Genomic DNA, 138,045 nt, shown 5'->3' on the forward strand with positions numbered 1-138,045 from the left:
GATTGACCTGGTTATCTCATTGTCAAAAATGTCTTTGTACATGAAACTATTTTCAACAACCTGTTATATTATCACTGCCTCAAAATATTATGTAATATTTCATTATAGAATTACTTTACAGGCAAGTTTGCCTTACATGCAATAAATGATAATGATTTCATGAAAGCATAAGGTAGATTTATATTAACATTATTTTTTTCAGTAAATTGATACCAGGCCTCAGTTGATCTGAACCTTCTTAACCTGGTCTTATTCTAAAATAAGCCATATGTTTGTCCCAAGGCTTCTTCCCTGTCCCTGCAAGTCATTCAAAAAGTTTATTTTATATAGCAGAAATAGTTTTATGGATAACATGGTTGTCTCCAAAATACATGTCACAGCCACTTACAACCTAAATCATCTGGCAATTTGCCAAACATTGGAGCACTCTGATCTTACGAGATGTCAAAAATACACACACACACACACACACATCAAACATATTGGGAATGTTACCGAAATGTGGCTGCAGGATCAACATCTGAAGCAACTAAGCCATGAAGCTTTTTTACCTCTTTGTTCCAGATATTTTTTTACAATGTATTGTAGTTACCACTTCATCCTCCCCTCTCTGTCTGCTGTAACTGGAGAACATCTACATTCTCTACATATCAGTAAATTGAAAGCCTTCAGATTAAAACTATCATAAACAAGAAATGTTTTGGGTTATAAAATATTTGTATGATATGGGTCAATGTTATCTGAATACTGAGATTCCAGATTTGAGAACTATAACAATATAATATGTTCTCAATATCACAATATAGGACCTACACTTTTGTTTGGCATGCTCTGTAGTGCTCTCAATTTAGCCTGTGCTAATTGTTTTCTTGCATATAAGAGCACTGGGTTAAAAGAACAGAAATTTAAGAACAGTTTTTATAAACTTTCTTTATTACAACATTACTGAAAGTATCTGACCTTCCCAATTTTACTTTTGCACCATGACATTATTGTAGTTCTTTTCACATATCATGATTTATCCCCAAGTACTCCATGATTTATTCTTTTTGGATAAAAGGGAATCAGGGCAATAGATCTTTATGCTGGCAATCTTGTTTACTGCCATAGCGAGGGCTTGCTTCTAGGATCATCAGTAAAGAAATGGTCTATAAATCATGTAAAATACTATGAAGAAATTACTAGGAACTTTCTAATTGGTAACATGTTAATTAAATTTCAGAAGAAGAGTAAACATTTCTTCACTGAAAGCCTGAAAAAGATGGTTTTCTTGAATCTAAGCATAACTTTAAATGTTTTATGTTTCATTGACCCAGAGATACTATCATTGAATTAATTTCTTAATCTGATAATTTTATACATACTAAGTATTGCAGGAGAACAGCACACCTCCCAGAGAAAGAAATATTTTTGGAATATTAAAAGGCAGAATATTATATTTCTCCAAAGAATTTTAAAGACAGAAAAGCAGGCCCAGTTTTCTTAATAGCCCCAGGCAGAGGCCAGGTCTGTAGAAGTACAGATTTGACAATCCTATTCAGAAAGGTTGGAGCCAGGAAACTAGAAGCTTATGAGATTAGGAAGACAAAGAGCCCTAAAATCTACATACCCCACCCAAACTCTAAAGACATGACCTTTGGGACATAATAGGATTAACCCACCACCATCAGAATACCAAAAGGGCACACTCAGACTCAGGTCAAAGTGCATGACACTTTGGAAATACAAAGCCTTAAACAAAAACAACTCCAAACACAAAAGCCCAAGAAGATATACAAACCCACCACTCCCAGCAACTTGTGGTCAGCTTTCCCAGAGCCTCATTTCTGTCTGGCTCTGCTCTTCAATAAACTACAACCTTCTTTCTAAAGCAGTCTCCATTTTGTTTATTCCCAGCTTGGACTGGGCCCTGATGAAGATTTTTCGTTCAGCAGTATGGAGGGACAATTAGATCAGTTTTCCAGGTTGAACAAAGTACCAGAAACAGCCCTTTCTCCAGCATGATATATGTAGCATCCACCGATGGGTTATCAAAGCCTTCCTGCTCAGTTTAGATTAAGACCAAACTTTAGCCACGCCTCCCTTGGGTGGTCCTTTCCCAGTTTTGTCTTAGTCTCAGCTCAGTAGGACACAACTTTGGTAGCTCCTCAGATAGTCTAATTAAAATAGTTAGATTTAGGATAGAAGATTAGAATTTTCATTTAGTTTTAGTGTTTAGTATTTACTGTAGATAGTATTTGTAAGAGGACAGCATTTCACACTGTTTGGGAGTGTTTTGTTCCAGAGGGCCTGCTTGGCCTCGAGGATCGTTAGGAGCTCTGCCGTGGAACAGTGGCTTCAGCTCCTATCAGCTGTTTGGCGCAACGACGGAAGTTCCCCGAGCGCCCCGGAGCGATTCTCTGTGAGTGCTCCGGAGGATTGAGCCAAATGACCGAATTGTCGTCTTCTTGCCGCGTGGCCACGAGGCTCCAGTGACAATCGGGCTGCGGCTTGCCTGCACTGCAGAAATGCAAGTGTTTGGTGCCTTATAAATTGAGGGGGGAGGGGTGAGAAGAGGACAATTTACCTCCCTTGGACTCCCTGAACGGGGATAAAAAAAAAGGACTTGTGGAGGCTTGATTTGAGTTTGATCTCAGGGTGTCGCCATTTTAGGCGCCAAGGAGACTTGCAGCCGCCATTTTGATTACTGTGCTGGGTGTGGTCGCCATCTTGGAAAGGCCTTCCTCAAGGCTGATAGCAGGCCGATTATTTTCAGTAGCCTACTGTGTTGGGCTCTCAGGAGGTTTTATCAGACAATTTATTCCATCTTTCTTCATAAGGATTCCATAGCGGGGAGGTGTACTTCTTATTTTGATCCCTGATACATCACTTCCATTTCCATTGCCTGCTTTAATTCTGTGGGAGAATTTAACAGACCTGTTCTCATTAGCTCGTGGCGCTGTATCAGCAGGGCCTAAGCAGACAGTTTTAGGGAGCTGTCTGGCTGTTTGCCATTATGGTTGTCTTAGGGCGCGGGAAGCTTCCCTCCTGGACAACTTGATCTGCGTGTTTACCCCCATTCCAGGACTTCTCCTATCTGGAAGGTCCAGTGTGCAATGGCAGATGGTGAAACTCCTCAGACTTCGAAGGGTTCTGATGTTCCCCCCACACAATCTAAACGCAGATCTTCTGATTTGAGTATGGGGGGGCGAAGAGAAAGGTTAAAACCAAGCATTTAACCACCAAAGAACCCTCCAAGACTGCTGAGCGAGAGGCCTCGAGGAGACATCAGGCACTGGAGAAAGAATTCTCCAGAGTTCAAAGGCTCAGTTCCAGCGAAACTGAAGTGGTTCCCCCTGCTTCTCTGGACAGTTCACCATTTGAGCCTCCACTGGTGCCATCTTATCAAGCCCCCAGAGCTTGGTCTCCTCAAGGGGGAACTGAACAGGTCGGTCTCCCTTCTCTTCCCACTTCTCCACCTCCCCCCCCCCCGCCTCTTTAATTCCGTCTGCTTCCATCACCCCACAGGCTCCTGAAGCCTCCGCTGCTGGGGTTGGTCCTGCAGAGCAAAATTTATGGGCACAACAATTCAATTCTTTCATGCACCAGGCCTTCGACCAATTTATGGCATCTTCCATGAGTCAAAGGTTTTCACAGATTCCTCCTCCTCCTCCTCCTTCACCCATGCCCACAGGTCGCACTGGATGGCTCCAGTCAGTGGGCTCGGGTATTTCTGAGACTTCGTCTCAACTAGGTGAAGCTGAGTTGGTGGACTTGGAGACAACTGACATCCCTATGTCAGAGGATGAGGAGGCGGCACTGGACCCGACTCCAACATCAGGTCTTTTTGATCCTTCTCTATTTAGATCACTATTGTTAAAGGCCTGCACCACAGCCAATTTGGTCACAGAGCAGGAGCCTAAACCATCTACTTCCACTGCACAGGAATCAAATCCCTTGTTTGCAGTAAAGGCTGTGGAGGAAAAACAGGTTCCTTGTCCAGCTGTTTTCCGCACTACAGTGGAGAAGCAGTGGACTTCATTGGCCACTCTACCTCCGCCCAGCAGCACGGAAAAGAAACTGTTTAATGTATCTTCTGCATTCTCTTCCCTCCTAGAGGTGCCTACAGTGGATGCTCCCTTAACCTCTTTGTTCTCCACATCCACGGTTCCTGGAGACATGGCAGAGAACCTTAAGGCGGAGGATGAAAGGTTTGAGTTTTCTCTCTGCAGAGCTCATCAGGCCTCAGCCTGGGCAATCAGGGTGGCAACGTTCTCGTCGTTTTTCGCGAGGATTTCCATTATGTGGCTCCGTGAGTTAAAGGCCTTAATTCCTCTGGATCAAGTGTGTGCACAACAGACTCTAGGTAGGCTAGTAGCTGTGGCGGAATACATGTCAGACGCCTCCCTCCATTCAACCAAGTTTTCTGCTAGATCTATCGAGGCCACGGTCGCATCTCGCAGATTGTTGTGGCTCAAACAGTGGAGGGCTGACCTAAAGTCAAGTTGGCATCTAGCTACAGACATCTACAGTGGCACGCAATTATTTGGCCCGGTCCTAGAACCGTACCTAATTGAAGGGAAGGATAAGCGAAAGATCTTAGCTCACCCCTCCAAGAAGCGGATAAGAGACCCCAACAAAATTTCACAGGCAGTCTTTTCTTGCCGGAAGTTCTTGGAAATAGAGGCAGCCCTTTCAATCAGGGCAGTCCTGGGATTGGCCCAGAGGTTCCCGATCCTTTTTCCCCAGACAGGATCGCCAACAAGACCGCCAGAGCTCAGGAACCAGGGGTCAATTCCAAACCAAGCGTCCCTTCAGGGGAGCTGGGGCCCATCCATACAGGAAATCTAAGTAACGCCAAATTGGATTCTCCCATAGGCGGTCACTTAGCTCTGTTCAGTGACACTTGGGAGGTAACCACCAATGATACCTGGGTAAGGGAGACCATAAGATTCGGTCTAGCCCTAGAATTCAAATCCATCCCCCCAGACCACTTCATTCAGTGTCCATCCTCAAGACACGGAAACAAAGCCGAGCTGGTATCCATGGCAATATCACACTTGTTAGAAATAGAGGCCATAGAACCAGTACCTCTGGACCAAAGGGGAAAGGGGTTCTACTCCATCCTCTTCGTGGTCCCAAGGCCTCGGGGGGTTGGAGGGTGATTTTAGATCTGAAGGGACTCAATCACTTCCTAACTTACAGGAGGTTCAAGATGCAGTCCCTCAGGTCCATTCTGGCCAACATCAGAAAGGGAGATTACCTCTCCTCCATAGATCTGACAGAGGCCTACCTTCATGTCCCCAACCGACCCAATCACAACAGATTCTCCGGTTCTGCCATGCGCACAGACATTATCAGTACAGGGCCCTACCCTTCGGTCTATCCTCAGCTCCTCGAGTGTTCACAAAGCTACTGGCAGTATTAGCAGCCCATCTCAGGCTGATGCCGGTGCGAGTGCAGTGCTACCTGGACGATATAATTATCCAGTCCAGTTCATTCCACTCTGCACAGATAGATCTACAGACCACAATAGATACACTCCAGAGGCACGGCTTCTCCGTGAATTTCAAAAAGAGCCACACCACTCCTACCACTTGGATCTTACATCTAGGGGCGGTGATAGACTCAAACCTATGCAGGGTTTATCTCTCCCAGGAACGCAAAGACAGCATCAGATCTCTAGTCCACAAGATCCAGAATTTAAGCAAGTTGCACTTTTATATTGGAATAGCTGCAGCATCTCTGCTCATGGGATTGCCATTTGCATCCTTGCTGGCAGTTTCTGAGAAGCAAAGTCAATGGGGCAAGCCAAATCTGCTTAAGCACTCTGTGATTAACCATTGCAGTGATTTGCTTAGTGAACACGGTAAAAAAAAGTTCCTAAGACTGGGTGCGATTCACATGACTGGCTTGTTTAACCATGGAAATTCTAATCCCAAAATTGGTTGTGTCTAGAACTACCTGTACATTAGTCTTAAGAGTTAATATAATGTAATGGTTAAGGCACCAGAATAGAAACTGGGAAGCTGTATGTTTTAATTCTTCCTTAGCCTGAAGCTAGCTGGGTGATGTTGAGCCAGTCACTCTTTTTCAGCTCTAGGAAAGAGACAATGGCAAATCACTTCTGAAAAACCTTGCCAAGAATATTGAGGGCGCTTGTCCTGGTAGTTGTCAGGAGTAAAAAATTAATTGAAACACACACACAAACACAAACACACACAGAGAACGAGAGAGAGAGAGAGAGAGAGAGAGAGAGAGAGAGAGAGAGAGAGAGAGAGAGAGAGAGAGAGAGATTATCAAAAGGCAGAAAAGGAAACGAGGGCAAAATAGAAAAGAGAAATTTAAAGAAAATTTGCAGTATGAGTGCTCTAGAGGGCTCGGACTCTATTTATCTTATTTGTTTTTCCCATTTATGTGTATATTGATATTTTATACTTTGACACTAGATGCTCATAAGGCTATAAGAAATCTATCCCTAATGTCAACCTCCAACAAATTCCAAAGTGCTAACATGTTGCCATCTCTTTGTAGGACAGTGAAGAAAGGTTATAGGCCAGAGCAAAAGAAATCTATCACTTACAAATTCACCAGCAGAACAGAACAAAATAACAGAGTTGGAAGGCACCTTGGAGATAATTCTAATATCCCCTCCTCAAGCAGGAGATGCTATATCATTTCAGACAAATGATTGTCCAATCTTGTCTTAAAAACCACCTGGATGCAGAAACAACATCTCTCTTCCCTTTATCATTTCACAACAACTTCAAGAAATTAGAATGATAGAAGTGATTGGTATGAAATGATGTCTTTCTTACAGGACATCAGTGGAGTACACGTTATGTGAAATCCCTTCATTTTATCGACACAATAATATACTTGACCGTGAAGTAAGTTAACCAGAAAGAAGAAAGAGAGATGGCTTAGAGCTGTAATGGTGAACCTTTTAGAGCAGCGGTTCTCAACCTGTGGGTCGTGAGCCCTTTTGGGGTCGAATGACCGTTTCACAGGGGTCGCCTAAGACTATCGGAAAACACATATTTCCGATGGTCTTAGGAACCAAGACACTGTTCCGCATCTGTCTCCGCAAGTCCTCCTCTGTCACTTGCAGAGAGAGAGGGGGGGCACTTTTGCTTCCCTTCTCTCTCTCTCAGGCAGACTTACCTCCTGCAGGGCTCTTGATTGGCCCTGTGCTCGGGTGCCCCACCCCCTGGGAGAAGTGTGGCCAGGGCCTCATGGCTTGGAGCCACCCGGGGAAGCCCTGGGAACCCTGCTGGGAGCGGCCCGCTGGAGGCTCCTCTCCTTCCTCCTGCTTCCCCCCCCAGCTGACTCGGGTGGGCTCTGCCTCCACCGCAGCTCTATAGATGGGTGGAGGGTGAGGCTGGGCAGTGCGGAGTCCCAGTGGGGGCGATGGCCGGGCCGGGGGCAGCAGGGATCCCGATGATGCTGCCCTGTCGCTACCGCTGCCATCGGAGCCGCTGCCTCCCATCCTGCTCCCCCTCCCCGCCCGTTCAGCTGAGGATGCCAGAGGCCAGGGGCGGTGGGGACCCCCAACGATACTGCCATAAGAGAGAGAAAGAGAGAGAGGAAAGAGAGAGAAACAGAGGAAAAGAAAGAGGAAAGAGAGAGAAAGAGGGAGGAAACAGAGAAAGAGAAAGAGGAAAGAGAGAAAGAGAGAGGAAAGAGATTGCCTTCCCAGTCGCCGAGAGAGGGGAAAAGAGCCGTGAGCGAGTTCCCCTTTCTGCCTTGTTGCTGAAAGCTTTTTTTAAAAATGACCGCTCGTTCAGAACTCCTTGGGGCTTGTTTGCACGAGCTTGTGGCAGATCAGTAAATAAAGGGGTGGGGGAGCCAAATGGTCCAAGGCATTTGCACCCTGAATGTGTGGACGCTGCTTTCATGATTTTCCACCACCACCCCCTCTCTTCTCGCCCTGCTTGGGCAACGTGCTGCTGCTGCTACTGCTGGCTGAGCTGAGCTGCGGCGCTGAGCCGATCCCCACACCTCCTGGTTGCCCGGCTGTGCTCTGCCCCGGCTGCCTTCTGTGCCGAGCCGGAGCCTCCCCCGTGCCGCCTGACCTGCCTCTCTCGCCGTCGGAGAGCATCTGTGTCTGTCTCCACATCTTACTGGACTACCATCCCCAGCAGACCTAAAAAGCACTGTGGAAGAGTGGGGAATGCTGGGAGTTGCAGTTCATCACCATCTGGAAAAACATGACTCTCCAAAGATCGATCAAGCCTTCCTTCCTTCCATCCATCTCCTTCCCTTCCCCTTCAATCTCTCCTTGCTTGCTTCCTTCCTTCCCCCTCAATCTCCTTCCTTTCCCCTCCAATCTTCCTTCCTTCCTTTCCCCTTCAATCTCCTTCCTTTCCCCTCCAAATCTTCCTTCCTTCCTTTCCCCTTCAATTTCCTTCCTTCTCCATCTCCTTCCTTTCCCCTTCAATCTTCTTTCCTTCCTTTCCCCTTCAATTTCCTTCCTTTCCCCTTCAATCTTCCTTCCTTCCTTCCCCTTCCTTCCCTCCCAACATTTTTGAGCAAGGAAGAGTAAGCTTCTCCAGCATTGCTATATTGTTTTTGTGATTAATCACTATGCTTTAATTATGTTCACTTCGTAACAATGAAAATACACCCTGCATATCAGATATTTACATTAATATTCATTACAGTAACAAAATTACAGTTATGAAGTAGCAATGAAAATAATTTTATGGTTGGAGTCACCACAACATGAGGAACTGTATTAAGGGCATTAAAAAGGTTGAGAACCACTGTTTTAGAGACCGAGTGCCCAAACTGCAACCCAAAATCCACTTATGTATAATTGGGTTCCAGGTGAGCATGGCCTATTGAGTGGGTGTGACCCATTGGGTGGGTGTGGCCCATTGGATGGGCATGGCACCCAGACTGGGTGGGACTAAAAAGTTCAATCAATCAATTCCAATTTTGAGAGATCTTTTTTTCCCCACGAAAATTGAAATTGATTGATTGAACCTTTTTTTTTTATTTTGTACATGGCGGCAGAGGCCTAAAGCAAAAATATTTTATAAAGCCCAAGTGAAGGTCTAGACTGGGGCAACAGTGCATGTGCCCAAAAGAGGGCACTGCATGCCACCTGTGGCACGCATGTCATAGGTTCGCCACCACGGGCTTAGAGTCATCCAGTGGATTTCAATGTACCAGAATCTTCCCATTTGTAGTCCAACTCTTTATCATTATAATATAGCATGAAAGTGTGTTGAAGCAGGAATATGTTGATGTAATAAATTAAGTCAAAAATTAAGAAATATTAATTTTTCTAGATAGGAACTTTTTTGTATATAAGCTGAATCCTGAATCCTTCATATCACGAAGTTCAAGGAACTGTAATTGAGGTTTAAAAAACTCTAAGCTAGAGGCAAATACCAAAGCTTCTAGAAACATGTTGCTTTGTTACCTATGAAATGAAAGTGAAACAGATTTGGCATCAAGGATCTCTACGGATATGTATAAATTCATCTCAAATGCTAATTAAACAAGAAGACAGGATTGTTGTCAATTTCAATGTCATATCTTTTGAGCCACAACCCTTGTCTACCTGTGCACTGAGGCAACAGGTAAAGTAACTCAGCATGAATATTAGCCTAGGCCAGGGGTGTCAAACTCGCAACGTCACATGATGTGTTGCGATGTGTTGTGACTTTTTTGCCATTGCCAGCAATGGGGTGGGTGCGGTTTCGGCATGACGCATCTGGCCCATGGGCTGGCAGTTTGACACCCCTGGCCTAGGCTATAGAGATTTTTCTATTCAAAGGGGATTCTTAGCCAAATGTAAGGCTAGTGTGGATAAGTGAATATCTTGTGCATGTGTCATGAAATGGAAGGGCATGCTCCTTTGTCATTTTGTAATATACAATCAACATCCCAATCTTAGAGTTGTGCTTTTATGATGCAAACTCAAGCTTATGATGAGCCAGTTAAAACAACAATATATGTTAATAAGCAGGGCAAAGCCAAGGGAGCTTTATTTTACTAGTCAGATTATTCTTTTTGATACTTTCTTGATATGGGAGGATTTGTCAAAGTAGCAAAGTATGCAGAAATATTCAGAATTTCCTAAAGATTCTGTTACATAATTTTTTTCTTCACTTTTCAATTTTTTTAACCCATGAATTATCATCAAAGATTTTGCTTAGCTCAGTAGTAATTCAATAACCATTTTTGTTGAGAAACAACAATTACCTGGATTCTTGTAATACAGTAACATAATCCCGGGCTTTAATTTTAATAGCTCATGCAAAAGGCTAGGGTTAAACCTAACAAAGCAAATAATATAGTATGATTATAGGAATAAGAATTAAACGGAAGGTTGAAAACTATAGTAGTACTGAAATCAAGGGATCTTGTTCATTTCTATAATCATTAAGTTTCTTTCTGTAGATCTGTGTGTAAATACAGCAGTGTAATAGCTTTTCTGTATAGATAACTGTAGTTAGAATGATTACAGTATCTTATAACTCAGACATAATAGAATTAAAATAAAGCTACTGTTTGACTGCTGAAGGAGTATGAGCTTTATTGTAATCAGAAATTGGTAATATTATTAGCATTTTATACTTCTCAAAACAAACCATCTACCAGTCAATTTTATGATGGATCATACATCTTAATATCCACATCACTGAATGACCTTGTGGCTTGAACTTTAAATGGCTGAAAGCAAGAGATTAGTCTTCGACCTTTATTGTTATCTGTTTTACAGTGAAATGACTTCTGCTAGCAACAGTAAAAGCATTTTCAGTCAAACTGTATTCTGTATTAATAGTATATCTTTAGATCAGCTTTGATTATGGCACTTGAACAAACTATATGTCAGCAGATTATTTTGCATCCTTTGAATTAAAGCAGCGACAACGTTAGATAAATGTTAAAAAATAAAACATTAAAAAGCAAAACAAACAGTTCTGTTTCAGTTCAACTTCCTTTTTGTATAATATTTTTTATTAAAGTTTAAAGCAAAACACTAATACAAAGTAAGAAGCACATAAGACTAAAAAACAATAAATGTGTAGAAAAAATAAAAATATAGTAAAGAAAAAAGAGATGACTTTCCCCTTTATCATGACAAGTACAATTTTAGTAACTTACACTTTTTCTAATACTATGACCAAAAATCTCTTCTTCCCATAACTCATCTCCTGTGCATAAACAAATTCTTAAAGCCTCAATCCTAATCAGGAATAGTCTATTAAGAAGTACTATAAATAACATATATTTTGAATTTAATCAAATAAACCAATTTTATATTTCTTTTCTTACTTTTTAGCATAATAATGTATCTCTTTTTCTGAAATACAATAAAAGATCTCTTCTTCCCATATCTTATCTGTGTAATCTTTAAAACCTCATTAGATTCTGATAAACAAAGATTCATTAAAAGTTACCCCAAACAACAACACCTATGCGTATACATATACAAACCTTGATCAAATAAACCATATTTATATTATTTCCCTTTTTAACAATCTTGATATTTAATCTCTTTACATAGTGACCCATTTCTTTTCATTTTCTCTTTATCCTTTTAGGAAAATCCTTCAGAATGTTACCATATCCTTTTAGAAAGTTATCCAAGTCGCTGTTCTGCTTTGTTATTTGTATATCTTTTTTAATTATTGAGACATCAGTTGGTTTCATTTGTATATCTGGTATGACATTTTTTCCATATTATTTTTTAACCTGTCATTTTTAAATCTAATTTGAATCAACTTCAGTCTCAGTTTAGCTCAGCAAATATATTCTTATTCTATAACCTTCTTAAAATCTTATTTTATTATAGCACACTCTTGTGGAAAAACGCAAGAACTCTTATGAATTCCAAAGGGTTTAGCAGAGAGATTTATTGCGCAGGTTCAGAAGCAATACAGACAAGCAATTCTGAACCCCGAGAGCGGGTTCAGACTTCAGTTTTATACATTCTTTTTCTCAGGAACAAAGAACTACACACATTGTGATACATTAGGTTAGTTTCTCACGGGCATGCAATGGAGAATTTGCTACATACATTGTATCCGAGTGCAATGCGCATTAGGTCAGTCACATATTGCTAACACAGCATTATTCTAGTAATTATGCAGACACATTATTATTCTAGTGATGTGATTTTTTTCATTATTATTATTATTATTCCACATTATTCCCCCCTTTGGAAGTTTTCTTAAACTTCCATCATTCTACCTCCAATTCAGGATCTTTAGTGGGCAACATTTTATATTCCCATACAGCTAACATTGTTTCATGTTTTGCAGTTAATTGGGCTGTACTTTCTGAGATTCTTCGAATCATTGCTATAACACAGGGGAGTAAGCAGGGAATCAAAATACATCCTAGAATTAACAAGATTGCTATAACTATGATGGTTCGTAGGCCTAGTAACTTTGGCCACCATCCTGAAAATATGTCTTCCAGATTAAATCGTTTCCAGGTTTGCACCAGAAGAGGAGCTAGTTTGACCATTTTGTCTGTTATGTCCTTCAACACTTTCATCTATTTCGATGCAACAGTTTGTTAGGTTGAATTTTCCACATATCCCTCCTTCTTTGGCCAACAGATAATCCAAGGCTAACCTATTTTGCATAATATATGTCCTTGATTTCACATTTTCTTTGGCCAATTCAGTTAGTCCCCTCACAGTCTCATTAGTGATTAACTCTACCACCGCTTGTAACCTAATGAGCCTGTTGAGCATATAAATAGGGGTACGATATCCAAACATTCCATCCTCAGCCCAAGTAGCCGGACCATAAACTAGGATAATGCGGCAAGGTGGCCATTCATGTTCTTGCCAAGTGACTCCTTGCATTGGTGTGTGCACTTAGTTCTCTTCTTTGTCTTATATTGCCAACTTCATCATAGATGGGAATTCCAAGAATTTGCTTAGTTTTTAATGGTAACAGGAAAAATTGTGGTTGAATTATTCCCCAATACACAAGATCCACACCAGTTCTTAGGTAGTTGTCCTTATGCCATTTTTCCGCAAATCCAGTACATTCCATCTGGGGCTAGCCAAAGGAGCCTGGTATTTGTGGGGTCTTTTAGATATGGCATCCCAGATACGTTAGTAAGGGCATAATGATCCATAGTAGTGGTTTTGTTGGCTCCAGACCACGATTTACCATTTTCCCAAGTCCCTGTGCATAGGAGGTCACCTACTGCTACGCAAGGTTCTGTTTTGTTCCTTGAGTAACATACATGTCTTACCAGGTAGGAAGTGAGAGTCCAATCACCATCTTTCCCACTTGTATAGGTTAAACTACTATTTTCAGACATTTCTAGTACCTTGGTATAATTTAAGTCTTGTGACTCCCATGGCCATTTTTCTCCCATATTTGTTCCACCACACACAAAACACTTGGACACGTTTAAAGTATGGGCAATATCTTCAGCTAACTTAACAAAGGTATAGACTACATGTCTGGGTATTTCAGGAATATTTAGTTTCTTCATTTCCTCATAATATGACCAAAATAATGATTTTTGTTCTGATCTTTTGGTTGCAGCTATAATTTTGATTTCCACTTCTGATATTGAGTCGTAGCCATTGGCATCTATTCCTATCCCAAACATCCAATTTTGTTTTTCCCATCTATTTTGTTCCAGGAACCAACTGCCATTCATTAGTGTGAGAGTCACTAAATTACAGTTATCCGTTCCACAGGAGTCTGCTTTTGTATCATTCTTTTCAAACAAGATGTGCTCCATCTCCTTTGGGTCTTGGGTATGCCACTTAATACATGACCACCACTTACATCTGACCGTGGAGACTGCACATCCATCCAGTGGGCACAAGTACTTATGGTTTGGGATATAGCTGTGGATATAACTGATCCCTCTGCAACCATCTATTGCAGCCCAATAATTAGCTGCCTTACAAACATCAAAGGTGACGCTAAAACTGGAGTGTGGGTTGGATTTCATTGAGAGATCCCTAATAGTGCCTGGTCCCTAGAGCTCCCATCTGTTCTGTGTGTTCGGATTTGTAAGGCCCAACTATCAGGATCAGACTTTGGATTATAGAACTACATATAAAGTTTGCAGAAAAGGGGTCCAAGATCAGTCTTGGACCCCTTTTCTGCAAACTTTATATGTAATTCTATTGTTTGTACAGGAGCTAGGGGAGCTATCTTGGTACCCTTCTGGTTTCATTGTATAATAAACCAAAGTCTTAGTTATCTGGCTTCCTTGTTTTGTAATCTTGATGAAGTTTTAACAACCCTGGTTTCCCTGTGTTTTTGTTCTTTCTTCGTGTGTACTATTCAATAGTTTTCTATTAGAAGGTTTCTGCGGTATGACCTGGTGTAGCCATTGCACTGATTTGTGTAGGAATGTGTGTGTATATTCCCCATATTAAATAATTAACAGATATTATGAGCTGTAGAATCCTCATATCTTCCACTGTGCGTAGAGAGACAGCTTCTGGAGTGTCTCAACAAGGTTTGTTGTTCACACCGTGTGTTGAGAACCCGTTGCCGGTAGGATTTGACAGGGTGTATTTCTTGTAAATTTCAACACCAAAGGTTTGTCAGTTTTATCCACCTTGTAAGTTACTGGATCGGCAGGTGTAACTGCTTTCAGTCTACTCCAGTGGATCCAGGACTTTCCCTCCAAGGTTTTCACTGCCAAAGGAGAACACATGACAGCAGTATATGGTCCTTTCCATCTTGGGCTCAAGGGATCTGATTTCCAGTGTTTTACCCATACTCTATCTCCTGGTTTGAACCCATGTGTTGCTGTGACCACTGGAGGGGGTTGTTGTTCCATCATATAATGGTGCAAATTTGAAACAGCTAAATTATGAAGCTGTAACTGATGTAACAATTTCTGTTGATCTATTCCCCCCTTATGAGCCAAGTCCGGCCAGCCCTGACCGTCAGGTTTAAATAGACAAGGGGGACGGCCAAACATGAGCTCATAAGGGCTAAGTTGTAATTTAGTACAGGGGGGCAGTCTGATTGCATACAAAACCATAGGCAAAACGTCTGGCCAATGGAGATGAGTTTCCAAACAAAATTTGGTAATAAGGGTTTTAATTATGCGATTAGCACGTTCCACCCTTCCAGCTGATTGGGGGTGAAAGGCACAGTGAAATCTCCACTTAATTCCTAATGCCTGGGCTAAAGTCTTATTAATTTGGTGTACAAACTCAGGGCCATTATCTGATGAAATCCTAGAAGGGCAACCAAATCCAGGAATAATTTCTTTGAGAAAGATTCTGGCAACCTGTATAGCTTTCTTATTTACAGTTGGAAAGGCCTTGATCCACCCTGAATAGGTATTGATTATAACTAACAGGGCTAGGCATATCAGTAAAATCAATAACGACATAGTCCATTGGAAAATAAGCGATTGGTTGTCGACCAGGTGGTACTACCGGTCCTTGGCATGCATTGGTTTGGGCACAAATGGAATATTGAGAACATACTTGTGCATTAGCGAAGAAGCAAAGGGAAGATAGAAAAATCGTTCAAGCTGTTGTAATAATGCAGTTTTTCCCAAATGATGTTGCTTATGGGCCTGAAAAATAAGGGGGGGGCAAGCGCAAGAGGAACATCAATGCGTCCATCGGAAAGGATGAACCAGCCTTTAACCAGTTCAGCTTGTACATCCTGCTTTAACTTTTGGCTTTCCTCTTTCGTATATGTAGGATCAATTTGTTCTAAGTAAGTGTCTAAATACATGAACCTGGTGACATCCAACTGGAGGGGGGGGGCCTTCTAATGCAGCTCTTTTGGCTTCTTTGTCTGCCTTCCTATTGCCCTGGGTAATAAGGCTTGAGTCTTTTTGATGTCCAGGACAATGGATGATCGCAACTTTAGATGGCAATTGGGCTGCCTTAATAAGTCTTTTAATAAAAGTTGCATATTGGATAATCTTACCTGTGGAGTCCAGATATCCTCTTTCTTTGTAGATTGCTGCATGTGCATGAATTGTCAAAAATGCATATTTACTGTCCGTATATACATTTAAAACCATTCCTGCAACTATTTCTAATGCTCGGGTTAGGGCAGGGGTAGGCAACCCAAAACACTTAAAGAGCCACTTGGACCCGTTTCCCACCAAAAACAAAACACTGGGAGCCGCAAAACCCTTTTGATATCTAAAGTGAAGATAACACTGCATATATCCTTTTTTACCTTTATTATAGGTGTGTGTGTGTGTGTGTGTGTGTGTATATATGTATATGTATATGTATATATGTATGTGTATATACACACACACACACACACGTAAAAAAAGGATATATGCAGTGTTATCTTCATTTTAGATGTCAAAAGGGTCTCTCTTTCTCTCTGTCTCTCTGTCCCTATCTGCCCTTGGTCTGCCACTCCTCTTCCCCCGCTCTCTTTCTTTCTCTCTCTCTCTCTTTCCTCTCTCTCTCCCTCCCTCTCTCTCTCTTTCTCTCTCTCTCTTTCTCCCCCCCCCCTCCTATCTGCTGCTCACCTGGCAAGCTTCAAGCTGTTGTCCAACAACCTCCGGGGTAGGCAACCTCGTCTCTTTTATGACTCATGGACTTCAACTCCCAGAATTCCTGAGTCAGCCTAGTTGGGCTAGCTAGCTCTCTCCTGCCCTTCCTGCTTCCTGCTTCCTGCAGAGATGCAGCAAAGGGAGGAGCTCCGCCCAGTAAGCTTTTCAGCTCCTCGGAGAATACTGTGAGTGCACTCTCTTTTACACATACACACACACAGAGAGAGAGAGAGAGAGAGAGAGAGAGAGAAGCAGGGAAGCACAACTGCCTCTCTCTGTCTCTGTCTCTCTGCAAAGGCAGAGGAGGCTGGGAGCCACGGGGGAAGGCTCAAAGAGCCGCATGCGGCTCCGGAGCCGCAGGTTGCCGACCTGTGGGTTAGGGCATATAATTTTGCAAATTGTGCACTTGCTTGGCTAGGTAATTATGCTGATTCCACAGTTGCAGTTTGAGAAACAATTGCATAACCAGAGTATCTAATTCCTTGATCCATAAAGCTGGATCCATCAGTAAACCACTGAAAGTCTGGATTATGCAATGGTTGGTCCGTAAAGTCAGGTCTATTGTAGTTCTATTGCTTGCATACAGTTATGCACGGGGATAGATGAATCTGGTATTGGCATAAGAGTGGCCGGATTGAGAATAGGGCACTGTTGCAGTGTAACTTGAGGATTTTCTGATAAAAGGGCCTGTATCTTATGCATCCTTTGATTGCTAATCCATAAATGTCCCTTATTGTCAATTTATTTATTTATTTATTTATGAGACTTATATACCGCTTTAAGTGCAAGCACTCTCTAAGTGGTGTACACCAGTAAGCAATATATATATATATATATATATATATATATATATATATATATATATATATATATTTACATTGCCCCCAACAATCTGGGTCCTCATTTTACCTACCTTGAACGGTTGGAAGGCTGAGTCAACCTTGAGCCGGTGAGATTTGAACCGCTGACCTGCTGAACACAGTCAGCTAAAGTGGCCTGCAATACTGCACTCTAACTGCTGCACCACCTCGGCATAATTGTCTGCAGGGCATAATTGTCTGCAGAGCAGAAAAGGTTAACTTATTTGCTCCTGTAGTAACAGCATAACTGCCGCTAGAATTTTTAAACATTGTGGCCAACCTCGAGCAGCCATATCCAGTTGTTTTGACAGATAAGCGACTGGGCAGTTCCAATTTCCCTGCTTTTGAGTAAGAACTCCTAAAGCCACATTCTGTCTTTCATCGACATAAAGTGAAAACGACCTAGATATGTCAGGTAGTCCTAGAGCTGGTGCTGTAGTAAGAGCCTGTTGAAGATGTTTCATTGCTCGGGTCTGCTCTGGTTGCCACAAAAGAGGTTCCTTTTCTGATCCCCTTAAAACTTGATACAATGGTTTAGCTGTGAGAGCGAAGTTAGGAATCCAAATTCTACAGAAGCCTGTAGTTCCCCAAAAAGCTCTAACTTGCTGTTTTGTTTGGGGGATGGGAATCTGTAACACAGCTTGCTTTATCTGGGGGCCCAGAGTTCTTTGTCCTTGTGATAGTTCATAACCTAAATACATTACAGTCATTTGAACTAATTGTGCTTTCTTTTTGGATGCTCTGTAATCACAGTCTTGTAACAATTGGAGCAGTCTGGATGTGTTTTCAAAGCAATCCTCCCTATTTTGTCCAGTTATCAGAACATCATCCACATATTGAAGGCAACAGTCCTCTTGTCTGACTAACTTCAAATATGCAAGATCTTGGGCTAGCGCTTGACCAAAACACATAGGTGAATTCTTGAAGCCTTGTGGTAGTCTAATCCAGATATATTGAGTCTTAATTTGTGTTTTTCGATTAGCCCATTCAAATGCAAAGATCGGTTGACAATTTTCAGCTAAAGGTATGGTGAAAAGTGCATCCTTTAAGTCCACAACTGAAAACCATTTAGCGGATGTACTTAAAATAATATATGGATTAGGATCAGTTGCGTGTAGAGTTAAGGTCAATTTATTAACAGGGTGGAGATCTTGCACTGGTCTCCACTGTCTGTCAGGCTTACGAACAGGTAGAATTGCAGTATTCCAGGGTGACTGAATTTTTCTAATGATTTTTGCTATCAAGTATTTTTGGATTAATTCTTGAATGGCAGTAGCAGCCTGTGGAGTACAATATCATTGGGTTACTCTAACAGGATATGCCTGTGGCCTTAGTTCCACAATAATGGGCGTGGCATATTTCGCAAATCCAGGGGGGTTATCCTCTGCCCACAGGAGTGGGACATTAAACTGCTGCCACTTATTACCATCTACTACTTCTTTTTCTGTCACTATCATCAAACGCCATATTTCTTCCACTGGGTGGCACACTTGAGTTAATTGCTTCCCATTGTCAAAAGAAATGGTTGCTTTTAACTTATTAAGCAAGTCTCTTCCTAATAATGGGACCGGACAGTCTGGGACATATAGAAATTGATGTTTAATGATTCCTTGTCCTACTTGGCATGTTAGGGGTTCCAGGAATGGTCGGGATTGAGTTTCTCCGGATACTCCCTGAATTTGGATGGTCTGGTTTGATGGCTTGCCAATAGATTTATTTAGGACTGATCTGGTGGCTCCCGTGTCAACTAACATTGAGACAATCTGTCCTCCCACCCATATTTTAACAATGGGCTTCGGGGGTGAGACCATAGAACCCTGTCCTCTTCAGTCTCCCCATTCCATGTCGGCTAAACCGATCATGTTTTCTTCTCTTTCTTCCATCTGACTGGGATAGGCTGGACACCCTCTACCCCTGAAGCTTCCCTTGCAACTTCTCTGGAAAGTCCCTCTAAATCCTTTTCCTTGTCCTCTTCCATGCTGGCGAGATTGTCCCCTAGGTTGGCCATTCCTCTGGGGGCACTCCCTTTGCCAGTGTCCTTCCTGTCTACAGATGGAACGTTGGTTGGATCCAATACGCATTCCCCCCAATGCCACTGCTAACATTTCAACCTTCTTTTTCTCTTTCTGATCTGATTTACGCTCTTCTTCCTTTTCACGGTTATGGAACACCTTCTGAGCTATTTCCATGATCTCTGCTACATTTTTCCCTAAGGCCCCTTCTGTGCGTTGTAACTTTTTCTTTATGTCTGGAGCACTTTGGGTGATAAATCTTTCAATTAGGAGTGGGCGATTTTGAGCTACTTCCATATCAAGACCTGCAGCATAATTAATTGGACGAATTGCGGCTTCTCTCAGGGCTTCTAAATACAAAAGCCGATAATTCTGCAACAAAGTTTGATGTTGTGCATCGTTAGCATTCCAGTTTGGTCTTTCTTCTACTGCTTCGGCATCTCTGCTTGCCTGATAATTCACTCCCCGTTTGGGGTGTCAGCGGGCAAGCACTTTTAATTTCCTTAATCTATATTTTTCTCTCCCTTCCATATCCAGTAAAGTAGAAATAAGTTGTTGCAATATCATCCTACGTGGGGTTATGCATCTGAATAATGATGGAAAATAGGTCAATTATTTCTTGAGGTTTTCTGAAAATGGTCCATATTGCTGACGCCAATTAAATAGATCAGTGGTTGTAAAGGGAACATACTGGAGCATCGGAATATTGGTGTTATTTGGTCCAGGGACCAAAACTTCTCTTACAAGGGCTATCATTTCTTCTGTTTTGACACCCGTTTTACTTCTAGTTCAACTAGAAACTGATGTTTTGCTATCATCGCTATCCAAGTCCTGGTCTTTCTTCTGAACGGTTTTATCTTTTTTTTTTTTAATCTTTCTTTTCACACCGGCTTCTGGTTGAAGATGGACTTCATTTCTTTCAACCAGAGGGAATGGAATTTGCTGATTTATCCCCCCTTCTTCTCTTCTAGGAACATAGGGTGGGGGCCTGGCAGTTTCCCCCCTTTCTTCCTGGCTCAAAATCTTAACTTTTGTCTAAGGTTTGGCTTTTTGGCTTGCCAAATATATTTTAGCACATTCTATCTGACACTTTGCTAACCATCGAGGCTTTTCTTCAATATTGATCTGCCACTGGTCTATATAGGGATATTAATCCCAATGACTACTTCCAGTCACAATTTGATGAACCCATGCCATGAGTTCGGGATTCGCCGATCCCTCTTTGGGCCACCCTATAAGGTGGTCCATTCAGATTCACAGAATTTTTTTAACATGGCTGGATTTGGTCGTGAGTCTCCATAATCCCTAGAAAAACCCTTTTTGAAATTTCCTAACATGCATTGAAGCGGGTCTGACCAACGCCCTTCTTAGTCTGGTTCCCTCCCATTTCTCCCTAACACACTACCACTGACCTGGAGTGCCGGACATTCCAACGGTCACTCTTCAGGAAATGTGATGGTTTAACCACCCACACAATCCTACCTTTTGAAGACTTAAGGACGCTGCCTTGTCTTCTAGGGGGTGATCAGTCCCTTCTTCTGATCCAAACGGGATCAGGTATCCCCTTTTACAATACTTGCCTGCAGGCGTTCCAGACCCTTCCATGGATTAAAGACCCATCTGCTACCCTCGGTGGATCCTTGACTGGAGTGCTTCGCTGGCGGGTGAGTTCCCCTCCCTTCCTGTTGAGGTCTCCCTGTAGACAAAGGCCACGGAACCGGCTTGAAGGAGTCATCGTTAGGAGAGGAGCTACCCACCAGCACAGTCTATCTTGAAGGTCAACGGCCTCTTCCTAAAAGTCCCGGCGGAGTCGCCATAAATCTTGTGGAAAAACGCAAGGACTCTTACGAATTCCAAAGGGTTTAGCAGAGAGATTTATTGCGCAGGTTCAGAAGCAATAGAGACAAGCAATTCTGAACCCCGAAAGCGGGTTTAGACTTCAGTTTTATACATTCCTTTTCTCAGGAACAAAGAACTACACACATTGTGATACATTAGGTTAGTTTCTCATGGGCATATAATGGAGAATTTGCTACATACATTATATCCGAGTGCAATGCGCATTAGGTGAGTCACATATTGCTAACACAGCATTATTCTAGTAATTATGCAGACACATCATTATTATTCTAGTGATGTTGTTGTTGTTGTTATTATTATTATTATTATTATTATTATTATTATTATTATTCAACATTAACACAGTATTAAGAGTAATTTTTTAGTGCATTGTTCCCAAAAGTTAGAAATGTTGTGGAAATTTTGTAGTAGTTCTCTTCTCCTTTAATTATGATTTTGGTTGATTCTAGTTCCCTCTAGTATTCAACCTTCAAAGTCCCATATTATTATGTTTATTTTTTAATCAACATTTCTCCTCACAGGGAGGGGGAAATGATTAATTTTCAAATTTTATTTAAAATACTTCTGGCCCCTTAGAGCTTTTATAACTTTTCAAAATCAATGTTATAATTACCCTTTTGCTGTCCAAAAGATTTTTTTAAGCCTTTAAACTTACATAAAACTTACTTTGCTGAGAATGGAAGGAGACTCACCTGGTGTAATGAAATCTGCCATTCTGAAGGCTCCTAGTATTAAAAAAACTAACTCCCAGAATTCAAATCCCAGTGGAGACTATTTCTTTTTGACAAGCAACTGTCTGGAGCATGTGCAAATGATTCCAGGTCTTGTCCTCAACTGGAGAGGAATTCTGAGAAGCCAGTCCGTTCATTGATTTCTTGTTCTATTGTGATTGTTGGCTCTGCTCTCAAGAGAGTTGTCTTAAGTTTGCCATTTCTCCCCTGGAAGTTCCCCTTCTAGTTCAACTTCCTGATGTTTCCTATTCTTCTATAGGTAGTCCTCAATGTATGACTACAATTGAACCCAAAATTCCCATTGCTAAGCAAGACAGAACAGGTAATCCTCAAGTTATGACACCTAACGTAGCAATGGTTAAAGTTACGACATCACTCCCAAGGTACTTATGACACAGTAATGAAGTCACGAATGTTACAGCACCATGGCAGTCGTTTACCCTTACAACTGACTGCTGAGACACTGCAACATTTCCCCTCCCTATTCCCCCACTCCAGGGACCTAACAGGCAGTGGGTGTTTGGAGACTCATTTACCTTGCAAAAATCTCCATGATCAAGCGAGCTGTCTCCTCTGTAGCCACTCTGTTGCAGATTTTTTTTTACCTAATCATAGAGCTCCAATAGCAGAGTGATGAGAGCAGAGGCAGACTGGGACAAGCGCATCCTACTCAGCTTGGTTACTCACTGAGGCTGCCTGTGCAAGATACCCGATTCATTATTGGAATGCCAGGCAGCTTTGGTGAGTCTAAACAAGTGCGAGATCGCATTCCTGAAGGCTTCCATTCTCCACATCAAAAGCTTTTGCTGCAGAGAATGGAGGCCTGCAGGGCACGAGATTGTATTCCTGAAGTCTTCCATCTCTGTGCCAACAGCTTTTGCAAAGGGCACAGAAGACTTTGGGGGTGCAAACTTGCATTACTTCAGACTCCATTTTCTGCAACAAAACCTTTTGTAAAGTGGATAGAGACCTAAAGTAGCTCAAGATCATGCCCCTGAAGTCTTTTGTCCCTTTACAAAAGCTTTTGGAGCAGAGGACGGACAGCTAAGAAGGGCAAGATTGTGCCCCTGAAGGCCTCCATTTTCTTTGGCAAAAGCTTTGGTGTGGAAAATGGAAGCTATCAGGGATACGATTTCACACTTCTTCAGACTCAACTACCTGCTACTCCAAAAGTGGATCAGGTATTCTGCGTAGGCAGCCTTGGTGAGTCAGCCAAGCTAAGCAGGGCACGCTTGTCCCACTCTGCCTCTGCTCTCACAGCTCTGCTATTGGAGCTCTGGGAGCAAAGAAACCATGGCAGAGAGGCTGGAGAGGAGACAGTTCGCTTGACCATTGAGAGCTTTGCAAAGTAAGTGAGTCAGCCTGTGGAGCCCTGGGGGGAGTGTAGGATGGGGTACGATCAATTTTGGGAACCCCAGGGGAGTGTGAAGTATTTCAATATGTCAGAGGGCGGCGTTGGGTGGACTGAAGCAGGTGGCCTGCTCCAGTACTAGGCCCACAATGATCTTCCCCACTCTGAGATACTAATGTGCACTTAATGATCTGCACATTTGATTAACGAACACATTGGGGAAAGCAGGGATTCATTTAATGTGATCCAATTAACAAATGTAATTGGCAGGCTCTATTACATTCATAATTTGAGGATTACCTGCAGTAAAGTACTGAAAATAAGAACTATCCTGAAAATAAGCCCTAATTTCATTTTTACATGTGAATCTAATATAAACCCTATCCCAAAAATAAGCCCTAATTAAGACCCTGCCCATCCCGTCCCACCATCTGGTTATATGAGGTGGGGCAAGGTGTACATGTAAAAATCAACCTAGGGTGGGTTTGGGGGGATTGAGCTGCCCCATAAGCTCCCACAGGCTTAGGACTGCCACAGCTAGGCCTCCCATGCTTGTGGCTGGACACCATGTGGTGCATTATGCTGGTGCCACTACTCGTGGCAGGAGATCATGTGGCATGTTGTATCGTGCACATGAGTGGCGGCCCTGGTGCAATGTGCCACATGGCCTCCTGCCACAAGCGGCGACACCAACACAACACGCCATGCAGCCTCCTGCCAGAAGCAGCGGTACTGGCGCGGCCTCCTGCCGCGAGTAGCAGCACTGGTACAACATGCCATGTGGCCTGCCATGAGCGGCGGCACTGGTGTGACACACCACACAGCATCCAGCTGCAAATAACTACAGAAGAAGTCAAGCAGCTGCGGGACAAGTGTCAGGGCATGGGAGACCTGGTTGTGGTCCTCCTAAGATAAGCACTCGAAAATAAGACTTGGTGCCTCTTTTGGAGACAAAATAATATATAAGACTGGGTCTTATTTTCGGAGGAATATGGTAAGTACTCCACACAGCCTGCCTACAATTCTTGCCTGTCTGTAGTTCTTCTGCCTGTTTGCCTGGGATTGGTTTTCAATGCCTCTTCCCTTGTTGCAGCCATATAAAATACATAAGAACCTATGGTCCTTATTTAATGATGGCAAATGAGACTACAGTAGTGCAATTGCTGTTGCTAACTGATGCAGTCATGTGGTGTCATGCTTTACAATCCCCTGCTTAGTGACAGAATTCCAGTCCCAGTTGCTGTCATAACCAAAGCACTAATCTGTAGATCTTCTGACAATTAATTGGGCCAATTTATGCAATCTATGGACTCAGGCAACACCAGATCACTGTTATACAACATCAAGGAAACAAGAACTATACAGATTTATTAAGTCTTCTTTAATGCAATATGGTTAAATTCAAAATTTCACAAGTTGTAAGAATTTCCATCCTCATTTGTAGTGAAGATATAGAGGCTTTTTCAATACTTTAAAACAGAGCTTTTCAATCTTTTTACCGATTGTACCACTTTTAGGGGATATGGCAATATTCGAGTACCATCTAGCAAGTGTCAAAAACTTGATGACACCCCCCAAAAAACCTGTTCAAAGTTGCAATTGCACTGAAATGACTTATGACCATTTTTCACACTTATGACCATTGCAGCATGCCCAGGGTCATGTGATTTATATTTGGATGCTTGGCAACTGATTCATATTTATAATGGTCACAGTGTTCCAGGGTCATGTGATCCCCTTCTGCAACCTTTTGACAAGCAAAGTCAATGGCAGAGCTGCTGGTGGCCAAGTGCTAAGGCGGGAGTTCCTTTCCTCCCTCCCTTCACTTCCTCCCTTTTTCTCATTCCCATCTCCTTCTGAAGGAAGAATTTGAACCCCCCCCCATATTTTCCCTCTTCCATATATTGATCAAACAAGGAAAGGCCTACCAGAGATAGAAAAGACAAGCTGCTGAGTGAACTAGCTTAAAAAGGCACATTCCCCTTTAAGAATTAGTTACTGGTTAGAAAGGAAAGTAAGGAGCACAGCCAGCACTTAAGGAAGAAAGTGTAAGTACTGGCTGCCGGCTAAGGCAACCTCCCCAAATGGCTGGCCATTCATAAGTAAAGGAATGCTACAGGCAAAATCCATTCAGGAAAAAAAATACTTCAAAATCCCTTGCAGCAAAACTTACAGCTAACAGCAGAGCAATAGAAGCTAACACGAGACATCAGCCATCAGCCAAATAGAAATTGCCAAACATTCCTTAAGAACACAAAGCCCTCATTGCACAAATCCCAGAACTTCAAAGTCCCGAAAGCACATAAGAATCCTTCCACTCTCCATCTCCTTCCCTCCTCCGTGCCTCACCTCCAGCCATTGCTGCCTTTTTTCATTCCTCTTGGAGGGTGACCCTCCCCCACTGCATTTCTTGCCTGTTTGCTGCTGCCAGCACAGATGGCTGCCACAGCAGTTGTAGATCGGCTCATGGCCAGCCTGCTTGATCTCCTCTCCCTCCACCCTCCCCGTCCTTCTCCTTCTTCTTCCCCTTAGTGCAGCTGACTCTGCCTCCTCCCAAGGCTGCTGCTTTTTCTCTCTCTCCCTCTCCTGCCCAAACTGCCTCCTTTTATAGGCTCTCCTGTCTCCCCCCTCCTTTCTCATGGGGGAGGGTGAGCCAGAAGTGAGCCTGGGGCCTCTGCAGCTCCAGAGGACTCTCTCCCTGTAAGTCCTTGCCTGTGCTGGCTCTTTCCCTCCCCCCTACACTTGGCTAGGCAGGGCTGCATACCACCTGCCACTCATTAATGTACCACAAGTGGTACGCATACCACCGGTTGAAAAGCCCTGCTTTAAAATACATTCCCAATTTCTCTCCACTTAAAATAAGCTGTCACTGACTTGCCTAACATCTTTTCAGTGTTTATGCCTACTTTCTCTTAATTTCTTTTCCAGTCTTTGCATAGTCTTACACTGATATCTTATTTCTGCTGCTCTGTGGGAACTCTAGTGCAAATTGTTTTTTGCAAATTGAGATGCAGGGGAAAACCACCAGCGTGCTTTAGAGAAAATTGCCCTTTGAACTAACAAAATGATCTAGGGACAAAGTAATATCACTCATCGTACAATTAAATCATGTTTGCCCATCTATCCCCTGATAAAATGGGACCATATTATTTTGGGGATGGAGTTGGTCCCTGAAAATCCTCTCAGCGTGATCTGCCTGTTAATTACTCCAAAAAGGATAAACCAGCCTGCTTGAAAACTCCATCAATTTGCTCTGTCTACTGGCTAATATGGAGCTATGTACAAAGCTCTCACTTGGCTAGGTATTATGCATTTTCATTTCTGCTTGAATTACATCAGAATTTTGATGTAGATATATATCAGAAATGGGATTGCCATGATCCAGAACACATTCTGCATGCTATTGCAATTCTTCCTAATATGGGTTGAATGTAAAATCCAAATTCAAATTAATACTCATGGCAAAAAAAAAAAAGTATAACCCATTATCTCTGGATAAGATGTAGTCCAAGGAAGAAGTGAAAGCAAAGCAGATGGCTATATGCAGAGTAATAATGTGAACTGATCCTCCTTGCAATCAAGTTAGAGTACTTTTGATATGTAATAAATTATTTTGATTATGATTAATAATGTTAAATAGAAAACAATAACCCATTATGATTGGAGTAAGAATTCAGGACATTGGGTCTCAGTTGTGAAAAAGAAAAGTTATCTCTATGATACTGTGGGTTTTTTTTCAATTATCTTTGATGGAGAATAAAAATATTTATCAGTAAATCACTGAAAAAAAATCTTTTTATTGCTTTGCCAAGCAGCATACTCTTAACAATTCCCTTTTGTATTTTGTTTCTTAGACAACAGAGAAGGTATGACTATCTTCTTTGCAGCAGGCATAAGGATTTACATAATACAAATATAAGAGGAGGGCTCTAATTTTCACTGACAAACCTGCTAAGCTGTATAGGAAGATATACTCACTTTTTTTAATCAAGACCACATAATTAAATTATTTATTGTGCTCTTTTCTTGACTGTTCATTGTTCTTTTTATCAGTTACAATTATTTTAGCTTAGCTGTTGCCAACAGTTGAGAGCAATATTCCACACACAGTGAAATTTTGATTTATGGGAAACTTTTTAAACTTATTACAGAAAATTTTCTGTTGAGCATTGAGCTTTTTGGCTTTTGAAGTTCATTCAACAGGCCTTCCCATATTATGTCAGAAGCCATAATATGTTTAGTTTAGTTTAGGCTTAATGGAATTGTGATCCTGCTGTAGTTTGTACACCATAATTTATGGTTGTATACCACATCATTCAACAAATCTCTTGCTTTAGTATTCCAAATCATGGAAATGGCTTTAGTATTCCACATCATGGAAAATAAATCCCAGACTATATAGTTTTGTATTCTGCAGAGTTAGGACTCACCTTAAATACAATTGAAATGTGGCAGGGATGACTGCTTTAACATAATGTTTGGGCAGAGTACAGAGATCGACTTTTTACGTGATTTTAGAGACTTCAATGTAGTATTTCTCAACCTTGGCAACTTTCAGATATGTGGACTTCAACTTTCAGAATTCCCCAACTGTATGGGAGTTAAAGTCCACACATCTGAAAATTGCCATGGTTGAGAAACACCACACTACTAAAAGATAAAGGTTTCCTTGTCCAGTTGTGTCCAACTCTAGGGTGCGGTGTTCATCTCCATTTCTTGGCCAAAGAAGCCAGTGTTGTCTGAAAACATTTTCTGTGGTTATGTGGCCAGCAGGCTATATACCAAAGGCGCATGGAATGCTGTTACCTTCCCACCAAAGTGGTACCGATTAATCCACTTGCATTTGCATGCTTTCAAACTGCTAAATGGTAGGAGCTGGGACAAGTAATGGCAGCTCATCCTGTCGCATGGTGCTCAGGTCACAAATCTGGGTTGTCAGCTGATAACTCAGCATCTTTAACCGCCAAGCCATCACACCCTCTCTACACTACACTAACTACACTACACTAGTGCATAACATAAAATTGATATGCAAAAGTGCACAAACTGACTTACAGCAAAGTAGGACCAAATTAATACTTGGATGGAGACCACTAGAAAATTCTAGGGCTGAAGATTAGAATGGGAAATGAAATTAATATCTGGAAGTAGGCTATGACAATCCACTTCCATATTTTATGAAAAAAACAGTCATTCAACTGATGTTTGGAGAGATGATAATAATATTGCTAACTGAAAATGGGATGGAAATAAGCATATGCTCAGAAATTTTTCCAATATGAATTGGCTAGTTTTAGGAAAATCTACAAATGACTCAAAATAGATTACTCGTTGAGTGAAAAATGTATATAGATTACATCTTTACTTACCTTCCCAAAATGTTACTATGTAGAATCCTAATATTTGATAGGAATAAGTTTGTGTTGGTGTTGTAGAATTATGGTTCTCTGTGAAATCACACAGTTCGTTTATTAGATTTTTCATCCTGCTTTCAGTACTTTATAAGTAATTCAAGGCAGCAAACATATGTCATACTCCTTCCTCCTCCTATTGTCTCCACAACAAGTGACAAAAAACTCTGAGATGGGTTAGGCTGAGAGAAAAAGACTAGCCAAGAGTCACCGAGCCAGCCTAGGGTAGGATGAGAATTCAGTCTCCTGATTTCTAGGCCAGCACCTTAACCACTATACCAAACTGGCTCTATTGTACAAAGTGATTCCTATTAAAAAAAAGGAACATATGTCTCCCAATTTCATGCATTATTCTATATTTCTATACAATTTATATCTGGGGAATATTTTTGTACATGCTGCTAGTGGCTGTTAGGGATTTCAGAACGGAACCTGGGACTTTCTCCACACAAAGCAGGTGCTGTATCTGTCTATGAAATTGGCAAGAGAACTTTAATGTCTTCTGCACAGATGCACAATTCAGACTTTGTTACCTTCCTAATCATGGGCAAGGAGATGGATTGTACTTGGTGTTTATAATGGCAAAAATTAGTATTCATTTTTATTAGGTTTGTAGTGAGCCTAAATGACAAATTATTCTAATAATATGGTTTGTAAATTCTATTTTTTGTCATTCATTCATTCATTCATTCATTCATTCATTCATTCATTCATCCATTCAGTTCTATGCTCATCTCAGCTACAGACATGGGGCAACTTATAGTTCTAAAAATATAAAAACAAACATTAAAAACATCTAAAATAAATAAATATAGCAACCAAGAAAATTAACCAATCAACAAGAAACAGGGCTCTTAACACATTCAGAGCCCCCAGGTTTAGTACATGGCCAAAATTTTTAAAGCTTCACAAAAGAGCAGCAGGTTTGGGGCCGTTCTATTCTCTAAGGGGAGAATATTCCATGCAACAGGGGCAGAAAAGGCCTATGCCTATGTCACTGCCAGCTGACACTCTAGATCAGCGGTTCTCAACGTTTGTGTGACGGCACCCCCCGTCACACAAACGTTCTGTGCATGCGTGGCGCAGCGTGCATGGGGGCAGCGCCCCCATGCGCAGCGCGCATGCGCAGCGCGCATGCGCAGCGCCATCCCCATGCACAGCGCGCATGCGGGTGCCGCCCCCTGAGGGGAGAAAATGGCGGATCGCCTTCTTTGGCGACCCCCGAAAAATGGTCGATCGACCCCAAATGGGGTCGCGACCCATAGGTTGAGAACCGCTGCTCTAGATGGTAGGATCTCATGTGTGCCATCTACTAGATCACTGGTGTCAAACTCGTGTCACGTGACGTGTCACGGCGTATCCTGACTTTTTTCACATTGTCGGAGCTGGGGTGGGCGTGGCCTCTGCATGATGCAACTGGCCCGTAAGCTGTCAGTTTGACATCCCTGTATTAGATCATACTGTGTAGGTAGAAACTGTTAGAAGAAGGCAGTCCTTCAGGTAGCCGTGTAGAATTTAAAGGTGATAACCAGCGTCTTGAATTATTTTTACAACATACCAGTAACCAGCGCAGCTCACACAGTAGTAGTATTATGTGTGCCATGTATCTGTCACCATTTACAACACACATAGTCCCATTCTGCAGCAGTTGAAGTTTCTGAATGCTCTTGAGGCATAGCTCATGTAGAGCGCATTGCAGTAATCAAGAGCATGGGTGAGAGTGAACAGAGCCCCCCTCTCCAATGTATGCAAAGGGTCTCCTAGCCAAAGCTGCCACCTGCTCTTCAAGCAGGAGCCATAGTCTAGGACAGGGATAGGCAATCCAAAACACTCAAAGAGCCACTTGGACCCGTTTCCCACCAAAAACAAAACACTGGGAGCCGCAAAACCCTTTTGATATCTAAAATGAAGATAAGACTGCATATATCCTTTTTTACCTTTATTATAGGTGTGCGTATGTGTATGTGTGTGTGTATGTGTATATGTGTGTGTGTGTATACACACACACACACACACACACACACACACACACACACACATTAAAAATAAAAGTAAAAATATGACTCTTGGGAATATCCATACTATTAAAACAATGATCACCAAGAGAATGCTTTAAGAGAATAAAATTACATACACACAAAGGTAAAAAAAGGATATATGCAGTGTTATCTTCATTTTAGATGTCAAAAGGGTCTCTCGCTCCCTCCCTCTCTATCTGCCCTTGATCTGCCACTCCTCTTCCTCCACTCTCTCTCTCTCCCTCTCTCTCTCTTTCTCCCCCCCCCCTCCTATCTGCTACTCACCTGGCAAGCTTCAAGCTGTTGTCCAACAACTTCCGGGGTAGGCAACCTCGTCTCTTTTATGACTCATGGACTTCAACTCCCAGAATTCCTGAGTCAGCCTAGCTGGGCTAGCTAGCTCTCTCCTGCCCTTCCTGCTTCCTGCTTCCTTCAGAGACGCAGCAAAGGGAGGAGCTCCACCCAGAAAGCTTTTCAGCTCCTCGGAGAACACTGTGAGTGCAGAGAGAGAGAGAGAGAGAGAAGCAGGGAAGTGCAATTGCCTCTCTCTGTCTCTGTCTCTCTCTGCAAAGGCAGAGGAGGCTGGGAGCCACAGGGGAAGGCTCAAAGAGCCGCATGCGGCTCTGGAGCCGCAGGTTGCCGACCTGTGGTCTAGGAGAACTCCCAGATTATCCTGAAGAGCTTGCACTTCTACCATACAATCCTGCTGGATTTGATTGTCACTGATTTAAGAGATACCAGAAATGAAATCCATATTAAATCATATGGACTCAGACTACCAATTAAGGCATAATTTTATATATTTCTTGGACATAACCTTCTGTTATATTACTGGACCTCAGCACCAACTATTTAACTCTTTGTAAATGCTGAGGTTCATAGTGTGTAGTTTATATTTCCTATGCAGTAAATAAAATAAAATAAAATAAAGCTATCGTTTTTGGCTTATAATGCATGAGCTCCATTGCACATCTTGGAAAATCCCTTTAAGTTATACCAGTTTTCAAGGAACTTTAAAAAAAGAACTTCAGTGTAGGAGAAAATTTGAAGGAAGTCTTTCAGCTATAGACTATAAATGGTACTCCTCTTTTGATTTTTAACAGATCTTTATCATGTATTTTCTTTTACTCCAGTCCTGGGAGAAAAAGGTTTCTTATTTTGCAGGAGACATTTTCTTCAGAAAAACAATTGATGTGCATAGGCAGATTTGTTCTCAGAACAACTATTTCATTTCAGGCAACTTGCCTTCTTCTGTTTTCACTCCAAACAACTGCTTCTTTTTCAAAATCATTTTTGGAACATTGATTTCTTTTTTTTATTGTTTTGTCATATATATATTTGCTATAAATTCCTTTTTTAGTTCTCATCACTTTTTCAGATAATTTAATCTCTTTTGCAATTCCTGTTTACTTATTGTTTTTATTCATGGTATTTTAAAAGATCAATTGCTGCTTATGGAGTTCTGTTTATTTTTGGTGTAAATGGCTGGATTGAATAAAAAAGACTACAGGTAGTATTCAACTTATGACCATAATTGAGCCCAAATTTCTGTTGTTAAGTGAGACATTTGTTAAGTGAATTTTGCCCCATTTTATGACCTTTCTTGCCTCGGTTAAGTGAATCATTGCAGTTGATGAGTTAGTAAATCATTAAGTGAACCTAGTTTCCTCATTGATTTTGCTTGCAAGAAGGTTGCAAATGGTGATTACCAGCTGCCACACATCTGAATTTTGATCACATCTTCATGGGGATGCTAGAAAGGTTGCTAACTGTGAAAAATGGTCATAGGTCACTTTCTTTAGCGCTGTTGTAACTTTGAACAGTCACTAAGCGAACTATTGTAAGTTGAGGACTATCAGTACTGAAATAGAAGAAACCTCTTAGAAGTATTATTTTTTGTATAGTTATATGGAGGCATAACAAACAGATAGCATTTTCCCCACTAAAAACCAGAAGTTGCTTTATATTGAGTAATGTCTTTGGTCTACTTAGTCCAGTGTTGTCAACATTGATTCCTACTAGACTTTTGGAATTTACATTTTATTACCTTTATTTGGAAATGCCAGGGAGTTAATCTGGCACATTACAACATGCAACACGTGTGCTCCATCACTGAACTACACTCACTCCAAAAAGGGCCTTTTTTGATATAATTGTTAATATTCAGTCTTTAAAAGTGACTGACATTTTACAGCGTGTGAAATACTGCAAACATATAATTCTTACTAATTTATTACCTAACATTTATATGTATGAAATGCAAGCATACAGGATTTGTAGGTGTTATTTTCCTAGTGGATTGCACATTAGGGGAATGCTTTGGAGTGTCATGATCTGGCTCATGTTGGAAAATATTTGCAAGAGATATTCCTTTGCATGGTTTTTTTTGGGGAGGGGAGGCACTTTTGGTTCCCATCTTCCTTTCTTTTTGGAAGTGTCATCTGTATATCATTGATATACACTATGCATTTATTTCAGTTTGATTTACATTTTGGGAGCGATTTATGGACAGAATTGATTATCTAGGAATATAATTCTGCCCTAACCCAATCCAGTTGGTCCGATAATGAGTTAACCATTGATAATCCTGCAGTATCTCCATAAGAGAAGCCAATATTGCTTAGCCTGGAAAACTAATCTTTCTGATCATCATTAATGTGGAGAGCACCAGTTTTTAACAGAATGCACAATTCAGTCAGATTAGGTTTTACTTCCAACACAGATGGAAAATGAAAAGCTGTCAAACGTGCCTTTAGAAAGTGCTCTTCACAGAAAAGCGTGTCCATGAAAAAATGCAGCTTAAGAAATAAGTAAATTTAAGCAAATGGCTTGGTAAGGGAACGACTGAGGAAAAGGCATCAGATGCTTAAAAACAAGCCAATACTAATTTTGGTGGGTTTTTTTTTTGTTTTGTTTAATTAAAAATCAAAAGGGGGGCAGAGTTGTGGTAAAGTGGCCTTTATTCCTTCAGGGTAGCGTCGGTCCAGGACTTGGCCTTTTCTCCCTCCGTCCATTCCATCGTAATGTGTTTGGCCTGCCGAAAGGGGTCCTGGGTGATTGCCCAATCTGAGTAGTGCTCTTTCGAATGATTGACAACTGGGCTAGGCCCGCCGCGGTGCAAGAGCCAGAAGTCGAGGCTGTTCTTGTTGCGTGGGTGGAACCCCGCTTGCCTTGCTTAAGATTGTCTCGCTCTCCTTCAGCTAGTTTCCTAGCGTGTCGGCGGTCCGTGAATCTATCACTGCGCGTATCCGGCTTCAGGCAGAGGCGGGAAGGGAGAGGAAGCCGCGATTACTGCTGCTGTTATTGAGGCCAGAGGAAAAGCAGCGAAGCCAGCAGTAGTGACTTCTCTCACCTTGTGGAGGTGTGTTATTTTAGGCGGGTGAGAAAAGGAAGGAAATGGGCGGTAGAAGATCTGAGAAGTAGCCTAAAGGGTACTATCGGGCGGTGCTGGGGGGGGGCATGTTGCGGAGGCGGAATTTGAGGACACCGTACAGGCACAGAAGACGCGGGCCGAAAGCGGAGGACGTGGGGAAGTGCAGGCTGAGAGTAACGCAGGCAAATTGTGCACGTGGGCGCCCTGTTGCCGGAAGATGGGACTCTGCCGGGGCGTGCAGGCTGGGTGCAGTTATTCGGAAGAGATGTTTGTCCGCGTTGAATCGGAGACGTGGGTCCGTCCGCTCCTTCGGGGCGGTCGACGGAGCTCTCTTTCTGGATAGAGGTGTGTACGCTGTTCCTGGACGCCCTTTGCTCCTCGGACGCCTAGATAATGAGTAGGGCGGGAATTGCATTTCAAGGCTAATAGGCGGCGGGTGTGAATTGTTAACGGGTATAAAGGGTCATGGCTTGGCCCTTGGCTTGCAGTGTATCCGAACAGAGTTCGGGGAACTGAAAACCAGAGAACGGTAACCTGGTGGTATATTTTCTGATATGTTGGGAGGGGATCGACGATGCTTACCGTTTTCGAACTTAACCATATTCCTTTAGCTATTCCACTGCATACGGTACAAAAAATACTAATTACCTTTGCCTTGAACTTGCAAACCGCGAACTGCTAGCAGCAGCATTTACCTTTGCTGTGCCTCGTACATCGCAACGCGGGCGCTTCCAGATATTTTTTGGGGGAAGGATTGCGATTGTTTTTCTACATTTCCTTCCTTTGAAGAAACCGTCTTTGTTGTAGCAGGAAGGGATTGTAGCTTTAACCTTTGTGTGCTGCTAAAGCGTTTGATTGTTGCATTTCATCGCTTCCTCCTTCCTCATCTTTCATGCATGTGGTGCGTAATATTTTAAGTTATGAATATTTCTGGGAGCTTCATATAAGAGCAGATTGACCTGCCATATTCTTCTTTTTCTTGCTTTCCCCCAGGTGTGTGTAGATCTCAGATGTATCTCCAGCACCTTGCAATTTAAATTACAAAAGGAGAGAAGAGAATTTGGCCACTCATCTCTTCAGATCTTTTGTGTCAGGGAGGAAAAAAAGCGGAAGGAGAAGCGCAATCATCATCACTGAGCTGAGCCACTGCAGGAGGTGGAGAAGAGAAAAGCAGGAAAATCACAATACTGTATGCTTCTTTAGAATCAGATGGCGGAATTTGGCAGCAGAGGGGGAGACACTAGTGGAGGGAAAATAACCTCATCCCCAAATTCGGCACATGGAAAGGTGGCTTTTAAAGTAGGTGATGGGGAAGGAGGAGGAGGAGGAGGAGGAGGAGGGAGCGGTGGTATTGCAAGAATCCACTTGGACAGTGCTAGCAATGGGGTCTCCAATGGGGATTGTGCTCTAGTAAGAAACAGAGAACACCCAGACTCTCCTCAACCTGGTAGCCCTGCTATTGAGAGAGGATGTTCCAATCTGCACCCAGAAGGCAAATCTGGTATTCCCAAGAAAGCCAGCATCATCAAGGTAAGACAATATATTTTTAGCTTTTATTGACTCAGAGAAGATAACTTGCTGGGGATACAAATGACCCTGTGCAAGTCAGGTTGTCCTGATCACTCAGCATCATAAGCAGTCTGATTGCTGATAGGCAGAAGCCACAGCTGTACAGTCCAGGAAAGACGTCACAGTCTCAATAACACGTTTTGTTTATATAAATTAAGAAACGTTATCTCTGAAAAAGGTTCTTAACAAATTAGCTGATGGAACTGAAGGTAAATGTTGCTGGGGATACAGAATGACCCTGTGCAAGTGACCCCATGCAGGATAGGTTATCCTCATCACTTAGTGTTTATAAGCTCTCTGACTGCTGATTGGTAGTGACTGCAGCTGTGCAGGCCAGATGTCACAATTCCAATAACAAGTTTTGTTAATATGTTTCATGTTTCTTAATTTATATAGTCTATCTCTGTAAAAGGTTCTTGGCAAGTAAGCTGTACTCTCAGAATGGAGGCGAGGATATCACAATCCAGTAAAGTATGAAAACAATTCACTTTACAGAGATTATAGATTAATTAGTTTTTTGCTGATCATAGGGGCTGTTAGATGCACCTGTGCAGAACAGTTTTTCCTCTTGCTGACTGATATACAGCAAGTCATGTGAACATGAGGGATTAATGACTCGGGTAAGAGAAAAATATAGAATGCTCTCTTGAAGGTGATTGTATATCATTCAGGAGATCGACAGTGTTAGAGATGAGATGATAATAGGAGAATCATATATAAACCAAAAATAAATTATTTCTATGTGCTTTGTGTAAATATAAAGTAGACAATTTTTTTCCAGTTAAAACAGATTTCATAATAGCTTTTTTGCATATATTCCACCCTGGCTGTTTGGTGCAGAAATGAGCTACACCAAAAATTACATAAAATAGGATTCTATATGGAGTGACATATAGATCAGTATTGCAATCCGTGTTATTTCTCTAGTTCTCCAGGAATAAATGTTTTGGGTAGTCTTAAATTCTGTTTCAAAACTTGCTTGAGATTCAAGGGAAGAACAAGGACAGGGATTACCATAATGCATTTGTCAAAATTTTGTATCTACCCTTTAGAGAGTGGCTTTGCAGACTATTAATAACTCACAACAGTGTATGTGGCAATCTGTAGAAATGTTAATTGATTTTCTACACATATTCCATAGTCTATGTTTGTGTATAAGTATAATCTGATTTTAGTTAAGAATGCCAGAGGTCTTTTGACCTAAGTCCGGATTCAAATATTGCAGATATCTTTAAAGGGGGATATTGCAATTTGTGCTATGTTGTCATAATTTGTTAAATGTATTTTTAAAATATCCATTTTTATTTGAAATACATTGTTTTAACGTAAACTATAACTTATTTGGAAATAAGCTAAGGATCCACACTTAGCTTATTTCATTTGTGTTATACAAAAATGAACTTTGCCTTCTCTATGTAATTGTTGACATTAAATTACTCACCTATTTAGTAGTCATTGCAAATGCATATTTTCTTTAACATTTTTAGGACATAATTGCTTGACAATTTCTACATATAATATAAGGTATTTTTGTAATATCTGTTTAGCTGTTGTTACAATTACTTCATCTAGTCTGAGTTTCAGTGCTATTTTAGGTGCATTGGCTCATTCTTATTTTGGACTGGAGTGTCGTTCTTCTTTAGAACCAAATCCTGTATATGTTTACTTGGAAGTTAGCCCAACTAGATTTAGTGGAGCTTACTTCCATGTAAATGTTATCAACATTAAAGCTAAATGAATTTTATGTGAGCCTTATCTTGGAATTTCATAATCATAAATGGTATTTAAATATTTATGCAAAATTTCTGAAAACTCTGGGTTTTCCTTCTTAATGTGCTACTCTTTATAGATATCTGTATTCAGGGTTATAACAATACACATGCATGGTTATAGAGCAGAAATACATTCACGGTAAAAGTTATTTTCTAAATATCAGTAATATATAGTTCACATGGTATGTGCTATCATTTTCAATATGTATGGTGGCTAATGCAGAAATTACTGATCAAATGAATAGATTTAACAAATATCATAGGCACATATTTTTAAAATGGTTCATTCTGTCATTGTATTCTACATAATTTCCCCAAATTATATGATAAAAGATATTGAAATAAGGTATAAATCCATATTTTTGCAAATAATACATGATGGTGCTGTTATTTCCCTGTATACAATGTATCTTTTTGACTGAGAAATACATTTTTCTTACTATCCTGTCACCTGTTGTTCTATTCTTAAATTTCACTTTGTCCATAGTCTCCACTACAGTTTATTTTGCTTTTGTAGCTGAACTTAAGATTTGGCAACATAGTCACAGTTGCAAGAGGAGTGTTTTGTCTCTTTTCAGCTAGCTTTAACACCTGATTATTGTTAATTTTGGCTGTGTATAAAATCCTGAATTAGACTAGGTAGTGTATTTCTGAGGGGTCCTCTGGGTCTTCTCAGGATTTATAGAAAGAATAGTTCCTGCTTCCAAAAGCTAGTCTCTGTGTTAGTTTTCTGTGGTAGGCCTCATCTGTGTTGCAATTCTCCATGTTCCATCTGTAACCTCTGGGTATCCTATGGCTTTGTACCAAGTGGTTCATCCTGATTGCATCAAAGTTTTCAATGCAGTAGATAGACAAAGCTAAATAGAAAGTATTGTAAGACTGCATATTCAAGCTCTGGCCCTTTTTAGGTTGCTGTGTAGTTGCAAGGATGCAGATACTTAGCGCAAGTCCTTAGCCAAGGTTTTACATATGGTGTATAAGCCCTTAAACTGTTCAGGACCAATTGACTGTATATAATTTATTTCTGAGTTCATCTGGATAGGTCCGATTACCTGTGGATAGAATTACAAAATGCCATTGTGTAATTGCTTATAGGCTAACATTCTGGAATTCTCTCTCCCCTGAAATTCTATATGAGTTTGGAATAATGGGGTTTTATTACTGTTTTTCTTCCTTTCCCTCATTCTTTTCTTTTAAAATATGATTTAAAATGCATTATTAATGTTGTGCATTTTATATTTTATAAACCACTTTGCTTTTTTATAGGAAGCAGTACAAGGTAATGAACCTGCTTTTTTCATGTGTTTAAAAGTGGGAGGGTTGTTATGGTAAGTTTGGTGTTTGTAAATGCACATATTACAGGTAGTACTTTTTGCATTTTATTTTTCTATAAAGAATTTTTTCAGTTTCAATTTCTCTGTAAGTTTAAAAGTATGACTTTTGTTTGTATTGCGTACATTATTTTCCTAAATATGGACAATTAGATCTGTTGACAAACAGAAGGGTGTTTTTCTTTCTCAACTTGTTAATGTCTCCCATCCTTTTTTTGTTTTCCAGTAATATTGGTGCCCATGATGTTGGTCAGAATATTCTGCTACATAATGCAAGTAATATATCTGCGTTGAGTTCATATTATTAATAAACAATGTTTCTAGAAATGCATGTGCTGCTTTATCCCTAAGAGAATTTATTCTTAAAAATGGTTGTTTTAGACTCATTGAGAATATGATAAAGGCAGATTCCCCCCATCTTATAAGATTGTTATTGAAAAAGCATTTTTGTTCTTTATTTTTTCTTTCCTAAACATAATGGATCTTTTCAGTGTCCCAAAAGGAAAATAATAGATACATTTGGTGATTTAATTGTAAAATATCTTTAAAATGTCAGTTTATATTTCTCTGTTTCTGAGAAATAGTACTTTGTGCATTTCAATGGTAAATTTACAGTTGTGTTCAAAGACATTTGTCTGTCAATAGAAATGAAATTCTGGCAAAGAAGATTTTTTTTCTTTACTTTCCTGCATGTCCCCATTATCTGCTCTGAGGAGTTCTTCAATTGATTGTAAGAGATTTGAGGGCAAGGTACGCAAGTGAAATATAGGCAGAGGCGAATTGAGAAGGTATATTTCATGAACTGAATTAATTTGTCCATTGCTGGCTATTTCTCAGAATGTTAATGAGGAAGTAAGATAAGATTTTATGATTCTCTGTCTTTAAGGAGAACCGATAATCTATATTTCATCTAAGTTGCTCAGGAGATGGTCTACTCCTCTTTCATCCTTTTATGAGGATAATTCTGTGAAGTATGTTAGATTGAAAAGGAAGTTCTCTGTTATGAGCTTCAAGACTAAGAACCTTCAGACCTGGCTGTCTCTGGTTCTCCTCTATCATATCATCAATTAGGATTAGATAATCTGTTACCTTCTACAATACAGTTCCATTTTGTCAGGCTAATAGGGGAGCAGGTTTAAATTTCCCGGAGAGCATCGGATTGGCTATTTCTGTTCTAATTCTTCATTAGCTGTTCATTTTGTACACCATCTATGAAGATTGAATGAAAAGTAGTCTCCATCTCCATAGGTTTATGGATATTTAAAGCAGAAAAAAATCTTTAAAATTAACTCTTTTGTTCAAAGAACAAAAAGATTAAGATTTATAAAGTAAAGATCTTACCAAACACTATTTCTGATCATAATATGATGAGTTTGGTTTATAAAAAGAAAGCTACTACTTTTTGATGGAGACTAAATGAAATAATATTATTGAAATAATTATGTTACAGAGAAAAGAATAGTGAGGTATTGTAAAAAGAAAATGTTATTTTTTTAAAAAAATAACTTAAACCTGGGCACCAACTTAATGGTTTGGCAAGTAAAGCTTTTGTGATGTTTTTCACGATGTAATACTTTAGTTAAAAAGAATTGCCAATAGAAAATACAAAGCTATTTTGGATGAGATAAAAAGAACAATTACAGATCTATTGAAGGAAGATAAAACCAAATTAAACTGTTACAGCAACAGTTTAATATAGAAATGGAAAAAAATGAACTGTTCAAGGCAAAAAAAAATTGAATTTGTGAATAAACCAGGGAAATGATTGACATATAAATTAAGAAAAGAAAATATTGAAACTTCAAAAGTTTCATAGATATTATATTAAGGGATAATATGGCAGTACAAAAAGCATTTAATCAGCTGTTATTTTAATTTATACAAAGGACATGATATTTATATGGAAAATAGATATTTTAAAAAACAAAAATTTCTAAAGAATGCAGTGACCAACTATGAATGGACCTATAACAACGAAAGATTTCTGAAACTAAAAAAAAAGATTTAACCAGAAAAAGTGCTGGAATAAGATGGATTACAGAGTTTCTTATTATAAATGTTTTGGGAATGAATATATCATAGGGAAGAAAAGATATCTGAGATGTGGAAAGATGCAAATATCAATATCCAAAGAATTTGGATCTTTTTAAACTATTTGCTGCACACTCGTGCAAATGAAGTAAAGCTTCCACAAAGAACTCCACACTTGGTAGTTCTTTTCGCTTTTAAGATTTATTAAAAGGTTTTTTATCTCACCTTTATTGCTTTTATAAATAACTCAAGATGATGAACATACCTAATATCCTTTCATTCTCCTATTTTCCCTCAACAACAACCCTCTGAGGTGAATTGAGCTGAGAGAGAGTGATTGGCACTATTTTGCCTGACTGTCTTTTGTATCTCGGCCAAGACTCGAAAGCACAGTATCCTAGTTTCTAGTCCAATGACTTAATTGGTAGAACAAACAGCCTCTTCTTCTTCATTTGATTCTTCAGTTACTACTACTTTTGTTTACAAAGTATTCCTTCAATTTTGGGGAAGAATGGAAGTTACATAGCAATAGGTCTGGACTATATGGATGAATAGGTGAAGACCATGGTATTCAACTTTGTTAAATGTCTGTTGGGTGAGTCCTGAGGTATGAGACCTAGCACTCTGCTGTTGTAGCAAAACTTTTTTCTTGTGCTTCCAAATATAAACAAAGTGAATTAATGTTGCATTGTAACACTCCTGAATTGATGTCTAGTTCAAGGAAGTCCATGTGAATAATGGGTATCCCCAAAAACTTTACCATAGATTTTTTTAAAGTAAAGCCTGGGATTTGATTATTTTTTCCTGCAGGGGAAGATTTGTAATCATATTTGATAAACTGACATTTCATTTTTGAGTTATAATGATGGGTCCATGATGATGGGTCCATCATCTTTGGTTGACACAATATTGTGAAGAAATTCTACATTATTATTTTCATAGTATGATTATTGACAAATTTCAGCTCTCAAAGCTTTCATCTCTGCTGTCATATGTAGTGAATCTATCTTACAAATTCTTCCAATAATATAACCTATATCTTCCTTGAAATGCTGAGCTTAACCACAATTCCTTTTTGATTGATCCACTGATTGTCCTTTACCAGTTTAATGTTTCTTGTTGATTGCTGTGATAGGTTATACACTTCATACTTGATCACACAAATCAGTGCTTTTTGGTTCACCAGCTGTACATTTTTGGCCCAATCATGCACAGTACTTACATCAACAGAGCCATTATATAAGCAGCCTGTATTTAGTCCTGAATATCAGTTGGAGGGACTCCTTCAATGGTAAAAAATTCAGTCATGAATGCATTGTATGAAATGCATTGGCAAGTATTTATTGCAGGATTCCATTTCATAGCAATTCAGCCTTTTTGGACAGCAACTTTCCATCAACTGAAGTGAAAGAACAGATGCTAAACAACCCATCAAAGCTTCTATCATATCAGTACTGCCATCTGTTGGCAACTAATGACATTGAGGCATTATGTTTCATTCAAAAATAATACGACTATTCTTATGGAATAATGTAATGTATGTATTCTGATATTTAAGACTATTTAAAAAAGCTAAAGGAATGTTAAGGACCACTGATTAAGATATTAAATGAATGCTTTGTATTATTATATTACAATAACCTATTACTAATACATTCTACAAATGATTCTACTAGATGTACACTTGCTATGATAAGAATTTGATTGATATAATTTGGAATTTCCTACTTTTTTATTGTATATCTACAATACCATAGATCAATATACTTTTTGGAACAAAAGGACTGTTCTTTGTTATTTTAAAATATAGTTAAAATGGCTAAAGATGAACTAACAGCATTGCATACATATAATTAATAAGCAAAAATATAATTTCATACTTTTATCTTTGCAGGGGTAAAGATCATAAAAAATCCTGGAAGAAAGTGATATGTTGATCTTATTAAGAGTAATTTTTCTTGCTCTTAATTGCCTAGAGTTTTTAGAATTGTTTTATTGACTGTTTAATATATTAAGATGTTGCAAATCAGTTACTACAATGTATCTAAATGTTTTGTTGCAGCACTATACAACAAAACTGGAAGACAGGTAAAACAAACTCATTTGTATTCATTTATTTTAAGAAGAATTGTTTACCCTATGTATAAAATACAATTTTTAAACAGAGGAGAGAAATTTTTCAAGTCAGATTTCAGGATCTGTTTAGACTGGATTTGACTTCCAGAGTAGAGTTTTTTCCTGCAGTTTCTTGTTTATATATAGCCAGTGGTGGGATTCAGCCGATTCGCACCACTTCGGCAGAACTGGTAGCTAATTTTTTGTTGCCCAGATCCAGAATGGACTTCCGGAAGTGGCATCCACACAGAGAACCAGTTGTTCACATATTTGAATCCCGCCACTGTATATAGCTATCTAAACAACAAAAGATAGAAAAAGTTCCCCAATGTGCACAATTTTGAAAGATGTGAAATATTAAATTAAAAAAGCATTTTAACTTGACAAGTTTTAAAATTTCCGAAACAAGAAGAATGCTGAATGTTCTGAAGATACAAAATACTAGATTCCTGAAACACGTTTCTGAAGTAAAACTTAAATTTATAAGTGAGAGCTGATTTTTTTCCAGCGGATATATTTGATAGGCTTTTAACAAGAATTTAAGACAAAAGAAATACTTCAAGACGTTTTAATTAATCAGTGACCCTGGGGACAGTTGTGATTTGTAAAAAAAATTGAAATATAAGGAAGGTAACAATTAATATGCCACATAGAACAAATAAACATTAAACTGAAATGATATGCTCCATGAGAAATTTCCATCGATTTATTTCTTACAAAGTATATATAATACTTTGCTTTTAGACCTTGATTGATTCTTAGAAACAAGAAGTATTGCCTAAATTTGGGGTTCATATTATTGGATAAATAAAATCATCAATTAGATTTGCTTGCGTGATAATTCTGGATTAAAAGAACCAATTTAGTCTAGCGGTTAAGCAACTGGGCTAGAAAGCAAAAGATTGTTCAAGTTCTTCCCTTGGCCATGAAAGCCAGCTGGGTGATTTTGGGAGAATCACACACTCGGTCCAACTCGCCTCACAGGGTGGTTGTTGTGGAGAAAATAGGAGAAAGATGTGTTGATTATTTGCCACCTTGAGTTATTTATAAAAAATAGTAAAAGATGGGATATAAATAAATAATATAAAAATAAAAACAGTGAAAGCTAAAAATATATCCTCCAAAAAGTATTTGTGAGTCTTTTGTTTTGGAGTGTTTAATAGTTTTAATGTTTTTTTCTTAAAGTGGCTGGCAATCTATAGCTTCACGAAGACCATAGATAAGATTAGTGTGGTTTCCTAACTGGTGTCCTTAGTTATTCTTAGTGAATTAATTGAGGTTGCTTCTAGGAATAATGTAGTGCTTTAGAGAATGACCATGTTTCATTATAATTGTCTATGGGTCTGCTTCACTCTTACTTTCTCTGCTCCTTTCTTTCCTCCTTTCTCTTTGTTCAAGGTTGTGTATATACGGTGAAGTGAGATTAATTTCAGGCAGTGATGCTGTTTGATAATGAGATAAGTGCTTTATTTTTTGTCCTTTTAGTAAGATAGATATGAACTTCCTTTTTAGAATGTAAAGAGGTTTTTCTATTACTAAATAGGACAGAATTTGCTTACAATTTTGATTATATATTTTAGTTCTGGCATTGTGGCATTAAAGTGGCATGTACTGTGGCTTTGAAAGACTTTCAATGTATTTTATAAAATGCTTGTTAACATTCTAAAAAAAGTTCTTTGTAATATTTTACAATATTTCTAGCAAGAAAATATTCTGAAGAACAAATTCAGTTTTTGCTATGAATGGATAAATTTATATGCATAACTACAGATAGTCCTCGACTTACAACAAGTTCATGTAGTTGACCGTTCAAAGATACAACAGCACTGAAAAAAGTGACATGATCTTTTTTCAAATTTGCAACCATTGCACAATCCCCATGGTTATATGATCACACTTGGCAGCCAGCATATTTATGATAGTTGCAGTTTCCTAGGGTTGTATGATCACTTTTTGTGATCTGACAATGGGGAAGCCATATTAACAGTCATGTTACTAACTTAACAACTGCAATGTTTCACTTAACAACTGTGACAAATAAGGTTGTAAAAATGAAGCAAAGCTCACTTATAATAATAATAAAGTTGGAAGGGATGTTGGAGGTCATCAAGTCCAACCCCCTGCTCAGGCAGGAAACCCTATACCATTTTAGACAGATGGCCATCCAATCTCGTAAAGACTTCCAGTGTTGGAGCATTCGCAGCTTCTGGAGGCAGGTTGTTCCACTGATTAATTGTTCTAACTCAGGAAGTTTTTCCTTAGTTCTAGGTTGCTTCTCTCTTTGATTAGTTTGCTTCTTGTCCTGCCTTCAGGTGACTCCCTCTTCTTTGTGGCAACCCCTGAGATATTGGAACACTGCTATCATGACCCCCTCGTCCTTCTCTTCATTAAACTAGACATACCCAATTCCAGCAACCGTTCCTTGTATGTTTTAGCCTCCAGTCCCTTAGTCATCTTTGATGCTCTTCTCTGTATTCTTTCTAGAGTCTCAACATCTTTTTGACCAAAATGGTGGTGACCAAAACTGGATACAGTATTCCAAGTGTGGCCTTACCAAGGCATTGTAAAGTGGTATTAATACTTCACATGATCTTGATTCTATCCCTCTATTAATGCATCCTAGCACTGTGTTGGCGTTTTTGGCAGTTGCTGCACACTGCTGGCTCATATTTAAGTGATTGTCCACTAGAACTCCCAGTTACTCTCACAGTTACTACTATTGAGCAAGGTACCTCCTATACCTTACCTGTACATCTGGTTTTTCTTGCCTAAATGTAGAACAGGGGTTCTCAACCTTGGCAACTTTAAGACTTGAGGACTTCAATTCTCAGAATTCCTCAGCCAGCTTTGGGAATTGAAGTCCTCAAGTCTTAAAGTTGCCAAGGTTGAGAACCCCTGATGTAGAACCTTACTTTTTTCACCGTTAAATTTCATTTTGTCAGATAGCGTCCAATGTTCAAGTCTGTCCAGATCCTTCTGTATCTTAAGCCTGTCCTCTGGAGTGTTGGCTATTCCTGCCAGCTTGGTGTCGTCTGCAAATTTGATGAGTTCCCCATCTGTTCCCTGGTCCAAATCATTGATGAAGATGTTGAAGAGCACCGGGCCCTTAACAGATGTCTCACTTAGCAACACAAATTTTGGGCTCAATTGGCGGTCGTAAGTCCATGACTACCTGTATATGTAAATATGGAATGAGTAGAAAATATTTCTCAAAGTTGTCCTTTATATTTTTAAACGGACTTGCTTAAACTATAAGGTATATTTTACTGGTTATACTGTATTACTTCAGTAGAAACTGCATTCTGCCAAATATACTCTATAACATCTTTCTTTCAAAAATCTAGATAAATGAATCATAGAAATTTGAATTTCTAGCTGCTAATTGGGAATAATTAGTCATTTTATCTGACATCTATTTTTTAAATGTGCAATTCTTATAAAATTGTGCATGTTTAATTAGAAATAGTTCTCACTATCTTCAGTCAGGACTTTGAAAGGGTATTATTGATCAGAAGTGTAAATTTTCCCAAAACAGGGCTTTAATATATACCACTTAAAAGTTTTCTCCTATACATGTGTAATCCCAAGAAAATGGTGAAGGTTTTCTTTGCATTTTCCTGCCTCTTAAGTAGGATACCCTATTTTCAAAACAAAACTAATATTCATATTTTGCAAAACATATGTAAAATATAGAAATCATGACAATGCTTTAGCAATTTTATTGGAAATAAACATTCTAACTATACCGGATGCGTTGATCTCTAAGAATTCTTCCCATTTACTTTGCCAAATCTTTGATGCTCAGTTTTAAATATAGAGGTAGTTCACAACTGACAACTGTATTGGGGCCTGCTCATTATGGTCGAATATAGTGAAGTGTTCATTTGATTGCCTCACAACCCCCTATGCTGTTCTTTCTGATGCAGTCAATAAGTGGAACATGGGTTACCTCAGGGACTCTGGGACAAGCCCTAGGAAGCCAAGTGCACATCCTGCCCTGAGCCTCCCAAGGCCTACCCTACCCCGAGGTATCCCATGCTCCACTTCCTGCTCCTTGTCCCCACGAGCCTTGGGCCTCTGCTTCCCATCCTACCAGAACCCACACCTCTAACCTCACCCCACATCACCCATTGTATACTTATCTTTTGAAGATCTATGGAGCTCAGGAGAGGAGGGTAGGCTGCTTCATCCCCTACCCATGTAGTGTGATCCTGGAAGCAGCTACTATTTTTTGGGTGGCTACAATGAATTATGGGTGTTTCAAAAATGGTGGTTGCTGTCTGGATCATCCCATATGGCCCAGGAATGGAGTGGCTTATTCTGCTTACTTCATGCAAGCTCCAGACTTCTGCGGAGCTTTTTAGAGTTTATGTTAGAGAAGCCCAACAGGCCTTTTTGTTCCTGGGCTGTCCATAAAGTGGTTGCCTTTTTTCAAAGCGCCCACAATTCAATGTGATTTCCCCCAAAATGGCAGCCACTTCTGGGATTCTGCCACATGGCCCAGAAATGAAGAGATCTGCTCTGCTTCCTTTACACAAGCTTAGGGAAACTTTACGGTGGTCTTGAGCTCTCTGCAGCTCTTTGGTTCTCAAATTAAGGAAGCAGAGCAGGCTTCGTTCCTGGGCCATGTGGTGTGATCCTGGAAGTGGCTGCCACTTTTAGAGTGGCCACAATTCAATGCTCTCCTTCTTTAAATTGAGCTCCATAGATCTTCAAATGGTAAATAATGAGGAGGCTGTGGTGTTTAATGGAATAAGAAACAGAACCCAGTGGAGGGGTAGGGGAGAGATGGGTGGAGGGGAACGCCATAGTGGCCCTGCAGTTATTATTAGGGCAAATGACCGCAGGGGCACTGCAATGACTATAACTTTGAAATCTGGTCGTAAGTAGTTTTTTTGAGGGGGGGGGTTCCATTGAATAAGCCAAAGACTACCTGTAATTAGAATAACCGTGTATAAGTAATTGCCAAAGAATGGCTAGTGAAAAATGCGTCTCCAAACATAATTTTTTTATTGCTTGAATATTCTGTAGCTGAATTCTATTTTTCCCAGTGGAGCAGCATCGGTTTCATTTCTTGTAATGTTGTTTTTCAGTTTGGGATTCCTAAGAAAACAGGCTGTATATTTGCTCTTCATTAAAAAGAATGTTTTAGTACTCCAACTTTAGACTGAAGCTTAACATAAGCAGGCAAATCCCACTGTAAATAACTCCGTGTGTGCTTATAATATGTGATTTTATTATAAAATATTTGTTATGTAAAATCAACAAAGCAAAGCAAACATATATGTTATCATGCTGTTTCCTTTTATGATAAGCAACTGTCTGCATTGCACTGAGGGAGTAAGAAAAAGCTACTCAAAGAAATTTAGACATTAGATAGGAAGGAAAATAACAGTATTATATAACAAATCTAGTCTATTCCACCACCTATCTATGTATACCTTACTAGCCTTGCAAACTATTATTGTTTTCATGTCCATATATTGCTTCTTATATTGCTTTTTACTCTAAATCAGGTGTCCAACCGCAGCCTGTGGCCTATATGTAATTCTGAACATGGCTTCACAATATCATAAGTGTTTAACATCATTATTATTATACTTCAGATGCGGCCCAAGACAATTCTTCTTCACTCAGTGAAATCCAGGAAAGCCTAATTTGGATATCCATGCTCTAATTTTTCATTTCTTTTTATAAATCTTATCAAGTCCATCTAGCCATAACTTTCTCCAGCATGTAAAGGAATGTAGAATTCACAAATGGGTTGATTTGGTCTTCTAGCCCAATCAGACCAAACAATTAAAGTTGCCACGCCTCTGCAGGGTGTGACCATGCCCCAGTTTCGTTTGGTCTCAGCCTTGAAGAGACGTGAGAATTTGGCTCCCAATTTAGATTCAGAAAGGTAGTTATTGCCATTTGTGGATTCTCTACCCTTTTTTTTTCCTTCTTTGGGCGGGGGATTGGTTCAGCTCTGGGCTCAGTGCTGCACCATTTCTTCTCTCTTTAATCAATTCCCTTCTCTGTTGAGTTTTTCAGAGGCAGACAGCTCATTAGAGACAGCTGCCTCCTCATTACAATCCACCCCCCCACCCCCTCCCAGGATCTTCTCTGTGAATGTGAAGCTTTAAATTACTAGTTTTTGGCTGAATTCACCTTCCTGGGTTCATTACCAATTCAAACAATCTGTGGGCACCATTTTGAGCCTCTAGAAGGCTCGATCCTCACATTACTCAAGTACTTCCTTGTTACTGTTGATTGTCAGCTGTAAATTACCCAAAAACCCACAGGTGAACTGTTTGACTAAAAGAACTTTTTACCAGATTACTTGCAGAAGAGGATCTTTTCTCTCAGCTTGTTTTATCTCTCATTAGATCGTCACCACCATTTTGGGCTCCGCCCGATTGCACATGTTAAATTGACTACTTTGAACTAATTACAGACTTTTCAATCACAAAGCAACTTACTTATTTGGTGATTCTCCCTACATGGGGGGGGGGAATAGGAGTTCTAATTACACTTTTTTAGATCTTCATTACCTTGTGTTTCAGCTGCTTAATAGGTACCATCTTAGATTACCTAGTGGACATAGAAAAAATACCTTGAGTCTCTCACTCCATTTTATCTGGTAATATTCCAGACTGTGTGACTTACCAGTACCTTTCAGATATCCAGTGCCAACAGATTGGACTGCTGCTTGCCTTGCCTGTTTTCCGCTGTCTGTATAGTGGTCGGCATTTACTGTCCTAGCCGTCACTAAGTGAGACACGGTCAAAAAATTGAAAATTAATTAAAATAAAACAGAATTAAAATAAACAAGATATGTATCTATATTCATATATAGACTTATCTTTAATTGACATTTGACACTTTTTTGGCCAAATTGTCTCTCTATTACAGTGGGCCTGTAATAGAGGACAGCCCCTGAGCGTAGCGCGGCTTATATCGCGTAGTGACTCTGTGCTTAACGGCAGGCCGGACCTCACAGACCCTTGTGCAGGCCTGTACCACCCAGGTGGGCCGTGGCCCTCCTTTCTCCTGCAGACCAAGGGCTGATCCAGGGATCTCCTGGTGAAAACCTGCCTTTTCTTCTACTGCAGTACAGGCCCAATCCAGGGATCTCCTGGTGAACACCTGTTTCTTTCCTATTGTTTATTTCAATATGGCGGATAACACCGTTTCACAGGCTTCCACCTCCAGTGGAAATGCAAAACGTAAGCCATTCAGTCAGGATACACCTGCAAAAGCCAAGGCCAAGGTCAAACGGACCTCTAAGGCCGATAACAAGCAAGCAGATAGCAGACATAGGGCGCTGGAGTGACAATTCTCCAAAGCCCATCGACAGGCAGGAGAGACGCAGCTTATCCCCTCCCCTCCTCTTGCATCCACATCAGGGGAGCATCAGTCTTCCCCTTTTACACGGGCTTGGTCTCCCGAGCAAACCCTGGACCAGGGTTCTTTGCTGGGATATGAACGGGACCATCTATCCCTCTTTGACCGAGAACTGAGATTACAGGTCCAAGATTCAATTCCAGCTGCTGAGCCAGGACCTTCCTCAGTGTCTTGTGGGTCTCAGGGGGAGGTTACTACAGTCGTCCCTCCCCCAATCCCGTCAGCATCTTTCACGCCGACGGCGGCGGATCTTTGGGGCCCCGAACATCCTTCATTTACTGTCCAGCTCCAAGCCATGATCTCACAGGCGGTGGCTCAGGCAATGGCGGCTTCAGGGAGGGCCATTCTGGTCCAAGGACCATCAAACCCCCCTACGCCCACGGAAACTATGCATCCCAGGGAGTATGTGATCTGAGATCACGGTTCTTCTCAATCTGAAGGGAGCGAGATATCGGATTATTCTGCACAGATTCTGGAAGAAGGCATGTGGTCAGACGGGGAAGACATTCAGGTGGAGGCTACTCCTATGGTAAGGGTGTTTAATCCAAATTCCTTCTATTCTCTTTTACAAAAGGCCTATGTCACCGGAAAAATTGAACCGGTGAAACCACAGATGACAGATCAGGACTCTGGACAGAGTTCTGACCCACTGTTTCTGGAACTGGTCAAGAAGAACCTACAGATATCTTGTCCCCCCATGTTTCTCAAATCCATTCAGGATCAATGGGGATCTCCTGGAAGTTTCTCTGCTCTTGGGGGATTAGATCGTAAGCTCTTAGATACGGTCCCTTCCCTCAATGATGTCCTCGAAGTTCCGGGTGTAGACGAGGCTCTCATCCCCATACTGTCAGACACCAAAATCCCAGGAGATATGTCGGAGGCCCTTAAGGCTGAGGACAAGAAGTCTGAGATTTCCCTCAAAAGGACCCATCAGGCATTGGCTTGGGCTATAAGAGCCTCAACATCTAACTCCTTCGTCGCCAGAATCGCATTAATCTGGCTCAGGGAATTACAGGCCAGAATATCCCCAGACAAAGTAAGGTTCACCAGGATGTCACTAAACTAAGGGCAGCACTGGAATACATGGTGGATGTGTCTCTGCAGTTGGCCAAATATTTGGCTCGGGCCATAGCTTCCAACCTGGCTGCACGCCGGTTGTTCTGGCTAAAAAATTGGAAGGCCGATACCAGGCACAAATGGAGAGTAGCTGCGGCACCATATCAAAAGGGTCACCTTTTTGGAGAGGCTCTCACTCCTTACCTGACTGAAAACAAAGAAAAGTTGAAGGTACTAGCTCATATTGTCAAAAAAACGGGCAGATGTTTTTCTCCATACAACTGGCGTCCGGTTGAATGGAGAAAAACATACAACCAGCCCTTTCAAGCAGGGCCGGATCGCTCATCGGACCGGTCCGGCTACAGAGACAAGCAGAGCCACAATTCCAGGCTAAATGGCCCTTTCGCGGCAGAGGAGGTCGTCCTTTCCGAAAGTCAAAGTGACTTGAGGCGGATTCTCCCCATTGGTGGAAGACTGGCACTATACTTCCACAAATGGGAAAGAACCACCATGGACAATTGGGTTCTAACCACTATCAGAGACGGACAGTATCTGGAGTTCCTCATACTCCCCTTTCGGCGCTTCATCTCCTGCCCCCTATCCCAAAATCCCGTGAAACAAGGTCTCACAGAGGAGGCCATTCGTCATCTGTTAAGCATAGAGGCAATAGAGCGGGTACCCCCAGATCAATGGGGACTAGGTTTCTACTCCATCCTATTCGTGGTACCAAAGGCCTCGGGAGGATGGAGAGCGACCCTAGATCTCAAGGCTCTAAATCGGTACCTAATTTACCAAAAATTCAAGATGCAAACTCTTCATTCTATTCTGGGCAGTATTCGGCCATGGGACTTTCTTACATCCATAGATCTGGCAGAAGCTTACCTGCACGTTCCCATACATCCAAATCACAGGTATTTTCTCAGATTCAGATATTCCAACCATCACTATCAGTACAGGGCCCTGCCATTTAGCCTATCGTCAGCTCCAAGGGTTTTCACCAAAATCCTGGCGGTTCTCGCCGCACAGCTCAGGTTGGTACCAGTCCGCGTTCAGTGCTACTTGGACGATATCCTAATCCAGTCGTCCTCGGCACTGAACGCCCGATCAGACGTGGCACTGATGATCAAGACACTCCAGGATCATGGATTTATGATCAACTTCCCAAAGAGCCATCTGATCCCAGCAAACCGTTTGCTCCACTTAGGCGCAATAATAGACACCAACCAGTGCCGAGTTTTCCTGTCTCAGGAGCGTCAGCTCAGCATACGTACGATGGTCACCAGGGTACGCAAGGAGAAACGTGTAACCCTGCTCCTACTGTCACAGCTGTTAGGGAAACTGATCTCATGTATTGCCATAGTGCCCTGGGCCAGGCTTCATACGAGACAACTGCAGTGGTTTCTACTCCCTTACCAGAAATGGGGTGTAGCATGTTTTCCACAGAGGATGCGAGTCCCACCACAGACACTCACGTCCCTCATCTGGTGGTTGTCCCCAGCATTGTCCAAAGGATCCCTGTTCAGAGAACCGACTCAGGTAACCTTGACCACAGACAGCAGTCTGTTTGGATGGGGGGCACATCTGCAATCCCAATTCGCCCAGGGGCGGTGATCCCAACGGGATCTCAAGAAAAATATCAATTGGTTAGAGCTCAGAGCCATACACCTAGCACTTCGCCATTTCCACAAGAAGTTGACAGGCCGCCACGTGCTTGTTCTGACAGACAACGTGGTGGCAAAGGCCCATGTCAACAGGCAGGGTGGCACTCGATCGCAGATTCTAATGTCCAAGGCCCAGTGTCTGGGGTCATGGGCGGAACAGAATCTGTTGTCCCTAAAGGCAGAACACATCTCAGGAGTGGAAAACGACCAGGCAGATTTTCTGAGTCGATCTACGGTAGATCATTTGGAGTGGCGTCTACATTCCCGTCTCTTTCGGGAGATAACTCACCGTTTTGGTCGACCTGTTTGCATCCCAGACGAATGCCCAGCTTCCCCGGTTTCTATCTCGGTACCCATCCCAGGGTTCGGAGGGAGCAGATGCCCTCCGCAGCCCTTGGCCGGCAAGCTTTCTATATGCATTTCCACCCCTTCCCTTGATCCTGGCCATCATCAGGAAACTGTTACAGGAACGGGCGGAGCTAATTCTTGTGGCCCCATATTAGCCGAGGAGTCCATGGTTCGCGGATCTCGTGAACCTTGCTGTAGCCCCCCCTTGGCAAATCCCTCCAAGGAGGATAATTCTAACGCAGGGGGCCATACGCCACCCGGACCCGCAGTGGCTACAACTAGCCGCCTGGCATCTGAGCGCCAGTTCCTGATGTGTGGATCTTACTCTTCAAGGGTGATAGCTATGATCCAAGCTTCCAGACGGCCAGCGACGAACCGGATCTATGATGCCACTTGGAAGAACTTCTGTGACTGGTGTACCTATAAGGGTTTGTCTATCTCTTCTGTCACTATTCCAGTGATTCTTAAATACCTCATGGATGGAGTGGATAAGGGCTTAGCGCCCAACACCTTGCGTAGACAGGTGGCCGCTCTTTCCACGGTGTTCACCTGTGCCAACGCCACTCCATTGTCCCATCATCCCAGGGTCCGATCCTTTATGAAAGGAGTCTCCAACACCAGACCTCGGGTAGTACACAGGTATCCATCTTGGGAACTACCTCGGGTTCTGCAGGCACTCACTAGGTCTCCCTTTGAACCTATAAGGTCTTGTCCTCTTCACATTTTGTCCCAGAAGGTGGCCTTCCTAGTAGCCATCACGTCGGCGAGGTGCGTGTCAGAGCTGGCTGCTCTTTCAGTTAGGGAAGACCTGTGTACCTTCTATCAGGACAGAGTGGGGATGAGGTTAGAGCCCTCATTCATTCCCAAGGTGAATACACTGTTTCACCGGGCTCAGCACATTGTACTACCAAGCTTTTGTCCCAATCCTTCTCACACACTAGAAAAGCAGTGGCATTACCTAGATGTATGTAGAGCATTGCATCATTACATTAAGAGGACAGCTTTCTTTCACAAATCGGAGGCATTGTTTGTCTCTTTCCATTCAGCTTCCAAGGGACAGAAGGTTTCCTCCTCTACTATAGCCAGGTGGATCAAGGCCTGTATCTCTCAATCTTACCAGGCTTACTCTTTACCTGTCCCAAGCCGCCTGACAGCACACTCTACTCGTAGCACTTCCACGGCGGCATGGCAGACTCAGGCGTCCATAGAGGACATCTGTAAGGCGGCTACGTGGTCGTCCCCTTCACCATTCATTCGCCACTACAAACTCGGCAACTTTGCTTCCGCAGAGGCCACTTTTGGCCGTCGGGTTTTACAACAAGTGGTCCATTTCAGCAATGACACTTAACCAACCTGCTTCCCACCCATGGGATCATAGGGGCTTTGGTATGTCCCATTTGTGGATTCTACATTCCTTTACATGCTGGAGAAGGGGCATTGTCTTACCTGAACGCCTTTTCTCAGCATGAGGAATGTAGAATCCACCCCCTCCCTGATCATTACTAGCAGTTAGGTTAGGGTCAGCAGTTCGGAGCCATCACGTTACACAATCATTCGCTTCGCCCTTTCGAAACTGGGGCATGGTCAGACCCTGCAGAGGCGTGGCAACTTTGATTGTTTGGTCTGATTGGGCTAGAAGACTAAATCAACCCATTTGTGGATTCTACATTCCTTATGCTGAGAAAAGGCTTTCAGGTAAGACAACGCCCCTTCTCAATACTGTCAACCCATTTACATTAATACATATACAAAAAGACGTGCACATGCATATCTCAGTTTGATTCTCTAACTACTTCAACATACTATCAGACTAGATTTTTCTTCTGTTCAGTTGCGTCTAATTTGTGGAGACTGCTTGGGTAAGTTCCTGCAGTTTTCTTGGCAAGCTTTTTCAGAAGTGTTTCAGAAGTGTTTATTGCTTCCTTCCTAGTCTGAGAGAAAATAAACACTCACCCAACTGGCTTTTTTGCCAAAGGTGGAACCAGAACTCCTAGTCTCTGGTTTCCAGTTTGATGCCTTAACTAACCATTACACTAAATTGACTCTAATCATTTTGTATTCATCTATGTTCATTCAATATCCATTTTCATCTCCATCTCTTGTTAAGAATCCTATTATCATTCAACTTTCATATAACAACTTTTCAAAATAAGCAGGGTACTTTTACATAGTCATTTTCACTGATTTCAATACTGGTTTATTTATTCCTCATAAAGGACCATATTGTCCATTATCTTTCTATCAGTTTTTACACCTATTAAAATTTCTTCATTGGTTTTCCCACCTTCAGGAAATATTCTACAAAGAATGTTTGTTTTTACTCTAGGTTGTCACCATTTATATATGCGTTGCAATCATTCTCTTGGTTTTTCCTGTGAAACACAATTAGCTTTCAATGCAGTATTTTCCAGAGTCTAAGAATTGACAATAGAGCAGCATATAAGTAACAGTAAAAAAAATCTGTCCAATGTTGTTTATAAATCTTTTATCCTGAACACATTTCTATAATTACCATAAGCATTTTTATACATTAATCCATAAATACATTAATCAACAAACATACATCTTTATTTTGCTCCCTTTTCAATAATTTGCTAAACGTTCAATATATTCCCAATCATGCTTTCCTTCTATTACATACATTTCTTACATGTACATACTTATATACATGATTACAATCCACAATCTCGATAAAAACCTACAAATATAATAACTAGGCATACAGTGTTTTATGGCAAGCTTAATTGCCTCAATGCAAAACAGCCACAGTATTGGTAAGTATCAGTAGAAAGTTTTAAGTAGTAAAGATGTATTTTGGTTCTGTCACAGAAAAGGTGAAATAACTCTGCATGTCCCTATATAAATTGCAGTATAGCAAGAGGTTGGCAGTGTTCAATCTCCTATAACCTCAAAGACAAATTTGTTTGGATAAAGTGATATCGGAGTGTCTGCCCTGTAAGAATGCTGATAGTAATACTGTATGTGCTATGTCATACCTGAAAAGGCCCTCAACCTAGTTCAAGATCTTGAAATCAAGGTTCTCCTGTTATGTGGTGCCTTATTGATCTCTAATTGATATTCCATATAATATACCATTTCAACATATACATGACTGGTCTTTAAAAAAAAGCTGAAGTATTTATTTGATTTATATTCTGCCTTTATTTGGTACAACTCAAAGTAGCATACAATGGAGGGGGCGTGCTCCCTCCATTATACTTCCTGTGAGATAGGTTAGTCTGAGAGAGTTATTCATCTAGAATCAACCAGCTGGCTTTCATGTCTAAAGGAGTAATAGAACTTGGCCTTTAAGATTTAGTCTAGCATTAGCCACTACACCAAACTGACTTTCTGAGAAAGAACCTGTAAGTTGCTAGCTTGGATTTTGAAGCACCTCTCCAGTTTGGAAAACAATCTCATGTCAATACCAAACCTAATAGGCCAGTGGGGTGGAAATAGATCTTTGATCAGTAGCTGATCATCAGTTTCAGGCCATACCTCTCTTAATATAATCGGGAGCTAGCCTTCATTTCACTTCTTATGCAATATACTCCATATTTAAGCTTACTCACTTTATTACATGCTTTATCTAAATTCAGATTTGTATGTTAAACATTCACGCAGTGTTTATTTTATTTGCAGTTATTGAAGAGGTAAAGGAAAACAAATACTGCTAACATTAATATCTGATATTAGTAGCATTTGTTTTACTTTGCCTATTCAATGTGCCCCTATTATTTCTGTACAAATGTCTAAAATACTCATACTAGCATTACCTCATTTCACTTTCATCCGTATTCATTGTCAGTTTTATTTGATTTTCATTTGTTCTTTTGGAGGCTTCTGTTTAGCCTTCTTCATCCACAGTCAAAATAGCTTTTTATTTCTATCAAAATTGTTCTTTATTTCTCTGTCTCCTGTTATTTTAACTTTCCATGCCCTGTTTGACTTTGTAGCATTTTATCTCTATGCATTTTACAATATCTTTCTCATCTTCATTTTATATGCATCGTTTCCTCATCCATACTCTCTTTTATATCATGATTCATCCAATAATCTTTTATATATTTTTCATTAAAGTGCTCACATTTCTGTGGCACTCTGTAATATAATTCTTTTCATTTTTATCAAGCAGCTTCCTATTCTTTTTCTTTATTTCTACAATCGGTTCATTAGGTTGAAAGATCTATCTTCTAGTTCTTCTTACAGGACTCATCTTCCTGTAGTTCTATTTTGACTCTCATTTCTTTCACTTCTTTTTTCTCTGTACAGTTTTTCCAAGTTTGTATTGACAGTAACAAACAATGCTCTGTCTCATATGTACAACTGCTTAATATCCTGGCATTCTATACTGATTTTCTTAGTTTTCATCATACGTACAAGCAAGTAAAACCAAATCATGCCTTTTGATTTATATTGTTAGTATGTGGGTTTATAACAAACAATTTTTAAAATATATATTAAGTCTTATCAATAAAATACAAAACACAAAACATACATCCAGCAATAACAAGAACAATAAAAATTGTGTGTAAAAAAAGGGGGGGGGGGATGACCTAAACATCCAACGTCCAACATTAAAAAAATCCACCCAGGTTGGATGCTGAAAAAAAAAATTCTGATAAATTTTCCTCCCTTTACATAATGGTCCTGCAAATAGTTATAAATTTTCTCATACATTTGACAAGAAAAATATATTACATAGACAAATATTTCAGATGAGGTTATCTTTTTTGAAGCAGGGACTGGATTGATTGATTGATTCATTTATAAATACCCAGACAGGGTTTTTTTTTATTCTCATGGGATATTTTCGTATACACTCATTCATGTCATTTAGCAGAATATTTCCTTCCCCTGTATCACATGAGTCCTACTCTCGTTAGAGAAAGCAGTTTTTTTTAAGTGACTTGATTTTAGGATAGGATGAAAACTATTATGTCACCCATGTCAGGAGAAAGAATAAATTGCTATATTAAAATATTCATTTTCTCTGAATGGTTTTTTGTCGTTGCCAAGAGTAGACAGCAAGCATGCCATCTTGATCTCCTAACTCTGAAATGAGAAATAAAGTTAGAAATAAGTAGGTTAATATTAATAATGACTCAGTTCTCATAGTTGGTACAGTAACAGTTACATTGCTAAATAATGTACTTAATAACATTTCTCATATAGAGCATTGTTAAATGATAAAATACAGAAAAGAAAGGCATCCAGGGTGCAGGGCCGATTCGGTAAGGGGTGGTTCCTCACTGTTTCCAGATCGCCTTGTGGAGCTAAGATTGAATACGTTTCAGCATAGATGGCCGCCACAAAATTGTACATTGGCTCCTGGCTGGCCTGGGCCAGGGCCAAGGCAGAGGGGGCCGTTCTCTCACTGTTTCCAGGATAGCTTCACGGGCCACATGAAACCACAGGCCACATCCTTGTGTTTGACTTGTCTGTATTACAGTCATATGTCACAACAGTCATTAAATGAAGCAGCTCAATTAATGACCTTCCCATCCCAGCTCTCTCCAATTAATTATTAAATGAACATGTATGTCATAAGTTGAGGTGGAACAGGCCCTTGGACGCCTAGCACAAGTCCAGACACCCTGCCCTGGCCCTCCGAAAGCCTCTCCCCCACCCTCTTGAAATATTCTGTGCTCCGCTTCCTACCCTTTAGGTCTCCATAGGTTTTTTTCCCTTTTCCACTCCACCAGGCCAAACACCGTTTATCTTTTGAAGAGCTGGAATGCATGGCCACATGGCACAATTCTCTGAAACAGCCACCATGTTTCCAGTGGCTTTCTGAAGCTGTTAGAAATTTTGCAGCATTGTGCAGATCTCCTTAACGCAATAAAATGGAGCACTTTGTTCTTGGGCTGCACGATGGTGACTTGTAAACGGCAACATTTTGTTTTGCCCCCAAACTATCGGCTACTTCTGGGTAAGATGGCTCCAAAACAATCTGCTTTACTTTGCTGCCTTAACCAAGTCTGCATAGTGTGGCAAAAGCTTTCTCCAGCATTCAGAAATTTCTGCAGCTTTATGCAGACCTTATTAAGGTAACAAAACAAAGCAGCGTGCCACAAGCAGCTTGCCACAAGTTGCCATAAGCAGGTGGAACAAAATTATCTGTTGGCTGTCATTTTGTCCTGCCCACAAATGAGCGGAAAAAATGGCAGCTGAATTTGGATCCGCCCTCATAGCCCAGGGACAAATTGCTTTTAGTTACCTTAATGAGGTCTGCAGAATGCTTCAGAAGTTTTCTGAAACATTCAAAAGCTTATAGCACTATGCAGGTCTCATTAAGGTAGCAAAACAAAGCAGGTTTTCTCGTGGCTGCCATTATATCCCCACCAACAAACAGCTGCAACAAAATGGTATAAGTGTTTGGGTTGTTTCCACGTAGCCCAGGGACACATGGCCAGGGACACTTTTTCCCTAACATGAGATCCAGAGAGCTTCAAAAGATAAGTGTGAGTGGATCATGGGTGTGTAGAGAGCAGACCCAAGCATTGCAGGTTCCTGATGGGTTAGGGTGTGGGAGAGAGGTGAAGAGCACTTCAGCATTCCTGTGGTCAGTCATAAGGGTGAATGATTGCAGAGGTGCTGCAGCCCTCATAATTTTAAAACAGGGTCATGTATAATTTTGGGGCATCTCTTATAACTTTGAAAGTTCATTAAGTGATCTGTCAAGTCTGGAGGATTACCTGTACAGGCATTTGTTTTTGGATACTGTAGGGATTTAAAAGTGCTTCCCCAATATAATGCTCTCCCAAAGCATTACATTACAATTCATGTTTTCTAGTCATCTTGCCCTGGGTCGCTGGCTAGTGATTATGAAAATTGAACACTAGCCTATAAGGCATGGAATCTGAACTTACTGATTCAGATGTGATGATGATAAATTTTATTTATTTACATTCTTATTTTAATCAATTGATCAAGTCTTAATCAACTGCTAGTAATCATGACCACAAAATAAAATCACAGCAATAAAAACATTACATTTTAAAGCATGAAGCCATCATAATCTTTCATTTCCAAAGATACTGTAAACTAATTCAAAATTCAGTTTTTTTCTGAAGGATTCAGAGAGTTAGTAGTGGGTGAGGACTGTTCCACAAAAGATAATGCTTCCCCTCTCTCCATCTCACAATTGAGGGGCATATGATGCATGAAAAGTTGGTTCTATCTGAAGATACTAGGAGAAATCCAGTTTTCAAGGTTAAAATCAACATTTAATTGCACCCAGATTGCTATAAGAAACTAATGTAGTGCTTGTGACACAGATATTGTACATCTCAATATTTGCTCTCAATCATTAGCAAATAACTCTTCAGAGAGGGTATTAGAAAGGATTACCAGAGCTTTATGTCTTATTTTAAGTTTGGTCAAACAAATGAGCTTTATATTGCTTCCTTTTACTTCTGCAAGTTTAATTCATTCAGATATTGTCATAGGATTTGATAGCTTCAAAATTTCTTTTTCTTATCCAAAAGTCTTCTTATTTACCAGTATTCCTGGTTTTAATATTTCTACATCAGTCAAAATTTGTTTCACTTTTTATCCTGTAAATCTCAAGCAAATTCTGACCTTGCAGCTGTTAAATTCTGATCTCATTCTTCAAAAACTCCTGAAATATTTTGAAAGTCATAACATGAATGTCATTTTGTAAATTTTAGTACTAACCAAAAACAAAGGTCAATATTTCACTTTTTTTCCCGTTTCTGCTTTCTGAAAATTTTAACCCCCTTATAGACTCCAATTTCTGAAATCACAAAGTCTCAAATTTTTCAAATTAGGATAATCAGAACAACTTAGTTTCCATAAAAAAAATATAAAAGTGTTTATATAATTATTTCAAAAATCCTATAGTAAAATACTAATGCTCCAAATTCATTTGGTCCCTTAATTTGTTTGTAACATTCTTAGATTAAAATCTTACTTACATTTTGCTGTTTATTTCCATTTTTTATTTTATATCTAATTTTACTTTCCTTCAAGAATGAAATTAAATTTACCAGGTGGCTTTTCAGACTTGTCATTTTCAAGGTTTCTAGTTGCTTCAGGTTAGGTCATTAGAAAGTGAAGTTGAAGCCAGTATCTTTTAAAATCTCCACCTCAGTTGAGAGCATGATAGCTTCCCTTTGTCTATCAACTTATAATAATAATAAAAAATAGTAAAGTTGAAAGGACCTTGAAGGTCATCTAGTCCAACCCCCTACTCAGGCAGGAAACCCTATACCATTTCAGACAACTGGCTATCCAGTCTCTTCTTAAAAATTTCCAGTGTTGGAGCATTCACCGCTTCTGGAGGCAGGTTGTTCCACTGGTTAATTGTTCTAACTGTCAGGAAGTTTCTCCTGAGTTCTGGGTTGCTTCTCTCCTTGCTTATTTTCTACCCGTTGCTTCTTGTCTTGCCTTCAGGCGCCTTGGAAAATTGCTTGTCTCCCTCTTCTTTGTGGCAGCCCTGAGATATTGGAACACTGCTATCATGTCACCCCTCGTCCTTCTCTTCGTTTAACTAGACATACCCAATTCCAGCAGCCGTTCCTTATATGCTTTAGCCTCCAGTCCCCTAATCATCTTTGATCTCTTCTCTGTACTCTTTCTAGAGTCTCAACATCTTTCTTACATTGCGGTGACCAAAATTGGATGCAGTATTCCAAGTGTGGCCTTACCAAGGCATTGTAAAGTGGTATTAACACTTACGTGATCTTGATTCTATCCGTCTATTAATGCAGCCTAGCACTGTGTTGACCTTTTTGGCAGCTGTAGCACACTGGTGGCTCGTATTTAGGTGATTGTCCACTAGGACTCCGAGGTCCCTCTCACAGTTACTACTATTGAGCAAGGTACCCCTATACTATACCTGTGCATTTGGTTTTTCTTGCCTTACAACAACTCCATGGGAGTTAAATCACTGTTGAGTGATCTGCATTGGATACCAGTTTGTTTCCAGATGCATTTCAGGGTACTGGTAATTACCCTTAGATGGTTTTAGATGAAAGTTCACAGATCATATTAGCTTTTAAAGTATAAGGTTCTATTATCTTACTACAGAATTAATTTCATGAAAATAAACTGGATTGCATTTTTGATTGGTTGTCCTATACCATGATTTTGTGACCACGATTTGTGATGCTTTTTGCCAGTTTCCAGCCAGAAAATCCTAATCAGGACAATTTGTTTAACAACCACAGTGACTTTATATCCATCATAACAACCCTTGTAAAATTGAATCTGGTCACAGGATGACTAACTTGATGACTAACTTACAACCAATTTTTTGGGGGGCTCAATTATGGTTATTAAATAAAGACTAATTGCATGGAAATATAATTCTAAATCATGTTTAGCAAATCATTATAAACTGAAATCCAAAAAAGTCTCTAGATACCTCTAATTAAATTAAAATGAAAGATTCTTTGTTGAATTATGTAAAAAATGAAAGTGCGCAAGGAAAACTGTAAATTATTCCTTTTTTCTAACTACATCAAATCTCATTTAAAACATTCTTGCACAATCTGAGATTCCAATATTTCTAGAAACTGAGACCAAACTATAATTTTTAATGCAGTACATGATTAGTAATAATTTAATTTTAATTTTAAATCTAATTGAAATTTACCATATTAATTTTTTTTAAGATTACAAACTTTCCATTAATTAAACTTATTGTCAACGCTGTAAACATTGGATGTTACTGCTCTGACAACTGATGAAAATTGCAGACATTTTCTCTTTTCTTTTAACATGCTTTTTCTGGTATTTAGAAATCAGATGCAGAAGGGGGGGGTTGGGATGAAAGCTCGAGCTCAGCTAGCCATAATAATAACACTGCTTTGTGGGAACCCAAGGATGAGCTGATAACATTTTGGCGGGCTGAGGAGCAAGTCCTCTTTTAGGCTAATTGGAGAATGTGATTTATGACAGTTGGATGGGCATTGCACTTTGTTACTTTGTATCGGGGAAGGGAATTTAGTTTTTGGTTTCAGCTATGTAGTGCCGATACTTTGTTTCTTGAATAAAATGTTCGTTAAGGAAGAATTTTTGCCTTGAAGTTCTTTTGATAGGTTTCATCTATCAGAACCATGACATTTAGACAGTCCTTCCTTCCTTCCCTCCCTCCCTCTCTTTGCATTTCATTAAATAGACTTAAACGGTAAGACCTCCTGTACCTTTTGGTATTAAGTACAGTAGCATATTATTTGGATAAGAGCTGAAGAATTACTATCTGGGGTCCTTATGAATGAGGTTCCCCTGCCAGTTGACCGGCACTCAGAAAAGATACAGATCCCTGACCAAATACTGAAGATATTTTCAACATACATTTCCTCAAGTGAGACAAGGTCATGCACAGTCAGATAACCCAAGTACCTCCTCCTGCTGGTAAAATAAATAGACTGTTTATTTTAAGATGGGGTAGGATACAGCTGAAGATGTGAACTGAAGCTGGGAAATACATGTAATTCTCATTATTTTCTTACAGATTCTGATTAATTGGAAATCTCCAAGAAAGGGAAATTGAAGCAGAGAAATAAATACTTGAGATGTTGCTATTCCAGTAGAACTAATAAAAGTATAGCCAGAACTTGTATTAGGTTCTTGATTGTTTTTTTGTGCAAGACTAACATTCTTAATTTTGCTATAAATTATGAAAGTGAGTGGGTAACTTCAATCTTTTTTTCCATTTGTCAAACATATCTGTAATTTTCTCTAGAATGTTCATATAATATTAATCTGAAACTCTAAATATTTCCTGTTTTACACACTTGACACAAAACATACTTATTTGTAATAAATCAGCACTGTCTTACAGTATGTTTGAAACATTACATGCTGTTCATTTAGTCATATGTGTTTCTACTTGTTTATTTGTTTATACTGTTTATTATTTTTCTTCTGTTTACACATCTTTCACTTTTCCCTTACTTTTTTATTATTATAAACTGCCTTGAGTAGCCCCACAACAAGATATGAGGCAAATCAGTTTAATAAATAAATTAAAAACATGTAATATATTTTAATAGGTTGTAATTTTGGTACAGTATGAGAATCCTACTAAGTCAGGGAATGAATCCTTTAGAGGATTTTTGAAGGAAGTTTAAAAATTTCAACTATCTAATCTCAGCTCATACTTTTGAAGGGTCTCTATCCCCTTTTCCTTACAACCCTATTTCAAATTTGAACCCACATCAGTTAGCTTCTCCACATATCTGATGAGGGTAAACTTATACCTTTAATAAAATTTGTTAGTAAAAAAATAGGTTTTTTGGTTAATATGGATTACTATGCCCTGGTGATATTACCTTACTGAGGTTCTACAGAGATTCCTATATGTGTCAGAGTACAAGGATGAGAAGTTTCTTTATTATTATTATTATTATTATTATTATTATTATTATTATTATTATTATTATTATTATTATTATTATTATTATGTGTTTAACAAGATAATACAAATATTAAAAATAAAACAATGAAAATAAGAAAGAACAAATAAAAAAGAAAATAGAAAAGAATGAAGCTTCTGATTTTTTTCACAGCAGTTATAAATATATTACCATCATTCTCTGAGGTTACATTATATTCCCCCCCTAAAACTAATTTTTCTAATCTTCAAATCATAAATCATGTGATTTATGTGATTTATCACTGATAGATGTAATTAATTGATTTTTTTTAATCAAACAAGTTAGTTTTGCCATTTCTGCTGGTTAGGTCATCTTCACCAAGCATCTTCAATAGATTTTTAATAAGATATTGTAGATATTTGTACATAATTAATAATATTTCTATTTTCCCCCAACATAGTAGTCTTCAACAGTATTAATATATAGGAACAGTCTTCTTTATAATCAACTACCTTGACAAGAAAGTTCCTGTTTCAGTTGAATGTTGACTTTTAAAATTCTTCGTATGATTATATGTATTTATTATACATATTTGAACCCAGAAATTTCTGATTCCTTTATGAGTCCACTGGGTATGATAAAATGACCTTTCATGTTGTCCACATGTCCAACATAAATTTGAAATACCTATGTGCAGTCTAGACTATTTTTCTGGATTCATATATAAGTTGTGCATCATCGTAAAATTCTACATAACAGTTTCACTCCTGTTATCTACATATTTCCCCCTCCAGGATATTGCGTCCAAAGTTCTTAGCCCATTTTATCATAAAGAAACTTTTTTTTATTTCACCTTACATTCTCCATGTTCTTGTTCTAACGACTTCTGTTAAGTCAATCATTTTTCTTTACCTGCAGTTTCTTTCTTGTAAAATGCTTCTTGTACTGAGACCTGATGGCATTTTTGGGCAGTCTGGATTTATATATGTTCCATATTCTCAATATGGCACTGCTAATGTAATAACCCTTAAAATCTATATTAACCTTAACACTACCTTCCTTTTTTTGTTGTAGAAAAATGAATTTGTATAGTTGAGAAATCTTTCCATGTTATATTGTGTATTTAAGTTATCATAGTCATGTCTGCTGCTTTGTCTTAAAGGTGATATTCTGAACAAACTTGTCAAATGTTATACCAAAGGGAGATGTTTATTCAAACTGAAGAACAAGCATCACAATGCTGCTAATTAATATGAGTTCTTTATTTGAAGAATCTTGATAGATTTTCAACCAATCATATTTTTGTGATGTGATTTGAATTCTCTAATGTCTCTGTTGAATAGTTATTATACTATAATATTTGTTTCAATCTTACAAATTAGTTTAATTTTGTACAATATAGGTGGATGGTTTTTATTTCTACAGTCAAACAAGCCAGCCATAGTAATACAATATCAGTATTCTAATATCTTAATATTTTCTAGAAACCTGTGTTCAATCAGTACAAAAATTTGTTTCAGTGTGTGTGTGTGTGTGTGTTGTTTGTGTGTGTGTGTTCTGGCAATATTATGAGGAAGTGTATAAGTGGAAAGACACATTTAAGAAATGTCTAAGAGCTAAAATGAAAAATTTCCAATAATAATATGGAAAGCATTGAATGAAAACTTTGAAGAGTAGGATAGATTTGTTTATGGGTTGGATTAGTATACTGTCTAAATAATGTATACCATGTTGTAGTAAATCTCATTCTTACAAAAGTGCCTTTCAAATTATATCCAGTGATATAGGTACAAATCAGTTTGGCTTAAGAATGCTATGCTATTATTATGAACAAAATACCACAAAGCATAAGGCTCAGAGCAAAATACTTTGGCAAAGAGAAAAGTAGTCTCTTTTTGTGAACATCAGATTATTCGTGGAAAGAGGATGGGTGGAAGTAATTACATTTAACTTGTTATCAGCATTATTCCAGTACAAATATTTTTTTTTTAATGATGGATTTTGCATTACTAGTTCATTATATATAAAAGTTAATGTTTGAATAACCATGCCCCCTAAAGTTAATGAGTAAAGTATTTCAAATAACAGGTGTTTTTGAGTGATGGCTAGCAGAAACACAGGCCATTTTATGAAATCTTTCATGTTATTATTTACAAGCAGTCCTCAAGTTACAACAACAATTCCTCCCAAAATTTCCATTGCTAAGCAAGACAGTTACTGAGTTTTTGCCCACTTTATGACTGCAACCGTCATAAATACATTCTGTACATTTACCAAGTGACCAAATTTTGATCACTTGACCATGGGATTGCTGCAATTGCCTTTGTAATTTCAAATAGTCACTAAGCAAATGGTTGTAAGTCAAGGACTACCATGTTAACCCATATAGAAATGTATTTGACATTTTTTGGCCATATATTCGAATTATGAATAAAATCAGACAAAACATTTTCTTTTAATTTCCATAAAATAAAAATTAGTATAATTGAGAAATTGGGATAGAATCAAATTAAAAAGCAAACTTCCTGGGCTAAATCCATTGAAGCAATTGGAGTGTCCACATGGAGGAGATGGAGGCAGAATGCCTCCCAGGAATACAACTTACATAGCATGCATATGGAAAGAAAGCACATCTATATATTTTGTCCAGTTATACTCAATAATAATTTTTACATTTATATTTTGCACAACTTCTAAAGACTGTTAACTGTTAAAAATATTTAGTACAAGAAAACAATATAAAACAAAAAGAGCAAAAGTAATTAAGATAACAAATCTTGGTGAAAATTAATAATAATAAGAAAAGGGAGCTTCAGTTATGCTTGACACAGACATGAGCAAAAGCCAGATCTTTGGTGCTCTCTGAACTTGATTGTTTTCTTGCAGATATTTCATTACCAAATTAGATAATATCATCAGCACATCTGTGTTGTTTAGTTTGATAATGAAACATCTGCAAGAAAACATTCAGGCTCAGAGAACACCAAGGACCCTGCCACTACAAATATTCTTTTTGAACAGCCAGGTCTTCAGGGCTGTTCAAAACCCACAGGGCTGTTCAAAACCCAAGTACAAAGTGTGCCAGCCTTGGCTGATTTGAGCAACAGGGTAAATATGTCAAGCAATTCCTCCTGTCCATGTGCCATACGGGGCACATATAGGTAGATATGGATTCATGTGTGATAATTACGTACTTTTTGCTATTATAGAAAATTAGAGGCCTCTGAAAGCTGCATCTGTTTCTACAGCTCTTCTGATTCTATAGAAGTCAAGCAAAAGTGGTATGTTGACTAAAAGAGATACACATGTGATCCCATTATCTTTATTGGTCTGTATTAGTATGTGCATGTGTTACCTTAGCTGAAAAAGATACTAAACAATATTGCTTTACCAAAAGAGGCTTTACATCAGTCCTGTACTATTAAAAAGTTAGATTTTTCTATAGTATAATCTATAGAACTAAAGTATAAATTCAACCTTCTGAATCTAACTTATTACTTTGTAATATGCAAACTGGAACACAAAGACTTTGAATATTTGTTCAGGCCTATTATTTAAGTAAAAGATTGCCCTGACCTGATAGGATTAATCCTCAATGGGCTTGGTAATTAAATTAATTAAAACATGAGTTTTACTTTTCTTGCCCTTTATTCTGGCCAAAGAGGCAAATATTTCAAAATTAGGGTAGAAATTGCTTACTATAATAAGCCTGCTGGTTACCTGAAATGTGCAAGTCCAGGAAATTAAATGTATCAGTGTTCAAAATTTGGGTTAAAATGTTAAACGATCACAATATTTATTTCTTGAAGATATCTCAAAGAAATTCACTGAGGATTTCATTTTAGTAGTTTCTACTTGTAACAGAAAACTTGTGGGTAGCTGGGTGTGGATGGAGGGAGTGAGTTAAGAAAAACCATAAAATAGAAGGTGAAAGAAGAGAGAAGCATTAAATGAGCAAAGTAAAAGGCAAACTTAAAATTACATTTTACTTTTCCTCATTCAGCTATATTTGCGGAGAGGTTTGCTCTTATTAAAATAATTCTGTATATAGGATTGCCTGGGTAAATTGGCATAATAAGAGAAAAGAGAAATGATTTCAGCATCAGAGAAATTTAAAATGGTGTAGATCAGGGTGTCAAACTCAATTTCATTGAGGGCCGCATCAGCATTGCGTTGCCCTTGAGCTGGGTGGGTGTGGCCAGGGTGGGTGTGGCCTACTGGATGGGCATGGAGGGAGTGGGTGTAGCCTACTGGGTGGGCTTGGCCACTCTACATTCGCGTCAAGGGTGTCTGTGGGGGCCTGGGCAGGAGTGGGACAGATCTGAGGGGGTGGGACCAGGGCAAGTGCCAAGGCATGGTCCACTAATCGAGCCTCACTGTTCCTCTCAGGCCATGCGGGGGGGGGGACTGGATGGTAGTGTGGGCTGCCTGGAGCCCTGGGCAGCAGAGGTCAAATGCCCAGCCTGACCCTCGAGCACCCGCGGCACCAAGCCCAGCCCCATTTCCGCAAGGGGGCGCCCAGCTGCACTTATCTCCTCTTCAAGGCTGCTGCTGCTGTGCTTGCTCTCCTTAGCCAGGTTGCTCATGATGGGTATGAGTGCAAAGTCAGAGGGAGGCCCATTCCCTTTCCATGGGAGGAGACCCGGCTTTGTATACAAAGCTTCCTTAGCAATAGGATGGTAGACCCCCAGGATAGGCCAGGAGGAGGGGGCAAGGGGATGGTGAAAGGACAGCAGGGCAGGACTAAGGCAGGACTTCCCTCAGACTCCCCCTCTCCTTTCCTTCTTTTCTTCCTAAGTACAGAGTGGTGGGAAAATATTTGAGATGAGGGAGGGAGAAAAACAGGCAAGAAATGCAGCTGGGGAGGTGTCACCCTTCGTGAGGAATGAAGAAATGCACTATCGCCTGGAAGTGGCCGGCAGATGGCTCTCACCTACCTCACATATCTGGCTTGGTGGGCTCTGGGGGAGGGGATGCCATGAGCAGCATGAGAGTCAACATTACCTGTGCAATACCGCCCAGCCCCGGCCTGCCCAGTTTCGGCAGGCAGCGAGGCGCTCTCACAGCGCTGAGAGGCTGAGACAGGCAGCGCGAATCTGAAAAGTGTGATGCCCAGCCCCCAGCCTGCCCAGTCACGGCAGGCAGCGGGGCGCTCTCCTCTCAGTGCCGAGAGGTTGAGCTCACCAGCTTTGCACCTTGCTGCCTGCTGAAACTGGGCAGGCTGGGGACTAGGCAGCTTTGCGCCACCCGGGTCAGCTCTTGGCGGAGTGTCCCGCTGCCTGCCGAAACCCCTCCTCCAGAGCCCATCAAGCTGGGTATGCTAAGTAGATGAGGGCCATTTGCTGGCCTCTTCCAGGTGATGATGCATTTCTTCATTCCTCACAAAGAGTGACACCTCCCCAGCATGCATCCAGGGTGCGGGGCCGACTCGGCAGGGGCTGGTTCCTCGCTGTTTCCAGACGGCCTTGTGGAGCTAAGATTGAATACGTTTCAGCATAGATGATCGCCACAAAATTGTACATTGACTCCTGGCCAGCCTGGGCCAGGGCCAAGGCAGCAGGGGCCATTCCCTCACTGTTTCTAGGATGGTTTCACGGGCCACATGAAACCACGTTGCAGGCCGCATCGGGTCCACGGGCCTTGTGTTTGACATGTCTGGTGTAGATAATCCGATACATAGTATTCTCAAATATATAAGAGTTGGACAACATATTGTTTCCTAAAACGTTTAATACAAAATCTTATCACAACTTAGCTGCAGTAATTGTGGTCTTCTCCCCAAACATGGTTGAAACTGCAGGAACCTTGGGGAGTGACGATGTAATATTGGAATTCAACATTATGCAAACACAAGCAATAGAACACAGTCAAACTAGAGTCTTGGACTTTAAGAGAGCTAATTTCAACAAACGTAGAGTTTGGGAAGGATTCCATGGATGAGAATCCTCAAGGGGAAAACAATTCAAGACGGTTGGAAAATTTTGAAAAGTGAGATTATAAAAGTCCGGTCTAGCACAATACCAACAAAGAAGGAAAATAACAGCTTTTAAAAGAAACCAGCATGGCTGCATAAAGAACTCTCTGATAAATTGAAAGACAAAAAGGATAAGTATAAAAAGTGGAAAGAGGGACACATAACTAAGGCAGAATATCAGCAAATAGCCCGAGCCTGCAAAGATGGAGTGAGGAAAGCTCAGGCTCAAAATGAACTAAGGTTTTCAACAAAAGTCAAAAATAAAAAAAAGCTTCTTTCAACATGTAAAAAACAAGAAAAAGTTAAGGAAATGATTGGTCCATTAGTGGGAGAAAGAGGCAAGATGACAAGCAACAGGGAAAAAGCAGACCTACTCAACTCGGTTTTTGCATCTGTATTTACACAAAGGGAAAAAACAGTCCAGCCTATCAAAAACTACCATAAAAAACAGATTAGAAACACAAGTTAAGATAAGCAAGAAAAAGGTAAGTGAGCACCTGTCCGCCCTAGACGAGTTCAAATCACCAGGATCAGATGGATTACACCCCAAGATTCTGAAGGAACTGGCAGATGTGATGTCAGAACCACTGAACTATATCTTTCAAAGATCCTGGAATACTAGGGAACTACCAGAGGACTGGAAGAGAGCTAATTTGTTTCCATCTTCAAAAAAGAAAAAAAAATGGATCCAGGAAACTATAGCCTGACCTCAATACCTGGGAAGATTCTGGTAGAGATAAACAAACAATGAATTGGCAAACACCTAGAGCACAGGTCGTCAACCTGCAGCTCTGGAGCCGCATGTGGCTCTTTGAGCCTTCCCCTGTGGCTCCCAGTCTCTGCCATTTGCAGAGAGAGACAGAGACAGAAAGAAGCACTTGCGCTTCCCTGCTTCTCTCTGTGTGTCTCTCTCTCTGTCTCTCTCTCTCTCTCTCTCTCTCTCTGTGTGTGTGTGTGTGTGTGTGTGTGTGTGTGTTTGTGTTTGTGTTTGTGTGTGGGAGCTGAAAAGCTTACTAGGCCAGGCTCCTCCCTTTGCTGCATCTCTGCAGGAAGCAGGAAGCGCAGTAGAGAGCTAGCTAGCCCAGCTATGCTGACTCAGGAATTCTGAGAGTTGAAGTTCATGAGTCATAAAAGAGCCGAGGTTGCCTACCCCCCAGCTTGTTGGAGAACAGCTTGAAGCCAGCTTGCCAGGTGAGCAGAAGATCACAGAGAGGGGAGGGGAGGGGAGGGGAGAGAGAGAGAGAGAGACCCTTTTGAGATCTAAAAGGAAGATAACACTGCATATATCCTTTTTTACCTTAATATTTTTTTATTTATATATGTGTGTGTGTGTGTGCTTTTGTGTATGTGTGTGTACACACACACACACAGAGAGAGGAAGTTTTTCAGACAGACCGGTCTGATAGATTACACCTTGACACTTTTAACTGCTATACTGCAGTTATACTTTTTACAATCTCTTTTGCCTTGCATATGTGTGTGTGTGTGTGTGTGTGTGTGTGTGTGTGTTGTGTGTGTACATACATACACACACACATATAATAAAGGTAAAAAGATATATGCAGTGTTATCTTCATTTTAGATATCAAAAGGGTTTTACAGTTCCCAGTGTTTTGTTTCCGGTGGGAAACGGGTCCAAGTGGCTCTTTGAGTGTTTTGGTTTGCCTACACCTGACCTAGAGGCAAACAAAGTCATTACTAAAAGCCAACATGGGTTTGTCAAAAATAGATCATGCCAGACAAATCTTATTGCATTCTTTGACCAGGTGACAAAATTAGTGGACCAGAAGAATGCTGTGGATATAATTTACTTGGACTTCAGTAAGGCATTTGATAAAGTAGACCACAACCTACTACTTGATAAAATAGAAAAATGTGGATTAGATAGCATCACCACCAGATGAATTTGTAGCTGGCTCATCGGCCATACTCAGCATGTGGTCCTCAACAGGACTGCATCTACATGGAGGGAAGTGTATAGTGGGGTGCCCCAGGGCTTTGTTCTGGGCCCAGTGCTCTTCAACATCTTCATCAATGATTTGGATAAGGGGATAGATGGGAACTCATCAAATCTGCAGATGATACTAAACTGGCAGGAATAGCCAACACTCCAGAAAATAGGCTTAAGATACAGAAGGATCTTGACAGACTTGAACATTAGGCGCTCTCTAACAAAATGAAATTTAATGGTGAAAAAGTAAGGTTCTACACTTAGGCAAGAAAAACCAAATGCACAAGTATAGTATAGGTCAGACATGTCAAACTCGCGACGTCTCGGAACTTTTTCCCCATTGCCGACAATGGGTTTCATTGTGATGCATCCAGCCCATGGGCCGGCAGTTTGACACCCCTGGTATATGTGATACCTTGCTTAATAGTAGCAACTGTGAGATCTTGGAATCCTAGTGGACAATCACTTAAATATGAGCCAGCAGTGTGTTGCACCTACCAAAAAAGCCAACACAGTGCTAGGTTGCATTAACAGAGGGATAGAATCAAGATCACGTGAAGTATTAATACCACTTTACAATGCCTTGGTAAGGCCACACTTGGAATACTGTATCCAGTTTTGGTCACCACGATGTAAAAAAAATGTTGAGACTCTAGAAGGAGTACAGAGAAGAGCAACAAAGATGATTAGGGGACTGGAAACTAAAACATAAGGAATGGTTGCTGGAATTGGGTATATCTAGTTTAATGAAGAGAAGGACAAGGGGGTGACATGATAACAGTGTTCCAATATTTGAGGGGCTGCCACAAAGAAGAGGGAGTCAAACTATTCTCCAAAGCACCTGAAGACAGGACAAGAAGCAATGAATGGAAATCAATCAAGGAGAGAAGCAACCTAGAACTGAGGGGAAACTCCCTGACAGTTAGAACAATTAACCAGTGGAACAACCTGCCTCCAGAAGCGGTGAATGCTGGAAGTTTTTAAGAAGAGGCTGGACAGCCATTTGTCTGAAATGGTATAGGGCCGTGGTAGCAAACCTATGGCATGCATGCCACAGGTGGCATGCAGCGCCTTCTGTGGGCACGCACGCTGTCACCCCAGTCCTAGGCCTTCAGCTGGGTTTTATAAAACCTTTTTGCTTAGGCCTCTGCCGCCATGTGCAAAAAAGAAAAAAGGTTCAATCAATCAATTGCAACTTCTCACAGGAAAAAAAAGATCTTGCAAAGTTGGAATTGATTGATTGAACTTTTTAGTCCCACCCAATCTGCCATTACCACCACAGCCATGCCCACCCAATGAGCCACACACACCCAATGGGCGATGTCCACCTGGCACCCAATGATACATAAGTGGGTTTTGGGTTGCAGTTTGGGCACTCGGTCTCTGAAAGGTTTACCATCACTGGTATAAGGTTTCCTGCCTGAGCTTGGGATTGGACTAGATCATCTCCAAGGTCCTTTCCAACTTTATTGTTGTTGTTGATATTATCATTATCATAATTATTATCATTCTTTGTTCTTTGACTCAGGATTACTGATGAAATTTGTTGAAAACTAATTTTACAGCATGTGATAAAATAGTAATAGAAAAAGCATTATATTTTAGACCAGGTATAAAATTTAACTTTTTGCTAATCATAACTTTGCAACCAGGCATCAGCTTTATGAATGCATGTTGCTTCTTTTTATCATCCTATAATTAGTCACATTTTATGTTAAATTTGTAAACAAAAGCAGTCTATAATCTTTAGGAAATCCATGAATAGAATCTGAAATTAAGACAAAGTGAAACATATGATAAAAAAGATTTGCTGCAATGCAAATCTCTTGCATAAAATCGTGTAAGGAGTAGATGAAAAAGTCATTTTCAGAAAAGGACTAAAAAGAGTGACTGATAGTCCATTGCTGAAGAGAAAGATCTTACTAAAGTTTGATGCTGCTTTTGCAATTATGATTTGGGCATATTAAAATATTTGAATAAGTTACATTCACTGCTGCTTAATAATATTTGACTATATAGTTATAATTATCATTAAAGTAAATTTTGACAAAATACTACATTATATAATAATTCAATTGATGCATATACTTTCTTCCTGACATTCAGGCAACTCTTTTTATAACAATCTTTCCACCTATCTGTTTATTCTACTGCAGGGACTTGATTTGTTACTTTACACTGATTGAAAATAAAATTAATATTATAGGAATAATTAAAAGTGTTTTTGGAGTCAATATCCATCTATCATTGCAGCATTGAAATAAAATTACTAGATTTATGAAGCTCAGCAGTAGGTATAAACATTTTTTGATATGTTAAAAGTTTTAATTAGATTTTGCAGCTCTTCAAACATAGTATATTTTTTGGCTATCTGTGACATTAAAGATTAATTACTGTAATTTAGTTCTTCAATTTTGAAAATAATTTACTCCAATTATGATAGATTTCACAAAACATATTGCACAATGTTTAAGCAATAAAAGTAGACACTTCAGAAAACTCTTTTATAGAACTGTATTTATTAATATTGTTTCTAAAGAATGATTATTGAAAATGTGGCAAAAAAGAGTATTAAAAAGTTAAAATCAATAAAATAATTTAACAATGTACAACAACAGAATTTTATTTTTTCTTATAATCCGGAAGTACATCTTGCTTATAAAATACTATCAAGTTAGATTGAACTTTTTAATTAACTTTTGTATAAGCAAATATCTGCTATTTTGACTGACTTTCTTAATAAAAATAATAATAGTTCTCCCAATAATTCTCTTCCAGAATCTTATGTGGAAATTTAATATTTTATACATCCAGGTAGCTATGTCCATTGTCATTTCCTTTTTCCATTTCCTGAGCATTTGCAATGTAAAACAGTTTTTTCCTAACCCTCACCCACTTGCATCTTATGCTATAAGTATATTAATTTCTGCTTGATGAATATTACCTCAAGAGAATAATCAATCTTTATTTGTCCAGGATTGATTGATTGCTTCTTCTACTTTGTGGTAATCCTAGTAACTGTATCCTTATCTATAGTTTGTAGGGATCTACCGTAATTTCCGGTGTATAAGATGACTTTCTAAACTATGCAAATCTTCTCTGAAGTCGGGGGTCGTCTTATACGCCCAGTCGTCTTATACGCTGGAAAATACGGTAATTTCTTTTTCTTAACATCCAGTTTTCATCGGTATGCAGTACCACTGGAAAGACCATTGATTTAACTACTGCAGTTTTTGTGATTAAATATCATTTATTATTATTTTTTCTGAATTTGTGAATACCCCTTTTCCTTAAAATGTTTTTTTCTTTAATTCTGCAGCATATTGGCCATTTTTATCTATTCCTGAGCCAAAAAAGCTGAACAATTTACCACCTTTCCTTCTTGGTTGACAACTGTGTTAATGAAGCATGCTGCTTGACAGTAAATTTAACATTTTCTGGATTTTTTTCATTTTATAATCCCATAATAAACACTTCTAAAGTTTATTCAGTTTTATATTTGCTAACAAACTGACTGTTATCATATCTTAAACTAAAATTTCAATTTTAATTCCAACCATTACCTTTTAATAATTACTCTTTGATATATTTGCTATATAGTTTAAAACTGTACGCAGACAATATGCATCTCTGTCTCATTCTGTTCTCTCTTTTAAACTATTTTTTACCCAAATTCAATTGTATTAGTATCTTCTTGTTCAGGGGTTCCCAACCGGGTTGCTCGCACCCCCTGGGGTGCAAGATGATATTCCAGGGGTGTGGGAACTTAGGTTTTCAAAATTATAGTGCACATGCATAATTTGTTACCGTTATTTTCAACTTTTGTAAGGGGTGCGAGAATATATCAGGTAGTCCCTAGTTTATATCCATTTGTTCAACAACCGTGACATTACAGGAACCCATAGTAATATGATCATAATTTTCTCTTCTGGGTTCCCCCAACCAAAGTCAATGGAGAAGGCAGGAGAGAATATAGCAAGCTGCTCCCACTTTTTCTTTTGCCTGCAGCATTCCCCCATGTGCAGTCTCTGTTGGCACTCCCAGTCCCTTTCACCATCTTCCACGGCTCTTGGCATGTGCTGGCCACCCCAAATGAGTAATCCAGTGAATGACATGCATGGCACCCCACGCTTCTTATCCTGCTCTTCTCACTTAATAGCAATAGCACTTAGACTTATATACCACTTCATAGAGTTTTACAGCTGTCTCTAAGTGGTTTACAGAGTCAGCATATTGCCCCCAACAATCTGGGTCTTCATCTTACCGATCTCAGAAGGATGGAAGGCTGAGTCAAGCATGAGCCATTCAGATTCGAACTCTTGGAGTGAGCAGTGAGTTAGCCTGTAGTACTGCATTCTAACCACTGTGCCACCATGGTTCGTGACCTGCACATCTTGGGGTTATGGCAGCAACTATGATTAACTGGGATTGATGTCTCTAAGCAATGCAGTCATGTAATATGCTTTTAGATTTGATTGGTTAGTGACAGCACTTCTAGTCTCCATTGCTGTCATAACCCAAGAACTGCTTGTACCATGAGTCTAAAGCTTTTGGCCTCCAAGACATTTTTTGCAACTTGCCACAGTACTTTAGAGGTGCTGAAATGCTGTTCTGCCAGGTCAGATTCTGAGCGCTATAAAAATGTGCATGCTGGCTCTACAGGAAGAGGTTTTGCCAGTAAAGATGGATAAAGAGATTGGGACTGTCTGAGGGAGGAAAGGAGGAGGTAGTTAAGAAAGAAGATTGGCTCCTTCTTTCACCACAAGAGCTTTCACTAGCAAAGGATTGGAAGGGGCTAAGAGTGTACAGGTGTCCTCGACTTATGAACATAATTAAGCCCAACATTTCTGTTGCTAAGTGATATAGTGCTAAGTGAATGTTGCCCCATTTTATGACCTTTCTTGCCATAGATATTAAGTCATTAATTAGTAACAGCTTGAAATGAATCTGACTTCCCGTTTACTTTGCTTGTCAGAAGATGATCACACAAGTCTGGGACACTGCAAGTGTCTAAACTATGAGTCGGTTCTCAAGCATGTGGATTTTTATCACGTGATCATAGGCATGCTGCTCCAGTCATAAGTGTGAAACTGTCTTAAATAACTTTTTCAATACCATTGTAACATTGAACGATCACTAAATGAACTATTGTAAATCAAGGACTAAACAAATTTTGACAAAGGATAGAAGAAAAGAAAAAAAGGCAAACGATAGAAGACCAGAAAAAAAAAAGGTCTGTTGCTCAATAGGTTGGATATCCCAGTCTTAGATTAAGAACTAGAGCTCATAAGAGACCTCTGTTCTGTACAATCAAAAACTTTGCTGTGTGACTAATAAAGCAGGTATATATTTTTTTGCTCTCTCTAATATCCATTTTACTTATTTAATGTCATGTAACTCTGCCTTTTTAAAACTGATCGATTTCTTTGGGGTATCTTTTAAGTTTACAGTTATATAATCTTAGCTTCTGTGGAGTGCAGAAGTTCACTTATTTGCATATTCTTTTTCCATTGCTAGGCTAAACCTAGGCAGAAATGTTAATATCTTAACAGTCTCTTCTCTTGCATCCTTAAACAGCTCAGTGGGTGTTTTATTTCTGCTTGGTGCTTTCCTATTTGATAATTCTTGCCTATCAAGCCGCCTTTTCTAATGGGTTTGCTTCCTGAACATAAGCTCTCTACAAATGTTTGTTATTCTGTAGTCCCATTTGTAAAATGTTTCATATGTTTAATGTTATTCTATTTTCCTTTAACCTCATCTGCCTGTATTAATTTTCCCCTAAGATTTCTCATTTTCTACGTTAGCTATACGTTTTCCTGTCACCTTCTAAAAAGTTTTCTCATTTTTCTTGCATTCATCTATTTATTAATATTTTTTGAATTTAGTAGTTTTTTTTGTTTGAAACCTCATCATCTTGCATTGTTATTTTTACTCAAATATTTCATCCTACATCTTTGCCTGGTTAAAATTCTTTTCCAGAAATTATGTTACCCAATCTCTTGTATTATTGTATCTGAGTTTCTTGTTGTTCATTGTTTCTTGTTGTTGTTCATTGTCCAACATTGTCTAACATTCTAGTTAGCAATTAGTATTTCCTAAAATATTAAGATTACAGTTATTTTTCATAATATATAATATATAGTGCCTGTCTATATTTTATGGAGTTAATCTTTTAAATAAATGAATACATGAATTGATTTTATTTTTTATAGTACTTCACAAATATAACATGCTTAAAAATATAAATATATGTGAGCAATATTTGTTTATGTATTGTTGATTTTTATTGAAGCAGTACAATTATCTGTTTACTTAGAATAAATCAGAACCATATTATTCTTACCAAAATGTTTGTGCCGCAATATTAATTATTAAAACATTTATAGATAAAAGTTAATTGTGTTATAGAAAGTGTTTGTGTTATATGTTTTTTAAACTGAACAAAATTCTAGGATCTCACTAGAAGCACTTAAGCTGATTACAATACTAATTAGGCAATTATAAATTTCTTTACATTTTAGATATTTTAATACATGATCAAAAGAAGATGAATCTTTGACTGTTTTGTATGATTGACCCCAAATGGATTGTGACTAAACAAATTTCATCCAGTGTATCTTCAGATGCATTATTATTGTAGTAATACATGGTTACTGTAGTTGCTTTTCTTTACAAATAGAATGTATTTGAAGATGAGAACTATCAACTCCTGGGAAAGAAGGAGATATCAACTTAGTTTCTGCTTTTGAACATTTATTTGATAATACTCGCTTTTCCAGAACTGTTAATTCTTATAGATGAGAACAGCAATCCATGTTGATAAACTGGTTGTTAATTCTTAATTATTATTGGATGACTAACAATTATAACAAGTATATTTTTCAATTTTGTAAGTACTTTCTTGTGGTAACTATATAGGGATATTTATTTTTCCCAATTTCATGTAAACAAGTTAAGTATCTCTGTCAAGATAGAGAAATTAAGTCAGTATGAATTTTGCAGTGAAAAAAATATTATGATCTCCCAAAATGCAATTATATGTAAAACTATAAAAGACATACTTATATATGAATGGAAGAAAAAACTTTATAGTATTTTTTAGCTTGCTTCATAAAGTTTATTGGGAAGTGAGGAGCTATGAATATTTCAGAAACTCACTAGGATATTAAAAGTCTAATATAGCTTTTCTAAGAATTAATGTAATTGTATTAATGTATAATATACATGGCATTTAATTTGTCCAGAAATACTGTAAATTCAATGAACAATGGTTTGTTTATATATCTGTTCTTGTAGACTTACCATAAAAGCAACCAATTTTCCTCTTCTCTTTTGGGAAAGGGATCATTGTATTACATAAGATTATTTCAGAATTAGTCCTTTCCACTCACTGTAATTATATATTGTTTGATAGGCATAAGAAGTTCTTACTAGGTTTGCTTTTCCAAAGAAGGTATTTTTATGGATGTATGGATATATGGATGGATGGATGGATGGACAGATGGACGGATATATGTATATATGTATGTACAAGTAAAGAGGTCCAGTTTGGGGTATTGGTCAAGGCATGATCTTTGAAATAGTGAAAATATTAGTTTTAGACCCACTCTGGGTACAAAGTCAGCTGGATATTTGGGTCCAATCACTCTCTGAATCTATAGGGATTACTTCAGGTATTCCAGGAGTCAACACCGATTAGAAGGCCCAAAATAATAATAATAAAATAAGTTTTTATAATAAAAGACATCTGACGATGTTACCTAGTTTGGTAATGAAATGTCTGCAAGAAAACAACCAAGGTCATAAAACACCAAGGAGCCTAGTTCAGTCCTGAGCTACAAATATTCTCTTCTATCAGTACCTCTTGTACGTTTTAAACTTATTTTTTTTATTAAACATGTCTTAGAATGCTTTTGTGGTTTTTCCAAATCCACATTTTATTATTCATTTCTATAAGTTTCTAACAATATTAAATTTAGCAGAAAATGATGCAATGTAAAATTATCTGCACAATGTTTGAATATTATGCTGTGTCTGGTTTAAAATCTACCAGATGGTTGGCAAAAACTATCCTAGAAACACAAAATAAATTACCCAAGAATAATTTTAACATCCATAGTACTGTTCTCATCAATTACAGAGAGTAAATGGCATGTATATTGCCTCCTGGAATCAAGAAAAATTGTGCATAGCAAATATTATGGATTCATGGTTTAACAAAGCTGGAAGAGAAATCATTATGATACTTTCTCCATCAGTTAGAAGCATACATTTCCCCTCTCCCAGTGGGAAGGGGAAGAAAGACTTTTTTAAAAAATCAAATCATTAATCCTTTTTAGCCTTCCCAATGGCTAATTATTTCTTTTGAGGGAAAGGGATATTTTTTAGAAACAAAGAAACAAATTTATCTCTTCGTCAGATAAATTGCTGGGTTAAAATTTTGTCAATGTACAAGAATTATTTATTTTATGTAGGCTTCTATTGTTACTTTGAACCAAATACTGTAGGTCTGCCTGATCGTGTGAGGCAGCTAAGCAAGGTCAGATCTGATTAATTCATATATGGAGGGCTACTGGGGCTCCATAGTATATTCATGTTTCTTGAATATTCATATCTCAGAAGAAAGTAATGCATAGCTTTACTTTCTGTTGGCAAGACAGTTGCAGAAATGTGACCATACATTAGCTAACAAGTGTGTTTCATTTTTTTTTTTTTAGAAACAGGCTAGCAAGTACAAATGCACTAGTGAATTATTTTCTTGAGATAAAAGTATTCAGAGAAAATAAATTCCATATTTTATAAAATATGCTTTAGTTGTCCTACCACAAAACTCCTACAATTGTCTGTGTGGTAGATTATCATAACGTATAAGTTGTTGTACAAAGGTTTTTTTTTTTGCCAATTCTAGTTGGCATTCCAACAGACTAGAATATTGTGTATGGAAACAATAACATATTTAACTTGCTCTTTATTCAGAGTATTTTTACTCTGCTACTAGAGAGATGCATAGATCGATAATAATAGGTATGGCTGCTTCACAAACACATAGTCCAAAGAAAAAAGAATTGAGAGTGGGAGAGAAAAAGAAAACAGCCACTACGTTTCTCTTATAACGTTTTTATAATGAACAGCTGGATGAAAACAATATAAGGAAAAGAAAAACCAAATATTGCTAATGTCTTTCTTTTCTTTCATGCTGATATTATGATTGCTGTTTGATGATAGTTAATGAAGAAATTAGCATAGTGGATTAAAATACCAGAATAAATTGTCTGGAACTTGTATAAATGTTAAAATTAAGAATGTATTATTTCATTTTCTATCATGCTTTCTCCATTTTATTCTTGCAAATTTAATTGATTATAAAGTTACAAGTAATGTGCTCCTCTCAATAGTACGTAAGCATAATGAGAGAATGAGCTTTTGGCATTCAATTTCACCCTTCTGGAACCATTTCCCCTATTGCTAGAAAATTTGAAAATTATTAATTCTAGCTATACAGAAAGGTGGCCAAAACCTCATGCCAGAGGTACAAATTCACATTCAGAAGCACTTCTAATCTTCAGTTAAGTAGCTTTAAAAATGAAACTTATAAAGAAGCATCCTAATATAGTTGAAATGTATTTAATTACTCTATTTTATTAAAAGTATGATCACATATTGCATATTGTGTAAGTTAGTAAGATTACTGAAAAAAAGAACTGGGGAAAAACATAATAAAACAAATGAAGATGGAATTCTCTATTCCAGACATGTCAAACTCACGACGTCACATGATGTCATGTGACATATCGGAGCTTTTTCTCTATTGCCAGCAGTGAGGTGGGCGCAGTTTCCTGGTGATGCGTCCGGCCCGTGGGCCGACAGTTTGATACCCCTGCTCTATTCTCTTTGCTGAAAATGAGATTTAGACATATTGTTGGGAAGTGAAGGGATAGCCAAGATAACCGTTTTCATTGTGTGAATGTTTTGCCATAATATTCTAATTAATCTAGCCTTTGGAAGATGAGGAAAATCAGAAAAACATTTCTGAATTTTTTTTACATAGTATTCCAAATCTATTACAAATTAGGTATTTGGTGGATGGTGTTTTAAAAAAATAATTATATAATCTTTCAGAATATATACTTCAACAACAATGGCAACAAAACCACTTTACATGTGTGTCAAAAATATGTTGGTTACATAATAATCCATCCCTTTTCTATAATCAAACTAATAACAGATTTATCATAAAGCTTTTTACTTGTCCAAAAATACCCACCAGTTCTTTTCATAATTTTGATCCAGTTTATTTGGAATTCTGTCACAGCTCATTAGCATAACCTTCCAATTTAAATTGCAAGCTAAAAATACATTTTAATCCTTTAATTAATTTCTCTACAATTTTTTCAGTAGAAATGATAAAGTTTTGAAAACTGAAGCAATGAGAAAAAAAAATTACTTGGGAAGATAAAGAAATTTTGAACATTCTTAATACTTAGATTTATTTCTTTGTATTCTTTACATATATAACAATTATTTAGATATTAATTTCTTTTATGGTATTTTTCATTTTTGGTCAAATGAAGTTATAGATTTTTATATGTATAAAAGAAGACAAAAAGTTAATAATGAAAACAGAAGAAACCACCAATATTGCAAGGAAATTCAGATAGACCTTGATTTATGAGTGGTCGCTTATGAGATACTTATGATTTGGTTCCAAAATTATGGCCACTGCATCACCAGAGAGTTGTTTGCCCTTAAGACCAACCATAGGAATGCTGCAACAGGCCCTCTGCCTATTTCTCCCCCATATTCCCCATAGGTCCCTGTTTCCCAATCCACCAGGCCCCAAATTTTCTCACTTACATTTTGAAGATCTCCAGATTAAGATAGGAGGGCAAAGTTTTATCCTTGTGTCTGCTTCTGGGTAGCATAAACCCAGAAGTTGCCATTTTGAGGTGTCCACATTTTATCTAGTTCTGCACCATCTAATGTGAAGTGGGAATCATTCAACATCCTTCCCAAAGATCACTAACCTTTCTCAAATCCACTACCTTGGCTCATCTTCTTTCACAAATAATTTTTGACAATTTTGCTGGTATCTGACCAGCTGGATCAAACTGTGCACTTGCTCTTAGGCCACATGTACTCATATAGCATATACATGCAGCATAAAGGGAATGTTTAGTTAGTAATAAATATCGCAGACTAAGCAGAAAAAAAAGATGCTTTCTATTGCCAGTCCCTGATAACTTGGAAAGTGAGCCACTTCTATTTTTTGTATACTGCTTTTGAAAAATTGATTACATTTGCGTGGATTTAAAAAAATCTGCAGCTTGGATGCATTAATAGTATTGTTTATTATCCAAATTTGCTAAATTAATTTTTTTTCCCTCTCTCTCTCTCTCTCTTTTCCTAGATGGAAGGGACAGGCCTCAAATTTAGCCTCTTAGACTAGTGATGTGGTTTCCGTTCATATTCGTTCTTTATAACATAATTGATGTTATAAATTGATTTATAATTGATTATGTAACCATAAAATTATTTTTTCATCAATTTTTGCTTCTAATAAGGGACAAATGTAATTTGTGTAATATGACATTTCTAAAATAACAAGAGTTATTATAACAATTTTCTGCAATCTGGTAAATAAAGGTAACAAGATACAACAAATAAAACCCGGATGATAGAAACAAAATAGCAAAATAATAAAAGAGAAGTAAAATTCTGAAGTTTATCTATTAAAGATGAAGCTGTTGAGTGAATATAGGAAAGAGTTATATGAATACAAATGTAAATAAGTAAAAATTTATTTGGTGACACCTAGAATATAACAGCAAAGATGAAATCTAAACACAATAAAAGGGACTTTAAATAATGGAATAAAATTATTCATTCATAGAATCAGAAATTTTTTGTTTAGCACAACGTTAGTTATACAAAATAGACTATTCCAAGAAACAGACACCATATGTGCCTAAACTACTTTTATTAAGATTAACAATAGCATCAGAGCTTTGCAAGTCTGAATGTGCTTTTCCTTCCTCTTCTATCTTCTTGTAAATTCAGGAGTCTGTGTGCCTGTCTGAAATGTTTTCATACTACTCCCTCCCTTACCTGGGTTTCTGCAATGTTTACATGTTCATTGCCTTGGTAACGGATCTTCCCTTCCATCAAGGTCACTTCTTCACAGGCAATGACAGCTGAAAGTAATTTGGTGACTTTCCTAGTAAGAGGAATAAATAAGACAACTCAGGGCAAAAAGGACATCTGTTGACAGCCACAAGTATAATGATAAAGCATAGGTTACACTAAAAAGGACATGCTATAATTAAAATTAAAATAATTTTTAATAACAAAATATTTTAAAAGTAAAATTAAAAAAAAATCAAAAGGAAAAAAGGCAGTGGCAGATCGGCGTGCCACCAAAATTAATTTGAAGATAATGTTCCTTGCTTTCAGTAGGCTACATGATCTTTAGAATGATTATTTTTATCTTTGTCCTATTTGTTATTATTTCAAATATTAGTCTGATGTTCCATATCTTATTATCTCAAATGTGTACTGCATTGTTATTTCAAATCATATTCTTTTGAATCCTTATGTGGTTTATCTTTGAGCATTCCTTCTATGAGTTTCTGTCAAAATGATTGTTACTCCATAAACGATGTGCTTAATAGTAAAGCATAAGGAAGACTAGAAATAGTTCAAGAATTATTTCTTGAAATAGTAATGCTATTATTGTAAAAAAGGCATATACTAAATAAATAAAGCTGTGAAAAGATATATTATTGGGGAATGAGAATGGAAACAGATTTTAGTCTGCCTATTCTATATGTCAACTGAATTTACTGTTTGATTATCCTGTTTCTCTATTCTCACTTTTCCCAAAATAATTCTCATTTTACCTATGCTCTTTCTACATTAGGATATCCAAGTGAAATATTTTCATCATAAAAAAGTCCTACTGTTCTTTAATCCTGTAGGTTGCAATAGTTATTAATTTTATTGTCTATGCAAGACAAAAACTCTGAAGTGGATTGGTCTGAGACTGAGTGACAGGTCCACAGTCATACAAGCAACTTCGTTGTTTCAAGGAGGACTCAGTCACAGTCTCTTTGTAACTAATCTGACGCCTTAATCATCACATCAAACTCTATAAAAATGCATTTTTAATATATACTCACTATTTCTCTCTATTTTTCCTGCCTTTTTTTATATATTTTGGTCAACTGAAGATGGTGAACATACCTTTTTAAAATATATTGAGTCAAAAGAAAATAATTGACCCAAAGTTATTCAATTTGCCTTCAAGCCTAAGGCTAAGATCTCCCATCTCCTGGTTTTTAGGACAGCAATATATCAAACTGACTCTTAGTTATTATATTGGCATACATAGTAATACAATGTGATATACCTTGTACTGGTATACAGTGATTAGCTCAAAGTTAACAAAAGCTTGGGAAAAATGAAATGGACTTCACAATGACTCGTATTGCTTCTCTATCTTGTTTCCAAATTTGCTCTTGAGAAAGGTCAGGAAATTGCTTCATTTTTGCCTGGTTTTTTTAACCTCTTTTTACCTCTGTCTTATTTGCAACTTGAGAAGAATATTTAGTTTCAATTCCGGTACCAGAAATTATTTTACTCTTGAGAAGATTATAATTATTCTTCGCTCTATTATCATTTTAGGACACTACATTAGTAGGATATTAGTAGTTCATTTCACTTGGCTTAGCTTATGGAGTGATGTTGCTGACTTGATTATCCATGTACAGTACTATTTTGATTGATTGATTGATTGATAAATGATTATATGCCATCAAGTTGTTTTTGACTCCTCATAGAGTTCCTCTATTATGATCTATCTGTAATCTGATTTTTCGAATCTTCCAATAGTGTCCTCATTGCTACTGTGACTGATTCCATCCATCTTACTGCCAGTTGTCCCCATCTTCCCTTTTCTTCCACCTTTCCCAGTACTAGAATCTTTTTTAGGGGATTAGGTCTTTGTATAATGGATGTGAAGCAGAAAACTTTGAGCCTTGGCATTTATGCCTCTAATGAGAAATTTGAGTTGACTTGTTCAGTAATCTATTGATTTATTTGCTTTTATCCATGGATCTCCATGTTATTCTTAGGAGTCTTCTCCGATACCAAAATTAAAAAATGTCAATATTCTTCCTATCCTGCTTCTTCAAAGTTCAACTTTTATTTCCATAGTGTCACAAGGGATTCCATGGCTTGCAGAATCTGCTCTTTGGTAAGTATAGACATATCAAGCGTTTGAATATCTTTTCCAAGGCCTTCATTGCTGCATTACAAAATGCTGATGTGAGACATATAACAACTTCTGGATTTATTTATTTAATTTTTTGCTGTTGATGGTTAATTCTAAAAAGTGGAAGCTATCCATCACTTCAATATCTTCATTGCCAATTCCAAGATTGCAGTAACTGTTAGTAGTTTGATGGATTTTATATTTAATTTTAGTCTTCATATTTTTTCACTTTGCTTCTTTTATCTTGATTATATCTCTTTGTTAATGCAGCCTAGAATTGCATTGATTTTTTTGGAGGCAGCAGCACATAGCTAGCTCATATTTAAACGATTGTACACTAGGACTCCAAGATCCCTCTTGCAGTTACTACTATTGATCCAAGTTTCACCTAATCTGTACCTGTACATTTGATTTCCTCGCTTAAGTGTAAAACTTTACTTTTCTCTACATTGAATTTCATTTTGTTACATAGGACTCAGTGTTCACGTTTGCCGAGATCCATCTGGATCTTGAGCCTGTCTTCTGCAGTGTTGGCTATTCCTGTCAGCTTGGTGTCATCTGCAAATTCTATCCCCTCACCTAAATTGTTTATGAAGATATTGAAGAATATTAGGCCTAAAACACATTGAGTGTCAGCCAGTTACAAATCCATGTGGTAGTGATGCTATGTAACCCACATGTTTCTAGCTTACCAAGAAGTAGGTTGTGGTCTACTTTTTCAAATGCCTTTCTAAAATCCAAGTATACTATATCCATAGCATTTCACTGGTCCACTAACTTAGTCACTTTGTCAAAGAATGGAATAAGATTTGTTTGGCGTTATCTGTTTTGGACAACCCAATGTTGGCTTCTGTTTATAACTTTGCTTCTAGGTGTTCGTAGATTGCTTGATTATCTTTTCCAAGATCTTCCCAGGTATTGATGTTAGACTGATTGTCTGTAGTTTCCTAGATCTTTTTTTTTTTTTTAAAAAAAAAGATGGGAACCATTTCAACTTTTTTCCAATCCTCTGGTAATTTCCCATTGCTCCAGGATTTTTTAAAGATATGGTACAATGGTTGTGAGATAACATCTGCCAGCTCCTTCACAACTCTGGGATGTAATCCATCAAACCCTGGTGATTTGAACTGGTCTAGAGTGGACAGATGATCTCTTACCATTTTCTTGCCTATTTTAATATGAATTCCTAGTCTCTTTTTATGGTTCTGTCTTTGATAGATTGAGCTATTTTTTCTTTTTGTGTAAAAACAGATGCAAAGAAAGAGTTAAGCAACTCTGCTTTCTGTCTGCTACATGTCACTTCCTTACCATCATCTCCTAATAGTGGACTTTTTTCTTATTTTTTTATATGTTGAAAGAATTTTTTTTTACATTTGTTGCAAGTCTTAGTTCATTCTGGGCCTTAGCTTTCCTGACTTAGTCTTTGTCCCTATTCTCTGGAAAATCCCCCCCTCTAAACAAATATATGACATATCCCTACTTTCCTTGGGTTTAAGAAATTGCTTAACACCTGGCTCTTCTTCCAGGCATTAATGGTCATTTGATTGAGAATTCTCCTTGAAGTTGTTTGGTTTTATTCTTGGTTGCCATTTTATATTTTTGAATTTGTATTTATATTTTGTTTCTGTGTAGTTAGTTAGTTTTCCATTATTTTTTTTCTTTTTGATTTACAGGTAGTCCTTGCTTACAATCACAATTAAGCCCAAAATTTCTGTTGCTAAGAAGATAGTTGTTAAGTGAGTTTTGCCTCATTTTACAACCTTTCATGGCACGGTTGTTAAGTGAATTGCTGCAGTTATTAACACAGTTCTTAAATGAATCTGGCTTTCCATTGACTTGCTTGTCAGAAGGTCACAAAAGGTGATCACATGACTCCAGGACACTGCAACTATCATAAATATGAATAAGTTGCCAAGTGTCTAAATTTAGATCATGCGACAATGGGGATGCTGCAGCGGTTGTAAGCATGAAAAACTGTCATAGGTCTCTTTGTTCAATACCATTATAACTTTGGTCACTAAATGAACTGTTGTAAGTTGAGGACTACCTGCATTGTGTATTTATGATGTAGGCTGCCAGAGTCACATGTATAAATTTGCGGGCTTTATAATTCTTTCAATAAATTAATGTAAGTGTGTTCAAAGAAAGTTGAGAAGTTTAAAGAAGAAAAAAAATTAGTATGCAAGTAGATTATAGAAATGGGGAGCAAGGATATTTCCAAGGTGAAATCGGTATGGTTTTCTGAATTATATTGGGGCAAATTAGATAAGGCTTTATTTTTTATTTTATACATTGTACAAAATTTCTTACTGTCTTTCTAAGCATTGCACAACATTTTGTTCAAGAAGGGAATAGTGTGATTGATACATTTATATGCCTAAAATTCAGAAGCTAATACCAAGCAATAGAAGAATGATTTTTCACCTATTCTCTGAAGAAATACAGAGGACATACTGTAAATAAACGAATAATAACTCTTGCTACCATCTAATGATTATTTGGATTTTGGCAGTCCAGACATGATAACTCTAATTGAAAATACATTTAATCTGTCTTGTTGCCTGCCTTTTTTGACAGTTTGACATGCAATTTTTGACTTATGACCATAATAGGACTATAAAATTTGTGGTTAAGCATTGCAGTCATGAAATGAGGCATCACATGCTTTTACAACATTTTTGCCACAGTCATTAAGTGAATCATTGCAGTTATAAAAAGAGATGTGTGGCCATGAATTGCAATCTTCCTTGTCAACTTTTGCCATTGACTTGTTAGAGGCCAGTAGGGAAAGTTGCAAATGTGGAACATTGTGACTAATGTAAATGCATGATGGTTGCCAAGTGCCCAAATCATGATCATATGACTTCAGAGACCCTGCAAGTGCAAGGACCAACCATAAGTCATCTTTTTCACCAATTTGAACAGTCACTTAACAAATGGTCATGTTAAGATTGACCTACAGACTAATGTATGTGCAATATACATTTAGAAATAAAGTGTAAAAACATGGAATACATTAATTAAATAAATTTGGGGGTTATATGGTATAATAATTGGAATCATAGATTCAAAACGAATACCTTAGATACAGTATGTATAAATTCTAAGATACCTCATGAAGTTATTGCAGAAAATGCCCTGGCCCTTAATCCCAGTAATTTTCTTGGAATTCACATAACATTATATATAATTTTTATATAATTTATAATTATTATAATTAGGCTACGTATATGTAATTTTCTATAATTCTTATCTTTTTATGTATGAGTGAAAATAGTGGACATACTACTTACTCTTCTGCAATCTTTCCATACCGTGTAATTTAACATTTTCTCTCTTCTCTATTTCCAGGATGGCACAAAACAAAAAAGGGAACGGAAAAAAACAGTCTCATTCAGCAGCATGCCTACTGAGAAGAAGATAAGTAGTGCAAGTGACTGTATTAATGCTATGGTTGAAGGTTCGGAACTCAGAAAAGTTCGATCCAACTCTAGGATATACCATCGATATTTTCTTTTAGATGCAGATATGCAGTCACTAAGATGGGAACCTTCAAAGAAAGATTCTGAAAAAGCAAAAATTGACATCAAATCAGTCAAAGAAGTGAGAATAGGGAAAAATACGGACATTTTTCGTAGCAATGGAATTTCTGACCAAATTTCAGAAGACTGCGCATTTTCTGTTATTTATGGAGACAATTATGAATCCCTAGATCTGGTTGCAAACTCTGCAGATGTTGCAAATATTTGGGTAACTGGCCTAAGGTACTTGATATCTTATGGAAAACATACATTGGACATGCTAGAAAGTAGGCAAGATAAAATGCGCACCTCATGGGTCTCCCAAATGTTTAGTGAAACAGATATAGATCATATGGGACGGATATCCTTGGGCAAAGCTGTGCAGTTTATAAAACAATTAAATCCTGGTTTAAAAACAAATAAAATTGAATTAAAATTCAAAGAACTGCAGAGATCAAAAGACAAACCTGATACAAAAATCACAAAGAATGAATTTATTGAAATTTTCCATGGGCTTTGCACTCGTCCTGAGATCTATTTCTTACTTGTTCAATTTTCTAGTAATAAAGAATTCCTTGATACCAAGGATCTTATGATGTTTTTAGAAGCAGAACAGGGTATGGCTCATATCACAGAAAAGACTAGCCTTGATATTATTCACAAATATGAACCATCTCAAGAAGGTCAAGAAAGAGGCTGGCTCTCTATAGATGGTTTTACAAATTATCTTACTTCTCCAGAATGTCATATATTTGATCCAGAGCATAAAAAGGTGTGCCAGGACATGAACCAGCCTTTATCTCATTATTTCATAAACTCTTCTCACAACACATACTTGATAGAAGATCAGTTTCGAGGCCCATCTGATATCACCGGTTACATTCGTGCTCTAAAAATGGGATGCCGCAGTGTTGAGTTGGATGTGTGGGATGGTCCTGATAATGAGCCTGTAATTTATATAGGTCACACAATGACTTCACAAATCGTTTTCCGTAGTGTAATTGACATAATTAACACATATGCATTTTTTGCTTCGGAATACCCCCTTATTTTGTGTTTGGAAAATCATTGTTCTCTCAAGCAACAAAATGTGATGGTCCAGCACATGAAGAAGATCCTGGAGGACAAACTATATATAAATCCTCCGAATACAGAAGAATCTTATCTGCCATCTCCTGAATATCTTAAAGGAAAAATACTAATTAAAGCCAAGAAGTTATCATCTAATTGCTCTGGGCTAGAAGGAGATGTTACAGATGAAGATGAAGGAGCAGAAATGTCACAGAGAATGGGAAAACAGGCAATGGAATCACAGAATGTTGTCCCAGTGAAACGGTTTCTGCTTTGTAAAGAACTATCAGAACTGGTAAGCATATGTAAATCCGTTCAGTTCAAAGATTTTCAGGTTTCATTTCAACTTCAGAAGTACTGGGAAGTTTGCTCTTTTAATGAAGTGCTTGCTACTAAATATGCCAATGAACATCCTGGAGACTTTGTGAATTATAATAAACGCTTTCTTGCAAGGGTTTTCCCAAGCCCTATGAGGATTGATTCCAGTAATATGAACCCACAGGATTTCTGGAAATGCGGCTGTCAAATTGTGGCAATGAACTTTCAGACACCTGGATTAATGATGGACCTCAACATTGGCTGGTTTCGACAAAATGGCAATTGTGGCTATGTGCTGCGGCCTGCTATCATGCGAGAAGAAATATCTTTCTTTAGTGCAAATACAAAGGACACGGTGCCTGGTGTATCACCTCAACTTCTTCATGTTAAGATCATTAGTGGGCAGAATTTTCCAAAGCCAAAAGGTTCAGGTGCCAAAGGTGATGTAGTAGATCCTTATGTGTATGTAGAAATCCATGGGATTCCAGCAGACTGTGCGGAACAAAGGACAAAAACTGTCCACCAAAATGGAGACAATCCTATTTTTGATGAGAGTTTTGAATTTCAGATTAACCTACCTGAACTTGCTATGGTACGCTTTGTTGTGTTAGATGATGATTACATTGGAGATGAATTTATTGGGCAGTACACAATTCCTTTTGAATGTTTACAACCAGGTTATCGTCATATCCCACTTCAGTCTCTAACAGGAGAAGCTCTAGCATATGCTTTTTTATTTGTCCACGTTGCTATTACTAATCGAAGAGGTGGAGGGAAACCTCATAAACGGGGACTTTCTGTTAGAAAAAGCAAGAAATCCAGAGAATATGCCTCTATGAGAACTTTGTGGATTAAAAGTATTGACGAAGTATTCAAGAATGCTCTTCAGCCCATACGGGATGCCACAGATTTGAGAGAAAATATGCAGGTATGCATACCATCTTCTTTCATAGACAATATAATTTTCCACATGCATTTATATAATTATGAATCCAGAATTTAAAAAGAATATTAGATTGTAGGAATAATAATAGTTTATAGAGGAATATTTAGGTTTTACCTGATGAATTTCCTTGATAGGGTGACTTCGGGCCAGGCAGTCTTGTTGCAGTTCAACCTACCTCACAGGATTGTACTTGTGAGAAAAATAGGAAGAAAAAGGAGTATTTTCACGTTGAGTTATTTATAAAATAATGAAGGTGGTATAAAAATCTAATAAATAACATATACAAGAAAATTAAATGTGGAGCAGGTTTTTTTTTACTGAGGGAAAACTGCTTCTTCAATAAATACCACTATGTAAACTTGGAATACATAGCGGTGAGAACAAGCTTTTAATTGTAACTTAACATTTAGTCAATAATTAAATGTCAGTCCTTCAGTATAAAAATTGTTGCCAGATAGTATCCTTGGGCAATTTTCCCAAAGAAAACTGGCACAGGCAATTGAAATAGCTGATGAACCCAAACACTGTGCAAACTTATGTCAATCAAATAAATGAACCTATTTTCTTATGTCAGTAGTCTGTTTATTAAGTAATTTCTTTAAAGGCTTCTTCATTAAATGACAGTTGTCTATTTTTAGCAATGATTTGCAATGTATATAAATATTAGGTACTATGTTTAGTGAAGTGATGAAGATAAGCTGATTCTATTATAGTGGGGAAAATGCTGAATCTAAATACTACTATGGGGGTCATTTTCTTTCCTTCACTTTTCTTGTATTTGCATCATTGCATTTTCTTGCCATAATTACCCATCTACTCATCCATCTATACAAAAACATACATTTAAAGAAATACTTGGAAGAACTTACCTGTATGTTTGGTGGAAAATTACGTGTGAAGAGGATATTTTCATATGTTGAGCAATTTTACAATTGTAGATACAGGTTTATTTATCTGCCTCAACTAAGTTTGAATATGTTTTAAGCTCATTTACATAACGAAATAGCAATCATTATTTCATTACTGTCTTTAATTAGAAATCAGAGTTTGAAGTAGAACTAAGATTCAACAAATGGGAAAGATCAAAACATTTATCTCTTATATTTTTCATGGCAAAATAAGTAATTGGTGACTTTTTTAAAAAACAACTCAGTAATTAAGTGAATGACCCACAGTTATTTAAACCTCTAAGGATAAGAAGATTGCTGATTGATGATAAATATTATAAACTTTCAACATAGAAGGTTTTGAAATGGAGACTATAATATAAAATTACAACATGGATACCTCAGTATTTTTCTGCATCAGAAAGCAAGCTGTCCTTATCAGTTACAAGTGAAAAATGGAATTGATTCCTTAGCAAAAAATTTAAAATTTATTTATAATATTGAACATTTATTATAAATGCTGCAAATAGACATAGATCGTTGATTGCATAGGAAAAGTAGTTATTTTCTCATAGTCTATATGTATATTGTTTAATAGTTTAGCTATTATAACTTCTATATTATAAACTATTTTATGTCTATTAATTAACTAACCAATATAGTATCACTTCACTCTTTTTTTTCTCTCTCGCTTCCAAATAGAATGCAGTAGTTTCATTTAAAGAGTTGTGTGGGCTTGCTCCAGTAGCAAATCTCATACAATGTATTGTGGCAGTGTCTAGCCGCTTAGTGAAATCTGATAATACAACCTTGGTTGTGGTAAATCTCAATGATCAGTATCCCACAATGGAATTGCAAGGGATTGTTCCAGAAGTTTTAAAAAAAATTATCACAGCATATGAAATGGTGAGTAATCTATCTTTTTTTTCTAGTTTGAAACACTTATATTTATATATTAGTCTAGATGTAGACTTAAATATGTAAGTCTACTGTTCTGCAATTCGTTCTCAACCCCCATCTGCTGCTTGGAAAATTACCTCTATGAACATGAAGGAATTGTTTCTGGAAATTAATTCATCTCTGGGCTGCAGAGGCACAAAAATTTCCCTTTGCTGTCCTCTATGGTTATTTGATTCTTGCTGAACATGTCTAGAAGTTTGAGGTTAGCATAATAACTGATTTATGCATATCAGTTATTTTAATTAAACAAAATTTATTGGATACATGCTTGCATATATCTTGCTTGGGCATTTGCTGTTAAGTTGATTTAATAATTTTGCTGCACAAGTATATATAATACTGAGTATAGCTTTGTAGTTCAATAAAAATGGAAAATTATTTTTTTAGAATTTAATGTGTTATGATTAATTTCCGAACTACAGATCACATTCTGTATTGAAATTTGTAGCTAACCATAAAGTTCAGTTTTATTTCTGGTAAGTATTTTTTGCAGATTAGAATATCTTTTCCATGTTTAAAAAAACTTTTTAAAACCTATATACATTCTGAATTAATAGAAATACAAATATAATGCATATGGTAGAGATGATTCCACAAAGATGACTTTTTTAAATGGTTAGGGTTTTTTTAATATATATTAAATCATTGGAAACATTGCCTGAAATAAGTGTGGTCTTAAGTATAAGTCAAATCTAGTTCTGAATATGGTTGAGTCTAAATAAAATTATTATTTAGCAAATGAGAAAGAAATTGCACTGATTATAATTTCTCAGGCTTTGCTTCCTTCCCAGTTTGTAACACACAACTGCCATTTCTTGTAAAAAGTAAAATTTAGAGAATAATTCTATTAATTACTGCACAAGTTGTAAGAATAAAAAATGGACATAAGGGTCTTCTCCCAGCTTTTCAGATGTGTAGGCTCTGTGTAAAAGGCAGACTCTTTACTGTATTTTAATATGTTGTAAATCTTGGCAACTTTAAGATGTGTGGATTTTGACCACCAGAATTCCCCATTTGTTCTGATTATGCCTATTTTCTGTATTGATATAGGAATTATTACCAGCTTTCATGACTATAAACTTAATAGTATAACCTTAAAATTAAAAATTTAAAGTATATAAACAAATTATATCTTGTTTTTTTGCTTTGAATTTTGCTTAGAATTTTTGCTTTTTTGGGAATGTATAAACTTAAACCAGACATGTCAAAAAACAAGGCCCAGGGGCCGGATGCGGCCCACAATGTGGTTTCATGTGGCCCACAAAGCCATCCTGGAAACAGTGAGGGATTAGCCCCCATTGTCTTGGCGCTGGCCCTGGCCGCCCAGAAGCCAATGTACAATTTTGTGGTGGCCATCTATGTTGAAACGCGTTCAGTCTTAGCTCCACAAGGCCATTTGGAAACAGCAAGGGACCGGCCCCAGCCGCATTGCCCCCATCCTCTGGGCGCACGCTGGGGAGGTGTCACCCTTTGTGAGGAATGAAGAAATGCACCATTGCCTGGAAGTGGCCAGCAAATGGCCCTTGCCTACTTCACATATCCGGCTTGATGGGCTCCAGGGGAGGGGTTTCGGCAGGCTGTTCCAGTGGACCATGCCTTGGCGCTTGCTCTGGTCCCACCCCCTTCTGCCAGAGACCCTCAGATCAGTCCCACTCCTGCCCAGGCCCCCACAGGCACCCTTGACACGAACAATGTAGAGCTGCCCACGCCCACCCAGTAGGCCATACCCACTCCAGCCACACCCACCCAGTAGGCCATGCCCACCCTGGCCACACCTACCCCCCCCCGCCCCGTGGACAACCGCAATGCCAATGCAGCCCTCAATGAAATTGAGTTTGACACCCGTGGCTTAAACCATAAATTATTAAATTTATTTGCTGTCCATCTCGTGTCCATGGACTCTGGACAACTTACAATATAAAAATATTAAAAAACATTAAAATTATCAATTGTAAAAAAATCCTACAGCAAATAAAATCATTAACACAAGATGACAAGGAGAAAACTCAATTACAAAAATCTTTTTAAGACTTTTACGTAAACAGTAATAAAATAAAAATAACGAAACAGTGATTATTTAAAAAATACAGGAGATTAAGCCATAATAGATGGAAATATATGCTGAATTATAGATGGAAGGTATGGTTATTACAGCTAGTTTCAAATGAGCATTTTTACTTAATTAAAATATATCTGGATAGTATGGAATTACATTGCACTGTATTACTTTAATTTTCTATAGGGAGATTTAACAGTGATAGAATTAGTCTTATAAATTTAGTATATGTTATTTTTTTTATTGAAGAGTTTACAGAAGTTACAATATAAAACCCCAAAACAACCCACCTTATACCCCCTCTCCCTTCCCCACTTCCCAGAGCTGAATACAGGGTTACAATTATAATAATCATAATCTAACTAACATTAACCAACTATATCAATAACCAAGTCCATAATGTGCTTTAACTCCCCTTTAGCATAAATATAAACAAATTAAAAGTAAACATAATAATAATAAAAACATAAACAAACATAATATCCTAATTATTAAACAATACAATATCCAAATTGTTAAATAATACTAAAAATAATAATAATATTCCACTATAATAAACTATTAATAATACTCTAAGATTTACTCATAAACTAAGTGGAACTTTTTAGTCCCATATTTATTCTGAATATAATCTATCCATCTTGTCCAAACCAAAATGTATCTTTCTTGTGAATGATCCTTCAAATAAGCAGAAATCTTAGCCATTTCTGCTAAGTTTGATACTTTAAGCATCCATTCTTCTATTGTAGGCAAGCAATCCTTTTTCCAATATTGCTCTACCAATAACCTTGCTGCTGTTATCAAATTCAACATCAAATTAGTTTCTTTAATATCATAATCTGTAATAACACCCAGTAAAAATAATTGTGGAGTAAACTTTACCTTTCTCTTAAAAATCTTTTGAATGTTCCACCAAATCTTAATCCAAAAAGCTTTTATATTTTTACAAGTCCACCAGATATGAAAATAAATAGCATCCAAACTACCACATCTCCAACATTTAGGCTGTAAATTAGGATACATACAAGACAACTTTTTAGGATCCAGATGCCACCTATAGAACATTTTGTAAAAATTTTCTCTTAAACTTTGGACCTGAGTAAATTTTACATTTCTAACCCAAATTACCTCCCATATATTCAATGAAATCGGTTCTTGAATATTTTGGGCCCACTTTACCATACAATCTTTAACTAATTCCATTTCCGAATCCAATTCTATTAAAGCATTATAAATTCTCTTTATATGCACTCGATTTGATCTTTAATCTGTTTTACCAAATTCTCCTCCATTAATGTAATACCAACCTTTTGATCTAACTTCCACCTAACCAACAATTGAGTATACTGAAACCAAGACTGTACAATATTTTCTTGCTTTAACTTAGCTAACAATTTTAAATGCCAATCTAAGTAATTTCTTATAAGAAATCCTATCCAAATCCACACCCATAGATACCCCCTATCACGTGTTCAGGAATTCCCCAGATTGGTATTTTATAATAGTTTTTCCAGACACACAATAAAGCGCTTCTTAAAATATGAGATTTAAAAACCTTGTCAACTTTTTTATTATAAATTGGGTATGCATGCCACCCATATAATAAATCCCATTCCTCAAGATGAAGTATACTTTTATTTGTTAAATTAAGCCAATCACTAACCAATGTTAAAACCACCGCATCATAGTATTATTTCAAATTAGGCGCCTTAAATCCTCCTCTTTCCTGTGCGTCTTGTAAGATCTTAAATTTAATTCTTGGTTTTTCCCCGCCCAGATAAATTTATTAATACCCTTCTGCCATTCATCCAAATTGGTGTCTTTTTTCAAAATAGGAATCATTTGAAACAAGAAGAGAAACTTTGGTAGAACATTCATTTTAACAGCTGAAATTTTCCCCAACAAGGATAATTGTAATTTTTTCCAATTGTTTAAGTCCTTTTGCACTTTAAACCATAATACCTCATAATTATTTTTATACAATTTTACATTAGAAGCTGTAATATATACTCCCAAATATTTAACCTTTTTCATTATTTCGAAAACTGTCAATTGAACTAACATTTCCTTTCCTTCATAGTCATATTTTTTAGCTAATATTTTAGTCATTATTATTTACTTTAAAACCAGAAACTTTCCCATACAGAGTTATAACTTTCATCAAGTCTAAAACCGATTGAATAGGTTGAGATAATGTCACAACCAGGTCATCCGCAAAAGCTCTCAATCTATAATCATTCTGTTTTAGTTTTATTCCCTTTATTATAGTTGATTCACAAATTTTCATCAGTAAAATCTCCAATGTTAAAAGAAACAACAATGGTGATAGTGGACATCCCTGTCTTGTACCCTTTTCAATTTTAAATGCCTCTGTTGATCCCCCATTTATTATGATTTGTGCCAATTGTTGTTGATATATAGCCCTAAGAGAATATAAAAATTTATCCCCGAAATTCATTTTATCAACAACTTTCAATAAAAATTGCCAATTCAGCTGATCAAAAGCTTTTTCAGGATTCAAAAATATCAATGCCGCAGGGACTTGGTTGTTCTTATCCAAATACTCAATTAAATTAACAATTTGTCTTACATTATATTTCATATATCTTCCAATTATAAATCCAGACTGATCATTATGAATCATTTGCTTCAATACTTGCATTTAATCTATTTGCCAATATTTTTGAGAAAATCTTATAATCTGTATTCAAAAGCAATATAGGTCTATAATTCTTAGGCTGGGTAAGGTCTTGATCCTCCTTTGGAATCAGCGATATAAAAGCCCTTCTCCATGACGGAGGCACTTCTCCCCCAATCTGGATACTATTAAAAAGTTCCTTTAATGGTTCTATCATCTCTACAGATAATATTTTACAATAAATTGCTGATAATCCATCTGTACCAGGAGCCTTACCCCCTTTTAACTATTTAATTGCCCAAATAATTCCCTACGAAGTAATTAAACAATTCATCTCCTTTCGTTGTTCATTTGAAAGTCTAGGAAAATGTGCTTCCTGTAGGTACCTATCTATATCTAAAGCTTGTGTATTTTCACTAGCATATAATTTTGTATAAAAATCTAAAAAACTCCTTTTAATCAACTTTTGTTGATATACCTCTTTACCTTTATATTCTATTTTCTCTATAATACATGATTTCTGTTTCTTCCTTAATTGATAAGCTAACCACCTACTAGGCTTGTTTGCATTACAAAACGTATTATGTTTCGCATAAAGCAAATTAGTTGCAATCTGATCAGCCATTAACATATTAAATTGCTCTTTCAACATATTTATAGAAACCTTTAATCTATTATCTGATGGGTTCAAAATAAAAGCCTTTTCCTTTGATTTAATCTCTTCTTCCAGTTCTTTACGTTTTTGCATCTGTTTACGCCTATATCCATTATTCATATAAATCAAAAAACCCCTCATATAAGCTTTACTAGCATCCCAGACCATTGCCATCAAAGTACCTTTATGCATATTCAAGGCAAAAAAAAATCTTTCAAATGTTCTCTACATTTCTGCGAAAGTATCTCATATCTAAATAAATTTTCGTTCAGTCTCCAAGATCTTCTGTTCCCATCTTCAGCAAATAACTCCAACCATATAGGGCTATGATCCAACAATGTTCTAGAAAAAATCTTAGCATTCTTAACCCTGAGGAAAAGATCAGTAGTAATTAAAAAAAATCAATTCTGGAGAATGATTGATGCCTATCCGAAAAAAAAGTAAAGTATCTTCCACATTCCGTTCTCGCCAAATATCCCTAAATTCCAGATCATCTTTCAAATCAAAAGGCTTTAGGTAATTTAGAATAATTAGGAGAATTTTTGAAAGATCCCTTCTTGTCTTTACTTGAATCCAAAACTCCATTCCAATCACCCATCATAATAACAGATTTATAATCCAATTGAGTTACTTTATGATGTAAAAACTTATAAAACTTTTGTTGTTGTTGGTTAGGGGCATATAATCCAATAACTTTCTTGCCTTGTAGCACTAGTTCAATAATAACATATCTTCCTTGTACATCAGCTTCAATTAATCTAGCCAATAAATCTTTTCTTACATAAATAACCACTCCCCCCTTTTTATCTGGGGCAGAAGCTATAAAATGTGATCCAAACTGAGAATTAATTGATCAAACAATATGAGTCTCCTGTAAGCAAACAATGTCATTTTTATGTTGTTTCAAGTAGTGAAATTCTTTCTTTTCTGTGGTGAATTCAGGCCATTAATTTTACTATATGTTATTGAATTAAAAACATTTACATTTATTTGTTAGATTGCTATCCTTTCTTTCATATAGAATTATATATGTAGTGTTCCCTATTGTTTGTTTCACAACCACCATTACTATCCTGTGAGGGAGATACAGAGACAAGGTATAGAGGGAAAAAAGCATCCCTCTAGATTTATATTTCTAAAATACATATGGTTTATAGATGACAATTTTGGAATGAACTAACAGTTAAGTGTAGATAATCCATTTCTAACCAATGTGGATTTGAGAATATATCTTACTCAAAATATGCATACAATTTTGTGCTTGGTTTTTCCTGATGAAAAATTCAGACTGATTTTGGTTTCTGAACAAGTTACCAAATGGCCCCATGTTGAGGGCCTTTTAGATAAGAAAGTGAAATATAAATTAAAATACAAGCAGTCCTTGACTTACAACTAAATTAAATTGCTCATATTTACAATCAGTTGCAGCATCTATGGTCCATGTGATTGGGATTTGTGATCTTTTTTTGCCAATTTCCTATTGGGGAAGCTGGATTTGCTTAATCCTGCTATTTGCTTAATAACTGCTGTAAAAATTGTAATAAATTTATCATGATTTATTATCACAATGACTTACAAAGGAATTTCCAGTCCCAATTATGGTAATAAGTCAAGGACTGCCAATGGAGGAACATAGTTATGTAGTTATGTTTGTTTATATCCTTGCAATAAATAATAATGCAATTTCTTGAAAATTTATTAACTTTCATAAAAATTACTATGATAATCTAGACATATTTGTAGAAATTTTGAAAATATTGTGTTATGTTTTGAGTATGAATTTTACAAGAAAAATAGTTTGAATTACCGTATATGCCGGCGTATTAGACGACCCCCGAGTTCGACGCCGGGTCGCAAGACGATCGACGCCGAGTCGCATATAAGACGACTTTCTAGGCATGCGACTCGGCGTCGATCATCTTATACGCCGGAAATGACGTCATTTCCGGCGTATAAGATGACTTTCTAGGCATGCGACTCGGCGTCGATCATCTTATACGCCGGAAATAACGTCATTTCTGGCGTATAAGATGATCGACACCTAGTCGCATGCCTAGAAAGTCATCTTATACGCCGGAAATAAACGTAGTTTATAACGTTATTTCCGGCGTATAAGATGACTTTCTAGGCATGCGACTCGGTGTCGATCATCTTATACACCGGAAATGACGTCATTTCCGGCGTATAAGATGATCGACACCGAGTCGTATGCCTAGAACGTCATCTTATACGCCGGAAATAATAAATAAATAAATAAACGTTATGACTCGGCGTATAAGACGACCCCCGAGTTCGGAGGCTGTTTCATCGCTCTCAAAAGTTGTCTTATACGCCGGAATATACGGTATGTTACTGCAGAATAGATTACTTTTTTATTTTTTGTGTTTATATTTTTTGTATAGCAATTGGAAAGCAGCAGCAAAATGTAAAAGGAAAACTGATTTTATTTTTCATTTGAACTTTAGTGCTTTAAAGAAGTACTTTGGTTCTCATATGAGTTTTATGCATTTATGCTATTTACTGCACACATTTTTAAGACTTGAAAAAAAGGATGTAGCTGCATTAAGAATTTCATTAAAGTTGTGCTGTTTTAATGGTTTGAATCATTCTTACTTTGATGCTGCATGATTATAATGTTCATTCCAAATAGTAATTATATCCATTACAATAGAATTAAAACTTCAAGAAAGCTCTTCTTTTTGAGTGTGCCAAGTTTGACATATTCTAGGAATTATCATTAGTCCCTCCTTTATAAAAAACAGTCCTATATTTGAAAAACTCAGGATAGTTCTAAGTTTGAACACTGTTTAAACAGCTGTCCAGACTAAACAAAAACAAACTTCTTTAAACAAAAAGAAATTTTAAAAGGAAGAATAGAAAGTTGCCTGAAACAGAAAGTCAGCTTTAGCATACAAACAGTAAATAAGTTGCTAGGCTTTTCTTAAAAAGTCAGTAATTTATCTAAAAATGTCACTTAATTGCCTTACAGCTTATTATTTATTTTTATTTTAAATTTTAATTATTTCCTACATTTGTTATTTATTATTTATAGTACTTGAAACCAATTCTAAAGCTCTGGTTTACTGTATTAGCATTTTTATGATATGATATGATGATATGATGTGTTTTTTTAATGGTACACATTTTTAGATTAATTGGACATTACAATAGATTCAGTATTTTAATCTTTGCCAACAATAGTATAATCATAACTAGTACTGTATAAGTAACACCCAGAAACATTTCCTTATATTGGCAATTTTGGGTAGCACTTAAAGCAATAGAGATATTGATTCTACTTCATTATGAATTGTCTTGGACAGTCTGGGCCTAACCCGAGTTGTATTGTAATGAGGTTACTATTGATTTTTGTCTTGTTTGGAAGATCTTTTTTTCTTCTGCATTGTACTAAATTTGATATTAAAAGCTTTTCTTAACTGTTAAGAAGAGGCCTGTACTTTTTACCAATCTCAGAACATATTGCTACATTAGAATGTTGTAAAAATAAAATGATTTTCAGGAGAAAATAGATAGATGATTGCTATTATAAATATGCATAAAGATATACTCATCACATTTGGGGGTTAAATTTATATAAAATATGAAAAAAGAAATAATTAACTTGAAAAGTAAAGGCATGAGATCAGAAACAAAAAATATAATTTACTATAGTTTTCACTGCACCATTGTGTCCTCGCAAACCACATTGTTTACCACATCAATGTATTGATTCATAGATCATTTTTGTACTTTTGCTATTAAAGTTCTTAATAAAAGATTTCTAAAACAGTTTATCTTTTATTACCAACATGATGTTGGTAATGTATGTATATTGTAGCATGTTAACAATTTTATAGAGACATATTGCTAAATTTTAACATTATGTCTTTATAGCAGTTATGAATTTCTGAAAGATAATTTAGAAGAATGTGTAAAGCCACCAAAGGTTAGAAAGAGTTTAGTATACTAACAAAGAACAACAAAAACAAAATTTGAAATTATGCTAATTTCTCCTTACGTTACATGATGCATTACTAATCCGTCTCCGAAAGCTTAATATCCAAGTGGTAGATAGCTATCTTGGAGGTGGACAGCTATTTTTAACCATTGAAACCTCTGGAATTTAATATATAACATGAATGCTATCATAAAATGTCTGCTATAGAAGATGGCTTTCACATTTACCAGCTGACTGTCAAGAATATGCCTCCAAAATGACTGATGTAATTGGTGTGAACAAATACTTGTTTGCCAGGCTGCTCCAACAGTACTGTCAGTTTCACAACATGCTCTCCTTCATACTAGTTCAGGGCTTTTCAACCTTTTCACCCATTGTACCACTTTTCAGATATGGCAATATCCGAGTATCATCAGTCGCCTAGCAAGGTGTCAAAAACTTGATGACCCCCCAAAAAAGGAAAAAAGTGATGAGGTACAGGTAGTCCTCGACTTAATAACAGTTCGCTCAGTGACTGTTCGAAGTTACAATGGCACTGAAAAAAGTGCCCCCCCCAAGCTACAGCCGAGTAAGACACCTGCCTGCCCACCTGGCGGCGCTCTTCCTCCTGTCCGAAGTTTCCATTGTTGTGAGCATTTCTGTTGATTGGCAGCTGGGGTGGGGTGTGTGTGGTTTTTATTCCCCTGTCTGATGGGTGGTTGCAGCAGGTTTTAGTCACTTCACATGACTCTGGAACACTGTGACCGTCATAAATATGAATCAATTGCCACACATCTGAATGTAAATCACAAGACCTGGAGATAAGATAACATTCCAGCAGATTGGTGCTTCTTTAGGGCTCAGCAGAAGCGCCAGGATCAGCGCCGAGCTCCAGCTGGAGCCTGACACTGATCCTAGTGCTTCCGCTGAGCCCTGACAGCCCTGCAACTCCAGCCATCTCTTGTTCAGGCTTGTGCGGTGCTGCCATTCCCCTCCCCCACTACCACATTTCTAGTATGGTCACGTACCACCTGCTAAGTGCCAATGTACCACAGGTGGTACCGGTACTACTGGTTGAAAAGCCCTGTATTAGTTTATCATTTTTTTCACTGAAAATATTGGTCTAAGGAAAGCTTTAGGCCAGTGATGGCAAACCTTTTAGAGACTGACTACCCAAACTGAAATCCAAAACCCACTTATGCATTGTCGAGTGTCGGCGGGTGTGGCCCATTGGCTGAGTGTGGCTTATTGGGTGGGCATGGCTGTGGTAATGGCAGACTGGGTGGGACTAAAAAGTTCAATCAATTCCAACTTTGCAAGATCTTTTTTTTCCTGAGAGAAGTTGAAATTGACTGATTGATTGAACCTTTTTTTTTTTAAACACGGCGGCGGAGGCCTAAAGCGAAAAGATTTTATAAAACCCAGTTGAAGGCCTAGGACTGGGGCGATGGTGCATGTGCCCACAAAGAGGGCTCTGAGCACCACCTTTGGCACCCATTCCATAGGTTCACCACCACTGCTTTAGGCTATAGCCATCCAGAATCACCTTGGAAATAAAGCTGATACTAGAAGTAATGTTTTGGTTTTCAGTATTTGAATTTCCCAGTAAGATAAAAAGAATTTTTATAACATTTAACCAGGCAGGACAGACAGTTTGTCATACTGTGTCTGCCCTTGTTGATACCAGTGGGGATATATCTCTACTGCTCTCTAATGTTGTTAATAACCTAGTTTTGTGTTCCTCTGTCTGTCCCAATAATTTATTTTTCCTGGAATCAAAGACTGGTCTATAATTTCCCAGACCTTGTCCTTATTCCTTGCTTGCAATGTAGTATGTAAGGCAATCTTAACAGAAAAAAATGGGAGTTCAAATGGATTGAAGTGGAAAACAAACAGAATCAGGATTGGTTTGTATAAGATTGGAATCAGAAAGAATTCAATAGGATATATTCTCCAAATTCTTCAAAACATGAGTGCTCAGTTAAGCCAGGCATAAAGAGTAGGTTGGAGATGACTCAAGAAGAAAATTATTAACGCTGAAAGCTTTTTATTTTTTTTGTTTTCAATTATAATTGTTATTGATCAATCATTTTTTTCTATCTGTACAACATTCAGGATAACTTGCAGTAATAAAAAAATTAATTGCTTTTATTTTTTATATTTAAAATTAAAATCAAGGCAAAATTAAAATGAATATCTTACAAGAAAATGTGTTCTACATATGCCAGGATAGTTGAATTTAGGTCCTTTTTCTAAGGTAAATGAATTTGTGTAATAAAAACTATGTTAAGAGTATGTTAGACAAAAGAAAGTCAGTTCTGAACATTAGATGTATCTACTTAACCTATCAGAACTTGAATGGCATACATTTTGATACCAAATTAACTTACAAGTAATATTGTAAAATAAATTAATATCTTTAAATGCCAGCATTTTATGAATTTTTCAAAACTGCATGTTCTTTTACATAGGAGGAATATATCTGTTTCAGGAAATCTTTGAACTATGGCCATACAACACCGATCACATTTTTAGATATAAATAATAGATTCAGGTTGTACACCACTGCAGGGAAATGAACAATCGTGTAGTAATCAGCATTATAAAAAAAGTTATCCTTGAATTATTAAAGTCCATTTCATGCTTGCACAGGAAACTTTCACAATGGCATGTCATACATTTGTTGCCCTATTAATCTGGAAAGATTAATACACAGTATTTTTTTTTTTTTTTAAGAAAAAAGACAGTGGACTAAAGAGTTTGCAGACTGACTATTACCTTAAAGGCACAGTTCTCTCCCAAAGAGGACTGAAAGGTAGAATTCAGAGGAGAAGGTATTTACCATCTTTGTTTTAGGTCAGGGGTAGTCAACCTTGGCTCTTTTATGACTCGTGGACTTCAACTCCCAGAATTCCTGAGCCAGCTTAGCTGGCTCAGGTATTCTGGGAATTGAAGTCCACGATCATAAAAGAGCCAAGGTTGACTACCCCTGTTTTAGGTAGTCATTATCTACTCTAGAAGTTCTTTTAAAAAAACATCATTTTACAGTGTTCAATGCCAAAAACTCCCAAGAGAGAACTGAATCCAAAAAATAAGAGCTAATAGGGAAAGCATAGAATTGACGTGTTAGGGGCATTTTATTTCTTTTCTGTGCTATTTCCAGCATTTGGTATCTTTATTCTTACTAATATTCTGATCATCTGATCCCTCTACATGGTTCATCATATTGCATGGAGAATCCTGTTTCTTCAATTAGCTAATTGAAATACGTCCTTTGCTGACTTTATGATAAAAATCTATTATTCTTGATTACTCAAGTGTTTTGAGTTGTACTAGCATCAGACATTCCAAAATGGTTGGTTCCTAGAACTAAGGGAAAACTGAAAGCTTGGTTTTGGGGAAGAAGAAGCTCATCTTCTTTTCCATCTAAGATCCAGGTGAAGAGGTATTCTCCACTCAAGAACAGTCTCCGTAAGTGGGATATTTTTTTAATGTGTAGAAATCTATACCTGCACAGTTAGAACCCAGGTTTGAAGTTCCAATTGTTGAAATCAAAAAATACATTAACCTAGAAGGTTTTTTGTGTGATAGATATAACCTGCTATATGTGCAAAAAATATTTTAACAAGAAAAATGTAGAGAGTTATAGTTCAATTTGGGGTATTTTAGAAAATACGGCTGTAATTTATTTTCAGACCTGAAGTTCAAAATATTGATAGTAATTTTTTGATAACTTAATGATTACTACAATGAATCTTTAAAGCTGACTCTCACAAACTGGTTGTTAACTCTGATGTTTCAGTAGGTCTGTGTTAAAACTGATTATAGGTTTCTTTAAAAGCTTACTTTTCTTTCATTCGTTAAATGTTTTTAAAACATTTTAAAAAGTGTCTGTTTTGTTGTTGCTTCCTGAATCTTTAACTTGAATCTGTAGCAGTGGTGTATGTGGCATAACTCAGTGTTTTACACAAGTAGATACACCAAATAAATAAATAACTGTAGATAATGCAAAATAAAACAACACTTATTTTTATTACAGTACTAATTATGATAGAATCTATCTATGATAGATTTTGAATTTTGGAGACATGGGAATAAATACCTGAATGTTTTAAACAAAATTGCACATCAATATTTTTAGCTTTAAGATAAATGGGGCATAAAGAATCTAATTAAATAAAATTAGCTACTTACAAAGAATAAATTTTTTGAAAACTCCTTTTTTCCTCTTTCTAATCTATGTAAATCTGTTTAAATTGCAGTCGTATTTCAATGGTATATATTGTATCATTATATATACCAAAAGTTTAATCTTTGGCATCTTTAGCTGTACAGGTGTCAGAGATCTGTTGCTAATCAGGGCAGATGGCTGGTTTTAATGGGTTAATGTTGACTTTTATATGGACATTTCAGTGTTTACAAAAGCTAACTTTGTTTTTTGCAGATGATTAATATGATAAAGATTCTGACAGAAAATGCAGATACTGTATATGAAAAAATAGTCCAGTGCCAAAAAGCAGGTAAGGAAACTATTTTGCATTGCATGCAGTTATTCTGCTACATGTTTTATTTATTTTTATTTTATTAAATTTATTTGCCTCCCATCTATCGGGTTACTCTGGGTTGTTTATATATTCTATTATATATTTTCTGAGGTTTTCGCGGTGTTTGTATGTAGGTCTTTGGTTATTCGGGTTTTCTCCTGCGTAAAATTGGAAGTGTCTTGGCAACGTTTCGACAAAAAATATAATATATAATAATATAATTATAATTATATAATATTATATAATTACAATATAATTATATAATATAATTATATATTATATATTCTATTAAGCAGAAGAACTGTACAGCTTAAAGAATTTGAATAAACTCCAAAATTCAGCAGATGAATTTTTCAACTATGAGTTTGTATGATTTGTATGGAATATTGTAGCAATACACTCTTTTGTTATTTTTTTTAATGTTGAAACTCCTGAAACAACACAAATTCATTTCAATCAATTCTTTGACATTATGTGACATTTCTCCCACCATATCTGCTGTCATATATGGTCATAGAGGTAGCCCTCAGATTACAACCAGTGGTGGGATTCAACTGGTTCACACCACTTTGTCACAACCGGTAGTTAATTTTGTGTTGCCCATTTCCAGAATGGACTTCCGGAAGCGGCATTCACACAGAGAATCAGTTGTTCATATATTTGAATCCCACCACTGATTACAACAGTTCATTTAGTGACCATTCAAAGTTATAATGGCATTGAAAAAAGTGACTTAGCATCTTTTTTCACACTTTCAACCTTTGCAGCATCACTATGACCACGTGATCAAAATTTAGCCATGTGGCAACTATCAGTTGTATTTATAATGGTTGCAGTGTCCCAGGAGAAGTCATGTGATTATCTTTTGCAGCCTTCTCACAAGCAAAGTCAGCGGGGAAGTCAGATTCACTTAACAACTGTGTTACTAACTGCAGTGATTCATTGAACAGCTGTGGCAAGAAAGTTCATACAATGGAACAAAACCCACATAACAACTGTCTCACTTAGTAATAATAATTTTGGGCTCAGTTGTGGTCACAATTAGAGGACTGCCTGTAGTTTATCTTTAAATTATAGTCTTATTGATAAATTTATAGGAAAAAGGGAAATTATTTCTTTTGAAATATTGATTTGTAATATACAATTAAGAAATTGCACCAGTAAGATATATATAATAGTCATTAATGTGTAAGAAACAATGATACAGTTCACTCAGGTAAACATGGTTGGCAGTGTGACTTTGAAGTTTATTAGATTTCATTTAAACCTTCTTTTGCTTTTATCTTTCCTCTTTTCTTATAAGAAACAGAATAAAATAATTTTAAGGAAGTGAAAAACTTTAGAGCCTAGCTTAATATGCAACACATTTACAGTAACTCACTCTACAGTAATGTACAATTACACAATCTTTGGAACAAAACAAAATTATGTGTAACTTATGGTGGCATTTTTGTTGTTTGTGCTTAGTAGGATTTTCTGCTATAGAAATAACACTAATATTTGGATAGCCTTTTGTTTGGCTATTTTTGTATCCAGGACATTATAGTGAGTAATGGCATAAATTACCAGTTTTGTAGCTCACATAGAATTCCATTAATATGAAACAATAGGTAAAATGACCATTGTTTTTCAGTGTTTCTAATAAAGAATCAAATTAAATGATCAGTATAGACATCTGTGTTCCTATATTGTGTTCCTAGAATGAAAAAAATATTTTTCAAACTTTTTGTGGCATAGCTGAGAACATGTATGTAATTATACAAAATTATAGAAAAACTGAGTCATATTTAAGATATTAGGTCTTTGCCAGTTACATTGTGAAAAAGCACTTTCAATACTGCATACTAAAAAACTCATAAATTTGTAATACTGACATTTTCTCTGCAAATAGTATGTTCTTACCTGTTTCAAGCTATGTAGATAACTTTGGATTTGTTTAAACATTCGTACTGCATTCTTAATGATGGTTAATCCTATTTGGCATCTGAAGCCAAAATATTGTATTTAGATTAGACTGCAATGCTAAATTTTGTTTGGAAGGGAACTATATGAATTATTGTTCTACTCCTTAGAATCAGAAATATCTCACCTTCATTAAGGTAGGCCTTAGACCTAAGTAGCCAGCAGTCAACAGAAATTAGGGAAGAAAAAATATTTCTATCATTTCTATGAATAGATAGGCAAAGAGAACCAATTGGAATAATTTTTGTTCCATCACGTTTGGATTAATTCAAGGATTAGCAACTAGGATAAGAGAGTTGTAAGTTTAAAGAAAAATAATTCTAGACAAAGTAATAGACTTCTTTAAGTAGACATATTGATAGAAGAAAATATTTGTAGCTCAGCATTGAATTGTGGGGCCCTTGGTGCTCTCTGCAGATGTCTTATTCCTTCAGATTTGCGGGAGGTCAATTGTGTGCAGAGTGGGCACTCTACTCTCTGATCAGCACTGCCTCCTTATTGCTGTGATTTATAGATGCACATTCACTTTCTGCATCTAGCAAATTCATGTGTGTGTGTATGAACAGAGATTAACATCAAGATTAATATTAGACCAACTAATCAAGGAACCAGCAAAGCAGACCCACAAGCTAACTGTAAACAGTCTAATCAAGGAACCACCAAGAAATCTCCCACCAACACTGAAAAGGCAAGCCACTGGTTTATAAAAATAAGAGCTAACTGCCTTCTAGCACTATGATGTTACCTAGTTTGTAAGGAAACAACTGCAAAAAACCACTAAGCTCAGTCATTACAATAAATGAAAGCTGAATAAAAATTATGTTAGAACTTCAAGTCAGATTAGTGATTTATAGTCTTCATTTACACTTGTTCTAACTATAATATAACTTTTTTATTTCATGAAACCAGCCAGACTTAAAAAGTTAAGTAGGCCATTGTTATTAATAATGTTAGATTAGTTCTCTTCAAATGTAGTACATGTAATTTTTGCTCTTTGCTATCAAGAGGTTGATGTGTTTGGGCCATTGAACCAAATAGTAAAAATATACTGGAATCTTAAATATTTCTGCATATGTTTATTATCCAGGACATCCTTTCCATTTTTAATAAACGGTTAGTTTTACATAATAATTATGCCCAGGAGTTATAATTAAAACACATTAAAATAACTAATGAATTGATTTTAGAAGTATCATAAGATCCTCTAGAACAGACATGTCAAACTTGCGACGTCACATGACGTTGCACAATGTATCGGAACAGTTTTGCCATTGCCAGCAGTGGGGTGGGCACAGCTTTTACATGACGCCTCCAGCCCATGGGCCGGCAGTTTGATACCCTGCTCTAGAAAGAATCTTTGTAGTGATTTATTGCACTTTGCATATTTTGCCTTCGTAAATACAAGGGGAACTCAGTAAATCTCCTTGTGATACAAAAGTTGTACCAGAGGTGCCCATAAGAATCATTGAGTATTTCTTTGTAAAGGTAATTACAGATATACTACATTGAACAACTTGCTTGTGATTGAGCAATAAAATAAGCATCCATGAGGTAAAATCTGATGTTCTTTTACTTTCGTTCAAGAGTCCTCTAAATCAGGGGTCCCCAACCCCTGGTCCATGGATCAATACCAGGCCGCAGTACGCCAGCAACCAGTCCGCACAAACAAGCAAAGCCCCATCTGTGGGATGCAGGCAGCACAAAACCACACATTTTCTGGTCTGTGGAAAAACCTTTCTCCACGGAACCAGTCTCTGGTGCCCAAAAGGTTGGGACCTCTGCTCTAAGTAACCTGATAGCAGAATAAAATGTTAAATTGGGACTAGATTATTTTTCTTTATAATTCAGAAATATTTCCCTGCCCACCCTTTCTGAGCATTTGGTAGAGACTGTCCCTAGAAATATCTGTGACCTGCATGCATGTGCCCAACTGCCTGTTTCTGAATATACATCATATCGGACAATAATGGGTAGTTTTTATATAAAATACATTTTATTATGTATAAAAGTTATATTTAATTTGGTGGTATTACTATTTTTTAATTTAACACACATTTTTAAATGCTTTCTAGATAAAAAAAAGAGATTGCTAAGGCTAATATAGGATGATTCTAAGCTGTAGCTAAGACATGATTTTCATTCATAAACCGCTCTGTGGTATTATTGTATGGAGATTTATTTATTTTTTTCCCTCTTGATGTTCCTAACTTACAAGATATATGAGTCAGCTCTGCACACAGTCTGGTGCTGAAACTGAAAGCGTGTTTACTATAATTTATTTTGTTTTGACAAGCAAAAACTTAAGATTTGTGTCAATAATTTATTTTAGCAATATAAGCAACATGATTGGCATCTCAAAATACAGCACAATAAAAGCAAATCACATTTTACTTCTTTGTTATGGAAAAATGGAGAAAGGGGCAAATTGGATGCATCTGTATTATTTCTTTATTGCTGCCATATAATTAATAGGCTTAGAATTCTGTCTTCCATCAACATAGCTTACACAAATAAAACATTTTTAGCCCAAACTCAGTTACGTTTTTTCACTTATGTATTAAGCAATCCATTTTCCTTGTTCTAAGAAGGGCAACTCCGGCAGAGAATTGTTTGTATTTTTTCTGCAGGTGAGGAGACTATGATTTCAGACACAAGTTCAATATATGAAGCTGTCTTCTAGTTCTCAAGTCTCTAAAATAGTTCTTTCTAACACCGGACAGATAGAAAAGTAAATGTGCTGAAGTTGACTAAGAAGTTAACAAGGGCCAGAGTCTCCAGTTAAGTGATGTGGGGCCCTGTGGCTACCAGTAAAATTGCCACTAATTTCAATGGAAGGAAGCATTGCCTTAAATGCGATTGAAGATAAAATATCATTTTATTTTAAAAGCAATCTGACAGAGAGCCTCCTGCAGAAAACTATACAGCCTCCCCTCATTTAGTGACTGTAATCCAGGGGTGTCGTGTGATATGGCGAGTTTGACACCCCTGCTGTAATTGCTTCCAGTGACTATGAAGTCACTGGTTACTGCTGGGCAAAGAGATTGCTTAAACAAACCCATCTCTTCCAGAGCTGCTTTCTTCTGCAGTGGAATGCTTTCCTAAAACTGTGCTAACTGAAAATTAACAAGCTGACTTCTGTGATCTTAATTGAACAGAAGCCTCCAGCTGACTCATTCTGCTGCCTAAAACTGATCAGAACTACCCAAGGCTTCTCAGGCCAAGCTATTTTGTTGTAAATGTTCCAAAAATGATTTTGCAAATGGTCACTGATTGAGGAAGTAGCTAACCAAGAATTAACCGAATATGAATTCTTTTGCAGTGTCTCTAATTTCTGAACTAAGAAAATGTGCTGAGATCCCTTTGTATATAATATTTAAAACAAATTATTTTAATACATTTACAATAATAGCATAATTTAATTTTATTCCTGTGTTTAATATATTTTTCTAATTTTGATAAGTCATCGATTGATAGGAAATTAATAAGTATGTTTCCTTTTTAGGGCAAAAAAAATATAGTAAAAAACATTAAAAGTTGAATAAGAAGGTTTAAATATTTCTTATTCCCCAGCAATGGAGTTCCATGAGAACTTACAAAGTATAGGAGCAAAGGAAGGATTGAAAGAGAGAAAACTACAAAAAGCAGTGGAGAGTTTTACCTGGAATATTACCATTTTAAAGGTAACATTTGTTTATTGAAGTTTTTCCTATCATAAGTTATTCTCTTTAATTAGTTACTAAAAGAAAAGAAGAATGACATGTCAGGTATTCTACTGAGATAATTTGGTGTTGTTTCAAAAGAACAATTGATGCATAAATTTACAGAATATTATTATTATGTAAATAATAGTAGGTGCAGTCTGTGTTACAGCATCAATTGAATGTTTTTTGACTATTTGAGCTGATTTTTGAAAATATTTTGAGGAAAGAAAAGGATTTAGATAGAGGAAATGGTGACTTGAGCATAAGGTAAGGTGATAGAATAGCATCAGCTGGTTCAGGTGATATATTCCTGCAAGGGCAGATGAGCAGCAGTTCTCCAAGAAATGCATTTCTGAAAGGTGGCTATCTCAGCCCAACCCATCTTGCAGGGTTGTGGGGAAAAAAAATAGAAAGAAGAAGGAGCATTATGCATCTTTGCTGCCTTGCATTACTTCTAAACTAATAAATGTGGGATAAAAAGCAAATAAATAAATAAAAATAAAAAGTTACTGCAATAGGGAGTCCTTCATAATGAAAGCTTCTGTTCAGAAGCCTGGAATGGTGAAGACGAACTTTTCTGAGAAGTGATAGAAGTGTTAAAGATGTTGCAAAGCTGTCTTATATTTTTTAAAAAAAGAATTAGCAGCAGCTGCATTAACAGTAACGGAGTTGAGAAATTAAGTACTTTTTCAGTCTTTAGCAAAATTCATCAATAGAATTTAATGATTTAACCACAGAAGTTAAAGTATTAACAGATTTTCTTGTTTAGTAATGGAATATGCTTCCTTCATGCTTCTCTCTCTGCTTAACTACAGGACATTTCCCCCCATAGGTTCTGGCTGAATATAAAATCATACTGTAATGTAAGCTTTTTTTAGAAAATAAAAATTGAAGCGTACAATTAAAATGCAAAATTATTCCCATTTATCATCTGGAGTGGTTTTGATTCACCAAAAGGAAAGAAGTGTGACAAAATTAGTGCAGCTGCTTCTCTGTATTTACCATCTAATTCAATCTCTATAAATTTTTATGGACAAAAATTCCATTTGTTTCTGAAGGTATCTATGCATTGAACAGTGGGATCTATTTTGATAATATAACATTTCATGCTATTTATCTTTCTATCCCACCACATAATCTTCTGAAATCCTTCTTTCAGTTTTAAAAAAATACTTCAAGGTTATTCTGCTTCTGTTGCAGAGCTTTTAAGAATAGTTAGTACACATAATTTACCTTGTCCATATTAGTTGTATTGTTTGTAATGGTAAATTAAAATTGATTGAATTTTAAGAATAGTGGCTTATTTTGAATAAACTTTTCTCAGCATCTAAAATCCATCTGTATACTTAGTTTTTGTTTCCAATAATATGATGGGATCAGCTATGCAGAAATTGGAACTTCCTAAATAGTTCCAAGGCTGCTGCATGTTTTATAAGCACTTGCTCATTGGTTCTGAAATAGTTTGAAAGATACATGATAGCATTCAATTTCTGGGTTCGGGAGATGTACAAAATGTTCTGAGTTTGAAATTTTCTAAACTCAAACATTTGATGCTAAAGCATTTTGTTTTGATCTTGGGGCAATAATGGGAGATGGTTTTGAGTGTTTTCACATTCCACAATTAACTTCTGCTGATATATTCTTCAGACCATTAAGATTTAGAAAGTACATCGGTCAATAAACAATTACGTTCTTTTTGCTTGTTTGTTGAGCTTTGTAGGCAGATTGCCAAATGTAGAGAAGTTAGTAACTATCGAAGTGTATTTTTATAGTTGTGCTGTTCATAAGTTTCAAAATAATACATAGCTATTAATTGAGTGATTTTGCAGAAGACATTGTTTGTTTAACTGTTGCTTCTGTTGCTTGCGATTGGAATTTAGAATATTGAAGTCATCCCTTGGTCTCTTTCTCTGTAGATTGACTAGTGGAGTACTCTGCAGAAATCCTGTCTTATTTTTGTAAAAAATGAAGGAGCAAGAGGCATTGTTTCCTATAATGAAACACTAACTTTTTGAATTTGTTCCAACATAGCCTATAGAAATATTCTTTTAAATCATTCTGAATATGACTGTTCTATTTCTTGCAGGGAACAAAACAAAATTGACAAAATTGGGTTTATTCTGTCCTCCTATTGGTTAATTTAATAAACTTTTGCCTTCTCCTATTGGTTAATTTAATAAACTTTTGCCTTCCCTGGTATTTTTTTGTTTTGCTGGGTCAACACAGACAGAAGGCTCAGCACAACTGAAAGTCATTCATTTGGAAATTTAACCTGAAAGCAAAACAGGCTCATAGAGGCTGTATGGACCAGCGCAGAATTTGTTCTGCTTGTGTCATCATTATCATTATTCAAATATAATTGCTTAGAAATGTACATATTAAATAAAATTATGGTTTTGCATACTTGTGGTAGAATTTTAAAAATAATTTAAATTTTTATTAATTACAATATTAAAATTTATTCAAATTAAGTTAGAGTACTAGGAACAGGTACGTAGAAAATAAATTGTACTCATTTATTCATTTAGTAGTGTTTTTAAAGTACAAGTAATGTATTTAATATTTACAGTCTATTCATGATTATGACCAGTACTGAAGAGTTAATTTAACTCTTGTGAGACCAATTTCAAAATCATTTTTTGTAGAAAATAATCGCAAGTGCAGACTTGCCTATGAAAAATGTATTAGAAAACATGAATGTTTTTAATGTTGGTGTCTTCAAAAGAAAGAAAAACATGCTTGACTAATAATAATGTGTAGCATGATCTAGAATACCTGTGGAAAGGTACACTTAGATCAGTGGTTCTCAACCTGTGGGTCGGGACCTCATTTGGGGTCGAACGACCATTTTACGGGGTCGCCAAACAATGCAGTCTGCCATTTCCCCCCCCCCCTTTCCTTAGCTTTGCTACTCCCTTTTATTCTATTGGTGCAGCATTCTGCAAACTGGTGCTGTACCAGTTGAGTAGTCATCGACTTACGATCGGTTGAGTAGTCCTCGACTTATGACCGGTTGGGGGTTGCGGCATTAAAAAGGTTGAGAACCACTGATTTAGATTCATATTCTTAACTGATCTACAAGACCTTCTTTAAACTGACTGTGTAGGACATTTCTTTCTCCTATGCAAGAGTTACAGGAACTACAATTGCAAGGAATTTGGTAAAGAAAAAGATTGTTTATCAGCAAACATGGACTGTGTAATACTTAAAATATTTATTTCTGCTCTAGAAAGCAGTATGTCATAGCCTAATTGGACTAGTGCACAAATAGAAGACACTAACCGTATCTCCTCTTTCCAGTTCACAAGAAGTCAGGCTCTGACTCGCTTTTCCTATGTGCCAAAAGTAGTGGGTTTTATTTTATTTGTACTAGTTCAACCAGTTTGTCTAATTCAGGGGTCCCCAACCCCCAGTCCGTGGTGTGGTACCAGGCAGCGGCATGCCAGCAAGTGGTCTGCACAAACAAGCAAAGCCCTATCTGTGGGATGCAGACAGCACATAAAACCACACCCCCTCTGGTCCGTGGAAAAACCTCTCTCCACGTAACCAGTCCCTGTGCCCAAAAGGTTGGGAACCTCTGGTCTAATATGCTTGCTTTTCTCTTAGATAAACTCCTTTACCCCAAGTGGTTATTGAATCAGGAATGAATAAACAGCATGCACATGCACACAAATACACATACTGCCTTGGTTCACTGGTTGTTGCTCTCTGCAACCTTTTTCCTGAGCTACTGAAATGATAAAATGCTGTATCTTTTTTTAAAAAAAAAAACATAGATCCATTAAGGATCTTCAAATCCAATACTACTATCGGTTGCAGCAGTCTCCATCTTCTATGTCAAACCCAATATCTTTCAATCTTACTGAGAGTTTGCATCATGGGTACATGAAAGAATTTGAGGAGCACATTTAACATGCAGAATGACATATGGTTTCCATTGTCCAAATGTTAGATATGTGCTCATTTCAAGATACTCCTGAACCACGGCAATGTTTGATATATTACTGGCCAAGATAAGTTATTCTGCTATAGATGTGAACTACCAGCCATTGTCCCATATCAATCTAAAATTGGGTAGCCAATTATTTGCTAGTTGGTTCTAAATTCCCTAATACTTTGAAATAACTTGGTTTACTAATAATGGAAGTGAATAAGCCTCAGATGAAATAATGAAGTTTTTGTTCACTTTAGTTAATAATTAGATTGCAAGTGCTTTGCAGATTCAATTCAAAATGCAATCCACCAGCTTAATTTCAGCAAAAGGCAAATTTGATTCATGACGAGTAAGAAAAATAAATAAAGTATGCACTACTGATTTTATGGAAACGACTCTGATAAAGTATATGATTCACTTATTCTACTATGTTTTAAATTAACTTTCTTCTTTTTTTATGGAAAAATAAAACAAAGCAGTTTTATTTTGACAAAGAATTCACTTAAAGTGAAAGTTGTATTGATGTGTCTTACACAACAAACTAACTGCTTCTGTGATTCTGATTTTTCTGTTTTAATTATCCAATTATTTGACTCAGGCAAAAGTAATTTTATTTTTTAAAATTTCTATAAATACTTATCATTTGATCAAAATATCATTGGCTTTCAGTATTCTTAGGAGATTCGGTGACTATGATCACATTGTCCTAACTATGCTTCTGAGACAAGTTTACATTTTCTACCTTCTCCATCTCTGAAACTTTGCAGAACTTAAATCATTTTTAGCAGTCGTTAATTAAAGTCAATCATTCCAGCTTTCAAATATATTTATTTTCTTAAAGATATGACACAAATACAGCTTTTGCACCATTAATTATATATCTGATATGCAAGCTGAATTTTCCCAATATGTGAGATTTTAAACACTTGAGAATACAGTATTCAAAATCTTTCAGATGTGTGTCATGTTTTGGTGGGTGCCTGTCCCAGTTCTGCCTCTGGGCACTTTGAAATTCCCAATTGTATACACAGTGTTTGAATTTCATCATTGAAAAAACAAGATGTACAATGTATGATCGTTATAATTGCTGGATCACAAGCAATAAAAAATTCTCATGGTTTCCATGGGATCTTGGATTCCGTTCAAAATACAAAAACGTTTGCTTTTGCCAAAAGTTGTTTGGTGGGAAAGATTCTTGTCTTTTAAAAATATGTATTTGACCACTTGAATACAGAGCAGTCCAGCCCTATTATCTTCATGTGTCTTAGCTGAAAGCAATCTGTTTTTCATCTTTGGGAAGGGGGGTGTCTATTGTAGGATAAATCAAGGCTGAAGACTGGACTTAATATTGACAGATGAAATTCCTTTTTTTCTTAATAGGGCCAAGCTGATCTTCTCAAATATGCTAAAAATGAAGCATTGGAGAACCTAAAGCAAATCCACGATGCTGCTGTTTCATGTGGATTGAATAAACCAGTACCTGCAAATGTTGAATCTTCAAAGCCCTGAAGAAGCTTAGAATCGGAAGAAAGAAACTGAGAATGAAAAAAATTCTCATTCCCTTGGAGTTTGTAACTCTGTAACTGTTGTAGTTGCACAAGACGTTTTTCTTTGCACTTACTATTTTTGTGGGAGGGGGAGGGAGGAATCGTGGAATTTTAAAAGCACAACTGGAGAAGCTAATTACAATCTCTGAAAACTGTGAATATATGTAGCAACTCTATATATGAAGGCAATTGAATTATTTTCATGGAAATAATATTGTTGGCTAAAGCATCCTTTATACATGTAAAAGATGCTATAATTCAAGAACTATATGCAGAAATACCACTGTTATTAAAAGAGAAACAAATTGGGTTTCTAAATTTGTTTAATGGCATTTGTCATTGCTTAGAAAAGTGCCTTGAACTGGGGAGGGGGAGGGGGGAATCTAGTTATGTTGTATATACTTTCCTTGATTTAGGGTAGTTTGGACAATTAGGCCCATTGCTGATAACATGATTTGTAAAAAATAAGAGAGGAAAACTATGGAAGTGTACACATTTTACTGAATTGTAAAATTGAAGACATTTTTACAGAATTATGTGATTAAGAAACTTGGCAGTGTTCAGATTGGAAAGTCTTGTTGTTTGGGGTTTCTTTTGTTGTTGAGCCATAAATAAAAGAGGAATGTAAATACAACGTGCTTACTCTGGCATAGTGCACTAAGGGAGAGCCATTGCATATAAAAAAAAAACATGCAGTTAATCTGCCATTAAATGCCTGAGTAAGGCACATACCTTTTTCCACCCAAGAACATCTGTAGATGTCTAAAGCTAATATAAAAGTGACCAAATTGTAAACAACATTTTTTTGTAAATAGTTTTTCTTATTTTGTGGATGTGAGGTACTCACATTAAAATGTTTTATGATACAGTTCCCGTATTAATTGCCTAAACTGATTCCTGTTGGTCACAGGTTTTAATAAAATTTTAACCTCTGGATCCATCAGCATAGCTATTATGTACTTTTAACACAGATTTATTGCTGTAATCTATTTTAAGAAGTTCATACTCACTATAATACGAATATATATATATATAAGGCAAGATCTGTCTTATGAAGTTTATGCTATAAGCTTGAAAATAACAAACTGCAATTTTGTTGAAGCACATTTAATTAATTTTTAAGAGATTTAACCAGTTTTTAACATTTCGTCCAAAAAGTATAATTTTCTGACATCAACCCAACCTTTTTATCCCTATTTATAAGAGAGACTCCTTATTGATAACTCTATATCTTAACTATTAGTCCTTTGTTCTGCATACAGTCAATGGTGGTATCCCTAGGATGAAGAAACAATTTGTGAAGAAACAGTTTGGTTTAATGGTTAAGACATGTGGCGAGAAACTAGGAGATTGAGTTCAAATCCTGTCTTAGCCATGAAAGCGAACCTTGAGCTAGTCACTCACTCTCAGCCCAACTCACCTCACAGGTTGTTGTAGGGAAAATAGGAGGACGAAGGTATGTTGGATAGTTTGCTGTTTTGAGTTATTTATAAAAATAATAAAGAGATACTAATAATGGAATCACAAGCAGTCCATTAATTAGTGTTAAAAGTCAAGTTTGATTTCTGTTGCATAGTGTTATTTACTTGTATACATTCCTATCGCTGTCTCTGGACATTAACTATAACCAAAGAATATATTGTTTCTAGTCCTCAGCTAGGTTTTTATCTTTTCCACAAAGGAGATTTTGAAATATAATTCATGCAAAATAATCCATCAAAGATTTGATGGTGCAAAAAGAAAATGGAATAAGTGAAACCCATTGAGCTTTGAACTTTTTCTCCAATTGTACATAGGTAGCTGTTAACTCCCTAATCTAAGACAGCAGAAGATGGAAAATTTATACTGTAATGCAGGGAGGCCCTTTGAACATGTTGAGCGTGCAAGTATTCATTTGTTCTGTGAAAGTCTTCCAACCACAAGAAGTCAGGATAATATGCTTAAGTGGAGTAGCAACTAGATTTGGTCATTTGTTATTAAAAAAATTTTAGACTGCTTTACTGTCTTAAATGATAACAAAGATTACTGGAAAGTACAATGCAAAAAATGATTTCAATATAATTCAGAATACGTAGGTTTATCGGCTGGCATCTTCTATTAAAGTGTTCTGCTCTGTACAACTCATGTTTCAGCAAAAACAGGGTTTCTTTCAATATTGGTTTATTGCTAAAGCAATATGCAATATTTATTTCCAGTAGAGACAGTTCAACCTGTCTACTTAAATAAATTGCTTTATAAAGGTAGCCCTTAAGTTATCATGTCTACTGGAACTGCTTGCTAAGTGATGTGATCACAAAGCTCCATGTCACATGACTCTCTGTTTAGCAATAGCAATCTCAACATTGTTTATTTCTGCCATTAATCAAATCCCATCAGTCTTTAGCTGAGGTCCCACCCCAATCCAAGCAATTTACGGTTTACTGTCTCCTAGCCCTGAGCTTTAGTTCTTCCAAGGAAAGGGAATGCCTCATCTTCATCTCCCCAAGTGCTATTTTTCCCCATTTCTGCCCTTCTGGTCCTGCATTCTGCCTAGCAGGGCAGCAAGCATCCCCAGAACTGCCTGGCTCTGGGGCTGCTTGCCATGCTGTCACAGGCTGTCAGGCTGCAAGAAGTCCTTGAGCTGCAGTGTGAAGCAGCCCAGATACAGTCACTTCACCGCTTTACACTTTGATGCAGCCGACTTGTCCTTTTGTTGCTCCTACTGCTGATAAGGTATGCCTGGCTCTTCATGGGGCAACTGCTGGCCATGTGAGGTCTTCTTCATCTTTATATTACACCCATCTTGTGGGCCAAAATGAGTTCAAGTGCCCTGGACTTGTAAGTGTATTGAGTTGCCAAGGGCTCAATTTTCTGTCACATGACTGGAGGAAGGAAGTACTTACTTTGAAGAATCAATATAAGTACCATTTGTTCAGGGCCACCATAACTGAATGATTGGATAAATGGTCATAACTTGAGGGGTACATGTAATTTTCATTTAAGAATGACACATTTTGTTTGTAATGCTGTAATTTTTTTGATTCTTTTAATAATTATGAAGGCTTAAGCCATTCTGAATATCAGTAGCAAAATTCAACCTGTGCTGGGCTGGCTTTGATTTCTCCAGGAAACAGAAACTACTTGGCTAAGAGTAAAGCATGTGAAGAATATAATGTAATTATTCCTTTTAGTGGTGCAATTCCAACTGCAGGGCCTTTTTGATTGCATGACATTTGTAGATCAGCAGTTGAAAATCTGTTGTTGAGAATAACCACAAAAGCTTTTGAGAGTGTTTTAAAATATTCTAAAAAATGCATACTGGCAGTCTTTGTTATTAAGCCTTTTCTCATTGGCCCAAACAACCATTAAAAACAATTTTAGAAGTTTAAGGCCTGTGAAAATGGGAGTGAGACGTAACTGCAACAACAAAGGAAATGCAGACATTATAACAACTGTAAAAAGAGAAAGAGGCAGGGCAAAGCAGAGGTTTCCAAGAGTTACTTTAAAAGCCACAGACCAGCAACTAAATTACATTTCCTACAGACACATCCCTAAAACCCAAACTAATTCAGCCTCTTAAGTGTTCTCTACCTGCCACATTGTATGATGAGAACCAAGCTCAAAAAAGATATTTTCTGCAAATGTCTCCAGCATTTTGCATGTAAGTAAACTTACAAGATTCTCCATGGATTTTGTGCATGTGTGGGATTTAGGTTGTATGTGCAAAACCATTCCCGCAACTGCCCAAACCACCAATGTCAGTCCACAGAACCCCAAAAGTTGGGGACCCCTGTTCTAATACTTTATGTTTAGTTCATCAGATGGAAGTAAAATCAAGTTTACTTGATCAGTTGAGATGTTAACTATCAAATTATCAGGATATCACTTGCCATATTTATTTGCATCAAGGGTCACCCAATTAGAAAACAGCAGCATGTAATCATATTGCATATAATCATAATTAAAGGGGCATGTAACATGTTTTCATTTGTCTGATTTGAAACAATTAAATACATTGAAATACCCTAAGGTTATACTGTAGGTAGACAGCACCCTCTTCTTAGAAAGATATATTTTGGGGGATATTAAAAAGGCAGAATATTATATTTCCCCAAAGGAATAATGGAGAAGATCTTAAAAGGCAGAAACCCACCCGCCCCCAAGTCTCTCCGCCCAAAGCAGAAAACAGGTCTGTAGAAATGCAGATTTGATAATCCTACAGAAAGACTGTAGCCAGGAAGCTTGGAGCTGATGGGATTAGAAAGACAAAGATCCCTAGAACCAACAACCCGTCACCCAAAAAATCCAACACAGGACATAGCCATCAGCCACAGCCCTGGGGAAGCAGGATATGATTTTTAGGACATAATAGAATTAACCCACCACAATCAGAATACTAAAAGGGCACACTCAGGTCAAAGTTCATGCCACAGGAACAATTCCAAACACAAAAGCCCAAGAAGCTTTAAAAAACCCCCATTACTCCCAGTAATATGTGGTCAGCGGCTCCAGAGTCACGTGTCTTGTACTTCTCTTCAATAAACTATAACCTTTCTAAAAAAAAAAGTCCATTTTGTTTATTCCCTGCTTGGATTGGACCCTGATGATTTTTCTTTCAACAATACCTTACTTGAATTGCATCTCTGTGACAGCCCAGAGATTTAGAAAGGTTTTGTATGTTTTGCACAACTACTACATTTATTTCAAATGTTTATTTCTCTTTTTCTTCCTCAAACTATAGCATAAGGAACATTGTTTAAGGCAGTCTAATGAACAACCTACATTTTGCTTACATGGGAGCTATTAAGTAATAAAAAAGTTTCTGAAGTTGTGGGTGTTACATCACTGGAGGTTATCAAGAGTGGACTTTTATTTGCACAGAATGGTAGGGTTCCTGAACTGGATAGGAAGTTGGAGTAGAAGACCCAAAGTCTTCTTTTAATCCTATGATTTTGTAATAAGCATAAGCTAACTGTTTTAACTGAACTATTTTCTGCATAATAGGTACTGGGTTGTGGAAAATTACAGTTCTTAGGATAGAAATATAGTTTGTTAGCTTTTTCACTTTATAGTGACATATCCAAATTAAACAAACTGCTTAATTGGATGAGTAGTAAATTGTGCATATCACAGTTCTATGAATATGTTTTACAGCAGAGGAAAAATCTATGATCAATCTATGAAAATGCATACGCATTGCTTGTATTTTTTTCTGGATGGGACCTTATAATAATAAGGTGACCAACTTTTTTACAATGAAAAGGAGGACACAAATAAATTGAAGAAAAAAATATTGTAAATAAAAGAAACATTCATTGCAACAATAATACACTATAATACACTATAATATGATAAATGCATAATAAAAACATTTGTAACAATAACATTGTATATTGTAATTATGCTTACATGCCACGCCCCTGCCCGCAGCCACCCCCCCAGCAGTGCTGCCACGGTGTTTAGAGCATGCCCCATGGCTCCCAAAGCACCAGCTGTGCTGGCTCCTGCCTGAGGGGCAGCCCGCTGTCAACACACCCCACCTGCAGCCACCTCACCAGCACCACCACTCACCCTGCACAACCCCATGTAGAGCAGGCCCCGCGGCTCCCACAGCACGGAGGGCAGCTGGCCACCGCCACCCCTCACACCCCCGCCTGCAGCAGCCCCACCACCCCTGTCTCTTGTGCCCACAGCCATTATATTGCCCTAGCAGGGCCGAAGATCAAGAGAAAGTTACTGTGGCGCCGCTGCTCCAGTCTTCTCCAGGTATCTTCTGGACTAACTAGGAGATGGTGTAGTTGGGTAGCAGGGAGGGGTGCAAAGTTCCTGCCAATTCGCCTTCACTGCAGACAACTTACATGTGCAAAGTTTTCTGGCCGGGTGTTTTGGTGTGCTCAGCAGAAATTCCTATTGGCTTTCAAAAGCCAATAGGAGTAGCACAGCTCATGCAAAGTTGAAAAAAAACCATCAAAAAAGGTGCCGGAATGCCATTCTGAGTGTTCTATGAGGGAAAAAAAGCCCTGCAGATTAGTCTTCAAATATCGAAAAGGAGGACATGTAGGAGGACACTTTTCGAGGGAGGACAGAACTCACAAAAGGAGGACTGTCCTCCCTAAAGGAGGACGGTTGGTCACCTTACTTTATAACATAAATGTATTATGAACTGGAAAACCCTAATGACCCAGTTCTATCAAAGCTTTAATGCTATTTATCAGTGTTTCTCATTCTGCAAAACCAAGCTTGACAGGAATTCTGGGAATTGAAGTCCACATATCTTAAAATTGCTAAAGTTGAGAAACACTGCTATAGATTATTAAACATTAAATAGGGATTGTGAGTCTCAGAAGTCTAAATACTATGCTATGATTAATAAATGGATTAAAGCAATAAATAAATAATAATTAACCAATCAATATAATTTGTGAAACAACATTAGAAACTAAAAGCACACTAGGTTAGCAAAGAAGAAGCAATTAATCTACAGAGATATTGATAATTCAAAGAGTCAAGGCAACAAGTTTTTTCAAGACAATTTCATGAAACCATCACTTGAATGGAGCATTCAGAGTTCAGATCAGTACGACATAAATAGCAAAGGTGTCAGGCCACAACATTTTGGGTGACATGGCAGTATTCATCAACACCCAACAACTATTCTAGTATATTCCATTCTCACATAACTTTTAGACGCAAAAATGGGGTGAGCTCTTGTGTAGCCTACAAAAATTGCACACAAATGGAGCATGTTTCAAAAAAGAAGGTCTCGTGCAACCCAGAGCAGCCTCAGTTAAGCCACAGGGGCCTGTCAACAGAAAGACAGCACTCCTTAAAGGTATGTAGCATACAGCAAATCCTGGAGAACATTGGACCATGGGGGCAAGTGTGCTGTTCCCCCATCTTGCACTCCTTTGGGAATGACACAAGTCAATTGTCAATGCTGCTAACATCAGATGTTCTTGCTTGACAAAATATGAAGATGCACACATTTTCTATTTAACCTGTGTATTACTTTTAGAATTAAAATTAGACAGTTGATGGAAGGGAAAGAGGAAGAATGTACTTGGGAACTAGTTAGCCATAACAATATTTCAGTAGGGTATTTTTCAAAGTTAGCTGTAACAAGAGGAGATAACAGGAGAGAAAGTTCACACTTCAAACTAATTGGAGAATGTGATTAATGACTGTTAAATGAAGGAGTGAGTTATGCTTTGTTACGCTGTGCTGGGGGAGGAGAATTCAGATTTTGGCTTCACTATGTAGGTGCCGAAGCTATGTAGCAAATTAAAAGATTCTTTAAGGTAAACAATCCCTCAAAGTTCTTTGAAGAACTTATTCTTTCGGAACCATGACATCAATCTTTTTAAATGGCAGTGGTGGTGCTAAGGTTGAAATCAACCTAGAAGAAAATACTGAAAAGACAAATGGAAACAATAAAACATAAATTTAATAGAATCAGAAAAATTGGCACAGCAAATTAAAAGAGCAAAACAAAACTTTTTTGAAAATGCAAATAAACCAGGAAGATGGCTAGTTTACAAAACTTAAAAAACAGAAGAAAAAAAATTGATAACCAACTTAGTAGAGGCTGTCTACAGTTTAAAAATAAAGCAATAAAAAGATAATTAAAGAATATTATGAGAAACTGTATGATATAGAAGAAATTTCATGGGAGAAAACGATTCAATATATGGAAAAAAATAATTTACCAAAAATTCCAGAAAATTTTAAAACTAGGTTAAACGAGAAAATAACAATGATGGAACTGACAGAAGCTATAAAAAGACAAAAGACAAAAAACAAAACAAAACACCAGGACCAGATAGTCTCCTGGTAGAGTTACACAAATGTCTACAAGATACATTAAGTGTACCATTGAAAGATGTGTGTAATGAACTTTTACTGGAGGCTAAACTCCCAAACACATGGACAGAAGCAAATATTACTTTGACACCAAAAGAGGAATCAGAACTGACACAGATATAAAATTACAGACCGATATCATTACTAACTGTGGACTATAAAATCTTTACTTCAATAATAGCAGAGAGGCTGAAAAGATTTCTTACTGAATTTATACATCCAAATCAAAATGGATTTCTACCAAAGAAATAAATAAAAAATAATTTGTTATAATGGACATATTGGAATATGTCCAAAAGAGCCGAGGTGGCGCAGCAGTTAGGGTGCAGTACTGCAGGCCACTTTAGCTGACTGTGTTCAGCAGGTCAGCGGTTCAAATCTCACCGGCTCAAGGTTGACTCAGCCTTCCATCCTTCCGGGGTAGGTAAAATGAGGACCCAGATTGTTGGGGGCAATGTAAATATATATATACATTGCTTACTGGTGTACACCGCTTAGAGAGTGCTTGCACTTAAAGCGGTATATAAGTCTCATAAATAAATAAATAATGAAATAATGAAATAATGAAATGCATCCAGGGAAACAATTGGCATTAGTATTTCTAGATGCTCAAAAGGTACTTGATAATATTTCCTGGCAATTTATGACTCAATTTATGGACTTTGGACAAAATTTTATAAATATTAAAACTATATATCACAAAGAAACAGCAAAAGTGATTGTAAATGGAGATTATACAGAGAATTTTGACATAAGAAAAGGCACAAGACAAGGATGTCCACTATCTCCATTTTGTTTATTTTAACTTTGGAAGTTTTGAACAGAAATATCAAACAAGACCCAGAAATTAAAGGACTAGAAATAAAAGGTGAAATTTATAAATTGCAAGATTTGCAGATGACTTGGTATTCATCCTAGAGGAACCTTTAGAGATGATTCTCTTTATTATTGGAAAAGGTAGAACAGTTTGGAGAGATAGCAGGACTGAAGATAAACAGAAAAAAAAAACAAAGTGATAGTTAAAATCTTACAGATAAACAAAAAAACAAATGTCAGAAAAAATAGAATTAGAAATAGCCAAAAAGGTTAAATACTTGAGAATATACTTGACAGCAAGATGTTCAACTATAAAAGAAGATAACTATATAAAATTACTGAATCAAATAAAACTTGACTGGGAAAAATGGAAAAACTTGCAAATGCTGATGTTAGGAAGAATTGCTATGATTAAAATTAATATATTACCAGAAATAATGTTTTTATTTCAAATGATACCTAAAAACTGGAAAAAAATTCTTTGAAGTCTTAAATTCTCTAATTATAAAATTTATTTAGCAAGGAAATAAAGCTAGAATTAAACTGAAAATGTTACAAGAAGCTAAGGAAAATGGAGGTTTTGGCTTGCCAGAGTGGGTTTTATCAAGCATCAGTGCTAACATGGGTAAAAGAATGGATTATTCTTAGAAATAAAAGGTTGTTGTATTTGGAGAGACATGACTTACAACTCGGTTGGTATGCTTTCCTATGGTATGGGAAAAATAAAATTCATAAATATTTTCAAAACCACTATATTAGAAATGCATTATTACTAACATGGGGAAAAATAAAATGTAAAACATACTTGAAAATTCCAGGATGGCTTTCAACAATGGAAGCATTTGTACATCCAAATTTAGTTAGTCTTGAGAAAATATGGACATATAAAGTATTCTAAACTCTGAAGGGAATTTAAAATCTAAACAAGAGATGGAAAATCAGGGTTTTGATATATCATGGTGGGCATATTTAGTGAGATATGATAAAGATGTTAAATTGTACAGATTTTATAAAGAACAGATCAGATATTATTAACCTCTGATGAGAAACTAATTAAGAAAATGTATAACTTTTTATTCAATTTGAAAATGGAAAACGAACAAGTAAAAGAAACAATGATAACATGGGCAAAGAATTTTGGATACAATGTAGACTTGGAGAAATGGCAAAACTTGTTGGAAAGAAATTATAAATTGACAGTGACAACCTCTTAGAAAGAAAACTTATATAAAATGTTTTATAGATGCCACTTGCCACCAGCAAGACTAGCAAAAATATTCAAAAATATGTCAGATAGATATTGGAAATGTAATCACAAGTCAGGTACCTATTATTGCGTATAGTGGACATTTGTTAAAGCAATGAGATATTGGACAAAAATACATACTTGGCTAAAAAAGATGTTGAGGAAAATATGTAGATTTTAAACCTGAACTTTTTAAATTAGGTATAATGCCAGAAAAACTTGATAAACAAAGTATATACTTGATTTTACATGTGAAAACAGCAGCAAGAATCATATTTGCAAATATTGGAAAAATGAAGAGATACCACCAGAAGAAGAAATAATTTAAAAAATACTAGATTGTGTGGAAATGTACAGACTTAATCTGAGGTTGAATGAAAAAGAAGAAACAGAATACCTTCAAACTTGGGACTTATTTTATCAATGACTAGAGAAAAGAATAAGGGATAAGGAATTCAATTTGTATTAGTGAATGATAAACTCAGACAACATGTTTGTTGAATAAGTACTTTTGAACTGTTTAAAATTTAAAAAAAAATTAAAAAGAAAAGAAAAAGAAACTGAAATATACTAATGCACAAGGTTGCTTGGCCTGGTACAGAAATTGGCCTAGCTTCTTTGAGATGAAGAGAAAGAGAAAGAGAGGGGGAGAGAGGGAGAGATACTTAATTTCTAACTCTTCCGAATGTTTCAGGGCCCTTTTGGTTCTTTTCTTTGGGAATTTAGCAAATTAAAGAAATCAATCTCAGATTTTCTCTTGGAGTTTTGGGTATCAGTAAGGTATCAGAAGAGGAAAAAAATGAAATAGCTTTTCTGAGTTGAAGAGAGGAGATTCTGGAATATAATGATTGCCCACAGATAGAAAATTGTCAGTGAGGAAACTTTCAGAAGCAGGACTTGACAAATTCAAGCAATGAAATTCCCATGTGTACAGGTTCTCAAGAGTTAGCCTTCTCTTTATAGCAGGGGTGTCAAACTCCCAACATCATGTGACGTATCACGACGTATCGCAATTTTTTTTCCATTGCCGGCAACAGGCTGGGCATGGTTTCGCTATGATGCATCTGTCCCGCGGGCTGGCAATTTGACACCCCTGTTTTATAGCATAATCAGAAAATGGACTTGTTTCTATTTCTATGGCTAACCAATCATCCTTTCTTCACACTTCTAGATTTATGATTCTAAGTAAGCAATATTGGCAATTTTACAAGTGTTAAAGAGCCCCTCTTTTTTTATAGCAGGCTATCTTTACTCAACACGTGGAAAACAAAGTTTCTCTTTATTATTAATCCAGTAGATGAAAGTTTTTCCATCTTTTCATTATTTGATAGCCAAATATTAATTATTATCCACAATGGGATAATTTGCAGTTAAGAAACTTAGGCTGCAGCACAAAAGTCTGTTTCATTAAGAAGGATCAGCAGCTGTTTGTCCTTGGCTGAAATACAATCAATTCTGTCTCAGTTCTTAATTCTTTCAATTCCCTTGCTTTAAGAAATGAAAGATATAGTAAACACAAAAGAGGGAACGTTGAAAAGATTTTTAAATGTTACATTTCAGAAAGAGTGCATAATATTAAGCTAAAAGACAATTGTAAATTAAAAAGACCATATTGTAGAACTGCAAAGATAATATATTTTAATGGTCTGTGTCTGGTTTGGTGAAAGACATTCCTCCTAGCCCCAAATGAGGAGTCAGAAAATATAGAGATTTGCTTATTGTCAGAAGGACTTGGCAAACATAATTAATGTAAATATCTTTTTATCTTGTTTAGAGAAGGCTGAGGGGATTTTGGAACTATCTTGAGTTTGAGAAGTCATTCTTGGGTCCTTTTTAATAATATTTTATTCATGGCGTGCTCAGGGTCAAACAGGGAGTCAAACTGGGGATGCAATTTAAGAAAGGGAGCATAAACGATGTAATCAACACATGCTTAGAGTTTCTGCAAAATCATAAAGTCTCTTCCTGCCTTTCTAAGTTCAGTTGCTATTTGTTGCCTTCCAAATCTTTGTCCTTTATATTTCTTCTCTGCTGGATCATTCTTCAATTTTTTGGGATCTCCAAAGTCCGTTCTTCCTAAATCTGTTTTCACAAATCTGGGAAATACCTTCGGACTTGTCCGTTTAACAAAAAGACATTCAACTACTTTGTCTAGCAAGGGTTTTTCCCAGTGGTGGGATTCAGCCAGTTCGCACCACTTCGGCAGAACCAGTAGCTAATTTTTTGTTGTCCAGGCCCAGAATGGATTCCGGAAGAGGCATCCACACAGAAAACTGGTTGTTCACATATTTGAATCCCACCACTGGTTCCCCCCCCCCCAATTTTCCATTATTTTGGGGAGGGATTATATCTCTTTCTAAGATTGCACCCAAGAATATAAAATAAATGATGATTGAAAACAGCTGGAGGTTTTTGTTTTCACAGCTACCTGAAAAAAGGAAAATCAGTATAAATTTCAGAGTTGCAAATTAGAGATAATAATAAATTCATAAAAATCCAATTCTGGTTGAAGACTATGGCAAGGATCTCCTATATGTTGCCAAGACAAACATACCCATATAGCCATCCAGAATCAAGGTCAACATAAAGATTTACGTGAACATAGGGAAAATAGATCATAGATATGAAATGCCACAGTGCACCACTGTTTAGTGCAGTGGTGGCAAACCTATGGCACGTGTGCCAGATGAGGCACTCAGAGCCCTCTCTGTGGGCATACCTGCCTTGCCTCCCCCTGTGACCCCCTCACCAGCAGCCCCCTTGGAGGAGAGTCGCCCCCGAGCATGGCCCAAACAGAGCAGTGCAGCCAAAGACATGGCAGCAAGGCAACATGGAGAAGACTCTGCCCTCACGCCCCATCATGTACAATTGATGCTGCGAGGTGCGGACAGAGGGCGTGGCTGCCATGGTGCTGCTGGGCTGCCTGGGCAATCTGCGGCGGGCCATGGAGGCGGTGAGTGGCCTTGTGGGCAGGCAGGGTGGGGGATGGGGGGTCAGGGGCAGGGTAGAAGGTGGAGCAGGGGCGGGGCCAGTTTTTGGGCACTCGGTCTCTAAAAGATTCACTATCACTGGTCTAGTGAATAAGGTTATAGACTAGAAATCAGGAGACTGTGAGTTCTAGTTCTCCCTTAGGCATAAAATCCAGCTGGGTGACTTTAGGCCAGTCACTTTCGGTCAGCCCAGAATATTGTACAATATTCTGCAATATTGTTGTAGAAAAAAATAGAAGAAGTATTAAGTATATGCACTGCTTTGAATTATTTATAAAAACAATAAAAGGTGAAATATAAATGAATAAATAAATTTATAAACATTAGTCCACCATGAAACACCCCAAAGCATAGCATAAATATCATAGCTTTTAGATGGTGCTTGCAATTGAATGGCTGACCCTAATTTATGGTGTCATTATAGAACACCATTGCCTTATCCTCTAATACAGTAATGCTAATGCATATTTGTGTTTTCACTCCTGGTTTCTCCCTCTGAATGTAATTTTCCTTCTTGTCTCAGTTTCGAAGGAGATTATCATGGGAGAAAGGAATAACTTTCCATAGTAAGACATTTAAATGTCATAGAACATTTGAGACAATAAGGGTGAGGAGCCATAGTGAGGTGGGGGGAGAGGAAGAATTAATGGGGCAGAAAGTTTTCTGAGAAATGGCATATAGTTAATGTACAGACTTTCATATGCTATTTCAATACAGTTTTAAAATGCAATTTTATGGTATAATTCAATTCAGATGCAGCCTTTATTAGGAAAGCATCCATAACAGGGAAATTAATTAGGGAATAAAAATTTGCAGGCAATGGAGACCTTTTGCATATTGAGATATTAATGAATTAAATGCAAGCCATGAAGAATGCTATTTTTTATCACTAATGACAAGTACAGAGCTTGTGAACCATGCCTTCCCGTTTCTCCTCCCTTTCTCACTCAGCCTTGACTAGGCTGCCATAAAGCTTTGTACTGTACATATGCTGAATATAGGAAATACTTCACATGGATCCTGCCATGTATAAATTCACATTATACTCATTGAGTTTTCCAAGGAGCTAAGCTCATTGTTGCCATTCTGATTCAATATGCAACTTAGAATATTGCGATAGAATTTGATGCAATGGCACAAAAGTTTACTCCTTGTAGCTTTTCTATATCTACTGCATGTCCCATGCCATAAATATTGGTTTACAAGCCATAGTGACTGCATTTCCATAATGTTCTAAATTAAACTCAACCAATGCACATTATGGTTCAATATGCATAAGTATGTCTTCATATTACTTAGTCAAGAATCAATGTTAAAAATGTGGCTAGGATGTCATTACATTTGAGGTTTGCTTATACAAGACTATAACTGCAAAATTCTTTCCACAAGGTTATCATGCTCTGCAGACAAATTATGACTACCATTCCAGCTGCAAGGATCATTCTAGCAAATTATTTGCAAGTGATATATAATTTCCTTCAAATTGCTATAAGAGTGATGGTCAAAGGGGTGACACTGTCAATCCATATCACAGAATAAATAAGTAAATGTGTTTTGACAGAAAAAAATGGGGTTAAATCAAGAGAACAATCAATAACTGATAGAGAATGGGACTGTTCCTTTCTGCTGAATGAGACTTTGCTTAGGTTGCCTATGACTTTCAAAGTCAATAGTAGTGATGCAAACAACCTTTATTCTCAGTCCATATATGATATGTGGTGAGGTCTTTTGATTCTTTAGCCTGCCTCAAAAGGATAGAGAATTGGTTGATGTTTGGTCTTCTAATCTTCAGCTTGGTTTTCCTCATCGATCTCCTCTCCTCTCACTTTGTTAGAAAATTTGCCATCCAACTTCATAGCCGCCTATTCTAGGAGATTGCAGAGGTCTCCCAGGGTCTGCAGAGAGTGTCAAAAGAGTCAAAATGGGAGCTACAATGGGACAATTGAAGCTGTTGGTGGTTTTTATATGTATTGCATGTGCAACCAGCTGGAATTTCATTTGCAACATTGTGACCATTATCCTAACTTTTGATCAAAGTTTATGGTCTCCTTGATTCTCCCTCAGCCTCTGTTTACTAAGAATTGTTGTTAGTTGCAAAGTTGTGTCCGACCCATCGCGACACCATGGACAATGTTCCTCCATATCTTCCTGTCCTCTACTATCTTCTGGAGTCCATTTAAGTTTACGCCTACTGCTTCAGTAACTCCATCCAGCCACTTCATTCTCTGTCGTCCCATTCTTCTATTGCCCTCAATCTTTCCCAGCATTAGGTTCTTCTTCAGTGAGTTCTTCCTTCTCATTAGGTGGCCAAAGTATTTGAGTTTCAACTTCAGGATCTGGCCTTCTAAAGAGCAGTTATAGTTGATCTCTTCTAAGACTGACTTGTTTGAATGCCTTGCAGCCAAGGGACTCGCAGGAGTCTTCTCCAGCACCATAGTTCAAAGGCCTCAATTCTTTGGCGTTCAGCCTTTCTTATGATCCTACTTTCACAGCCATACATTGCAACTATGAAAATCATGGCCTTGACTATACGCACTTTTATTGGCAGGATAATGTCTCTGCTTTTTAGTATGCTGTCTAGATTTGCCATAGCTTTCCTCCCCAGGAGCAAGTGCCTTTTAATTTCTTGGCTGCAGTCCCCATCTGTGGTAATCTTGGAGCCCAGGAAGATAAAATCAGTCACTACCTACATTTCTTCCTCATCTATTTGCCAGGAATTGAGAAGGCCGGATGCCATGATCTTGGTTTTCTTAATGTTGAGTTTCAAGCCAACTTTTGCACTCTCCTTCTTCACCCACATTAAGAGGTTCTTTAGTTCCTCTTCACTTTCTGCCATTAGAGTGGTATCATCTGCATATCTTAGGTTATTGATATTTCTCCTGGAAATCTTAATTCCAACTTTTGATTCATCTAGCCCTGCCTTTTTCATGACATGCTTTGCATATAAGTTAAATAGGCAGGGCGACAGTATACAGCCTTGCCAGACTCCTTTCCCAATTTTGAACCAATCAGTGTCCAATTCTCACTGTTGCTTCTTGACCTGAATATAGGTTTCTCAAGAGACAAATAAGATGGTCTGGTACTCCCATTTCTTTAAGAACTTGCCACAATTTGTTGTGATCCACACAATCAAAGGCTTTAGCATAGTCAATGAAGTAGATGTTTTTCTGGAACTCCCTAGCTTTCTCCATGATCCAGCATAAGTTGGCAATTTGATATCTAGTTCCTCTGCCTCTTCAAAATCCTGCCTGTACTTCTGGTAGTTCTCAATCCACATACTGCTGGAGTCTAGCTTGTAGGATTTTAAGCATAATTTTACTAGCATGTGAAATGAGTGCAATTGTGTGATAGTTTGAACATTCTTTGGCATTGCCTTTCTTTGGAATTGGAATGTAAAGTGACCTTTTCCAATCCTGTGGCCACTGTTGAGTTTTTCAAATTTGCTGGCAAATTGAGTGTAGCACTTTTACTGCATCGTCTTTTAAGATTTTGAACAGCTCAACTGGAATACTATCACCTCCACTAGCTTTGTTGTTGCTCAGATTTCTTAAGGCCCATTTCACTTCACATTTAGGATCTCTGGCTCAAAGTCAGTGACAACTCCATCGTGGTTATCTGGGATGTTAAGCTCATTCTTGTATAGTTCTTTTGTGTAGTTTTGCCACCTCTTCTCTTCTGCCTCTGTTATGACCCTGTCATTTTGGTCCTTTATCAGGCCATCTTTGCATGAAACGTTCCCTTCATATTTGCAATTTTCTTGAAGCGATCTCGTCCTCCCTATTCTATTATTTTCTTCTATTCCTTTGCACTCTTCATTTAAGAAGGCATTCTTATTTCTTCTAGCTATTCTCTGGAATTCTGCATTCAATTGGGTGTATCTTTCTCTTTCTCCCTTGCCTTTCACTTCCCTTCTTTCCTCAGCTATTTGCAAAGCTTCCTCAGACAGCCATTTTGCTTTCTTGCATTTCTTTTTCTTTGGGATGGTTTTAGTTGCTACCTCTTATACAATGTTACGAACCTCCATCCATAGTTCTTCAGGCACTCTGTCTATCAGATCTAATTTGTCACTTCTATTGCATATACACCAGGGATATGATTTAGTTCATACCTGAGTGGCCTAGTGCTTTTCTCTACTTTCTTCAATTTAAGCCTAAATTTTACAACGAGAAGCTCATGATCTGAGCCACAGTCAGCTCCTGGTCTTGTTTTTACTGACTGTATAGAGCTTCTCCATCTTTGGTGCAGACCACATAATCAATCTGATTTCTGTGTTGACCGTCTGGTGATGTCCATGTGTAGAGCCATCTCTTGGGTTGTTGGAAAATAGTGTTTGGTATGACCATCATACTCTCTTGACAACATTCTATCAGCCTGAGCCCTGCTTCATTTTGTACTCCAAGGCCAAACTTGCCTGTTATTCTGGTTATCTTTTGGCTTCCTACTTTAGCATTCCAATCCCTCATGATGATAAGGACATCATTTTTGATCACATTTTGTCAGAACTCTCTGCTATGACCTGTCCGTCTTGGGTGGCCCTGCACGGCATAGCTCATAGCTTCATTGAGTTACGCAAGCCCCTTCACCACAACAAGGCAGTAATCCATGAAGGAGTTACTAAGGATTACAGTTAACCAATCATAGGTTCACGTGTACCAGTTATTAGTGAATATCAATAACTATATCACAGAAAGCAAGCACATTTATATTAGTGTCTCTATGAGTCAGCACTGAAGCAGCACACATCGAGGCAATTGTTATGCTCCATTTCATGCAATATACAACTTATTATAAGTAGAACAACATAGTCAAAACACAGCTAGCAATCAAAAGGAAATGGAATTAGTATATATTTTGCTTTGGAAAGTATAAGCTACCAATGAACTGGAAGAACTGCTGATTTTAACATTGGTGTAATGTTTACTTTGTGTAATGATATTGCTTACTTGATCAAGTTGTCTCTTGGCCAGTTCATCTGCATTGTTTATCAAGAAGTATGATTACAATAAAATTGCATATTCAAAAACTGAATAGGACCTCAAGGTAACTGGTCAAATTAACATATCAACATGTGATAAACACTTAAACTTTATTTATATAGAAAATTGTTTTAGATATCATTTCTATGATATTTTGCTTATTGCATTTTTCACTTATTTGAGCTGCTTTCAGTTCCATTTGAGTTTCCTCTTCATTTCCATTTACCCAAATCATGCTTGTTTATCTATTTTTAATTGATTCAATTCAACAATCCAACAAATCTTTGACTGCAGGTGATTTCTAAGTTTTCTATCCAAATGGCACAAAATGTTCCAGTATTCTAATGTTTTAATTTCAAATTTTAGACCACTTGTCTTATGGAAACACTGAATTTACCCATTGCAATAATATGCTGCCCAGAGTCATTTTGTTTAAAATCATTTAAACAAATAACAAACAAATTATGCATGTAGGCACATTATCTCTTTTCATATAAAGCTCATCTATTTCTAATAAACAATGACTCCATGTGACTATCATAAAAGGCTTTGGATCTTTGATGGATAAGGATACTAACCCAATATAATTATGCAA

The 138,045-nt window shown here is 37.4% G+C and overlaps 1 protein-coding gene across 2 annotated transcripts; it reads left to right on the forward strand.

The window, feature by feature from the left end:
* The first annotated feature begins 33,832 nt into the window (after window positions 1-33,832).
* On the forward strand, window positions 33,833-121,139 carry PLCL2 (phospholipase C like 2). Of its 2 annotated transcripts, XM_039348844.1 has the most exons (7): window positions 33,833-34,080; window positions 35,086-35,622; window positions 90,258-92,744; window positions 94,352-94,555; window positions 108,340-108,415; window positions 113,972-114,081; window positions 119,417-121,139. In XM_039348844.1, exons 2-7 carry the CDS (start codon window positions 35,302-35,304, stop codon window positions 119,543-119,545), a joined length of 3,327 nt encoding a protein of 1,108 aa, XP_039204778.1. In that variant the 5' UTR covers window positions 33,833-34,080; window positions 35,086-35,301; the 3' UTR covers window positions 119,546-121,139. The 2 variants fall into 2 exon arrangements, with proteins under 2 accessions (XP_039204778.1, XP_039204779.1); XM_039348845.1 differs by lacking the exon at window positions 113,972-114,081.
* The last annotated feature ends 16,906 nt before the right edge of the window (window positions 121,140-138,045 follow it).

Source organism: Crotalus tigris, unplaced genomic scaffold (genome assembly GCF_016545835.1).
Source record: "Crotalus tigris isolate CLP2741 ecotype Arizona unplaced genomic scaffold, ASM1654583v1 scf7180000018184.2832721, whole genome shotgun sequence".
Classification (NCBI taxonomy): domain Eukaryota; kingdom Metazoa; phylum Chordata; class Lepidosauria; order Squamata; family Viperidae; genus Crotalus; species Crotalus tigris.

What these genes read in the sequence shown, in the direction of transcription:
- PLCL2 (XM_039348844.1), top strand. Translation starts at nt 35,302, where the DNA reads ATGGCGGAATTTGGCAGCAGAGGGGGAGACACTAGTGGAGGGAAAATA. An exon ending in TTATCACAGCATATGAAATG is followed by an intron (nt 94,556 to 108,339) that starts GTGAGTAATCTA and finishes TGTTTTTTGCAG; the next exon opens with ATGATTAATATGATAAAGAT. An exon ending in AGTCCAGTGCCAAAAAGCAG is followed by an intron (nt 108,416 to 113,971) that starts GTAAGGAAACTA and finishes CTTATTCCCCAG; the next exon opens with CAATGGAGTTCCATGAGAAC.